This window comes from Syngnathus typhle, linkage group LG17 (genome assembly GCF_033458585.1).
Source record: "Syngnathus typhle isolate RoL2023-S1 ecotype Sweden linkage group LG17, RoL_Styp_1.0, whole genome shotgun sequence".
Taxonomy (NCBI): Eukaryota; Metazoa; Chordata; class Actinopteri; order Syngnathiformes; family Syngnathidae; genus Syngnathus; species Syngnathus typhle.
Window position 1 is genome coordinate 1 of NC_083754.1, and position 144179 is coordinate 144179.

A 144179-nucleotide genomic window follows, 5' to 3' on the forward strand; every position below is an offset into this window, starting at 1 on the left:
CACATGGGAGGCCTTTCAGAAGTTTCTCAACACTCTGTGCCCGCGGTCCGAGATTCAAAGCATTTTTATGGAAAGGCAAGCCATACATATTAGAATGCTTAGTTGTTGTTTTTGTTTTTTGGGGGGGGTTCACCTGCTTGTCTTTGCTCCTTCAGTGGCTCCAAAGGGAAGCCTTTCATTTATCTGGACCAGCTGACGGAGTTCATCAACCGCCGGCAGCGCGACTCGCGCCTCAACGAGGTTCTCTACCCGCCTCTGAAAATAGAGCAGGTCCGACAGATCATGGAGAAATATGAAACCAACATCAGCCAGCTGGAGAGAGGTCAGTAAAATACGAGCAATTCGAAAAACGCCGTTCCGCGAATGAACTTTTCTTCCATCGTAACGTTTTAAAGACCAAGAGAAGCCAAAATGGAAATGATTTGAACAAATTGCCCCCCCCCAGCTAAAACACCTGTTATGTCTCACCTACAGACCGGATCCAGATCGGTTTGCAGGCCTTCACCAGTTATCTCGGAGGGGAGGAGAACAGCATCGTTCCGCCGGAGAGGTTGGACGTCATCGACGACATGAATCAACCACTGTCGCACTACTTCATCAACTCCTCCCATAACACGTACCTCACAGGTAGCGCCAGCTGCGCGCAAAGTTGACGGCGACCATTTTGCGTCCGGGTTTCACCCATTGTTTCTTCTCGTACGTCTCCAGTGGGTCAGCTGACCGGTTTGTCCTCAGTGGAGATGTACAGGCAGGTGCTGCTCACCGGCTGTCGCTGCATCGAATTGGACTGCTGGAAGGGTCGACCGCCCGACGAGGAACCATACATCACCCACGGCTTCACCATGACCACTGAAATACCTTTCAAGGTGTGTCACGTGACCTTTCGTACACCGAAGAACCGCGGGGTTACATTCCGGCATTGTTTGGACATGTGCGTGCGTCTTTCTGGTTGCAGGAGGTCATTGAAGCCATCGCAGAGAGCGCTTTCAAGACCTCGCCGTACCCCCTCATCCTGTCCTTTGAAAATCACGTTGATTCGTAAGCGCCGACGTAGTGAAGGAAATATCGGCGGTATAGAAAAAGCGTAGCCCAGATGAAATTTATTGTAAACACAAAACTAAGATGATTCCATCTGGTGGATTCAAAGCAACATTAAAACGTTGTCTTAGCTTAATGCTAACAAACAATGCAAACCACCATAATGGGGCTAACAAATAGCATTAGTGTTGCAGTCTTCCAGTGTTTTAACAAAAATAGTGGAGCAACACATGTAGACAGAGGAAGTTCACCGTATAAAATACAATAATACCGTTTTAAATATGGCTTATAAAAAGCATTTTTGTTTTTTTTGTTTGTCAGGGCCAAGCAGCAAGCCAAGATGGCGGAGTATTGTCGGACCATATTCGGCGACGCCTTGCTCATTGACCCACTGGAAAAATATCCAGTAAGACTGATGATGTCCTCCATTCTTCATGGCAAACCTCAGGAAGCCTCCCCTTTCAGATCTTTACCAATAAAGCCGCGGGTCGGAAGCTTGACTTTTCTTTCTCGCTCTTGATGACAGCTGGTACCAGGCCAGCTGCTGCCCTCGCCGCAAGAGATGATGGGCAAGATTCTCATCAAAAACAAGAAAAAGCACCAGCACCACCGCCCCTCCAGCGGTGGCAGTATTCTACGACGTGAGCTGGAAGAGCCGTCTTCTCCGCACAACGGTATGGAGGAAATAATCTACTGACTGCGAGTAAACATGCTGAGGCTTTATTGGGAAATTTGTGTCTACCGGAAGGCGAGGGAAGCCAGATCCTGTCCCACGAGGAAGAGAAGCTTGCCGAGAGAATGGTCGGAGACTTGGATCCTCGCAAATCCATCGGTTAGGTCCAAGAGCCGGTTTGAGCTCTGCAATGTTTTGAATCATCGATGCCATGTCAGGCTATTTATTTTCACAGGAGGCGAGGGAGAGAGCGAGGAGGACGAGGAAGAAGATGAACCCTTGACCGAGCTGAAAAAACCTAACTCGGACGAGGTACGAACCTCAAGACTTTGGAACTTTGGAAGGTCGATTGACGGATTTGTCCATTCTAGGGTACGGCCAGCAGTGAGGTTAACGCCACAGAGGAGATGTCCACGCTGGTCAACTACATCGAACCAGTCAAATTCAAGAGCTTTGAACTGGCCACCAGTAAGCGACCACGTGGCTTCCGACAACGTCTGGTGAAATTTTGCCAGCTCATACTCGCAATACTTTCTTTTGACGCCAGAGAGGAGGAAGTTCTTTGAAATGTCATCATTTGTGGAGACCAAAGGCATGGACACCCTGAAGAGCTTGCCCATTGACTTTGTTGAGTATCCTTTGAGGATTGAATCCAGTTCAGACCGTGGAGTCACATGGGTTGGGGAAACCTGGTTCTCCTGGGTGCGGCTTAGATAGAATCGGTATAGATCAGTGAAGGGTCCTTAGAACCTTTCATTTGGTGACGTGACCCATTCTCAGGTGTAGTTCCCCTTTAACAGCACGACTCCAGGTACAACAAGAACCAGCTGAGCCGGATTTATCCAAAGGGAACACGGGTAGACAGCTCCAACTACATGCCACAGGTCTTCTGGAACGTGGGCTGCCAGATGGTGGCGCTGAACTTCCAGACCCTCGGTGAGCTCCCGACTCGAGGACTGGAAGCTACTCAAGCCCTCGTCTACTAAATCTCTCTCTCGTAGATCTTCCCATGCAGCTCAACATGGGCGTGTTTGAGTACAACGGCCACAGCGGCTACCTGCTGAAGCCCGAGTTCATGAGGAGGACGGACAAGCACTTTGACCCTTTCACGGAGAACATCGTGGATGGAATCGTTGCCAACACGGTCAAAGTGAAGGTCAGGGCAAACGGCGTGTAGACATGAGCCAAGTTTCCCGGTGTACTTTAATGCAACTTTTGTTCCCCCGTCAGGTGATCTCAGGCCAGTTCCTTAGCCTGAGCGACAAAAAGGTCGGCGTGTACGTGGAAGTGGACATATACGGACTTCCGACAGATACCAAAAAGAAACGCACGAAAACCTCCAACGGAAACTCGCTGAATCCTATTTGGGAGGATGACGCGTTTGTCTTTCACAAGGTGAACCGTTCTTTCCGTCCGTCCGTCTTGTGCTCGACTCTCCAAACTAAAATTTCACTCCCCAGGTGGTCCTCCCAACGCTGGCCTCGCTGAGGTTCGCCGTATTTGAGGAGAACGGCAAGTTCATCGGACATCGCATTCTACCCGTGTTGGCCATTAGACCAGGTCAGTGTGTGGGGGAGGGGCGGGGACGGTGGTCCGGGGACTGAGAACTCACGCGTCCCCCATTTTAGGTTACCACTACATCAACCTCAAGAACGAGTTGAACCAGCCCCTCCTGCTGGCCTCTCTGTTGGTCTACACCGAAGCGCAGGACTACATTCCCAACGAACACCAGGGTGAGCGGAAAAATCGCACGTCAAATGGCAATCGACTTTTCGATTCATTCGGGTTTTCGTTTCTTCAGAGTACGCCGAGGCCCTGACTAATCCCATCAAACACGTCAGCCAGCTGGACAAAAGGGAGACGCAACTGGCCGTGCTCCTCGAGGAGAACTATGAGGTGCGAGGACCTTCGCCCGGCGCATTCTTTGAGTTCCAGTAACTTCCGCTCACGAGTCGGTTGGGCCCCCGTTTAGCGTTGCTCTAACCAGCCCGGAGATGGCGAGGCCAAGAAGGACTCCGAGGTCCTGCCAGGGCACGTCCCGTCGCCCTTCCCGGCTCCTCACCGACCCGACGAATGTCCCGACATCATAACGCCTGGTAACAAAGTTTGACCTTCTCTACACCTCGCTTTTTTTTTTTCTGCACGATGTGCTTCCCCATCCGCCGTTTTGCACACGTCTGCCTCCCTCATTTCTTTGTGCTTGTTTGCGTAGTGCTAAGCCTAAAGGAAGACCTCATCGCTGCCGTTCTGACAGGTAACCCATGCCACCCTCGCCGATTCTCTCATCAGTTGGATCCCTCCCTTTTTCGATAAGTGCCCGTGATTCACTTTTTGCCGCATCTCTCAGACGCCGATCCGCAGTCGACGGAGGAGCTCAAGCAGCACAAACACTACGTGAAGCTCACGAAGAAGCAAAGCAAAGACCTCAAAGAGATGAGAAAGAAACACCTGAAGAAGGTACAGACATGAATCTTAAATTTACAGTTGTTGTTTTTTTTATTAAAAACATATTTTTTTTTCATTATTTATTTTTTATTATTATATTTATATATTATATGAGAATTGTATTTACAAATGTTTTTTTTGTCATATTATATTTATATTATATTTAAAATATATTCTTTTTAAATCAAAAATATTGTGTTAAAAATATTTTAATTTGATATTATATTTATTTTATATTATCGTATATATATATTCTATTAAAATTGTATTTACAAAGGTTTTTTGTCATCTCATATTTATATTGTATTTAAAAAAAATCAAATTGTCATCATTGTTGAAAGATGAACTGAAAGTAGTACACGATAGATGAGATGTAAAAAAATAAAATAAAAATGACTGCGTGTGTGTGTTAGGTGTGGAATCTTAGTAAGGAGCAAAAGTCTCGGAGTAGCCAACTGGAGTGTGATCTGCAAAGGAGGCGCAGTCAGATAGAGAAACACCTGAAACGCAGCGTCAAGAAGAAGTAAGGACCGCCGACACGGCTTACAAAGGCAGGCCATGACGCCCGCTGTCTTTTCTTTCCCATCCAGCGAGCCCCAAGAGCCGGTGCAGCGAGAACTCTCGGCCCTGGATCAGGAGCACGAGAAAAACGCGGTGCAGCTCAGGGAATGGCAGATGCAGGAACTACTGAAGCTTCGGCAGCAGCTGCACTTGCTGGAGCAGGAGAAGCAGCATGCGTACCTGATGGAGGTGCAGGACCATCCTATAAAAATTGTTCTCCGCTGCGTATTGCTTACGCGCTTGTACCGTTTTCAGTCCTTCCAGAAGTTGAAGGAAACGGCGCACGAATGCCAAGCAGCTCAGCTCAAGAAGCTCCGGGAGATTTGCGAGAGGTGAGTGCGGAGGAATCCCCTTTTCTTTCTTCTTTTTTTGGCCCTCAGCATTTTGATTGTTCTGCCCGCAGGGAGAAGAAAGACCTTCAAAAAATCCTGGACAGGAAGCGTCAGAACAGCATCAGCGAAGCAAAGAGCCACGACAAAGACAAGGCCGAGATGTAATTGCGTCTTCCACTTTGAAATGATGGGCTCGCTTTTCCTCAAATGCTTTTCTCCTTCTGCCAGAGAACTGAACGACATCAACAGGAAACACATTCAAGACTCTGTCAACTTAATACGCAAGGTAAACAAACATTTTACGTGGACACACAGAGACACGCGTCCATTCCCGGCCGTGTTTTCCTTTTCACCACAGCTGGAGGAGGCTCAGAACAGAAGGCTGGAGAAGTTGAAGATGAAGCAACGAGAGGTGCTGCAGCACATCGACGAGGAGCTGCCGACGGTGAGCCACCAACAAGTCAAAGATCGGTCGGTGGTTGAGCCTCTTTTGTTTTTGTGACGCTGCAGATTCAGGCTGAGCTGAGCCTAACCCTGAAGGACGAGTTCCTCCACCTCCACGAGGAAATCTACCAGCACCTGCAGCTGGAGCTCCAAAACAAAGGTCTCCACAGTAACGCCCTGTTCTCGCCCAACAACAGCAGCCCGGCCTCGCCCCCGCCCTCCAACTGCTCCACGCCCAGCAACCCGTCCACGCCTGAGCGCAGCAAGGACAGCAAGAGCTTTGACTATATCATGCCCTCTTTGGCCGCATCCTCGTCCTCGACGGCCTCCATGTCCTAAGGTGGAGACGTCCTTCAGTTGAACTTATCGTTTGTACAAATGGATTCCAATGGGGGCTGTTAATGTGGGATGGTAATAAGATAATGTACCAATTATCTTCTTTTTTTTTTTTTACTTTGTTCTTCTCGAGCGTTATTATTTTTTTTACTGTTTGTCAGATGACATATCAAAATCATGAATAGCAAAAAGATTTTACAACTTGCTAGACTATTGCTTGATTTTCATGGGGATTAAGATTCGCCATTTTGTTTGTTTTGTTCACTTTTCATGCCTTGTTGTGGTACTATTTGGTAGAAAGCCCCGCCATCCTCCACGTTAAGCTCGCAGTAGGATCCGCGGAGTTATTTGTAGCTGTAATGATAGTAGTCGGCCAACAGGGGGCGCTACAACCTTGACCGTTTCCCCCCCCCCACTTTGCACTGTGCAGTCATCTCTGAAGAAGTCCCCTTTCGAAAAGACACACTACCATTCTTCTTTATTACCAAATTGTGTTGCACAAATATAACGGTACTTTAATTTATCTGTGTTTATTTTATCTGTAAATTTCCCGTTTGGTGTTTCCTCTCAAATTTTCGGAATGAGGGGGTTGATCGATGGTACTCGTAAATGTTCCCTGTGGATATTTTTATGTTTTATGTGGATTTTACTACTGACTACAGGTGCTTGAGCGAGACGTCAGGAGGGTTGATACTTTTTTCTTCTTTTTTTTTGGTGTGCTCTCTCCTGACACTCTTTAGAGCACTGGCTGCCTGTCTGTTTGAATGTTTTCCCCTCACAAACACAGTCCTTTGTCAACTCTTAACCTTTTATTTAAATGGCATTTTAACAAAGACTTGAGTGTCCGTGGGTGTTTTTTGTCAGCTCTCTGACCTTCGGTTTAAATACCAAGTGACTGAAATACACTTATCCCTCGTATATCGCGGAGAATTGGTTCCAAAAATCGCCCGCGATAAGTGAAATCCGCGAAGTACGGTCACCAACAAGGAGGACTGGGCAGGCTGACGAGTTAGCGGAAAGATGCTAATTCGCGATCGTGCTAACACGCGAAAACGGACTTCTAAAAGAATGTAAACAAATATTTGGAGCAATACTACATTGTCCTGAAGGTTAGACACGTTTCCTCAATTTAGAAGTTTTATTTTGACTTTTAGATCACCAACTGATTCCCGAGCGCGGCACCGCTGCTGCTCACTGCTCCCCTCTCCCCCAGGGGATGGATTAAAATCACACGGGGATGGGTTAAATGCAGAGGACAAATTTCACCACACCCAGGTGTGTGTGTGACGATCATTGGGACTTTAATCTTTTTTTTTTTTTTTAAATGTTTTTTTAATGTGGGAAAAAAAAATCCGCAATGTAGTGAAGCCACGACAAACGATTTGTATTACAGACAAGTGCAAAAAAATATATATTTTGTTTTTTTCTTTCCTTTCAATAATGTGATTACAATTTAATATGTGAGTTTTTTTTTTTTTTAAGGTCCTCTTCCTGAGTTTTTCAACAAACAAGTTTAACTATCAGATTTACTATAGATAAGTATTTAGATAGATAGATAGATAGATAGATAGATAGATAGATAGATAGATAGATAGATAGATAGATAGATAGATAGATAGATAGATAGATAGATAGATAGATAGATAGATAGATAGATAGATAGATAGATAGATAGATAGATAGATAGATAGATAGATAGATAGATAAGAGAGTTAGAGTCAGCTTTATTGTCAATTCCTTCATGCCAAGACACACAAAGAAATCGAAATTACATTTCCTCCATCCAGATAGATAGATAGATAGATAGATAGATAGATAGATAGATAGATAGATAGATAGATAGATAGATAGATAGATAGATAGATAGATAGATAGATAGATAGATAGATATTTTTTGGGACAAATTGCAACCTTTGCAATTTGAAAATTTCATTTGACTACGTTGCAATGTATATTTGAAGTTCACGTGTTACATTTGGCTACTAATTTAGCATATATACTGTTAAACGCCCCTCCTCCCCTTCCCCAAGTGATGACACAATCCTATACAAGGCCAACTTGTCATCGTTCTTAACATGTGTGTAAGCGGTGGGAGGGTTTTCGAGAGGATGTCGAGACAAGAGTCTTGTTTTCAGTGTGGAAACATGAGGGGTCTGCTGAGCTGTCTGTTTCTCGCCTCCCACTGCGCTCTCTCATCACGCAGTAAGTAGACGTTCTAAAGAACGTCTAGAACCTTCCCGACGATGGGTGAGCATCACCGTCTTACTCAAATTCTGACCTTGTTCTTGGCTGCCTGCAGGTGGTGCGTCCACTTTGCACGTGAGCCAGAGTGCTAACGTGACCGTCCTTGAGGGCCAGCTGGTCAATATCAGCTGCTGTTGGACAGGCAACTTCTCCAGAGGCAGAGTCGAGTTGGTGAAAAACAAAATCGGCTATAAGAAATTACAAATATGTCAGAAGACTCCGAACCAATCTTGCCATGCAGCTGTGCAAAAAGATGGCATGACGTGCGTGTGGTTAGAATTGCTCAATGTCACAACAGAGCACTCTGGCATATACATTTGCAATGTCTCTGCGGACATACCCACTCTAATATCTGGGAATGGAAACGGTACCGTTGTTAGAGTAACGCGCCAAAGTTCAAATGGAACCGCAGAGGGAGGTAGGCAATCAAAGCTTAAGGTCGTATTTGCTTTTTTTTTAATTGTTCAGAAAATGACTTTCTGCATGGCAGATGTTGCAGATGAATCCACAAGTCCTTCCTGGCCTCTGCTCGGGGGTTCCTTGGCTTCGGTGGGATTCCTGCTCCTGGTTGCCCTCGCTTGTTACTGCAAACTCAAACAAAGACCAGGTGGGTGAATTTGTTTTTAAATTTTGTTTTTTGTTTTTTAAAAAGGGAAGCCAAAGTTATGGTTGTTGTGCTGCAACAAATTCGAATAGTTTCCGCAAAATGGCTGCCGGGTTAGTCTTCATTATTTTTTAGAGTGTGCTACGAATGACGAAAAGTTTTGACAAGTTTGACTCAAGTCTCTTCACAATTTGGCAGACACTTAGTATAAAATATTTTGGAAAAAAAATGTTCAAGCTGTTTAATGCCATGACTTGGAAGTACAATTTTACAGAGTGCAATTTATCTAATCAGGTTTGTTTGAATATGTAGTCACCCGGGTGATTTACGAAAGTCCCAACTTTGACTCTGACATGGACAAACGCAGCAGCGGCAGCTCCTCCACAGGCTCGACCGAGTGGGTGAGTTCACTCAGACAGAGGGGTGAAAGGTCACGAGCCGTGGCACATGTGTCTTCCATCTCTGTTTCAGCGTCAAGTGGTCGTGTATGAATCCGTTGATTACTTTGAGCGTGTGGAGCTGAAGCAAAGTGGGTGAGGAAAGGATCAGAAGCCTTGGTCACTACGACTGATTAGGCGCGGCAACCTTAAAGACTCAAAGCACTGTTGGGATCCATCCATCCATTCATCCAACGCATTCATTTTAGTTAGCTAGCTACCTATCAAGCTATCTAGCTGGCTTACTATCAAGCTTGCTGTGCCTTGCTATCACGCTTTATCCTATCTATCTAAATTGCATCTGTTTTTTTCACACACGGTTGAAAAACATACCGTTTTTTCCCATGTATAATGCGCCCCCATGTATAATACGCACCCTAAAAATGGCATGTCGATGCTGGAAAAAAGCCTGTACCCATGTATAATACGCACCCAAATTTTGACTCCTACTTAAGTCCGTAAACGTAAAATTATTTCAGAATAAAGATCATCTTTGGGAACAACCGGATGTTATTCTGCCGTTCAGTATCACTGCGCATGCGCTAGCAAACTCAATAGCGAAGAAATGTTTCGGATTTGTGTAGGGTACATTGTGACGGCAAACGAGCAGGTGATCCAGCAAGCGTCTGATACCAGAGCATTGTGTTTGAAGTGAACAGCAGAGAAGAAAGCGCATCTGTAATGGTGACCTCCGTATGATACCCGGATTAAAAAAATGTAGGACAATAAATTAGTTAAATTTTGCGCATTATACATGGAAAAAAACGGTATTTGAGCACCAACTTACAGGTTGCATATACCCCCCCCCCGATTGAAGTACTATACTCACAAAAAGGTTACGGGTGATCCTGAAACAATACCTTCTAAACTTCTTGTGAGTTTCTAAAGGTTATATTTTTTTTAATCAAAGAAGCAGAAGTTATGAGTTGATAAGTGAGTGAGCGGGTATTTCTTGTCAATTTCCGGGCCATGGTGGGAAGTGGAAAGTGTGCGAGCGTGCGTTGTCTGTGGCCGTGAATGGCAGGTCAGTGACAGGAAGTGGAAACAACACCTGTGACATTTCATCTAGTTTCTTTGTAACAGACACCCGAAGTTGAGCTTGTATTGGTGCGGGGGGTGGACTCACTTCCAAAATGTTTAGTCACTTTGCCTTTTCTACCTTTGTACATCATTCATGTCATACGAGCACCCTGAAATAAAAAGGCCGCTCCTTAAACCGAGCAGTAAGTAAACACCATAAACGACGTCTTTGTTCGATTCTGTGTGTACAGTGGGCGTCTGTTTTATTCTTTTCTATCATCATCAATGTCATAGTTCCAGTTTATGGTCCTTCTAATAACAAACTTCAACCAGAATAACCTGAAGTGTCGCCTAACCCATCCCTGCCCATCGAAGCTTTTGTCCCACCAAGGTACGTATATAATGAGCTTCCACCAGCTCAGCGCCGACACACGCTGACATTCGTTTCCAAAATGTGCGAGATGAACCCAACTCCACTGGAGCAGACCCTTTTCACTCTCTGCAAAGTCTTCAGCGAACACGCCGCAGCAGAGGGGAACAAGGAGACCCTGAACAAGAATGAGGTCAAGAATCTGGTGAAGAAGGAGCTGCCCCAGCTTTTCAAGGTAATGGCAACATGACTGAACAAAATGGGAAAGAATCAAAATGTTTTGTATGAATCATTAGCTTCATGCTAATATATACTGTGAAACACCATAGATAGGCTAATTGAGATTTGCGTCACTGTTAAAACGTTCATACCGTCATCAGAAGTTTCTCGGTGCTTGGGTGCGTTATTTTCTCGTGTGGGTTATTTTCTCGTGTTTTATTGTGCGTGCAGGCAGCACAGGAGGATCCTGAGGGGGAAACTCTTCTCATGGATTTTGATGGAGACGGAGAGATGGACTTCAAGGAGTTCATGGTCGCCTTGTCCTGCCTCGCTTGCATTTTCAAAGCTCACTGTCCCAAGAAGTGAGAGCTTCAGGACGGGTTCTCCAACAAGGCCTTGTGGAGATTGCTGAATAAAAATAATTTCAGTACTCGGACAAAATCTGATGGGTCATTTCTTTACAAATGTATTTTCTCTTTAAACAATAGGAGGAAATGTAAACGGTATGAGCCGCAAAAAGGTTTTATTTTTTTGTCTCACACGCACACCGTCATACGCGGGGATCGAACACAAGACAGGCGAGCGTACACTTAAGCCGTCAGCCACTCAAAAAAGTTAAGCGGTCTCAACAAAACAGGAAATGAATGTGGCAAGGCCGTACAAATAACACTTTAAAAAAAAAAAAAAAACAAGTTCATGACATATTTTCACAAACTGCGGCTTAACTTCTTTCCATTATTAAAGACCATAAAGGTAAAATAATTCAGTCTACATGAGTGCATTAATTCACACAATATTACAATACACCGTACAGCAAACATTAACGTGTATAAAGGTCATGAAACTGTCTGTCGTGCTAATCTGAAAAGTTTTTTTTTGTTAAGGGCCACACATTGTTCACCAGCAAACAAATTTAATCATAGCACCCTCCCAGCATTTAAAACCACAAATACTTCTTATTATCCTCACTGGCTTTTTTTTACGCAAATAAAACTACTACTGCATCTATCAATGTATTTCTACGGGAGATCAAAGATGACTGACATATGTTGCGCAATGTGGACTTTTGCGTTAATATGGCCAATAAGGTAAAAATTGTGCTGCGTGCTTTTTAAATTGTTTTTATATTATTTTTGTTATATATATATATATATTTGTTATATTTTTATATATTTATATTTGTTATATTTATATTATATTTATTAGTTTTGTATTGCTCATTCTTATAGTTCTGATGGCATTGTTGGGGTGTTGTTAGACAACATAAATGTTAATTTCAATTCAAGGAACAAAATTGTGCTTTAATTGTACTTTAAATGATAAACAGTTAAATTTCCAGTTTAAGATACTTCTAATACCTGAACAACAAAAAAAACCTTCAACCAGAATAACCTGATTGTTTCTCAACAGGTCCCAGCCCAAGGAAACCTTTGCTCCACCAAGGTATAAAACAAGCTCCAGCAATTCGTCTCTTGCAAATCCTTTCTGGTGACACTCGCTTACATATTATATATATATATTTTTTGTTATATTTATATTATGTATATATATATATATATATTTATATTATATTTATTAGATGTGTATTGCTCATTCTTATAGTTCTGATGGCATTGTTGGGGTGTTGTTTGAACACTTAGACAACATAAATGTTCATTTCAATTCAAAGAACAAAATTGTGCTTTAATTGTACTTTAAATGATAAACAGTTAAATTTCCAGTTTAAGATACTTCTAATACCTGAACAACAAAAAAAACCTTCAACCAGAATAACCTGATTGTTTCTCAACAGGTCCCAGCCCAAGGAAACCTTTGCTCCACCAAGGTATAAAACAAGCTCCAGCAATTCGTCTCTTGCAAATCCTTTCTGGTGACACTCGCTTACATATTATATATATATCTTTTTTGTTATATTTATATTATATATATATATATATATATATATATATATATATATATATATATATATATATATATATATATATATATATATATATATATATATATATATATATATATATATATATATATATATATTATATTTATTAGATGTGTATTGCTCATTCTTATAGTTCTGATGGCATTGTTGGGGTGTTGTTTGAACATTTAGACAACATAAATGTTAATTTCAATTCAAGGAACAAAATTGTGCTTTAATTGTACTTTAAATGATGAACAGTTAAATTTCCAGTTTAAGATACTTCTAATACCTCAACAACAAAAAAAACTTCAACCAGAATAACCTGATTGTTTCTCAACAGGTCCCAGGCCAAGGAAACCTTTGCTCCACCAAGGTATAAAACAAGCTCCAGCAATTCGTCTCCTGCAAATTCTTTCTGGCGACACTCGCTTTCCAAAATGTCTGAGTTAAAAGCAACTCGTCTAGAGATGGCCATTTTTGCTCTCTGCAAAGTTTTTGATGAATACGCCAGTGCAGAGGGCAGGAAGGACACGCTGAACAAGACAGAAGTTGGGACGCTGGTAAAGAAAGAGCTGCCCCAACTTTTTGAGGTAAGTCACAAATCACTGCAATATGAGCAGACAAATATGAAGTAAAAACAAATGTTTGTATAAAACGAAGTCTTAGCTTAATGCTAAAATATACTATGAAACCCCAAAGACAGGCTAATAGAAATTAGCGTCAATTTGACAGTAATTATAATGCTTCAACAAGGAGACGTGGGTAATAGTTCATGCTCTAATACACTGGTGTCAAATTCAAGGCCCGGGGGCCAGATCCGGCCCGCCACGTCATTTGACGCGGCCCCGCAAAGACAAATTGTGCATCAAATTCGTGTGTCATTACTAGAATTGCAAAATGTCTTCACTTTTAATATTTGTCAGTTTGTTTTGTAGCTTTTATTGGATATAATATGAGGTGCTCATACATTTATTTAGTCATAAAAGCCCTACGAAAAAAGCTATGACTACAATGCGGCCCACCAAAAAAACGAGTTTGACAGTTCTTGAGCAGCTTTTCCCCCCACTTATAGTTTTTTTCATGCATTTAGGCAGCAGAGGGAATCCCAGAGGGGCAAACACTTCTGCTGGATTTTGATGGAGATGGCGAGATGGACTTCAAGGAGTTTATGGTCGCCATGTCCTGCCTGGCCTGCATCTTCAAAACGGCTTGCGCTGAATAAAACTAATTTCAGCGCCTGAATGAAAATGTCATGGTCATTTCTTTACACGCATTCGAAGGGGAAAATGTCAGCAGGGCAAGCCACAAACAAGCTAAATGGTCTGAACGAGGCAGGAAGTGAATGAGGCAAACAAACAACACGCTCACAGTAGATTAGCTCAGAAAACAACCATGACTTCTCCTTTTATGATCATCAGAGGCCATAAATCGATTCCAGAAAAAAACACTTTACATGTTGGAAGACTTACAAAACCAGAGCGTTTAAGCACATTCATTTGAATCATGGTTCGCTAGCTAACTCTACCCAAACCGCTAGTGTTGGTAAATTGGAGTAAATTCAGACAATATAATTTCATCACATGCTTCTTGTAATATATTTTAGTTTGGTTGCGTGACTTTTCAAATGTAAAATATGGACCCTGGCTAAAAGTTGACCAACACTTCTTTATAGGGTGTCTGTGCTGCCCTCTAGCGGCGAGTATCCGGTTTGCATCAAATGAAGAATCAGCAGATTAATCGGCTTGCGAGGTCACCAACCTCACCCTTTTCTTCTTCTGAGTGTGTGCGGTGTACATTACACGGGTTTGATTGGGATTAAGGTGATCACAATAAAGGACCTTCTACAACACTTTGATCCTCTTTGTGTTCCTGTTTGGCATAAAGGAGGTCAAAGTGTAAAGTAGTTGAGTAACTTGTGAGTCATTCTGGGTGTGCTGTCATAGTATAGATCAGACAATCGGGTAGCAAACTCACCTTCAACCTGTCTGCTCAGATGGGTCAGCTGACATGACTGCGTGCCTTTGTTGCGGTGCTTCCTGCCATACCGCAAATTCCTTTCAAGCTGCCATTGCAGAGGCATTCCGTCAAACAGGATGTTGGGTTGTTGTCATAATTTCGCAGTGTGTGTGTAAATAATAATATTTATGTCTGAGGTGATAACATTGGAGTTACTGTGGGGGAAAAAAAAATCAAGCAAGTCTAGTTTGAAGTCAAGCTGTTGCGCCTTCTCGTGTGGCCAAGTTGGCCACCAGGGGGCAGTATGAGAGACAATTAGTTCGAGTGCCGAGGATAAAGAACATATGACTGAGTAGTTTGTTTGTGTCGTTTGTGTTCATTCTTTTGCTTAAAGCAGGGGTGTCAAACTTATTTTTTTCGGGGGCCCCATTGGAGTCATAGCTTCTTTCAGAGGGCCATTATGACTGTCAACCCAAATAAATGTATGAGCACCTCATATTATACACAGTAAAAGCTACAAAACAAACTGACAAATAACTCGTTTTCAAATCAGACGAGTAAATACTGGTCAAATATTTAAAAAAAAAAGATATTAAAAGTGAAGACAATTTGCGATTCTAGTAATGACACACGAATTTGATGCACAATTTGTCTTCGCGGCCCACATAAAATGATGTGCTGGGCCGTATCTGGCCCCCGGGCCTTGAGTTTGACACATGTGGGTTATAGCAATGGCACATAGATCCTAATTAGCATTTAGCTAACAAACTGAAAGGCTTAAGTATGTGTTGTTGTTTTTTTTAATACACAAAGTGGGATGCAGTATTTTTAGTTTTATGTTTAGTTTGATAGAAAATGTAAGTGTGCTTTTTGGGTGTGACAATTGAACAGGTTAGGATGGAGGTTAGCGTCTTAAAATTGATGACTTAAGTCTGACTCAGGTCAAGTCGGGCTGTTCTCGTGGTCGTAGCGCAAACCCAAAGGTGGCAATCTTAGGCGCTCACCTTTGACCCATATACAGCAGGCCTCCTTCAGAAACGTTGCAAAATGGTTCTTATTTGAATTGTCACGGCGACGTGAGTTTATCAAGACGATCTAGCTTTGCTTGTTGCATCACGGGGTCGCAAAGGTTTTGCATTGAGAGAACACGCACGCATGGAATGTCCTGATAACGCATACTCTGTGCACCACGTGACGCAATCAGCCCCCCCCCCATCCCGCCGCTTTGACTGTGACGTAATTAAAAGTTTGAATGAGTGGCCCACTTATTCACGGCAATCACATGACGAGGAGACTTTCAACTTCTATATCAGACACAATGTGAATAAATGCAGCTTCGGGGATGTCTATCAGGATCAAACTCAAATTGAGTGGTAGATATTTTTGTGCATGCCTGAGTAGATTTTAGATGCTAAACAGCTCTGATCACTGACTGCTTTGTTCAATAAAAAGCCACTGATGAGATTGGTTGGTAATTGATTGAGTCATCGTCGTCCAAAGTTTGCCATTTGCTGCCCAGTGCGCAAATAATAAATAAATAAATAAAAACATGGCCGCATCAGTAGGTAAAAAGCAAAAGTTATATAATGTTACAGAGGTGGATAAAACAAATAGGTGGAATTGAAAATTTGAACTTTCCATTGGAGATTTCCCAAACACTGTTTTGCTTTCTCGGCCAGGGAATACCACCTGCTGGTTCCTGTCACGAAAAACTCCTCTAAGAGGATTTACCGGGCACCCTTGAACTACATGCCATCTGCTCCAATGGATCATTTTAATGAACACGTGTTGTGAAAGTGAACGTCCCTGAGCAGTGCTGCGCTTCATAATGGATTAAAAAAAATCGTTGCGATCTATCGGACTTGAGTGATTTGTTTTTGCAGATCTATATCGGCAAAGGCCACGTGTCCTCATCATCACGCGTGTGCTGCTCGCGATCAATAAGGTGTTTGACCTTTATTGACCTTTGGCTGCAGGGCTGAGGATGCCAGATCCAGATCAGACTGGTGAGTCAATACCTACTCAAGTTACCCTGGTAACTAGCCACAAGAGACCTTGGCTTCGTGGCGGATTTTTACAAGAATCAAAACATGCCACTTGTGGCCTTGAGTCATTGTGTCACATGAAGCGTGCCACTTAAAAAGTCAGGTGGTGATTTCCCCACAAAAATAAAAATAGTAACAATACTCCCAGAAACTTAAGACAGCTACAATTGTGCAACAGCGGTTATTTAAAAATGTATGACATCAGAAATGAGGATAAAAATAAGTGACACTTATAAGTAGTAGGGAGCTCGTTCTCAAACAAAAGTAATTTCCCATCAATTCTATTTTTAAAGGTGCTTAAAACACAATTACCAATCACATAAATTAGAAATTCTCTTCTAGCTAGTCACAATGGATTTATATGTGATTTAAAGTAAATTTGATTAGTTTCCTTTATAAAATCAGTATTAAATATTTAGGTAGAAATCGGGGTTCTGTACGGGTACACATGATAACGAATTTACGAATCTAATTCGAATTTTGAGTAAGAATAAAATGAATTGATTATAGACCAAATGGAATTATGATGATGTGATGACGACGACGTCATGATGATGTATATGATGACGATGACGATGTTTGGCGGACGTACTACTTGTGTTTCTGATGCAATACCCTGGCGGAAGGAGCTCGTATCTGTTAACAGGACGGCGGAGGTTTGCCCCGTTGCCTAGATACCAACTCAGGAGGTGGCGCATGAAGCGCCGTCGTCTGACTGAAACTGGTTTCCCGTGGCAGCCATTTTGGCTCTGGCGCGAGCTGGCCCTCAACGGACCGCTCTTCCCCTCGCTTGAGCCCGAATGTCGCCGTTTTCCCCGTCGCCGCTCAAGTGGCACTGGCCGTGAAAACAGCGCCATTTCCGTCGGCGTCCATGATACGCTATGCTACCGCAGCGGATTCCAGAGCCCGAGCTCGGAACGGCAGCAAGAGAGAAGTAGCCGCTCCCTTGTCGGCGTTCCTCTCCTCTTCAGCCCGCTCGCAGGTACGTCGAGCGGCTCGTCGTTCGTGTGTTGTCGTGGCTTTTTATTCTGCGCGCGTTGCTTGCTTTTAACTGTGTGACGACATGGCGCACATTTTTAAAGAGAGCAACTGTCAAGTCCTCAACGGTTTAGCCTTCCATGAGCAGCTCCTCCTCCTCGTCCCCCCCAACAACGACCCCACTTTGGAAGCTGGCGCTCCGAACGGATCGCACACTTTTTTTTTAACCTCCCGCAACATTTCGGATGCTGTAGTGGCCCACTTTGAAGTCAACGACTTGGCCTAATGTCACCGGGTCGCTCCTGCTAGCTTGACGGTTGCGCTCGGGAGCTCGAATGTCACCGAGCACGATCAAGTCATTCGCCGGACAAACGGCAAAGTGAAAGCGAAGAATATCGCGCAAAAAGTAGCCGCAGACTTGTCGGGAGTGACCTTTGTGTTTTCCATATGACTTGAGCGATTGAACCAGACGACCTAGCTTGATGTGCAACGTGATTAGCTGGTGAGCTAACATTAAAGGTCGGTGGTCGTCCAGCTAACCTTGTTTGACTGCAAACCAATGCGAACACATTATAAGATGTTGTTTTATGCAACAACTGGTCGAAATCGCATATTAAAAACGGATACTGTTGGGTTGGGTTGTATTTGGGCCCTGTGGCTGTCGATGTACAAAGTTGAAGTATGCTGCGAGCTAAATAAAATATTAGTCACAGCGTCCGAACTCCCCTCCGCCCCCCTAAAAAAGAGTGGCGCACGAGTTGAGTTATAAACGTTGTTCAATCATATTTGGCAGTTAGGAATGTGTAAAACACATGTAAATATTGTGGAAGTGAAGCGATTGTCGAAATGTAGAATATGACACCTCAAGATAAGCACGTCAAATATATCTTAATTTAGTGTGAACGTTTAAGCGCCCCCCCCCCCCCCCCCAATATTTTGGAATTGGATTTGTTTGAGGGAAAAGAAATTTGGAAGCTGGAGGGAAATACATAATATATCTCACTAATTTGTAAATGTGACTGGAATTGGGAGAAATGGACTTCTGGGAAATTTTGGAACGCGGACATTTGTAGTGCCCAAAGCCTTTATGCAGTTTAGGCCAGCGGAGGAAATTTAAGTCGGGAGTTTCATGCAACTGTGTTGGGCTGCTGCACACAGTTAAGCTTCTTAGCTTTGCCCTTTTGACGCCTCACAATGGGTAACCCTTAATAGGCCTTCCTTGATTGACAGCTACGTAAGCAAATCACAACATGGCAACCACCATTTGCTTCTTATGTACCTGATGTAAGGATCCAAAACACATGTTCCTGACAGGGAAGTGTTTTTTTTTTTTGCCACTTGCTTTCAAAGGAAACTCAATCTCATCTTTTCAACCGAAGCGGCGTCACTGTCTGTTATTTCAGCTGTCTGTCTGTTGCGTTCCAAAATCGATTCAAATGCTTAGATGATATTGCATTTTTTTTTTTTTTTTAAATTAAACCGCAGATTTTATTTGTAAGAACCGCTTGTTTCTGGCAGTCTGCCTCCAGGCTGTACAATTATTGAATAACCCTTTTGTGATATATTCCTTGCTGAAGACTCGCTAAGAAGTATTTCGAGCCGCTGACAAGTCTTCTCGCCGTTTTTCAGGTGGTGCTGGTGAAGCGATTGTTGCAACATGGACGTGTGACGCAACCACCGGTTGTGTTTTGCTGTGCAGATGAGATCCAACAGCACCATAAGCCATGCCTGACGAGTAAAACCACCCAACCAAAAAGGGGAAAAGGAATCCCACATGCCTCCTCACGTAGAAGCCCTTCGGTGCGTCTCGCTGGAGTGATCTGCCCAACCTTCCAGAGGTTCCGCCTCGCCCGCTCTCTCTTCGCTCATCTCCGACAAACAGCTCATCGCGATGCCAGTCCACCTGAGAATAACCAACACCTGAGGTCCCATGCGTCCCGTGAGCACCGATTCAGACGGTCGTGCTCCTCCCGAGAACCTCTCTTGCCTCTACCCGCTCGCGGGCCCACTATCCGCTTCAGCGATGTCCCTGCTCCAGTCGCTGGGCCCAGTGCAAAGCTGGCTGGGCCAGGAGCTGGAGAAGTGCGGGATCGACGCCATGATTTACACCCGCTACGTCCTCAGCCTCCTCCTGCACGACAGCTACGACTATGACCTGCAGGACTACCTTCAGGTAACGTTGTCAGAGATGACCTTTGTTGCGCGCTCGTTGCTAGGCGCTCAAACGTTCCACATTTTGTTTGGCAGGAGAACGACATCTTTTTGGGCTGGGAGAAGGGACCTGGCAAGAAATGGGGCAAGAGTAAGAAGAAGGGAGGGACCGACCTGAGTCTGGAGGAAATGAAGAAACAAGCGGCGGTGCAATGTCTTCGTTCTGCATCTGATGAAGTAAGCGCTGCTCGGATCGAGCCTCCAAATACGTATTTGAACTTCTTCTTGACGTTAATAGCGCCACGTGAATGTCGAGCCGCGGCAAGCTATGTGGCGTAATCCGAGTTCGTAAAAGTTCTAGGGGTCTGGACAGGCTGTGTGTGTGTGTGGGGGGGGGGGGGTGGTCTTGGCAACAAGCCCTCCGGGGAGCGAACTAGACTGCACTGTCTATTTTTTAACCAGCACATGCTACGTGGGATTGCGGCAGCATTCGCACGATGATGTCAAGGCAAACATCGGCTTCGAGGAAACTATACCTTATAAGATATTTGCTAGCGTTAAGTTGGGACTCGACGTGTCAACAGATTGATCGAGTTCACCTTTTGTTTTGCTCAAAAGTCGCAAAGGAATAACTAAAAACGAGATAACCCTGGTTTAAATTTTTTTTTTTTATGCACAACATTACTAAAGCCGACATGTCTCTTTTTTTTTTTTTTTTTTTGTGCATTTTCAGAACTCTGGAATCGAAAGCCTGGTTGAGGAGCTTTGCTCCAAACTTCGGGACATTCAAAACAAACAGAAAGGTTTGTTTGATTGTGTGTACTCGAACCCATGAAAAGCAATTGCGTATATTCTTAATGTTTTTTTTTTGTCTTACAGAGGAAAAACAGATCCAAAAAAAGTCTGGCGGGGCTCATTCTCCCGAACGAGTCGAGTCCCCCTCTTCAAAGGACCAGGTGGAAATGTAAGCTGCGTCGCAAATATTGGGATATTTCAACATTCCCCTGCAAAAACCGCCACGCTTGTTTGACTTGGCTTCTGGTTTTGCGTCTCAGGTATTATGAAGCTTTCCCACCTTTGTCCGAGAAGCCTGTTTGTCTCCAAGAGATCATGACCGTGTGGAACAAAGCCAAGGCCTGCGCGTACTCCAGTTCATCATCCTCGGCCGCTCCGCACACCAGCACGGACACGTCATCCCCAAAAGATTGCAACAGCGAAGGCGAAGCTGCCAAGGAGCGGAACCCCGAAGCCTGCGCCACCATCACGGGCGTGGCGAGCGAGAGAGGCCAGCATCGCCGAAGCAAGAAGGAGAAAGAGAACCGATACCACAGCGGCGCGGCGGCAGAGGAGAAGAGCACGGTCCACTCCAAGCGACAGGCGAGACACAGGTCCGAGGGCAAGTATCGGGCCCGGTCCTGGTCTTCAGGCTCTAGCGAGGGGGGCTCCAGCTCGAGCGGCAACCAGGGCGACAAGTCGTTCCGAAGCAAGGCGGTCAGGGTCAGGCACAAATCCCGAGAGCTCGGGAAGAGTAAGAGACAGCGCAATAGCGGACAGCCCAGGCTCGCGTCCAAGGCTGTCGACAAAGAGGAGCAACGGAACGCGGGGGGGACGGGCAAACCGCTGCAGCTTTACAAAAAAAACCGGAGGTCCCTTAAAGAGGTTCGCAAAGATCCGGTCTGGCCGCCGGCAAACGAGATGAGGGTGGAGGACAGGAACGCAAAAGAATATATGGAGGAGCCGCTTTGGTACACGGAGCCCATCTCCGACTATTTTGTACCTTTCAGCAGCGAGCAAAGCAAGCTGGAGACAAAGTACCGAAGCAAAGTAGGATCCCCTGAAGACTTTGCCTCGTCAGCTGACGCGGCCCCACTGCCGGAGAGAATCCAGGGAATCTGCGTGGCCAACGAGAGCTACCAGAGAACATACCTTGCCGCGGGCTCGTTTGTCGACGGCCACTTTGTGGAAGCGACGGGCGAAGCCGAGGAGGAGGAGGACGCCGCCGCGCCGCTCGTCGGGACCTCAAGCTGCCCTCAGCCAGAGGACGGTGGACATTTAGATGACAAGCATCTGCCAGAATTCACCGACTTCTACGAAGTTGATATTTATCAATCCATATTGGATACTAGTGCCTCAGACTCGTTACAAGAGAGTCGGATCCTCGGCATGATTCGACGCAAAAGCAATGAGCAAAGAGAATCTCGTTTAGTGTTAGATGGCTTCGAGCAGCAAGGGAAAAGTGCAATAAGGGCAGACGCGGAGGAAGCGCCGGGATCGTCCGGGTTCCTCGTGGAGGATCTCGACAGCATGGCTCAAGTCTGGGGACGTTACTCGCCGTCGACTTCAGACGATATCGACGGAGAAAGCTTCTTGGGCGACTCGCCCGTTCGGCTCTCCCCCCTCCTCGATAGCGTTTCCTTGACCCTGCGCAATTTGTCGGGGAACGCCGAGACCGCCGGCGAGCCGTCCGGCTTGAACTCCTCGTGCTTCTCTCTCTTTGAGCTGCAGTACGACAGTCCCACTCGCTCCCTTCCCCTCGACTCGCTCTCCGTCGCTCACGAAGGCAACGCCGCCGCCGACCCATGTAGCTGTCTCGAGCCGCAAGCTAACAAACAGTCTCGTTTGCTAATATGGACCAAAAATAGTGCCTTTGATGAAACTGAACACTGCTCCAACCTTTCAACTCGGACGTGTAGTCCGTGGTCGCATTCAGAGGAGACTCGTTCCGACAACGAGCACGGGAATATTACGGCCGAGGACCCCGCCGCTCCGATTGGCTCTGATGAAATTGATTGTATCATCCCTCCTATTTCTGGTACATATCTGGAGGATGAGATCTTGGACTTCCTGCAACAGGACTCCGGGCGCAAATGTGAGGAGGCGAGCATTTGCACAGCATCCTGCCGGACTTACACCAAAAAATCTAAATTGGAGTCCCTTTGCGGAATAGCATTGGAAGAGGACGAGGGGAAGCCGTTCAGCGCGAGCGTCTTCTCCGAGGACGCAAACGGACAAAGGGGCGAGTACAGCTCAGGAATAATCAAAGACATTTGGTCCGCGGTCGGCGAGGCCAAGTCGTCGGCGGCGGCGGCAGCGGCGAGGCAAGGTGGCGGCGAGAAAATGAAAGAGGATGTATTCTCCGAAGACTCTGGCGCTTACTGCGGCAGCTGCCCGGAGGTGCAGGCCAAAGGCGTTCCCGTCGAGCCGCCTCAGAAAAAAGCTGTGCAGCGCTCCGAGTACCACCTCTGGGAGGGCAAGAACCAAGAACAGGACTTGGCCAAAAACAAACTCTCCAAGTTAGACGGCGCCGGGGATTACATGACTCCGTCCAAGCCCTGGGACTTGAGATCAGATAAAGACGGCACGTCTTTTATCATCGGCGGCGTGTACGGAGAGTTCACGACGTTGAGTTGCGATAAGAATTGGGCCGTGGTGCCACCAAACGAATCTCGGCACGGCTTGCTGCAGTCGCCGGCGGCGGCGGCGGGCGCCGCTTCCGAAATGCTCACAATCACCGGCGCAGACGTGTTGGTGAACAAGGGCGGCTGCTTTGCTCCGGGACACCGGCGCCTGTGGAGGCCCCTCGTGTCCTTCGGCCAAAGCGAGCGCGCCGTGGCGGCGAGCCGAGACAAATTGAACAAAGGATTCTCTTTCATCTTCCGGGAAGATTTGCTGGGATCCTACGACGGCTTGCGTAGCGAGGAGCAACGTTTAGAATACCCGTTTGCCTCCTTCGACCTGAACAATCCCTTCTCTCAAGTCCTTCACGTGGAGTGCTCCTTTGAGCCTGAGGACATGGCTTCCTTCAGCCCGGGCTTCAAGCCTAAATCCATCCTTTGCTCCGACTCGGAGAGCGAAGCCTTCTGCCCGCAGATTTACGGCATCAAGCAAACGCAGTACCGGGCCATTCGCATTTCCCCCAGGACTCATTTCCGGCCCATATCGGCCTCGGAGTTGTCTCCCGGGGAAGTGAGCGATTCGGAGGCCGAGACCGACAAAGAGGAGGCGAGTTTCCCCGCCCTGGCACCGGTGGACGTTTTTGACGATCCTCAAGCCGATCTCAAACCACTCGAGGAGGACGCCGAATGCGAAGGCCCGTATTATGGAAAGTCTGAACTGGAATCTGGCAAATTCCTGCCCAGGTTGAAGAAGTCCGGCATGGAGAAGAGTGCCCAGACCTCTCTGGATTCACAGGAAGGCCCCAGCGTCCTTCTGCCCATTGCCGAGCAAGAAAAATGTTTGGACTGCCAGGCGGCGGAACACGGATCAACCGCAGACGAGCAGACGGACACCTCGGCCGCTCCGTCGCAAAAAGAAGAGTCTCCGGTGGAAAAGCCGAGCTACTTGTGTGCGACGGCGGGCCAAACGCCCAAATACGGGATCGCGTACGACTTTGTCAGAGATGTGGCGGAGGTGAGTCGCTTTACCCGACGGCGTCGCGCCGTCCTATCGCTTAACGCTTTGGTCCGCTTTGTGTTTAGTTCCCTCTGCTAAGTGGACAGGGAGTGAGCGGCAATCAAGACGATGAGTGCTGGTGGCAAAACACACTCTGCCCACCCTTGTTCCCCGGATCACAGTGTACAGGTAAGCCTCCTTCAGAACACAGTGAAGCCTTGAGACGTGACTTTTTTTTTTTTTTGTCCCCCCCCCCCCCCCCCATCCAGGGAGCAGCAACATTTGAGTTCTTCATTTCGCACCGGACTTGTGTCGGCAAGGTTGCAGAGTTTTGGCGACTGTACCGCCCGCCACCAGCTTTTTATTCAGGTTCATCTCAAGAGCCACAAAAACCTCTTAACGTGGGCTCGTTTCTCGCTTTCCACCGACTCCGCCGACATAACTGCTGAGTTTTCATTTACTAACTCCGTGCTTGTGTAATCAATCAGATTGACAGGGGGGGGGCGGGGGGTGTGCTGACAAAATACGTTCAAATAAGATGAGAAAAAAAAAAAGTGTGTTAGAGTGATGATGCCAGATTTCCATTTAAAATATCGGATGCAGCTACGAGGTTACCACTTTTGTTTCAGTTCTGCTTCCCCCACCTTGCTTTTCGACTTCAATACTGGATAGTTGGTTGCACGCGAATGGTTGTGCATGTGCGTTTGTCCGGCCAGTCTCAGTCCTTTTTTTTTTGCCCCTAACCCCCCCCCCCCCCTAGTAAAAATATAAAGAAAAAACGGATTGCTGCAGAAATCAACCGCAATTCCAATGCGCTACTCTTCGTCTTTTCTTGAGAAAGACCAGAGGTTGAGATTTTTTCCTTTTCGTGATGAGCTTCTTTTTTCTTTAGTTTGTTATGAAAGAAGTAGAGAATGTGTGTCCTTTTTTTTTTTTTGAATTGCCCCAGCGTGTGAAAAAGTTTTTGAAAGCCTAGTTATAGACTTCAAGTATGGTTTGTGAGCAAAAAGAAAGAGGAAAAAATAAATAGCACATACCGATCCAAACTGCAATTCTCTGAAATAATTTGGCAAGGGGAAAAAAAAATGAAGATAAAGACCCACAAAAATATCTGAAGGTGATTTTTTTTTTTTTTTAAATCTTTTGTTACTTCTGTTGTACTCAACATTGGTGCTATAAATATTTTTCATAATGTGGCTGTGGTAATACGGAAGTGTTTTTTTTTTTTTTGTAGTCCAGACAGTCTGAATCCAGCCTTTTTTTTTTTTTTTTTTCCAAAATTATGAAAAGGAGACAATTGTTTTCCCTGATTACTGTTGATTGTACTTTTCTTATTTGATTATTTCACTTTAATGTAACTTTTTGAGTTGCGGAGAAGCATTTATTTTCAGTTTGTAGTCACGGGGCAAGACAAACAAATGACTCCGTGTGGAATTTGTGTTGGTGCAACCAAACATGAACATGGTTAAACCTAAAAAACAAAATGCCATAATAACACTACAAGGTACGGTTGTTTTTTTTTTTGTTTTTTTTTCTCAACGTATGGTGTGTTTATCTCCCATTTTATTTGGTCCATTTATCTTGTTGAAGCATTGAGTCATATTCTGATGCGCGTGAACAACGAACGTGTCACAATAAGTGATTCAACTTGAACGGTGAATACGTACGCATGTAAGTTTGTTCAAATCAAAACAAAAAAAGCAAATACATTTAAAAACAAAAAACAACAAAAAAAACAAATTGGATTTGATGGCTCAAGTGTATTATATTGAGCCTTGTTGCGACTTGCGTGTTGCTGATTGAAAATACAGTTAAAAAATAAAATAAAATCAGCAGGGTAAAAGCTTTTTCCTGTTTAGCATTTAGTAAGGCTGCCTGTCTTTCCCAATTTTGTTTCATTAGAAGGAAAATTGGCCAGGCTTTTTTTTTTAATTAATTTTTTTAATAAGATCCTAACCATGATTCTCAAGCACAAACTTCCCATCAGTGCGCCGTTGCTTGGAAATGAACGTGTCAATGTAGTGTTCATAACGCATGGCAGGTCGAAGGCCCCACTTTTCCAAACGGCTTCCTTGTTTGGAAACCTCAACGCCAATTTCGGGGTCTCGCCCGCCCGCCTGTCTTTCGCAGTCATCAGACACTCAGGAATTTTTTCATACACTTTCATAAATGTGATCTACAATCAGATGTGGCAGGGGGGGGGGGGTCAATTTGTAGATTACGCATTGACATTATTTCCAAGCAAGCCACGGAGATGACTGGTTTTATTTGGAGTTATATATAGTTTTAGGAGAGGAGGGAGAAAGAGAGAAAAAGCCATTGAAGACTGCATAAGCAATGTCGAAGTGGCACGCTTCTCAAAAGCCGCCAAGGTTTCCATGCAAGGCCTTGGCGCTCGTAAGACCTCAAGGGTATGTGGAGAAAAGTCAATCATGTTAAATTTTGCATGTTTGGTTTTCACTGGACGCCTGGGGTAAAAAAAAAAAAAGGAAGTCTGGAAATACAGCTTGCAAAAGTCAGTCCACCTTTTTGGGGCGGGGGGGTGTATTAAAAAGAGTGATGTGGTTGATCAGTCAGAAGGTATTTTGAAACAGTTTGACGTTTCTATGGGTGGTCTCTTTATGACAAAAAAAAAGGTTTGAGTTCGTCATCAAAAATAAGTCATGAAGCGCTTAGTTGAAAGTAACACGTCTCACCTTTCTCCGTGAAATTCTTCCATTTACTTATGCTGCATTTGAACGAAAAAGAAACGGCAAGAAAAAAAAATGCATTCAGTGAGTTTTTTTTTTTTTTTTTAAATTGGGGGGGTGACCCCGCACTGAAAACCTTTCAGTCATTTCATTCCTTCCTCTTGGTTGTCCCAATCTCACTCGAAGTAGCCGTGTGTGTTCTGACTTTATGTACACCCTGAGTAAATGATTTTGTTTCATTGTGGATTTCATTAACATCTAATAAAGGGTCGACCAAATAGCAGAATGTCAAAGTCTTGATGCTTTTATAGTACCAAACACCAGAGGGCAGATTGAGCGTCACCACCAATAAAATGTGCCCAACCAGTCTCTAAACAATTTTAGCTGTGTTCATATAAATATAATTATATTTATAATAATATAATGAAGCTTGAATTGACGCATTTGTAATTTTCATCTCCAGATATACCAATTGACATCAATTTGAAAAATGTTAAACCAATAGATGAATTTTAGACGTCACATTAACAAGAAAAATGTTTCGGTCAAAGTAGTGCTGTAACTGCAAATAAAGGACGCGATTTTAATTCCAAATGCAACTGCTTACGTAGCTGACCGTAAAGAAGAAAGACATTTTAATGAAACAAGCAGAAGCGAAAGACACGACTACTTTAATAGCAAAACGAATGACGCTATTGATCAAGTATGACATCATCTTGGTTTCTTTTACCTCCACGTATGCATTGTGCGAACAAACGGGAAATTGAAGCTAAGAACTATAACAAAGGTAAAGAAAATTAAAGACTCATTATGGCCGCTGTTGAAATAAAGCACTTAATAATAAACATAATTTGAAAACAAAAAATAAATATAACAACTTAGTATTTAAGAGGTCGATTGATTATGTCTGTGGTGCGGACAGGTGACTTCATCCGACATCAACACTCCGGGCTCGATTACACCCTGTCGCAAGTTTGTTTTAAAATGGCGGCGGAAGCAGGCAGACAGGTACAAGATGAGAACTAAACCGACTAAACTTATTCATTTCCTCTACTCGCGTTGCCGACCAAACACCGGGGAGCTGTTCATATTTCTTCAAGAGGGTGCAACCCCGCTTCGCTCCCAGTGAGGATCGGCTTAAAGACAAGTGGACTTAAAAGCGAGCGAGTTCCGTTCCAAGTGTTTTTTTTTTTTTTTTTTTTTTCCACCCCTCCGTCGCTAAATGACCTCGCGGTGGTCTTGTTTGTCCACGTCAAACTGCGTTGAGGAGAATTCGGGGAGGTGATAGTAGTTTCCGCATCACCATGGAGCGATGCTGCCCGGGGACGACTGCTGGCCACCTGTAGCTTCGAGCGGCCCCCATGGCGAACCCGACCCACTGTGACTGTGGTCGGACGGAGAGCCGCGGTGGTAGGTTGTCTAAAAAAACACACGCTTTTGTTTACACTGACAACATCACAGCTCTTTTGAAATATACTTCAACAGTCAGTAAACATCCGGAGACTTCTTGTATTAAGCTTAGTGCACGTGATGTGTGTTAAAAGCCGCTTAATCGTTATTTCACTTAAGAATCATCAGACATTAACCCAATTGAAAAGAAACAACCGTAAAAATACACAATATGGTATTGCTTGATTAAAAAGCTAGTAAAAGATATTGTTTTGGGTACCGTATTTTCCGGACTGTAAGGCGCACCTAAAAACCTAAAATTGTCTCAAAAGCCTACAGTGCGCCTTATAGTCCGGTGCGCCTTATATATGGACCAAATTCCTAAATTTAAACTGGCCCGAAGCATTGTGTCATAAAATAAATCATAAGTGGCCCGCTGAAGACTATGAATCATGAATCAAAAATACTATGGATCATTATTTTGTGATTGTAAAGGAATTTGTTGCGTCTGAAGTTGAAATGAAAAAGATAAAATGGAGAATGATTTGATTTGGATTAAAAATCTGACATGATGCATTAATGGTGCGCCTTATAGTCCGGTGCGCCTTATATAAGGACAAAGTTTTAAAATGGGCCTTTCATTGAAGGTGCGCCTTATAGTCCGGAAAATACGGTCCTTTTTTTTATTACAGAAAATGAAGAATATAGGCTTGTGTGTCGTAATATTGTCTGTCTACATGTTGCTCTAACTTTTGAGAAATATTGCTTAAAGGGTTTCAACACCACAAATCAATGCTAAGTGTTAGCTTGCCAATAGTATTTACCATTATGTGTTTACATCCTTTCGAGCTAAGTGAATTTGGAAAATTTATTCGCGACCTACCCCCACCCCTAATACTGCCAATTAATTTCTCAAGGTCCTATTTTTGTGTGTTTTGTTACATAAACAATAAATCAGAATTACAATAAGCATTGTCAGATTGAAATCTATTAGAGGCAAAGCTTACGCCAAAATCGAGATGTGACATCATATTGCTCCACATTAAACTGAAATGTCGATTTCTCAGGTGGTTCCGGACGAGTCATCGTGGAGAATGGTTGCGCAGTAAGAAGCTTGTCTGTCTCCAGTCATCACGACGTCTCCAAGCAGCACGTCTCTGATCTGAGCACGGTGCTTCAAAGTGAATCAACACCATGTCCCCCTTCAACCTCCGTTTTCCACAACAGCCCACAGAAGCTCAGTCTCGACCTAGACAGTCACAGTCTGACATCCCAGGACTCTGGCATCCCAACGTTGGAGCTCAACCCTCCGGATCTCACCGGATTAGACTCTCCCGCCACTTTAACATTAGATGACGACCCCTCCGACGGCAACGGCGTGCCCAAGTCGTCCAGCTTCCCGCGCAGCGGCTTCGACAACACCCGCTTCTTCAGCCCGGGCCTCAGATTGCCCAGCGCCGCCGCGAGCCACCGAACCTTCAACCGCAGTGACGACATCTCCGTGTGCAGCGTGTCCAGCATGAGCACGGAGCTCTCGGTGTCCAACGAGGACATCGTGCATTTCACCGTCACTTCCGACTCGAGCGCCATCGTCACCTTAGAGACGGACGACGGCTGCATGGCTCCCTTCTCAGACGTGGAGCTTGCTTCGTTGCCGGTATACTCGAAGGACCTCGATGGTCGGTTCCAACCTTTCTCCACTGGAGACATGAGACAAGAAGAAGATGGCAGGCAAAAGAAACTTGGATCGCTCACCAGCTTGTTCAAGAGGTAAGTCTTTTTTACGAGACTAGTAAATTCAGGTCAATCTTATTTCTTTGAGGGGAATATGTTCCAAGTGCATGTTAGCATCAAGCTAATAGCGGCGATACAGGCAACGTCATTCTCAGTTTTCCATTTGACTGTGAACTTTTATTTAGCTGCTCCTTGAACACACAAAGCAGCAACGCTTGCAAAGCAAATAACGAAGGAATCCTATTAAAGTGTCGGTTCACGTGCAGCCGAAATAACCAAAGTCAGCACCCTGTTCATGTGTTTTAATCTTAGTGCAGCGGCCTAATCAGCCGCAAATCCTTTTCCACTCGCCTGGTATGTTTGGAAGCACGATTTATTGCTTTTGGCCTTGTTCTGACGGGGGGGGGGGGGGTCCATCCTAGTTCACGATCCTCACCACGCTCCCATCCAGTGTATTGTGCTATTATTATCAGTCATTCACATTGTAAAGTTAAAAATTCTCTCGCTGCCCTTCAGACTTTTCCACCCTCCCACTGCAAAGGGTGGAGCTGTTAGGAATGAAATGTTCCTTCAGGACATTTCACTGCATGGACAAGAACTATGGAATGCGCACCTCCTGGTTCTGCGCTCATTACCGAATTTCCTGGCTTCCTAACTTTTGGGTACACTCATTTGAACCCGTCAGAGCAGGATGACAGCCCCGTCGCTCCTTCTGTACCTTGACTGGTAGGAGGACATTTTGGGTTTATTTGATCGGTTTGGCACCCGCTGTGATTTACTCACACGTCGATGAAGTGGCGACCAGCGCCGGCTTTCAAAGGCTATTCTTCGGATTTACTGGAGGAGCCTCTAGCAGCGCTTTGATGCCGGCGTGTATTTGGCTTGCTCTCGCTCGTCACAGCTTGTCTCCGCGTTCCTGCGGCGCAAAGCGGCAGCAACGCTGGACTTTCCTACTGCCGTACTGGGAAGCGCCGCCGCCCTTCAGCTTGCCCGAATGTCAATATTTGTTCTGCGGCGCACGTGAAAGCAAAAAAAAAGAAAGTCACGTGTCTGGCTTTGTGTCGCTTAGCTCAAAGAAAAAAAAAAGATCCCTTCAAAGACAATTTCTGAGGCAGTTTTATTCTGACTGCATATTATCCTTACTCAAAAAGCCAAACATTGTGATGTGTCAAAAGGCGAACTGACAATTCTGTTTGAGGGTGTACTATCTCACATACGTTGTTGTTGTTGTTGTTTCAGGAGTCTCTTTGCTAGGAAAGTGAAGGACAGTCGCTCAGTGGAACAGCGGGACGCCGGATGGAAGCTGTTCGGGAAGGTGCCGCCACGTGAGGTGCCCATCAAGGACCCCAAAAGAATACAAAAGGTAACTTGAAAGCTTGGACGTCTTTATTGACTCCTCGCTAGCGATAAGCTCATGCAAGGACTTTGTCAGCTCTGAAATTATGAGATTAGCTTTCTCTACCAACACTGTATTTATTTATTTTTGCCTACTTTTGTTAACGCATGTGTCTGGCGCTAAGGAATTCATCTCGGCCTTCGACCCCGGGCACCAAAAGACAATTTGATCCGTCGCTGTAACCTCATATCCCCCCTGAGGAATCGGTTAACAAAGGGGAAAAAAAAAAGATCCGATTTCAAGCCGTTTGTTGTGCCGCTACTTTAAAGATGGTGCTTTGCACAAGCGTTCCACATTAAGAAAACAGAATCATGCTTTGGTCTTGCACATTTTTTTTTTGACAATCTGTTTCTCTGGGATCGATTTGTTAGGCTGTCCGAGCCGACGGCGTTTCAGTGCGGTGGAAAAAGCACGCACGCACGCGCGCACACAGCGCTCGCTCCAGATCCGATGCGGAGCAGCTGGCGTGAGCATCCCTCTTTAGACAGGCGGGGGAAGGGCCGCCATGCGACTGCATCTTTTCCGACGCGGGGCGTGTCCCTCGGCCGTCTCACCGTGCTCCGCGTCCGCCGGTCCTCGCGGGCGCCAGTAGCGAGCCCCTCGGGAGCGGCTATGGCGTTTAGCTAATGTTCGGCCAAGACGCACACTTGCAACTCAATCCTCCCCCCCATCCCAACGGAGGACTGTCGTGCGCGGAACGGCTGCGTTCATGGTGAGTGAGCCTTGTGCTTGTCGGGAGCCAGCCAGACAGCCAGCTAGGGAGGCGGAAGGATGCCTCTGATCTCACACAATGGCCCCTTTGAGTTCCTGGAAGGTGCTTTGTTTTTCTTGTAGCGGGAGCAGGTGGATGACTCACAAGGTTGTCGAAAGAAAAGCTTTTGGCTAGCACGGTGTTATTAGGAGCCTTTTGTTCTTTTCACGTTAATGTTACGTGACTGTAACAGCGGCTTGTTTTTGTTTTGAAAAATCTTTCCACGTGTTGGCGTCAAAGTGCGCCCGGCTCCTTTTACAACGTATTTACTGTTTGGCTGCACCTTCATTCACCTTTAGTGCCTCTGAAGGCTTTTATGGCTATTATTAAATCCCACTCTTAGATTTGTGCTCTTGCCTCTCATAGCCTTGACCAAAAAAAAAAAAAAATCGAACGTCATCAGTCGAGCGTTGTCGGCGTGCAAAGTTGTACGCCGATCACTCGCCCTGCATTATTAACTAGCACGCGTACACGGATCTTATTGCTTTTGACCTATTTACAGTAGCGCTCATGAGACGATGTGCGATTGGCTAGCGCCGGTCTGCTGTTCAAGGTCAGAAAGTCTGCCATTTTTTTTTTTTCTCTCTCTCTCAGGAATATGAAACAAAAACTGGCAGAGCTGGACACGGCAATCTGACGTCCCCCAGGCAGAATGTGAGGAAAAACCTGGACTTTGAGCCGCTCTCCACCACCGCTCTCATACTGGAGGACAGACCTGCGTATGTAAACGCGCCGCCGCGTTTGTCTTCGGCTGTTATCGGTTTCACTTTACACAAGGATGATGAAAGCATAGTGTGGCTCTTATCTTTGCATTCCTCACATTCTTTCCCATTTTCTTTTTTGTATTTATTGTCCTTAGACAAATCTCACCACCCTTATTTGTGGACTCAGAACACTACAGTGAACTTTATAAAAAGTATTCTATAGCGCTCTGAGACTACACCTAAAACAAAAGAGAATTTAAAAATATTGAACTCCCAAACTGAGTCAGACTGTCATTTTGCTAGCCTAATGCTAACATAGCATGCAAAACTCCATACAAATGCTAACGTGAATTAGCATTAACTGCAATTATAACCTACCTTTAAAGCAGAAGTCAAGTCAAAAAATGTCTTTTTGTTGGATGCGCCCTCACCAGTCTAAAGACATTAATGCACTTGTGAAATAGGAATTTTCTAGGTTTGGTCATGTGACGTTCACAAGCCGAGCCCCGAGGCACTGTCATGTCATTTTCAGGGGACAGCAAGTAGCTACGAGGCAAACACAGACATAAATAAAAATTCTGATCGTAGAACATTTTGGAAAGGACATTCTTGACTTGGCCTACCTACTCGCTAATCACTGTGCGTGTACAATCACCTTCCAGTAACCTTCCAGCCAAGCCGGCCGAGGAGGCCGAGAAACACAGGCAGCAATACGAAGAGATGGTGGCCCAGGCCAAGAAGCGAGGTAACGCGATCTCGCAACACTTGATTTTCGCTCGCATCCTTTCCCCTCGTGTCTCAGCACACCTATGCGGTTGTAGAGCTAAAGGAAGCCCAGAAGAAGAAGAAGCAGCTGGAGGAGCGCTGCAAGCTGGAGGAGAGCATCGGCTCGGCCGCTCAGACTTGGAACCAGGAGATCTTGCCCAACTGGAGCGCCATGTTAGTCACTCGGGAGAGCATCGCAGTCGTTGAGCTCGAGATCACCTTTGACCTCTTTGCTCACCTACCGCCCCCCCCCCGCAGGTGCACGTCTCGACGAGTGAGGGACTTGTGGTGGCAGGGCGTCCCGCCCAGTGTCAGAGGCAAAGTGTGGAGCCTGGCCGTGGGCAACGAACTCAACATCACGCATGGTACTGGTGCTCAGTTATTGACAACGGCGATTATAAATCGCATCGTTTGTACACCTCTGCATCACGTTGCATCCTTATTAACATGCAAAACGAGAAAAAGCGATCAATTTCGGGCAAATAATAACTTTCTCGCTATTGCTTTTTAGTCTGTAACAGCAATTATTTGAAGGCCATTTATCTGAAGATAATTTTTTTAAATATACTGCCACCTACTGCAGTGGATGTGCAATTACACTTTAGTGTTATAGATTGTTTTTGTTTGTTAAAATAAAAAAAACGATGGCAAGAGGACGTTATATTTTCAAAATCTTTCAGTCACTCTCACTGTGAGGGAGTGGGTGAGCGAGACCATGCAGAGCCTCGTCAGATCTACTAGGAGATAATCTCTCTGGCTATTTGCTACCAGACCACACACGCAGGCTGATTAAAAAAAAAAAAAAAAAAAAAAAAATCCGCCCAGTACATTTTTAGCTCCGTATCACCATAATGACCGTCCTTGTTATCTGCCCCCGCAGAGCTTTATAACATCTGTCTGGCACGGGCCAAAGAAAAGTGGAAGAGCACACCAGCTAGCGCACCAGAGGCGGAAAGCCAAGGTAGGGACGGACAAGTCACCCCGAAACTGGTGGATTTGACGTTTCTGCTGCCCTCCCCCAGATGCGGACTCGTCAAATCGGGAGTCAAGCTTGGAGCTGATCAAACTGGACATCTCCAGAACGTTCCCCCAGTTGTGCATCTTCCAGCAGGTGGGAGGGAGGCTCAAGCTTCCCCCTCCTCGGGGCGGGGGTCGGATGGCGCTTTTTGGCCCGAACGTGTGACCGCATCATTTCTGTCTTCTATGTCGTCAAGGGCGGGCCCTATCATGACGTGCTGCACAGCATTCTGGGAGCTTACACTTGCTACCGGCCCGATGTCGGCTATGTAAGTAGCACCTTTCCAACTTCTAATTGCACAAGTCCTTAAGGACTGTCTCCTTTAAGTTTTGATGACTTTTGGTGGTTGTGCTTATTTTTTATTATTTTTTTGCAGGTGCAGGGAATGTCGTTCATAGCGGCAGTGCTCATCCTGAACCTGGACACGGCCGACGCCTTCATCGCGTTTGCAAACCTGCTCAACAAACCTTGTCAGATGGCCTTCTTTCGCGTGGACCATAGCCTTGTCGGTGCACGCCAAAACGAGCTCACCATTGAGTCGGGGAGCGACGCGTGGTGTTCATATGTGTTCTTTTGCTGCGCCCGCAGATGTTGACCTACTTTGCTGCATTTGAGGTGTTCTTTGAGGAAAACCTACCAAAGCTCTTTGCACATTTCAAGAAGAACAACCTGACCCCCGATATTTATTTGATCGACTGGTAAGCCATTTTAATTTTTTTTTTTTCCTCTCTCAATACTTCGACTTGAAAATGCTTCGCCCCGTTGTGACATTCTCATGGCGTCTGCCTCCAGGCGCCTCTTTTTGAGTTGCTGTGAAACAGGAAATGTTTGTTTGTGGGGGTGGGAGGGGGTGTCAGCGGGGGGGTTGGTGTCACTTTGAAACTTCCTAGATTTCCGTTTTGAATTTCACACATCAAACATGACCGTTTAGTATAATAGCCTGTGTTGGGCTTTGGGATGAAATTGTCGGGCTAACCTAAAATGCTCTCCAACGATTCAAGTTGAACTTGTTTGACGACACATTTGGATTTCTGTTCGATATTTTCATAATTTTTTGCAGTTAAAAAGAGTCGTTGGAAAACATACTCCATTTGCACACATCCTGCTGCCACTAACTACCGTAATTTTCGGACTATGAGTCGCACCGGAGTATAAATCGCACCAGCCATAAAATGCCCAAAAAAGTGAAAAAAACCATATATGTATATAAATCGCTCCTGAGTATAAGTCGCCCCCCCACCCAAACTATGAAAAAAAAACGCGACTTATAGTCCGAAAATTACGGTATTTGATTCGACGTAAAGAATCAAAACGCCCATGGGCATTGAAATATTAGGGCCGATCAATACGGCTTTTTTTTTAAGGATCATTTTTGATACTTGGTGAAGTAAAATCGAATCCCCTTCCAGGATCTTCACCTTGTACAGCAAGTCTCTCCCACTGGACCTGGCGTCTCGCGTGTGGGACGTCTTCTGCCGAGACGGCGACGAGTTCCTGTTCCGCACGGCGCTGGGCCTGCTGCGCCTCTTCCAGGACGTGTTGACCAACATGGACTTCATTCACATGGCCCAATTCCTCACCCGCCTGCCCGACCTGGTCCCCGCCGAGCAGCTCTTCCAGCACATCGTCGCCGTCCACATGACCAGCCGCAACAGGAAGTGGGCGCAGGTAGACCAACACACTTCATATTATTTTCATTTTTCATCCCTGATGATATTATCGACAAGACCGTGTCCTTTTTAGGTTCTGCAAACGTTACAGAAAGATCCGGAGCGAGGCAGTCCGGTTCTGAAGCGCTGACGCAGCAGCAAAGACGGAACTCGAGTCGTTTGACGGAGCTACGTCGTGAGTAACGGAGCAGGGGTGCCTTATTTCACCAAGTCGAGCCGCAAGACCACACACTCCCGGACCCCACGGGACCACCAAGATGCCAGTTATCACTTTGTCACTCGGTTCTTGTATGTTACATGTCGAGGTCCTCTGCAAACGAGGTCAGAAGCTGCCTTTCAATATTCCCGCGACGTATCGTAACTAACCACTTCATTCCACATTGTTCGTGTTTGTTTTGTGTGAGGTGTGTGTTTATTGAAAGGGGCTAAAAAAAAAAAAAAAGTCCTGTCGGACTCATCTGTTCATCTCAACTGCTACGGTAAAGATGTTGCACTTTTCCTTGAAGCTGTTTCCATTTCGGCGGGGAGAATTTGGGGTATCAGTTTTTTTTCTCTCTTCTTCTTTTGGACCATTGTTCAATTTGATGAGATTTTGTGGGTTAACAGGAAACCTCTTTTTATTTTTTTTTATTTTTAAAGCTGTCTGTGTGGTTTTTGCACTCCCCCAAGCACAGCAACCTACCACAGACCTGCAATAACACTTTTTTGCACATTGGGCCTTTCGGGTGCATCCTATGTCATCCCTCCGGCTCGCTTCAGTTTGGAGATGTGGATTTTTACCCGTGTGTGTGTGTGTGTGTTCAGTAGTGTTTCCAGAATGAGACGCGCCCCTCTGAAAATCTTTTGTTCCATGCGACAATGACTCGTTTGATCCACGGAATTGAATGTAAACTTCGATTGCACTCTCATGTCTTTCATTTTGCTGTCCTCTCCACGTTTGGGTTTTTATTGCTTTGGACTGACCGTTGGAGCGCAACGAACTTGTCACTTGACCAAATAAAGGACTTGCAAATATTCTAATTGTTATATTGCACACTGGTTGACATATGAGGATGACGACACGTACCATTTGGTTTCCGTTGCTACCTTAAAAGCAGAGTGGAAAGTTTGATATCGGAAGCATGTAAAAAGTCGTGTCGAAACCGCAAGCGCCCACCCTTCTTCCACACCGCAGAAAGTCCCGTGATGTGTATATAAATGTAACGCTGAGTGCTGCTTCTTCAGAAACACCGTGACTTGTTTTCATCCTTCAGATCTCCGCAAGGCAGCATCATGAAGAGCATGCACATCTTTCTCCTCTGCTCTCTGGCAGCTGTGACGTTTTCGGCCGTCTTGGGAAACAGTGAGACCTGAACTTTTTTTTTTGCTTTTCTGTTCCTTCGAGCCACACGTCATTCTGCTTTCATTTGCCAGATTCCATCAATCCTCGAGAATGCTGCTTTGAATACTACCAAAGAAAGTTGAGCCCCAAACGCTTCGAGTCATATTCTCTGACTGACAACCGATGTCCCTCAGTAGGAGTCATGTAAGTTTATTATTTATTTTTTTTACGATTATGAATGCATCTTTAAATGTTGTCGATTCTTGCCAGATTGATGACCAAAAGGAACTTTCGCATCTGCGCCAACCCGACAACGTCCTGGGTGGAGAAGATCATGAAGTATTTGGACGAATCCACCTTCTGAAGGATGCGCCTGCCAGCCTGCATTTTTATGAAACGCCTCGTCGCCACTTGCTTATTCTGCTTTACTTTGTCACAAACAACCAAAAAGAAGTCATGTGCCTGGCCATGTTTTAGTCCATTTGACTTTTTTATTTTAATTGAGAATCCATCTGGTCTGATTAGTTGTAGGAAATCAAAGCATTTCAATTAACTGCGCTTTTAAATCATTTAATTGCTAAGTGACAAATCTTAGATTTGATAACATGCTGACATTGCGCTTGATGTGATTTTATCGGACAATGCTGCCATCTGCTGGCTAACAATGAAAATGCCAACTTTGAGGGGGCTCGTAGTTTGTCAATGGAACTCCAATAAACTAATCGTGTAAATCAGTTTCCCTTCATTTCACCTAATCTATGAAATTATATGAATGATGAATAGAACTTTTCCATTCTCCAATAGGTTGGTATGAGCCAAATAAAGTTTCATGAACAAAACGCATCTCTAGCAATCCGCACACGTTAATATTGATCAATTTTATTTCGAGATATCAGTAAAATATAAAAGGAAAAAGAAAACAGGACAACAACAAAATGTCCCAAGCAAGTCGTAAATAACCTATTCAACAATAATTAGGACAGCTCGAAAAGGAGTAGGAAGAAGTTTTGAGAACTTTCCGCATGATTAATAATCAGCATCTCTGATGAGTCTGAAGTCTGGTCAAGGCATGAATTAAACTATAAATGGACCACTGCTTAAATGGACCACTATGCTGAAGCAATTTCTTCCCGCCGACGTTTGAGCTTCTCCAGTTTGTCCTCCAGTCGTTGGGCATCGCCCATGGTGACCCCAAAGTCCCACAAGAGGAGGGTGTTCCCTAGCAGTCCCCGCGTCTGCTTCAGCTCCACATTTTCCCTCTGTAGTCCGCTGGCGGCCCGCTTAGTCCGGTACAGCAAGTCCCTCTTGGAGGTTAGCTCGACCTCCAGCTGGGCCAGTTGCTCCCGCTTGGTCTGCACCTCCGTTTGACTCCAGTGCAGCTTCTCCTTTATGTTGCACAGCAACTGTGAGAAGAGAGGACAAAGAAAAAATATACCCTGGAGTATTGTTCTGTCTACTTGTGCTGCTCAATGGTTTGTTCAAATATCTGTCTTTATATGTGAAGCCCTTTGAGACTGCTTGTGATTTAGGGCTATGCAAATAAACTTGACTTGAATTGAATTGAATTGAATTGACTTGACTTGACTTGACTTGACTTGACTTGACTTGATTCGACTCGACTTGACTCGACTTGACTTGTTTGTTAAATTTATAATATTGGTGCTATTTGTCAGCCGGTAAAAGGCATTTTTCATTGTTAAGATTAAGCAACACGGTCTTTCCCAAGGAAGGACTTTAAACCTCTAATGTACGCTTGATGTTCCTCTGGAGCTTGGAGGCCTCTTGACTCCTACGCTCGTCCGCTTTCCTCTGCTGCATCCTTTGGGCCAGCAGGTGCTTAAATTGCCGTTGCAAGAGGTCCCGCCCCTCCTCCTCTTCCTCCTCAACGAGCTTGGCCTCTAGACGGACCACCCTGCTCTCCACTCCAGCGTGGGTTAGACGCAGCTTCCTCAGCTCTTGGCGACGGAGCTGCTCGGACCCCAGCGCGGCGTCCACCTTGGCTCGGACCGCTCCTGGAGGCAAATGTTCTCTCAGTAGCGAGACGGCTAGCTTCCTCTTCAAACCCAACAGGAATCGCCATTCAGTTTCCACCTGAGAACAAACACCAAGGTCACGTGTCGTAAGTACAAATACTTTGTTGGTGTAGTGGATTTTTTTTCCTTTCGGAAATTTGTATTTTCTTCAGTCTATGCAGATGAGATGCAACGTAAAAACAACGCAAAAAAAAAAAAGACTCACAAATCGTACACCAAAGCCTCGCCGCTAGGTGGCGACAAAAACACTAAATACACATTCGGTCCCTTCCAGTAAAAGGAGATTTCAATTTGGGGCGCTAAAGTAACACTAGTCTGGTTAATAACAACCAATAAACCCCTTTTTTGGGTTGTAGTTGTTACTAATTCATTTGACGAAAACACCTCTAGCTACTTTGCTACCGCATTGTGCGCCTCTTGGTTGTTAAGTCTCAGTTCCTCTTCCTTTTGTCGAGCTCTCCCCATCTGTGAAGCCCTCTGCTTCCTCAGCTCCGTCAGGCGCTCCAGGCACTCATGGTACTCCTTCATGTCCGGCTCGGGGTCTTGTTCAGGGGGGGTCGTTCTCCTCAAGTGGATGGCCAGCTGTGCTTGCACCTCCATGTTGCGCCGGCTCACTTTGTGGTTCTCCTCTTCCAGCTTCTGCAAGAGGAGCATGGCGTCACTTTTGATGTCTTCAACATCTCCATTACGATCTTCACGAGTAGGATTTGTTTTGGGTTGAAGAGCAACATTGCCTGTGTCTTTCTGCACCTCATTTTGTAAAAAAATCGCTGATCCAGTAGACATTGATTTTGATCTGAAAGATATCCTTTATAATCGTGTTTGTTTAGTAAGAGGACTCGCGCACTACTCAAGCAATTGCAGTTTAGTTTGGTTTCAATTGCCATGGTAACGGCGTCTCTGCCAGGCTGCAATGACAAAAGACGGCCACGGGTGGGCAGTGTATCCTTAAAAAGAAATTAACACGGCGATTGATCAATCATCATTCAAATCGTGAACAAAAACATTTGTGTTGTTATTCAAACTTATTTTGACTTATTTATGTTAATCTAATTTTATTTTATTTTTCTAAAATTAACTGCGTACTCATTGGTGCTAAGGTCAGCACTAGGTTGGCGTCACTACGACGACGACGACTACATTCTACCACTACCGATTACTATTATTACTCTTTCTTCTACTAATAATATTTTTGTAATGATTTCATTCTGACTAATAGGCCCAAACATGCTTTATTACTAACCAGGCAGTAATTAATTATTTTTTAATATTTATTTTGTCTTCACTTAATTTCGCTGTGTTGCTCTTTAGACGGAATTCTTTCACGTTATACTAAGTTAATTTATGTTGGTAGTTATGTTGGATCTTCTTTACCCAAAAATTTGAACTGAGATCGTAGGCTAGAGAGATTTATCTTCACTGCCATTTGAGCACATAATGTTAATTTATATTTTGTATGTATCTGATATTTTATTTGAAAACCTGTTGTAGGTCAACGGGAATTTAATTGTACGAACCAAATTATGTGTGTGTGTCTGTGTGTTTCTTACATGTTTTGTCCAAGACGAATTAAATGTTAAACAATAAGTAACCAATATTGTCAAATGGCATTTTACAAGGGTATTCTTAATTCATATGTATTTTTACACGGATTCATTCATCAACTTAAAACCTATATGGCAGACATTTAATAGATACTTAATTTTTTTCATTTGTGTTGTTGATGGGCCCTTTTAATGGATACTTTATTTGTTTATTTTATTTGGGGTTTTTTTTCTCCCCAGTTTATTTTTATGTCATTGATTGGGTGCAGTGGTGAAGCGATGATGATCACTTGAATACTTCCCCCTTAAAAACGAATTAGTTGACATGGTTGTCAGTTGGATTTGTGACTTGTGTTGTACTACTTATATGCTGGTTTTAAATTTGACAGCCTCTATGAAAAAAAATGCTGCTATCCGTTTAAAAAAAAAACCCAACAGATTCGCTACATATATGTTGAGTTCCCAACGACTCCTCATACAGTTAGTCCGAAAAGCACACGGTGGACTTGTCTAGACGTCCAGACTTCTAACCGCAGCGCTGAAAATGACACCGAATCTGAGATGTAGCTTTAAAAAGACACGGGGGCTCACGTTGGAGCTTGGGGAGCACCGTGATTTCGTGTCCTCCTGAGCCACAATCATTCTCACTACTCAAATAAAAATATGTAGTGCAAGGGAGAAGGATTAAGCTATACTCCTTTATGGACAAAATAATCTTTTATATAGTATTTAGAAGCTGTTTGTGTCAAATTGTGTTTTATTAAATATTTTCAAATCTTAAAAAGTAGTTATTTAACCATTTAAATTACAACATTTAGGAAAAACCATTGTATAGTATTTTTTGTCTTCTTCAAGAAGTGGCAGGACGAAATAGAATTTAGCGCCATGACACCGCCAATGAGTGTGTGTGTGCGCGCTACCTGCAGCGTAAAATCTTTCTGCCACATGACACAGACACTGACCACAAGACCACCCACATGTCAGACCACCATCAGTGAGACAACAACATGATCATTTGAAGACATCCAACGTTACAGTATCAACAAATCACGAAAAGTAACGTGACGTCCAAAGAAAATGCAAATGAGCTGAAATAACATTGTGAGATTTTATCTGCAGGTCTCTTGATACTTGAATTCTGCCTTAAGAATTTGATTTGATTATTATGATTAAGTGAACTGCGTTTGGTGTTCAAATCAAACTTTGCACATGTTGGGAAAAGGGTCAAAGGTCACCTTCTGGAGCCTGAAATCGCATTGGTTTCGGTTCAAATCAAACTAGACGGAGTTCATCGTCAAAACACACACACACACACGCCGTTGTACTTGTCCACCACCTGGACGTGCCGGGTTAATGTTACTCGCTTCCCCTCCCCTTGAGTCTTTCGCCTTTTGATGACTGCCCCCAGTTCTCCCAATTCAAACAACTTCAAGTAAAAAAAAAAAAAAAAAAAAACGTGCCCCTCGACTGCACCGCAGAGAAGGACAACAAAGCCAGGCCACCAATAATAAATTAACAAACTTCTTTTGATGGAAATTGATTTAATATCATCCATTTATTAAAGCACATATAGTCAATGATATAGAGTAAATGTTTTTAACGGAAAAATCTTGCATAGTGCGAAGGTGAAAAATTTCGGGTGTTTCCACAAGCTGACGAAAAAAACCACGGGTTGAATGTTGTGCCGAGGTCTGTCTGCTCTCCATTAGTCCTAATCTGAGCGGGATTGTGTTGCCGTGGCGGCGGCGGCATGATGGCTGCGGATGGCGAGGATTGACCCTCGGACGTCCAGGTTAACAGAAGCCGGGTCCAAATAAGCTCCAAAAAAAAAAAAAAAAGATAAAGGGGGGGGAAAAAAAATCTGTTTGACCTTGATGCTCTAATGAAATGTTTTTTTTAAACCACATTTTAAAACTTCTAGCCCCCAGAACAAATGACCTCATCGTCTGTGCACATTTTGTACAGCCAAACTCATTCCTCTTTTTAAAATTCATTGTTTTGAAATTATCCTTTTATACATCCATTTTATTTTTGCATTGCTACAGCCAAACTCAATCCACTCTCCTCTTTTTAAAATTCATTGTTTTGAAATTGTCCTTTTATACATCAAATTTCCTTTCAAGAGTCATCAATCATTATTCAAAATTGCTCGTTTATTTTCGGAAGAATTTCTACACTCGGTGCCTGCTTTGCATTTTTGCTGTGCATATAAAAAAAAAAAAATCTTGTCCCATAGAAATGTTTTATAAAAACAAATGCACTTTCTGAAATGTAAACAAATTTACAATTAATCCAGCTCAGTTTAAATCGAATTGAAAATGAATACATTATAATATTAATTATCCTTTAAGCATCTCCAGTTGGCTTCTCTTTTCTTAACTGGAACACAAGTTTTTTTTTTTTTTATCTTTCATGTTGTCTTACATCTGATTTGTATTTATGTCTTTTGTATTAGTATAATATATATTAGTATAATATTCAATAAATATTGATGGTGAACTTCTCCCGATTTCCTACACGACCATACAACGCGGCTTCATATATGAACGTCCGGTAGTTTTTGTGCGTGGGGAGACGTGTGAACAACATGGCCGCGCACGGTCCGCGCCAGCCAGGCTTAAGTTGTCTGTTAGTGTCTGTGTAAGTGTGTGCCTTCGGGGACTTTGGGGGGGATCAAACGCTCATGTCGTCAGGCGCTGCCGAGAGGAGACGGCCGCTGACAGGTGCTTCCTGCCGACCCAGTGTGGCAGGTGCGCACACACACACGCACACACACACACACACACACTGAAGGGCAGATAGTTTGCCTCTCAGACATGCTTGTGCGCACACTGACCCATATGCACTTTGTTGCTTCCTGCCAATGACCAGGCAGCCAATCGGCAGCCGCCTTTTCCAAAACATGGCCGCTGTGCAAAAAGGAGCTCTCCCATCTGTCTTTTTGTAACACACACACACACACACACACATGCGCGAATGCACACACTCACTGGCCGATGATGTTTTGACTCCCAAATGGGAGCAGTCGCCATGACGGCAGGTTAGATGCCCAAATATGGACGTGATTGGTTTAGAAATTTAAATATACCACAAAACAAAGAGGACAATGAGGCACTCTAAAGTAACCACGCCCAAATAATGAAATCACTCTTCCCTGCTCTTTCAGTGAGTTGCATGGACTCGTGGCCAACAATGTGGCGCTCCATCCATTATCACTCGCCTCTTTTTGTATTTATTATTATAACAATAAATATGAAGCAAAGAGATCAAATTAACTTTATGACAAGAGCATGAAAGTGGTGGTAAAGCAAAGAGCGTTAAAAAAAAAAAAGCTGTTCATGAGTGACTGTGTTGTGGCGACAAGGTGGAGACCTCGCCGGATGAGCTTCCGTTGTCTGTGTCGGCAAGCAGGTGAGGGGGGATGTATCCCGTCTGCGGTTCTGACGGATTCCTGTCCTGGTTGGGGGGTCGATCGGCACAGCGGCCCTTCTTGTCCTGCCCGCGAAAGCCCCTCAGCTTGGGGCTCCAGTGTTCCCGCCACTGGAGGGCCAACGTGGAGCGGTCGGCCACCAACCTCCTCTCGTCCGGCGCCCGATCCCTCTCGCCTTCGTCCGCCCCGATCAGCAAAAAGGTCCGGCCCACGTGGAGAGCGGGGCAGCCGCAGGTCAGGTCCCGGTCGGGGACCCAAAGGGACTGGGGGCCCCTGCGGATCCGCGTGGCGGATCCCGTACGGAAGACCACTTGGACCGAAATGGAAAACTGCCACCAGGGACCCGAACGCTCCATCCCTCTCACCTGAACCTTCAGCACTAACACACACACACAAACCTTTGTCAATTTCTCGCCGAATCAAAGCGAGCAAGGGCTCGGATGAAGCAACCGACCGTAGTCCTTGAGGCAGTACGTGTCCAAGTTCATCCTGACTTTTCCCTGAGATGGTTGGCAGTGGGACACACACTCCTCATCTATGGCCAGGGGCAGATAACATGATCACAACACACACGCCGTCTCATTAGTGACAATGTGGCTGCCTCTATTTGTCATCAGAGTATCTAGTGACCAACAGATGACCTTCCTGAGCAGTACGCAAACATTCCCGAAGAGTCTTGAGCCTCTTGAGGTCAAGTCACATGAGCCAATTAAAAATCAGTCCGTATGAATTTAGGCTTAATTTTACTCACCGATGGCGTATTGAGGTTGAAAAACTGGGGTTGGAGTAATCTCTTGAATCCCTGCAAGGATAAAAAAAAAATGTCAGACACGTTTTTGTGTGTGGTCTTTTTTTTTTACAATCAACAAACCTCACGCGGATGTTGACTTCTTCAGATTGTAAAGTCGCAAGTCGTCCTTTCATACATTGTCCAGGCTTCTTGTAAAAGTGCAAACATTTATCACGTACCACACCAGGTTTGGTCCTTTCTGTCACAACTCGGCCTGTGACACGAAACATCCCCTTACCGAATCGCTAACCATCCCGTCTATCGCGTTATTTTAGCATTAAGCTAGCTGACTTTTATTACAATGTCTTTTTGTTTTATGTCTTTGTTTGTCTTGACAAGTGAGGCGAGTCAGGCGAACAGTTAAATGCCCTGCAGGAGGCTAATGGATGCTATACTTAGCCCCCGTCCATCTGGCAGTAAAAACAAACAAGGTTTTCTTTCACGCAGAGCTTTCGCTGTCAGAGTTATGAGTCTGGGCCTGTTTTGAGCCGTGTGACAGGTGATGCGAGGTTGTGCTTGGCCAGATCGACTTACGGACGCAAGGGCGCAGAGGCGACGTGCCCTGTTTGTATCCAGGGGCGCAGCGGTTGCACCTGAGGCCGGTCACTCCTTGTCGGCAAAGGCACTGACCCGACGTGTTGTTACACCAGTGGCCCACCGCTCCCAGAGGATGGCACTGACAAGCTAGGGGGGGGGGGGGGGAGAACCGGGGTCAATCATCATTCAGACTGTTTTCAATGCAGACCGCATCGTTGTCATGGTCACGCCTCAGGGGTCCGGTTATAGCTGTGAAACCAAATCAATGAGAGGGTGGGGGTTCAACCAGAAAGGTCATGGGTCGCAGCAGTGTTACAGGTGGAAGGCGCGTCCCGAATAGCTTCGCCCGTAAAACACACTCGTTTACATTTCGTCCAACACACACGCATGCGTTTGTAGCGAACTGACGTTGGCAGGCTTTGCGGTGGTGCAGCGGCTTGCTTTGGTCCCGGGTGTAACCGTTGTGGCAGTACTGGCAGTGGCGTCCGGCCGTGTGGTGGCGACACTTGAGGCACACGCCGCCGCTACGTCGTCCGGACTGCTGGAACACCTCCATGCTGAAGCGGCACTTGTTGGAGTGGCCGTTGCACTCGCACGCTGGAGAAGGGGAAATGCTTTCAATCACGTGTCAAACTCAAGGCCCGGGGGCCAGATATGGCCCGGCACATCATTTTGTGTGACCCGCAAAGACAAATTGTGCATCAAATTCATGTCAATATTAAAATGACTACCGTTTTTTTCCATGTATAATGCGCCCCCATGTATAATACGCACCCTAAAAATGGCATGTTGATGCTGGAAAAAAGCCTGTGCCCATGTATAATACGCACCCAATTTTTGACTCCTACTTAAGTCCGTAAACGTAAAATTATTTCAGAAAAAAGATCATCTTTGGGAACAACCGGATGTTATTCTGCCGGTCAGTATCACTGCGCATGCGCTAGCAAACTCGATAGCGAAGAAATGTTTCGGATTTGTGTAGGGTAAGGGTTAGCAAATTGTGACAGCAAACGAGCAGGTGATCGAGCGAGCGTCTGATACCAGAGCATTGTGTTCGTATGGAGCGTTTTTGAAGTGAACAGCAGAGAAGAAAGCGCATCTGTAATGGCGGCCTCCGTATCATATCCGGATTAAAAAAAAATATATATATATATGTATATATTTTTGTACCCATGTATAATGCGCACCCCAGGTTTTAGGACAATAAATTAGTTAAATTTTGCGCATTATACATGGAAAAAAACGGTAATTGTTTTCACTTTTAAAAAATAGATCTATTGCTAGCAATTTTTATTACCATTCATATTTTTAAAATTTGTTCACCGTTTTTCTTAGTCTCTGTTTTGAAAACTATTTATTCATCTAGTCACTCACTAGTTTGTTGAGTACCGTACACTGTATATAATTTGAGACATTCAGATATTTATTTGGGTTGGCAATTTCAACACAAAAATAAGTTAGACACCCCTGCTTTAAATTGATTAGCCGTTATGCTAGCAATAATGTTTTAGAAAGATACAACGGAAAGAAAATACACTGCGGTTTGACACTGTCGTATCCGTGACTTTATGTGCGGCTTTAAAAGTCGAAGCCTAGCCTGTCGAATGGACATGGGAGTCATCCAATCAGTGTACAGTTGGCTGCTGTTAGCTGCTAACTGGCTAGCCGTTAGCTAGCCTGTGTACCTGGGTGTCAGTTAAGCTGTGCAGCTAGTGTTGAATCCACTTATTACGTGATTGTGAAGTTATTGAAAGTGGACCGGCGGCTTTGTATGTCCTTGACCACTTTTGGAGGGACCTTGGATGAATCTGAACTGGAGTTCGCCAGATTGCAGTAACTGCGAGGTATGACTTACCCACACAAGGGTTTGGGTGGGTGGGCGTGGCTCGATGCCAGGGTCTGTCAAAGTAGAAGTCCTCGCACACGTCGCAATCCGGGCCGGCCGTGTGATGCTTGCACACGCACACGGCCCGCCCCGCGTCGTCACGTCGACACTTGGAAGCGTGTCCGTTGCATTTGCACCGACCCCCTACCTGCAGGTCCGAGAGGGCCAGAGGAGGCAGGGGGGCTACGGTAGGCGGAGCTTGTAATGCCGCCTGAAGGTTCCTGGAGGTTTGCGGGATGTTGGGATGGTTGTTTCGTCGCTTTCTCAGTTCTCGTCCCTTGGCCGCTCTTTGGCGTCCGGTCCAGTTACAGTCACCGTTTGGACAAAGGAGCCACTCCTCGCCGTCTTTCTTACGACCAAGCTTTCTAGCTCGCTCATCCTTTTTCATCGCGACCTCCAAGCTGTAGGTGTCCCCACTTTCCTTACTGGTCACGTTGTTTCCTACCTTGTGATGACTTCTCCCTCGAAGCTTGCCTGCTTTCTTCTGCGTGCTCATTTCAGAGTTTGTTGTGGCCCTGTTATTAAAGGAAGGCACGTTGCCCATCGGATCACCGGCATCGCCCGAACTCCACCTCAGGAGATCGACAACTCGACCCTCCTCAGTCCTCCCATCGTCCTTCACTCCCGAGCTCAGCTTTGCGCCGGCGGATGTTTGATGAAAGACCACACGGATGTCTGTGGCGGTCACCCAGTCTTGCAAAGTGGGACTGTAGTCAAAATCCGGAGACGACGGGCGGCCGTCGAGGGCCGAGAACGCCAGCACCATACCGCCCCGCTGCCTCTGCAAGGGCCGAGGATCGGAGCACAGCGGTTCCGTTTCCTGGTGTCTGGTCTGGGCCACCGTCTGGGAGGGGAGCCCAAAATCCCCGAGGCAATCGCTGGAGTAATGTTGCATCGCCCTCCAAGTGTGTCTGTAATCCATGGATTTGAAGATGGAGATTGAGATCGGGTCGGACGGTTCTCCATGATAGCAGAACTGCAGACTTATGTAGGTGATTTCAAAGCGCCGACCCAGGGGCACGGTGAGCACCCAGTCCCCGCTGTCCTGACCCCCTTGCGCCTGCCAGCAGGTGAGGTTGTGAGGATTGTGAAGATCCGTCAAGGCGGTGACGTTGCCGTCGAAAGCTCGGATGGAGCGCCTGGCGTCCACTGAGACCCCGTAGGCGGCGTTGATGAACTCGGACAGACAGTGGCGAGGACGGCCGTCCGGGTGGTAGCAGGGATCGTGAGGCGAAGCCCAACTCAGCGGGACGTGGGACAGCGAGGAGAAGAGCAGAGGCCGAGGAAGAAGATAAAGGAGGAGGAAAGCAAGGAAGGGAGAGGTGGGAGGGGGGAGGGAGAAGATCCGGAACATCATGTCATCCAGCCTGTGGAGGACAATAAAAGGACATTAGAAGACGTTGCATGAGGGTCACCAATTTTGGTGAAAGTCGTCTTTTTTTTTTTTTTTTTTTAAAAACAAGATTGCATCAGTGCAACTCGACCCCCACCCATGCAGGAACCAGAATCTCCAAATTGTGCTCAAAAGCTACGATTGTCTGAAATGAGCAAAAAATATGTCTGACAACTGGAGCCGGAGCGTATCTGTCCCATTTATGGCTCTCCCTTTTTCTGAAACGCCGCCGCCCCCAGACGTGCAATTGGGTCGAGGTGTGCGCTGCCTAAAATCTTTTGGACCCGCAATACAAGCGGCGGTCACGGTCGCGTTGTGGGGAAATGATTTATCCATGGAAATCTTGCTTGAGCCCCAAACATGAATTGTTTTCGTCTCTAGTGAGACCAAATCTCTTCCTGCTTCTCCCATCTGGTGACGAGTATAATTCATCCAACTGTCAGGAATTTATCCGTTCGAGAGTCGCTTTTGGAATGGAGTCAATACTAACAACGAACCCCAAAAGGGATTTCCTCTTCAGATTATCTTCCATTCTTAGTTTCTCTCCTCCGTCACCTTGCTTCTCCTCTAGGTTATATTTCCGACCCTCGCTCGGGTGTCACCTGGCCCCTTCGCTCTGGACAAGATTAACGGCGTCCTAACAAGCGTCTGACACTGACAGCAAAGTCAGCGCGGGCCCCGCGGACCCGGCCTGTCCCGCCTCGTCATCACGCTCAATTAGCAAGCAAAATATGAGGCTTCCAGAGGGACGGTCCGGCTCAGGAAGCGGATCACCAACCCTGAAAGGACATGCACCTGTCTATGTCCTATGACCGATAGAACACACACAGGACGGGGAGAAAGGCAAAGAACACAATTTGTGTGTGTAGAACGGGCCAGCTGACACAAGGAAATAGTGGCGTGATGACTTCAACTTCTCCAACTGCGGGGGGGGTGATCTTCTGATCCAACTATGTGAGGCTGGCGAGAATCCGTGCTGACAACCTGGGGGTATGTTACAACCTGGACGCCACCATGCTAGGCATATAAAAATACACATTCTTTTCTCGCACTATTTTGAAGGCTTAGAATGACTATCTTTTGCTAATTTCCATTAGCGCAGCTAAGCTGTTTTACATTAGCATTAAGTTAGCAAACATTGGGTAACACTTTGGTGTTTCAATGTAGAGAATTGTACTTGTTTGAAGGTTTAGAATGACCTCAATGCTAATTTGTATTAGCAGCTAGTAAACAGTAGGGTATATAATTAGCCTACTTTTCACTGTTATGTTAGCATTAAGCTAGCAGACGACGGTGTGTTTGAACATTGTGGTTTGTGAATATTTATTGGTTTATGAAGACAATAACATTAATATTTATTTCTGTTAGCTCCTCAATGTTTTTTTTTTTCTAAGATAGTCGACGAAATAATATGGCTTTGTTGTACTTTTTGATGTTAAAGTAGGCGATTTTGATCCTCTTCTTTTGTGTCGGCTTTACAGTGATTTTCAACGAGGAGTGACCAAATAATAATTTGAAGCAAGCACACCGTGCCTCTTATTTAGAAAATGGAGGGAGTGAGAACAAGCAATATTAAGTGTTTTTTAAATACATTTAAATATGTTTTAATCAGTTTTAAATGTGTTTGTGGGGTAGAAAATAGTATTTGAAAAGGCTAATCTAGCTGAATGCCTCATGATTATATATGGATCACATGCTTCTTGACGCACAATTCAACTTTTTTGTCTGATTCATTTTTATTTTTTTTAATTGTCTATCTCTCCAGCCAGCTTGCCCTCCAGTGTGTCCGGGGTGTGTTCTAGTGAGCAGATGAGTCTCACACATTTTAAAATTCCTCGTCATGGGCCTAAAAGTGCGGAGTGTAAGAATTGATTTTTCGTGCGCAAAGTCGAAGCTGCACCACATCTGTTGGCACATGTAACCATTCTGACACCTTTGTTAATTTGCAATTGTCCTCAGAAATACAACACTGCAGCCTGGTTTTCCCAAACCACATTCCTGTGTGTGTGTGTGTGCGCGTGTGCGTGTGTGTGTGTGTGTTATTCCACACGGAGCAAATTCCAGCTGCTCCATTTTTGGTGTAATAATCTAATTTTAGTGGTAGAGGTGTCACAAAGTGGATTTGCGCCCAGCATGTATCTTTAGTCTATTGTCGTTAGGATTAGGGATTTATCATCGAAAAAACAAACGAGACATTGTTATTTCCAGTGTCGATGGAAATCAATTATTTTTCTGTCCCTTATTTTGACTTATATATCGTGCCTTGGTTATTATTTGCACGGGTTGCTCACGTTTAATACGTTTGAATTGCCAATTAACTGTTGATCCCACGGGATGGCTGCAAAGCACTACTTTTATCTAAATGAAGCGCCTCGATTCCCTTCAACACAAAATTCGTGGATAGTAATGACTTCCTGGGACAAATTGATTCTAAAAAAAATAAAAAATTATATAGACTGTATTCATGTAATTGTAAATAACAATACTATTACATTTCGCCACTTGACCCACTTCTGTTCCATGTCACCAAGACCCCACAAGATGACCCCAAAGCACTGCTTTTGACTAAATCCAGGCCCTCATTTGATATTATCCCTTCCCCACACCACAGAATCTGCCACCGGAGGCGTCTATGTGGTTTATTTTTGAAGAATACCACATGTCAACCACTTGATGAGATTTAAAAGCAAACTTTCTGTCAATCCCAACCCGTGGCCCCCCGCCCCATTTTTTTTTTTTTTTACAGGCATACGTTCAAGTTGGCTTCCCATGGAAGCTTCACATGTTGATCTTGAAAAACAGATGGGAATGAAATCACTGTGATTCCAAAGGATGAGGCATGCTGGTGAACATGTATGCATGTGTGTATCAATTAAATCCACATGCTGCCCACAGGATTACTCATGGCTCACACATGCATTTTGTGTCAGATCCTCAAAAAGAAACAAAAAAAAAAAACAAGTTTGCCAAGGCCCCCCCAATTCGGATGGATTATCCATCCTTGGCCCCCTTAAAAAGCTTCATGAAATAATGACTAGTGGCTTTTGCACTACTGGCAAGAGATAATAAAACAAGTTCTTTGGATGAGCTCACAGCTTTATTCATTTGCCCTATTCAATCACATAAAGACTTGTTAAATCGGATTAATCCCTCAAGACAGAGAAGGGAAAAGTAAGAAACATCATTACATCGTGCAAGGTTTTGAACATCAAAGTCTTTCATAATTGATTTATTTCTTATAATTTTGCGGTTAGACCGACTTTTGGCTAGAACAACAGAAGCATCTTGATGGCGTCAATTATGGCTCCTTAATTGCGCACATTTGCTGCAATCTGTTCGGTTCCTGGAAGTAAAATATTTGCAGAGCTGCGCCAAGGTCATAACAGAAGATGACATTTATATTGATTGCTGGTAATTATTCCCAGTAATCAGTCTCATAAATCGTAAGAAGCAGAAACCCTTTTGCTCTTAGACTTTTTTTTTTTTAACGGAGCGTAACTCATTTAAACAATTCAGAAAAACTTGTTAGGGGGGGGAGGTTTTGCTTTTAGGCCTAACTAAAGTAGGCAATAAACAAGATGTTGCAGTTGTATAACTGATAAATAAAATGACTGTCTGGTAATAAATAGCCTAATTAATTAATTATCATTTTCTCTGCTTTGGTTGAAAAAGGCGTGATTTAACTCGTTTTGGTAAATAAATATAATCATTTTAATAAAAGAGTTGAAGGCAAAGGTGCGTGCTCGCTCACCATGTGCGTCCTCCGAGATGGCGCTTCTCCTACCAAAGTGTCCTCACATCCAGTCTCGGCTCGCGCGTCTGTCTGCTGGCCTGCCGGAGGGGGGGGGGAAGCAGATGAAGGAGGAAGAGGAGGAGCAGGGAGGAAGAAGGGGAGTGAGATTGCCAGGAGAAGTTAGTTGAAAGGAAAACGAATGCAGCCAAACGACTTCAAGCACAAGCAAATTCATGCTGTTATTATTAAAATAATTATCGGCACTAAAAGTAATGTTCTATTTTGAACTTTGTTGCTGCTTTCCTCAAATCCACTTTCTGAAAAAAATACATTTTGTATTTCTTCCCCCCACTTTGTGAGACACCAAATTGATAATAAAGCCGCTTTTTGACGTTTGCATTACTCGTTTCGATACATTTGCTGTACTTTTTTTTTTTTTAAGTTGTGCAAAAATATTATTTAAAAAAGGAAATTCCAGCAAATGTTTTTATTTATTTTTTTTATATTGCCGTTGGTCTTATCTTGTTATCGTCTCTCTTTGACCCAATTAGCCCTCTGGAATCGGAAACTAATTGGCGACGTGTAATATACAAGATGGTTGTCAGATGTGAAGCAAAGCTGATACAGATGGAAATGGAAGGTGGAGGTCGGGAGGGAACACTTGATTGGAGCGAAGTTTCCCCCGAGAAAGCCATAAAACTGATTGATGGCTCCCCCGGAGGAATGTTTCCCCAGGTGCGCTTCTTCTTCTTTTTCACGCATGCATGTGCGTGTCTGCCAGTTGCAGCGCACTTAACGAATGCTATGCTTGGATGCGGGACAAGTGCAATAATAAGGCAACACAAACAATCGCAATTGGAGAGGCTTTCACTCAAAACCTGCACACAATCCAAGTTCCGATGGGAAGGTGTTCGCTCCCTGCATAGCAGGTGCCTCAAGTTGGCAGACTTTGCAGCCTGCAGCCAAGTACGAGCAAAACCAGAACGAATTGCGAAGCATGCTCTTCATATGTCATCGTCAAAGTATTTATTGTGTGATTTGGTTTGTTGGCTTTATTGCTGCGGAGGGAAAAGAACGCAGGATAGAAATGTATTGTGAGCTGAGAGGAAGGTGGTCAAGCATTTGGTTCGAAAGACAAAAATACAAAAAAAAATCCGATGACGTCTATTTCCACGAAATAGAAATAAATGCATTTTATTAACGTGAACTTTTTACATTTTTGTCAGTTACTTAAAGGCACCCAGTCAAGAGCTCAGTTATACCCGCTGAGTTATGTTAAAAATAAAATGTAGTAATTATTTATGACGACTATACATCATAATTATTTATTATAATCAGGATATTGAACTTTACTTTCCATCCTATGTAAAATCACACTGGAATTATGACCTCTATTATCATTGTAAAAATGGTAAATACAAATATTATATTTAGTATTCATATTATTTGAATATTACTAGCTTAGTAGGCCGTTGTGGCCTTGTGAAAGAATAGTAGTACACTTTCTATGGAAAGAACGTTAATAAAACAAGTCAAGAGCCCTTTAGTCTGTATGTTTACTTGTGGCGCCCTCCTGTGGCTATTTCAGGTACAATCAGTGTGACACAAGTGGATAAAATATAAATAGAATAAACCCAACTGAATGCAACTTGTTCTCGCAAAAACAAAAATATGTTCTTGTTTATTCTAAGAATTTATTTCAGATGTAAAAACTGTACATTTTGCATTTGTGGGTGTCTACTATATACATGAGGCAAACGGGGTTAAAAGACATTAAATATTTGAGGAAGCACGTCGTCCTTCCACCAGAGGGCGCAGCCTACACAAAACGCGTGCTGACGTGCGGTTTCGACGTCACTTCACTGTTCTGCAGGTCAAAGTTCGTCAGCAAGTCTTGTCTCTACGCCTCCGCTGGTTGCCACATCTCCCTTCCACACCTCCTTGAGACATTCTGCACCAGAAAAAACAGTGAGCACAGATGGAAGAGAAGGAACTTTTGACTCGGGGTGTGTCCGACCTCTTTCGCCTGCTCCGAGGACATGCCTCTCGCACAGGTAGTCCTCCAGTTTCTGGTCTTGATGGTGGAAGTACCACACCTCCACCACTTCCTCGTACCGCTCCAACATGTTCTCGCACTGGAGAAGGATGCCCAACAGCCCGATGGGAAGTTACAAAGTTGGTAGTTCTTTGGGTTTAGGCTTTTTCTTTTGTGACTAACTCCAGTGAGTGAAGGTTAACCAAATGACACTTTGGCACACATTTTTTTGGACATTCCTGCTCTATTAATTTGATTTATAATAAATTGTTAGAATATATTTTGGGCACCTAACGTGTACTTTCCTATACCTGTTTCTTCATATCCGTCACCTCCACGGAGGGCTCGTCCCACAGCTCGTACGGCAGGCCCAATTCAACTTTCACACCTTTGTGGACCAGGTTCTTCAGTGTGCTCATGGTCTGGCTGGAACCCTGCAGAACATGATGAGAAAGGCATCTTGGGGAGATGAGCACGTAGAAATCAGGGTTCCAAGTAAGTGAACGTTAAGGTAACCTTTGAGTAGCGTAGGCTGCCCGGCCGCTCTGCGTGAACGCTATAATGGAGGATGCGCTCACATATGTTGTCGATGGCCTCCATCAGACGGGTCTCCCTTGAAAGAGCCATTAGGGAAAAACATTTAAACTAATGTTTCAAGCTTTCATGACTGCTACATTTTCATGATGATAGTGATGAAGCCACCAAAAGGGGTTTATGGACGTACGAGGTGTTGTACTTGATGCTTTTTCTTCTCTTGCCAGTGTCCAGCACTTCTCCCACCTCCAGCACTTCCTTGGAGCGGCCGCTTCCCCGCAGGGCTTCCTGGAGCTCCACGGTAAGCAGTTTACACACTGGAGCACCGCAAACAAGCTTTGTTATAACAACTTATTGACTTCTAGTGTGACGTTTATGGAGGTTTTAGGGGTTTAATACCGCTACTTAGAGGTAGCTAACTAAACAAATCTGCAACTTCTCACCTTCACATTTGCTAGGTAGTCTGGTGTCGTCGTCTGCCAGAATAAAAGCGTCGGAAAAAAGCAAATAAAACGCTGCAACAGTGACAAATTTCATCGTCGTTGTTGGCATCCCCTGGTGGACTGGACTATTTCTCCCAGAGCCACATCGGCACCGAAGGCGGAATTGCGCATGCGCAAAGATTCGAGCAGATTTCTTCTTCTTGCTACTGTAAACGTCACCGTGATGGTGCTTTATCGCCATCTATTGGTTCACGTTTTCTTGCAATTGAAAATGACATCGTGTTTTCATAAAACAAAAATAGTTTAAATTTGTGAATTATTTGCTGTAACAATGAACGTGCTAGCTCTACTAAACTCCAATCTTTTGAAAATGTTGTTTTGTCAGTTTTATGAGTGCACTTAAAATAATAATAATAATAATAATAATAATAATAATAATAATAATAATAATAATAATAATAATAATAATAATAAATTATATTTGTAACTCACTTTACATTCGGAGGAATCTCAAAGTGCTACATGGCAACTAAAAACAATAAAACAAGGCAAAAACAGAGCAACACACACACACACACACACACACACACACACACACACACACACACACTAACACACAAAGACGGACTTTCCCTTGGAAAAGTCATGCAGCCTAAGCGTCCACAAACAGGTGAGTGAGGTTAAAGTCTTCAAGTGTTGCTGTTTGGAGTCAAAACTATATTCTTCGAATAATTTCCAATAATGATGTCATAACTGTCCTACAGGTATTAATTGTTGTTATTTTGGGTTGTTATATTAATGACTTGGACTGGTTACCAGCCAATTACAGAACACATAGTACATATTCACATTCAACTGTAAGTACTTTTATTTATTTATTTTCTCAATTTTATTTTATTTTGCGTTGTTTTGTTCTATTTTATTTTAAGAAACATTCAGTCATATTGACTTTTGGTGCAGGTTTCTGGTATTGTGTTACACTGCTATTTGGCTGTATATTTGGCAGTGAAGCAGTTAAAAGTGACACGGCTTCTCTTTCTCATGTGTCAGGGGGCAACACACACACATACACACTGGATGGAAAAACGATACCCAGGGAGTCGTTTGGAACACGCAAAGAAAATCAGCAAAAAAAAAAAAAAAAAACACAGTAGAAGTTATTCCGCACAATATTCATGGCATCTCTTATGTGAGTTGAAAATGGGCTGACTTTGGGTGGAAAACAAGACTTAAATTAGAACAGCAGAAGCAGCAGTAAGTGATACACACACAAACACACACACACACACACACACACACACACACACAAAGACGGACTGTCCCTTGGAAAAGTCACGCAGCCTAAGCGTCCACAAACAGGTGAGTGAGGTTAAAGTCTTCATCTTGAATATCTGAAACTCAAGTGTTTCTTGTGTAATTGTAGCGTGCCGCTGTTGCGATCAACGGTGTGTTATGTCACCTTGCGTTTCGACTGTCTATTGTGCGTGTGTGTATTTGTGCAGATGGATAGAGTTACACTGCAGTCACCACCACCCTGAGCTTCCTTGCCATACAGATAAAGACGGTCTCTCACACCTTCATCCTGGAAGCGACGTGCACCCGGCAGGTACATCTGTCCTCCAGGTACAAAGCTGGACACGTGGGGATGAATCCTGGAAGCATCACGGAAAAAAGAACCAAGCTTAGGAAGACTGAATCGCGAGAGGAAAAGTGGAGGATGAATTAGGCCATCTGAGGAAGTGGAGAAGGTAAAAGTTGGCTTATTTGGATCCGAGAGATCTGAGTGAAGAAACTTGGGATGCTTTCAAGGTGTTAAATGCCTCTCCCACTTGAAGTTGACTGTCGAGCTAAACATAGAACAAAGAGAAATACATGTTGTGTATTTAAAACAGCTGCGCCTTAAGAATAGCCTTCCAGCTTAATGCTAGCATATAATGGAAAATGCCATTGAAATGCTAATGCTAAAAGTTAACCTTGATAGTCGTGGTTTTCGAAGCAATGGATGTTGGAACACAAACGATGGGGCAACACATGGAGACATCACGATGCAGGCAACTCTATGAAGAATGACTCATTTTAAAGCGTCTTATTGAGTCGTAGAAGAAGTAGAAGAACTAATTTGTTGTGTGGATTCCTCCACTACCAAGACGAGTATGACAGAGAGAGTGAGTGACTTCCAAGAGCAGAGCTTCCACAAGCTCCGGCGGGCGTGCCTCCGACGCGGCGCCCTGTTCAAGGACCCCGAGTTCCCCGCCGCCGCCCAGGCGCTTTTCTACAAAAGGGCGCCGCCGCCAGGCCTGACCTGGAAGAGGCCGCGGGTGAGGACGGTGCGGCTTCGTGACGCTGGACGGGTTTTGGCTCATTGCCGCATCTTTCCATCCCAGGAGATCTGCAAGGACCCGCGTCTGTTCGTTGACGGCATCAGCACGCGTGATCTGCACCAAGGAAGTTTGGGGAACTGCTGGATGGTGGCCGCCATTTCCTGTCTGGCGTCCGAGCCCACCTTGTGGAAAAAAGTACGAGAAACATCATTCGAATATAGATTTTTAATCTACTGGCGGTTCCAATCTGATTGTTTCCACTCGTCCCGCCAAGGTCATCCCCGACCACATGCACCAAGAATGGAACCCCAAGCGTCCAGATTTGTACGCAGGGATCTTCCATTTTCGCTTCTGGCGCTTCGGTCGCTGGTTGGACGTGGTGGTGGACGACCGCCTGCCAGTCAGCAGCGACGGGGTTCTGCTCTTCTGTCGCTCGGCCACGCCCAGAGAGTTTTGGAGCGCCCTGCTGGAGAAGGCCTATGCCAAGTTGGTCACTCTGCGACCTCCACGTAGAAGCTGATATCGCATAAGTTGACGCGGATCTGTCACGGCCGATGTTCTCGCAGGCTAAATGGATGCTACGAGGCCTTGGAGGGAGGAAACACGGCCGAGGCTCTGATCGACTTCACCGGGGGGGTTTCGGAGCCTCTCAGCCTGAAACGCGAGACCCTCAGCCTGCACGCCGACCAAAGGAAGTCTCTCTTTCAGACGCTGGCCAAGGCCCACGAACACAAAGCCCTCGTCACATGCTCCATTCGGGTAATTGATAAACAAGCGGCAACTGTCATTGGTAACTTGCCATAAAAGGACTTTTGTGTTTCGGTGACATTGCCAGCCGTCTGAAGGCGAGACGGTGGAGTCAGTGATGGACTGCGGGCTGGTGAGGGGACACGCTTACGGGGTGACGGCGGTGAGGAAGGTGTGGAAGGGAAGCGGAACATCTAGACTGTTCTTGGTGCGCATGCGGAACCCGTGGGGCACTACCGACTGGACGGGCGCTTGGAGTCAGCGGTGAGGGGCCCACTAAAACCTTTTACAATTTTCTGGTAAGATCGAGTGATTGTGATTTATTTTTTTTAACCCTTTTGCAGGTCACAGCAATGGCAGCAGATGAGCCGTGCAGAGAGAGAGAAGATGGGACTTGTCGTTCGGGATGTTGGCGAGTTCTGGTAGCTATTTATTTACATCATAAAGGTTTAAATGTATCGCAGGTTGGAGAAACTGTAACTGATCTTGACGCTCTATTTTACTCATGAGAAACGAAAATTCCGAGTGACGTTTTGCTCGCTGTGAACGTGGATCCTGTCCTTCCTCCAGGATGGACTTTGAGGACTTTTGTGGCTACTTCACGGACGTGGTGGTGTGCCGCCTGGTGGAGAGGTCTTTCCTGTGGCCCAGCTCCCACTGGAGGGAGGTGCGCTGCTACGGAGAGTGGGCCCCGGCGCCATCATGCCCCAGTAGGCCTCCGTCGGCCGTTTGCGTGCTGAGCCGGAGGAAGGAGGATCCGGTTGAGGAAGGAAGAAATGGAGACGGTGAGGAGGAGGAGAACGGAAGCCGGGAGGCGCAGATGGATAAGAGGAGCCGATGCGGAGGATGTATCAACCATAAGAACACTTTCCTGCATAATCCACAAGTAAAGCAACTCTGAATCTTTCATGCGTGAGGGAACAAGCTTGAACGCAAGCATCTCCCTCCATTTTCTTTCGCAGTTTATGTTTGAGATCCGAGGCCACGAGGAGGAGGTGCTCATGTGTCTGCAGCAGGAGGACCAGAGGGTACGAAGGAAGGACGGCGGAGGAGACAACCTACCCATCGGTTTTGAGGTGCTCAAGGTGAGCTCACCAACAGCCTTTCGGCGAAGACGTTTGAGCTTATTACTTTTTGAAATATTTATTTTGCTTTAGTATTTTAGATCTAAAAATCAACCTATTTTAGACGTCTATTTCTGGTCTATAAATCAACCTATTTTAGATCTATTTTAAACGTCTACTTTAGGTCTATAAATCAACCTAAGGGTCTATAAATCAACCTAATTTAGGCGGCTATTTTAGGTCTATATATCAACCTATTTTAGATCTAAAAATCAACCTATTTTAGACGTCTATTTCTGGTCTATAAATCGTCTATTTTAGGTCTATATATCAACCTATTTTAGATCTAAAAATAAACCTATTTTAAACGTCTACTTTAGGTCTATAAATCAACCTAAGGGTCTATAAATCAACCTAATTTAGGCGTCTATTTTAGGTCTATATATCAACCTATTTTAGATCTAAAAATCAACCTATTTTAGACGTCTATTTCTGGTCTATAAATCAACCTATTTTAGATCTATAAATGAACCTATTTTAAACGTCTACGTTAGGTCTATAAATCAACCTAAGGGTCTATAAATCAACCTAATTTAGGCGTCTATTTTAGGTCTATATATCAACCTATTTTAGATCTAAAAATCAACCTATTTTAGACGTCTATTTCTGGTCTATAAATCAACCTATTTTAGATCTATAAATGTACCTATTTTAAACGTCTACGTTAGGTCTATAAATCAACCTAAGGGTCTATAAATCAACCTAATCTAGGCGTCTATTTTAGGTCTATATATCAACCTATTTTAGATCTAAAAAAATCAACCTATTTTAGACGTCTATTTCTGGTCTATAAATCAACCTATTTTAGATCTATTTTAAACGTCTACTTTAGGTCTATAAATCAACCTAAGGGTCTATAAATCAACCTAATTTAGGCGTCTATTTTAGGTCTATATATCAACCTATTTTAGATCTAAAAATCAACCTATTTTAGACGTCTATTTCTGGTCTATAAATCAACCTATTTTAGATCTATTTTAAACGTCTACTTTAGGTCTATAAATCAACCTAAGGGTCTATAAATCAACCTAATTTAGGCGTCTATTTTAGGTCTATATATCAACCTATTTTAGATCTAAAAATCAACCTATTTTAGACGTCTATTTCTGGTCTATTTTAGATCTATAAATGAACCTATTTTATACGTCTACTTTAGGTCTATAAATCAACCTAAGGGTCTATAAATCAACCTAATTTAGGCGTTTATTTTAGGTCTATATATCAACCTATTTTAGATCTAAAAATCAACTTATTTTAGACGTCTATTTCTGGTCTATAAATCAACCTATTTTAGATCTATTTTAAACGTCTACTTTAGGTCTATAAATCAACCTAAGGGTCTATAAATCAACCTAATTTAGGCGTCTATTTTAGGTCTATATATCAACCTATTTTAGATCTAAAAATCAACCTATTTTAGACGTCTATTTCTGGTCTATTTTAGGTCTATAAATAAACCTATTTTAAACGTCTACTTTAGGTCTATAAATCAACCTAAGGGTCTATAAATCAACCTAATTTAGGCGTCTATTTTAGGTCTATATATCAACCTATTTTAGATCTAAAAATCAACCTATTTTAGACGTCTATTTCTGGTCTATTTTAGGTCTATAAATCAACCTAAGGTTCTATTAATCAACCCAATTTAGGCGTCTATTTTAGGTCTATATATCAACCTATTTTAGATCTAAAAATCAACTTATTTTAGACGTCTATTTCTGGTCTATAAATCAACCTATTTTAGATCTATTTTTAACGTCTACTTTAGGTCTATAAATAAACCTAAGGGTCTATAAATCAACCTAATTTAGGCGTCTATTTTAGGTCTATATATCAACCTATTTTAGATCTAAAAATCAACCTATTTTAGACGTCTATTTCTGGTCTATAAATCAACCTATTTTAGATCTATTTTAAACGTCTACTTTAGGTCTATAAATCAACCTAAGGGTCTATAAATCAACCTAATTTAGGCGTCTATTTTAGGTCTATATATCAACCTATTTTAGATCTAAAAATCAACCTATTTTAGACGTCTATTTCTGGTCTATTTTAGATCTATAAATGAACCTATTTTATACGTCTACTTTAGGTCTATAAATCAACCTAAGGGTCTATAAATCAACCTAATTTAGGCGTTTATTTTAGGTCTATATATCAACCTATTTTAGATCTAAAAATCAACCTATTTTAGACGACTATTTCTGGTCTATAAATCAACCTATTTTAGATCTATAAATAAACCTATTTTAAACGTCTACGTTAGGTCTATAAATCAACCTAAGGGTCTATAAATCAACCTAATCTAGGCGTCTATTTTAGGTCTATATATCAACCTATTTTAGATCTAAAAAATTAACCTATTTTAGACATCTATTTCTCGTCTATAAATCAACCTATTTTAGATCTATAAATAAACCTATTTTAAACGTCTACTTTAGGTCTATAAATCAACCTAAGGGTCTATAAATCAACCTAATTTAGGTGTCTATTTTAGGTCTATATATCAACCTATTTTAGATCTAAAAATCAACCTATTTTAGACGTCTATTTCTGGTCTATTTTAGATCTATAAATAAACCTATTTTAAACGTCTACTTTAGGTCTATAAATCAACCTAAGGGTCTATAAATCAACCTAATTTAGGCGTCTATTTTAGGTCTATATATCAACCTATTTTAGATCTAAAAATCAACCTATTTTAGACGTCTATTTCTGGTCTATAAATCAACCTATTTTAGATATATTTTAAACGTCTACTTTAGGTCTATAAATCAACCTAAGGGTCTATAAATCAACCTAATTTAGGCGTCTATTTTAGGTCTATATATCAACCCATTTTAGATCTAAAAATCAACCTATTTTAGGTTGATATATAGACCTGAAATAGACGCCTAAATTAGGTTGATTTATAGACCCTTAGGTTGATTTATAGACCTAAAGTAGACGTATAAAATAGGTTCATTTATAGATCTAAAATAGACCAGAAATAGACGTCTAAAATAGGTTGATTTTTAGATCTAAAATAGGTTGATATATAGACCTAAAATAGACGCCTAAATTAGGTTGATTTATAGACCCTTAGGTTGATTTATAGACCTAAAGTAGACGTTTAAAATAGATCTAAAATAGGTTGATTTATAGACCAGAAATAGACGTCTAAAATAGGTTGATTTTTAGATCTAAAATAGGTTGATATATAGACCTAAAATAGACGCCTAAATTAGGTTGATTTATAGACCCTTAGGTTGATTTATAGACCTAAAGTTGACGTTTAAAATAGATCTAAAATAGGTTGATTTATAGACCAGAAATAGACGTCTAAAATAGGTTGATTTTTAGATCTAAAATAGGTTGATATATAGACCTAAAATAGACGCCTAAATTAGGTTGATTTATAGACCCTTAGGTTGATTTATAGACCTAAAGTAGACGTTTAAAATAGGTTTATTTATAGATCTAAAATAGACCAGAAATAGACGTCTAAAATAGGTTGATTTTTAGATCTAAAATAGGTTGATATATAGACCTAAAATAGACGCCTAAATTAGGTTGATTTATAGACCCTTAGGTTGATTTATAGACCTAAAGTAGACGTTTAAAATAGATCTAAAATAGGTTGATTTATAGACCAGAAATAGACGTCTAAAATAAGTTGATTTTTAGATCTAAAATAGGTTGATATATAGACCTAAAATAGACGCCTAAATTGGGTTGATTAATAGACCCTTAGGTTGATTTATAGACCTAAAATAGACCAGAAATAGACGTCTAAAATAGGTTGATTTTTAGATCTAAAATAGGTTGATATATAGACCTAAAATAGACGCCTAAATTAGGTTGATTTATAGACCCTTAGGTTGATTTATAGACCTAAAGTAGACGTTTAAAATAGGTTTATTTATAGATCTAAAATAGACCAGAAATAGACGTCTAAAATAGGTTGATTTTTAGATCTAAAATGGGTTGATATATAGACCTAAAATAGACGCCTAAATTAGGTTGATTTATAGACCCTTAGGTTGATTTATAGACCTAAAGTAGACGTTTAAAATATATCTAAAATAGGTTGATTTATAGACCAGAAATAGACGTCTAAAATAGGTTGATTTTTAGATCTAAAATAGGTTGATATATAGACCTAAAATAGACGCCTAAATTAGGTTGATTTATAGACCCTTAGGTTGATTTATAGACCTAAAGTAGACGTTTAAAATAGGTTTATTTATAGATCTAAAATAGACCAGAAATAGACGTCTAAAATAGGTTGATTTTTAGATCTAAAATAGGTTGATATATAGACCTAAAATAGACACCTAAATTAGGTTGATTTATAGACCCTTAGGTTGATTTATAGACCTAAAGTAGACGTTTAAAATAGGTTTATTTATAGATCTAAAATAGGTTGATTTATAGACGAGAAATAGATGTCTAAAATAGGTTAATTTTTTAGATCTAAAATAGGTTGATATATAGACCTAAAATAGACGCCTAGATTAGGTTGATTTATAGACCCTTAGGTTGATTTATAGACCTAACGTAGACGTTTAAAATAGGTTTATTTATAGATCTAAAATAGGTTGATTTATAGACCAGAAATAGTCGTCTAAAATAGGTTGATTTTTAGATCTAAAATAGGTTGATATATAGACCTAAAATAAACGCCTAAATTAGGTTGATTTATAGACCCTTAGGTTGATTTATAGACCTAAAGTAGACGTATAAAATAGGTTCATTTATAGATCTAAAATAGACCAGAAATAGACGTCTAAAATAGGTTGATTTTTAGATCTAAAATAGGTTGATATATAGACCTAAAATAGACGCCTAAATTAGGTTGATTTATAGACCCTTAGGTTGATTTATAGACCTAAAGTAGACGTTTAAAATAGATCTAAAATAGGTTGATTTATAGACCAGAAATAGACGTCTAAAATAGGTTGATTTTTAGATCTAAAATAGGTTGATATATAGACCTAAAATAGACGCCTAAATTAGGTTGATTTATAGACCCTTAGGTTGATTTATAGACCTAAAGTTGACGTTTAAAATAGATCTAAAATAGGTTGATTTATAGACCAGAAATAGACGTCTAAAATAGGTTGATTTTTTTAGATCTAAAATAGGTTGATATATAGACCTAAAATAGACGCCTAAATTAGGTTGATTTATAAACCCTTAGGTTGATTTATAGACCTAAAGTAGACGTTTAAAATAGATCTAAAATAGGTTGATTTATAGACCAGAAATAGACGTCTAAAATAAGTTGATTTTTAGATCTAAAATAGGTTGATATATAGACCTAAAATAGACGCCTAAATTGGGTTGATTAATAGACCCTTAGGTTGATTTATAGACCTAAAATAGACCAGAAATAGACGTCTAAAATAGGTTGATTTTTAGATCTAAAATAGGTTGATATATAGACCTAAAATAGACGCCTAAATTAGGTTGATTTATAGACCCTTAGGTTGATTTATAGACCTTAAGTAGACGTTTAAAATAGGTTTATTTATAGATCTAAAATAGACCAGAAATAGACGTCTAAAATAGGTTGATTTTTAGATCTAAAATAGGTTGATATATAGACCTAAAATAGACGCCTAAATTAGGTTGATTTATAGACCCTTAGGTTGATTTATAGACCTAAAGTAGACGTTTAAAATATATCTAAAATAGGTTGATTTATAGACCAGAAATAGACGTCTAAAATAGGTTGATTTTTAGATCTAAAATAGGTTGATATATAGACCTAAAATAGACGCCTAAATTAGGTTGATTTATAGACCCTTAGGTTGATTTATAGACCTAAAGTAGACGTTTAAAATAGGTTTATTTATAGATCTAAAATAGACCAGAAATAGACGTCTAAAATAGGTTGATTTTTAGATCTAAAATAGGTTGATATATAGACCTAAAATAGACACCTAAATTAGGTTGATTTATAGACCCTTAGGTTGATTTATAGACCTAAAGTAGACGTTTAAAATAGGTTTATTTATAGATCTAAAATGGGTTGATTTATAGACCAGAAATAGATGTCTAAAATAGGTTGATTTTTTAGATCTAAAATAGGTTGATATATAGACCTAAAATAGACGCCTAGATTAGGTTGATTTATAGACCCTTAGGTTGATTTATAGACCTAACGTAGACGTTTAAAATAGGTTTATTTATAGATCTAAAATAGGTTGATTTATAGACCAGAAATAGACGTCTAAAATAGGTTGATTTTTAGATCTAAAATAGGTTGATATATAGACCTAAAATAGACGCCTAAATTAGGTTGATTTATAGACCCTTAGGTTGATTTATAGACCTAAAGTAGACGTATAAAATAGGTTCATTTATAGATCTAAAATAGACCAGAAATAGACGTCTAAAATAGGTTGATTTTTAGATCTAAAATAGGTTGATATATAGACCTAAAATAGACGCCTAAATTAGGTTGATTTATAGACCCTTAGGTTGATTTATAGACCTAAAGTAGACGTTTAAAATAGATCTAAAATAGGTTGATTTATAGACCAGAAATAGACGTCTAAAATAGGTTGATTTTTAGATCTAAAATAGGTTGATATATAGACCTAAAATAGACGCCTAAATTAGGTTGATTTATAGACCCTTAGGTTGATTTATAGACCTAAAGTAGACGTTTAAAATAGATCTAAAATAGGTTGATTTATAGACCAGAAATAGACGTCTAAAATAGGTTGATTTTTTTAGATCTAAAATAGGTTGATATATAGACCTAAAATAGACGCCTAGATTAGGTTGATTTATAGACCCTTAGGTTGATTTATAGACCTAACGTAGACGTTTAAAATAGGTTCATTTATAGATCTAAAATAGGTTGATTTATAGACCAGAAATAGACGTCTAAAATAGGTTGATTTTTATATCTAAAATAGGTTGATATATAGACCTAAAATAGACGCCTAAATTAGGTTGATTTATAGACCCTTAGGTTGATTTATAGACCTAACGTAGACGTTTAAAATAGGTTCATTTATAGATCTAAAATAGGTTGATTTATAGACCAGAAATAGACGCCTAAAATAGGTTGATTTTTAGATCTAAAATAGGTTGATATATAGACCTAAAATAGACGCCTAAATTAGGTTGATTTATAGACCCTTAGGTTGATTTATAGACCTAAAGTAGACGTTTAAAATAGGTTTATTTTTAGATCTAAAATAGGTTGATATATAGACCTAAAATAGACGATTTATAGACCAGAAATAGACGTCTAAAATAGGTTGATTTTTAGATCTAAAATAGGTTGATATATAGACCTAAAATAGACGCCTAAATTAGGTTAATTTATAAACCCTTAGGTTGATTTATAGACCTAAAGTAGACGTTTAAAATAGGTTTATTTATAGATCTAAAATAGACCGGAAATAGACGTCTAAAATAGGTTGATTTTTAGATCTAAAATAGGTTGATATATAGACCTAAAATAGACGCCTAAATTAGGTTGATTTATAGACCCTTAGGTTGATTTATAGACCTAAAGTAGACGTTTAAAATAGATCTAAAATAGGTTGATTTATAGACCAGAAATAGACGTCTAAAATAGGTTGATTTTTAGATCTAAAATAGGTTGATATATAGACCTAAAATAGACGACTAAATTAGGTTGATTCATAGACCCTTAGGTTGATTTATAGACCTAAAATAGACCAGAAATAGACGTCTAAAATAGGTTGATTTTTAGATCTAAAATAGGTTGATATATAGACCTAAAATAGACGCCTAAATTAGGTTGATTTATAGACCCTTAGGTTGATTTATAGACCTAAAGTAGACGTTTAAAATAGGTTTATTTATAGATCTAAAATAGACCGGAAATAGACGTCTAAAATAGGTTGATTTTTAGATCTAAAATAGGTTGATATATAGACCTAAAATAGACGCCTAAATTAGGTTGATTTATAGACCCTTAGGTTGATTTATAGACCTAAAGTAGACGTTTAAAATATATCTAAAATAGGTTGATTTATAGATCAGAAATAGACGTCTAAAATAGGTTGATTTTTAGATCTAAAATAGGTTGATATATAGACCTAAAATAGACGCCTAAATTAGGTTGATTTATAGACCCTTAGGTTGATTTATAGACCTAAAGTAGACGTTTAAAATAGGTTTATTTATAGATCTAAAATAGGTTGATTTATAGACCAGAAATAGACGTCTAAAATAGGTTGATTTTTAGATCTAAAATAGGTTGATATATAGACCTAAAATAGACGCCTAAATTAGGTTGATTTATAGACCCTTAGGTTGATTTATAGACCTAAAGTAGACGTATAAAATAGGTTCATTTATAGATCTAAAATAGACCAGAAATAGACGTCTAAAATAGGTTGATTTTTAGATCTAAAATAGGTTGATATATAGACCTAAAATAGACGCCTAAATTAGGTTGATTTATAGACCCTTAGGTTGATTTATAGACCTAAAGTAGACGTTTAAAATAGGTTTATTTTTAGATCTAAAATAGGTTGATATATAGACCTAAAATAGACGATTTATAGACCAGAAATAGACGTCTAAAATAGGTTGATTTTTAGATCTAAAATAGGTTGATATATAGACCTAAAATAGACGCCTAAATTAGGTTGATTTATAAACCCTTAGGTTGATTTATAGACCTAAAGTAGACGTTTAAAATAGGTTTATTTATAGATCTAAAATAGACCAGAAATAGACGTCTAAAATAGGTTGATTTTTAGATCTAAAATAGGTTGATATATAGACCTAAAATAGACGCCTAAATTAGGTTGATTTATAGACCCTTAGGTTGATTTATAGACCTAAAGTAGACGTTTAAAATAGATCTAAAATAGGTTGATTTATAGACCAGAAATAGACGTCTAAAATAGGTTGATTTTTAGATCTAAAATAGGTTGATATATAGACCTAAAATAGACGCCTAAATTAGGTTGATTCATAGACCCTTAGGTTGATTTATAGACCTAAAATAGACCAGAAATAGACGTCTAAAATAGGTTGATTTTTAGATCTAAAATAGGTTGATATATAGACCTAAAATAGACGCCTAAATTAGGTTGATTTATAGACCCTTAGGTTGATTTATAGACCTAAAGTAGACGTTTAAAATAGGTTTATTTATAGATCTAAAATAGACCAGAAATAGACGTCTAAAATAGGTTGATTTTTAGATCTAAAATAGGTTGATATATAGACCTAAAATAGACACCTAAATTAGGTTGATTTATAGACCCTTAGGTTGATTTATAGACCTAAAGTAGACGTTTAAAATAGGTTTATTTATAGATCTAAAATAGGTTGATTTATAGACCAGAAATAGATGTCTAAAATAGGTTGATTTTTTAGATCTAAAATAGGTTGATATATAGACCTAAAATAGACGCCTAGATTAGGTTGATTTATAGACCCTTAGGTTGATTTATAGACCTAACGTAGACGTTTAAAATAGGTTTATTTATAGATCTAAAATAGGTTGATTTATAGACCAGAAATAGACGTCTAAAATAGGTTGATTTTTAGATCTAAAATAGGTTGATATATAGACCTAAAATAGACGCCTAAATTAGGTTGATTTATAGACCCTTAGGTTGATTTATAGACCTAAAGTAGACGTATAAAATAGGTTCATTTATAGATCTAAAATAGACCAGAAATAGACGTCTAAAATAGGTTGATTTTTAGATCTAAAATAGGTTGATATATAGACCTAAAATAGACGCCTAAATTAGGTTGATTTATAGACCCTTAGGTTGATTTATAGACCTAAAGTAGACGTTTAAAATCGATCTAAAATAGGTTGATTTATAGACCAGAAATAGACGTCTAAAATAGGTTGATTTTTAGATCTAAAATAGGTTGATATATAGACCTAAAATAGACGCCTAAATTAGGTTGATTTATAGACCCTTAGGTTGATTTATAGACCTAAAGTAGACGTTTAAAATAGATCTAAAATAGGTTGATTTATAGACCAGAAATAGACGTCTAAAATAGGTTGATTTCTTTAGATCTAAAATAGGTTGATATATAGACCTAAAATAGACGCCTAGATTAGGTTGATTTATAGACCCTTAGGTTGATTTATAGACCTAACGTAGACGTTTAAAATAGGTTCATTTATAGATCTAAAATAGGTTGATTTATAGACCAGAAATAGACGTCTAAAATGGGTTGATTTTTAGATCTAAAATAGGTTGATATATAGACCTAAAATAGACGCCTAAATTAGGTTGATTTATAGACCCTTAGGTTGATTTATAGACCTAACGTAGACGTTTAAAATAGGTTCATTTATAGATCTAAAATAGGTTGATTTATAGACCAGAAATAGACGTCTAAAATAGGTTGATTTTTAGATCTAAAATAGGTTGATATATAGACCTAAAATAGACGCCTAAATTAGGTTGATTTATAGACCCTTAGGTTGATTTATAGACCTAAAGTAGACGTTTAAAATAGGTTTATTTTTAGATCTAAAATAGGTTGATATATAGACCTAAAATAGACGATTTATAGACCAGAAATAGACGTCTAAAATAGGTTGATTTTTAGATCTAAAATAGGTTGATATATAGACCTAAAATAGACGCCTAAATTAGGTTGATTTATAAACCCTTAGGTTGATTTATAGACCTAAAGTAGACGTTTAAAATAGGTTTATTTATAGATCTAAAATAGACCGGAAATAGACGTCTAAAATAGGTTGATTTTTAGATCTAAAATAGGTTGATATATAGACCTAAAATAGACGCCTAAATTAGGTTGATTTATAGACCCTTAGGTTGATTTATAGACCTAAAGTAGACGTTTAAAATAGATCTAAAATAGGTTGATTTATAGACCAGAAATAGACGTCTAAAATAGGTTGATTTTTAGATCTAAAATAGGTTGATATATAGACCTAAAATAGACGACTAAATTAGGTTGATTCATAGACCCTTAGGTTGATTTATAGACCTAAAATAGACCAGAAATAGACGTCTAAAATAGGTTGATTTTTAGATCTAAAATAGGTTGATATATAGACCTAAAATAGACGCCTAAATTAGGTTGATTTATAGACCCTTAGGTTGATTTATAGACCTAAAGTAGACGTTTAAAATAGGTTTATTTATAGATCTAAAATAGACCAGAAATAGACGTCTAAAATAGGTTGATTTTTAGATCTAAAATAGGTTGATATATAGACCTAAAATAGACGCCTAAATTAGGTTGATTTATAGACCCTTAGGTTGATTTATAGACCTAAAGTAGACGTTTAAAATATATCTAAAATAGGTTGATTTATAGATCAGAAATAGACGTCTAAAATAGGTTGATTTTTAGATCTAAAATAGGTTGATATATAGACCTAAAATAGACGCCTAAATTAGGTTGATTTATAGACCCTTAGGTTGATTTATAGACCTAAAGTAGACGTTTAAAATAGGTTTATTTATAGATCTAAAATAGGTTGATTTATAGACCAGAAATAGACGTCTAAAATAGGTTGATTTTTAGATCTAAAATAGGTTGATATATAGACCTAAAATAGACGCCTAAATTAGGTTGATTTATAGACCCTTAGGTTGATTTATAGACCTAAAGTAGACGTATAAAATAGGTTCATTTATAGATCTAAAATAGACCAGAAATAGACGTCTAAAATAGGTTGATTTTTAGATCTAAAATAGGTTGATATATAGACCTAAAATAGACGCCTAAATTAGGTTGATTTATAGACCCTTAGGTTGATTTATAGACCTAAAGTAGACGTTTAAAATAGGTTTATTTTTAGATCTAAAATAGGTTGATATATAGACCTAAAATAGACGATTTATAGACCAGAAATAGACGTCTAAAATAGGTTGATTTTTAGATCTAAAATAGGTTGATATATAGACCTAAAATAGACGCCTAAATTAGGTTGATTTATAAACCCTTAGGTTGATTGATAGACCTAAAGTAGACGTTTAAAATAGGTTTATTTATAGATCTAAAATAGACCAGAAATAGACGTCTAAAATAGGTTGATTTTTAGATCTAAAATAGGTTGATATATAGACCTAAAATAGACGCCTAAATTAGGTTGATTATATAGACCCTTAGGTTGATTTATAGACCTAAAGTAGACGTTTAAAATAGATCTAAAATAGGTTGATTTATAGACCAGAAATAGACGTCTAAAATAGGTTGATTTTTAGATCTAAAATAGGTTGATATATAGACCTAAAATAGACGCCTAAATTAGGTTGATTCATAGACCCTTAGGTTGATTTATAGACCTAAAATAGACCAGAAATAGACGTCTAAAATAGGTTGATTTTTAGATCTAAAATAGGTTGATATATAGACCTAAAATAGACGCCTAAATTAGGTTGATTTATAGACCCTTAGGTTGATTTATAGACCTAAAGTAGACGTTTAAAATAGGTTTATTTATAGATCTAAAATAGACCAGAAATAGACGTCTAAAATAGGTTAATTTTTAGATCTAAAATAGGTTGATATATAGACCTAAAATAGACACCTAAATTAGGTTGATTTATAGACCCTTAGGTTGATTTATAGACCTAAAGTAGACGTTTAAAATAGGTTTATTTATAGATCTAAAATAGGTTGATTTATAGACCAGAAATAGATGTCTAAAATAGGTTGATTTTTTAGATCTAAAATAGGTTGATATATAGACCTAAAATAGACGCCTAGATTAGGTTGATTTATAGACCCTTAGGTTGATTTATAGACCTAACGTAGACGTTTAAAATAGGTTAATTTATAGATCTAAAATAGGTTGATTTATAGACCAGAAATAGACGTCTAAAATAGGTTGATTTTTAGATCTAAAATAGGTTGATATATAGACCTAAAATAGACGCCTAAATTAGGTTGATTTATAGACCCTTAGGTTGATTTATAGACCTAAAGTAGACGTATAAAATAGGTTCATTTATAGATCTAAAATAGACCAGAAATAGACGTCTAAAATAGGTTGATTTTTAGATCTAAAATAGGTTGATATATAGACCTAAAATAGACGCCTAAATTAGGTTGATTTATAGACCCTTAGGTTGATTTATAGACCTAAAGTAGACGTTTAAAATAGATCTAAAATAGGTTGATTTATAGACCAGAAATAGACGTCTAAAATAGGCTGATTTTTAGATCTAAAATAGGTTGATATATAGACCTAAAATAGACGCCTAAATTAGGTTGATTTATAGACCCTTAGGTTGATTTATAGACCTAAAGTAGACGTTTAAAATAGGTTTATTTTTAGATCTAAAATAGGTTGATATATAGACCTAAAATAGACGATTTATAGACCAGAAATAGACGTCTAAAATAGGTTGATTTTTAGATCTAAAATAGGTTGATATATAGACCTAAAATAGACGCCTAAATTAGGTTGATTTATAAACCCTTAGGTTGATTTATAGACCTAAAGTAGACGTTTAAAATAGGTTTATTTATAGATCTAAAATAGACCAGAAATAGACGTCTAAAATAGGTTGATTTTTAGATCTAAAAAAGGTTGATATATAGACCTAAAATAGACGCCTAAATTAGGTTGATTTATAGACCCTTAGGTTGATTTATAGACCTAAAGTAGACGTTTAAAATAGATCTAAAATAGGTTGATTTATAGACCAGAAATAGACGTCTAAAATAAGTTGATTTTTAGATCTAAAATAGGTTGATATATAGACCTAAAATAGACGCCTAAATTGGGTTGATTAATAGACCCTTAGGTTGATTTATAGACCTAAAATAGACCAGAAATAGACGTCTAAAATGGGTTGATTTTTAGATCTAAAATAGGTTGATATATAGACCTAAAATAGACGCCTAAATTAGGTTGAATTATAGACCCTTAGGTTGATTTATAGACCTAAAGTAGACGTTTAAAATAGGTTTATTTATAGATCTAAAATAGACCAGAAATAGACGTCTAAAATAGGTTGATTTTTAGATCTAAAATAGGTTGATATATAGACCTAAAATAGACGCCTAAATTAGGTTGATTTATAGACCCTTAGGTTGATTTATAGACCTAAAGTAGACGTTTAAAATATATCTAAAATAGGTTGATTTATAGACCAGAAATAGACGTCTAAAATAGGTTGATTTTTAGATCTAAAATAGGTTGATATATAGACCTAAAATAGACGCCTAAATTAGGTTGATTTATAGACCCTTAGGTTGATTTATAGACCTAAAGTAAGTAGACGTTTAAAATAGGTTTATTTATTGATCTAAAATAGACCAGAAATAGACGTCTAAAATAGGTTGATTTTTAGATCTAAAATAGGTTGATATATAGACCTAAAATAGACACCTAAATTAGGTTGATTTATAGACCCTTAGGTTGATTTATAGACCTAAAGTAGACGTTTAAAATAGGTTTATTTATAGATCTAAAATAGGTTGATTTATAGACCAGAAATAGATGTCTAAAATAGGTTGATTTTTTAGATCTAAAATAGGTTGATATATAGACCTAAAATAGACGCCTAGATTAGGTTGATTTATAGACCCTTAGGTTGATTTATAGACCTAACGTAGACGTTTAAAATAGGTTTATTTATAGATCTAAAATAGGTTGATTTATAGACCAGAAATAGACGTCTAAAATAGGTTGATTTTTAGATCTAAAATAGGTTGATATATAGACCTAAAATAGACGCCTAAATTAGGTTGATTTATAGACCCTTAGGTTGATTTATAGACCTGAAGTAGACGTATAAAATAGGTTCATTTATAGATCTAAAATAGACCAGAAATAGACGTCTAAAATAGGTTGATTTTTAGATCTAAAATAGGTTGATATATAGACCTAAAATAGACGCCTAAATTAGGTTGATTTATAGACCCTTAGGTTGATTTATAGACCTAAAGTAGACGTTTAAAATAGATCTAAAATAGGTTGATTTATAGACCAGAAATAGACGTCTAAAATAGGTTGATTTTTAGATCTAAAATAGGTTGATATATAGACCTAAAATAGACGCCTAAAGTCGATTTATAGACCCTTAGGTTGATTTATAGACCTAAAGTAGACGTTTAAAATAGATCTAAAATAGGTTGATTTATAGACCAGAAATAGACGTCTAAAATAGGCTGATTTTTAGATCTAAAATAGGTTGATATATAGACCTAAAATAGACGCCTAAATTAGGTTTATTTATAGACCCTTAGGTTGATTTATAGACCTAAAGTAGACGTTTAAAATAGATCTAAAATAGGTTGATTTATAGACCAGAAATAGACGTCTAAAATAGGTTGATTTTTTTAGATCTAAAATAGGTTGATATATAGACCTAAAATAGACGCCTAAATTGGGTTGATTAATAGACCCTTAGGTTGATTTATAGACCTAAAATAGACCAGAAATAGACGTCTAAAATAGGTTGATTTTTAGATCTAAAATAGGTTGATATATAGACCTAAAATAGACGCCTAAATTAGGTTGATTTATAGACCCTTAGGTTGATTTATAGACCTAAAGTATACGTTTAAAATAGGTTTATTTATAGATCTAAAATAGACCAGAAATAGACGTCTAAAATAGGTTGATTTTTAGATCTAAAATAGGTTGATATATAGACCTAAAATAGACGCCTAAATTAGGTTGATTTATAGACCCTTAGGTTGATTTATAGACCTAAAGTAGACGTTTAAAATATATCTAAAATAGGTTGATTTATAGACCAGAAATAGACGTCTAAAATAGGTTGATTTTTAGATCTAAAATAGGTTGATATATAGACCTAAAATAGACGCCTAAATTAGGTTGATTTATAGACCCTTAGGTTGATTTATAGACCTAAAGTAGACGTTTAAAATAGGTTTATTTATTGATCTAAAATAGACCAGAAATAGACGTCTAAAATAGGTTGATTTTTAGATCTAAAATAGGTTGATATATAGACCTAAAATAGACACCTAAATTAGGTTGATTTATAGACCCTTAGGTTGATTTATAGACCTAAAGTAGACGTTTAAAATAGGTTTATTTATAGATCTAAAATAGGTTGATTTATAGACCAGAAATAGATGTCTAAAATAGGTTGATTTTTTTAGATCTAAAATAGGTTGATATATAGACCTAAAATAGACATCTAGATTAGGTTGATTTATAGACCCTTAGGTTGATTTATAGACCTAACGTAGACGTTTAAAATAGGTTTATTTATAGATCTAAAATAGGTTGATTTATAGACCAGAAATAGACGTCTAAAATAGGTTGATTTTTAGATCTAAAATAGGTTGATATATAGACCTAAAATAGACGCCTAAATTAGGTTGATTTATAGACCCTTAGGTTGATTTATAGACCTGAAGTAGACGTATAAAATAGGTTCATTTATAGATCTAAAATAGACCAGAAATAGACGTCTAAAATAGGTTGATTTTTAGATCTAAAATAGGTTGATATATAGACCTAAAATAGACGCCTAAATTAGGTTGATTTATAGACCCTTAGGTTGATTTGTAGACCTAAAGTAGACGTTTAAAATAGATCTAAAATAGGTTGATTTATAGACCAGAAATAGACGTCTAAAATAGGTTGATTTTTAGATCTAAAATAGGTTGATATATAGACCTAAAATAGACGCCTAAATTAGGTTGATTTATAGACCCTTAGGTTGATTTATAGACCTAAAGTAGACGTTTAAAATAGATCTAAAATAGGTTGATTTATAGACCAGAAATAGACGTCTAAAATAGGTTGATTTTTTTAGATCTAAAATAGGTTGATATATAGACCTAAAATAGACGCCTAGATTAGGTGGATTTATAGACCCTTAGGTTGATTTATAGACCTAACGTAGACGTTTAAAATAGGTTCATTTATAGATCTAAAATAGGTTGATTTATAGACCAGAAATAGACGTCTAAAATAGGTTGATTTTTAGATCTAAAATAGGTTGATATATAGACCTAAAATAGACGCCTAAATTAGGTTGATTTATAGACCCTTAGGTTGATTTATAGACCTAACGTAGACGTTTAAAATAGGTTCATTTATAGATCTAAAATAGGTTGATTTATAGACCAGAAATAGACGTCTAAAATAGGTTGATTTTTAGATCTAAAATAGGTTGATATATAGACCTAAAATAGACGCCTAAATTAGGTTGATTTTTAGACCCTTAGGTTGATTTATAGACCTAAAGTAGACGTTTAAAATAGGTTTATTTTAGATCTAAAATAGGTTGATATATAGACCTAAAATAGACGATTTATAGACCAGAAATAGACGTCTAAAATAGGTTGATTTTTAGATCTAAAATAGGTTGATATATAGACCTAAAATAGACGCCTAAATTAGGTTGATTTATAAACCCTTAGGTTGATTTATAGACCTAAAGTAGACGTTTAAAATAGGTTTATTTATAGATCTAAAATAGACCAGAAATAGACGTCTAAAATAGGTTGATTTTTAGATCTAAAATAGGTTGATATATAGACCTAAAATAGACGCCTAAATTAGGTTGATTTATAAACCCTTAGGTTGATTTATAGACCTAAAGTAGACGTTTAAAATAGGTTTATTTATAGATCTAAAATAGACCAGAAATAGACGTCTAAAATAGGTTGATTTTTAGATCTAAAATAGGTTGATGTATAGACCTAAAATAGACGCCTAAATTAGGTTGATTTATAGACCCTTAGGTTGATTTATAGACCTAAAGTAGACGTTTAAAATAGATCTAAAATAGGTTGATTTATAGACCAGAAATAGACGTCTAAAATAAGTTGATTTTGTGATCTAAAATAGGTTGATATATAGACCTAAAATAGACGCCTAAATTGGGTTGATTAATAGACCCTTAGGTTGATTTATAGACCTAAAATAGACCAGAAATAGACGTCTGAAATAGGTTGATTTTTAGATCTAAAATAGGTTGATATATAGACCTAAAATAGACGCCTAAATTAGGTTGATTTATAGACCCTTAGGTTGATTTATAGACCTAAAGTAGACGTTTAAAATATGTTTATTTATAGATCTAAAATAGACCAGAAATAGACGTCTAAAATAGGTTGATTTTTAGATCTAAAATAGGTTGATATATAGACCTAAAATAGACGCCTAAATTAGGTTGATTTATAGACCCTTAGGTTGATTTATAGACCTAAAGTAGACGTTTAAAATATATCTAAAATAGGTTGATTTATAGACCAGAAATAGACGTCTAAAATAGGTTGATTTTTAGATCTAAAATAGGTTGATATATAGACCTAAAATAGACGCCTATATTAGGTTGATTTATAGACCCTTAGGTTGATTTATAGACCTAAAGTAGACGTTTAAAATAGGTTTATTTATAGATCTAAAATAGACCAGAAATAGACGTCTAAAATAGGTTGATTTTTAGATCTAAAATAGGTTGATATATAGACCTAAAATAGACACCTAAATTAGGTTGATTTATAGACCCTTAGGTTGATTTATAGACCTAAAGTAGACGTTTAAAATAGGTTTATTTATAGATCTAAAATAGGTTGATTTATAGACCAGAAATAGATGTCTAAAATAGGTTGATTTTTTAGATCTAAAATAGGTTGATATATAGACCTAAAATAGACGCCTAGATTAGGTTGATTTATAGACCCTTAGGTTGATTTATAGACCTAACGTAGACGTTTAAAATAGGTTTATTTATAGATCTAAAATAGGTTGATTTATAGACCAGAAATAGACGTCTAAAATAGGTTGATTTTTAGATCTAAAATAGGTTGATATATAGACCTAAAATAGACGCCTAAATTAGGTTGATTTATAGACCCTTAGGTTGATTTATAGACCTAAAGTAGACGTATAAAATAGGTTCATTTATAGATCTAAAATAGACCAGAAATAGACGTCTAAAATAGGTTGATTTTTAGATCTAAAATAGGTTGATATATAGACCTAAAATAGACGCCTAAATTAGGTTGATTTATAGACCCTTAGGTTGATTTATAGACCTAAAGTAGACGTTTAAAATAGATCTAAAATAGGTTGATTTATAGACCAGAAATAGACGTCTAAAATAGGTTGATATATAGACCTAAAATAGACGCCTAAATTAGGTTGATTTATAGACCCTTAGGTTGATTTATAGACCTAAAGTAGACGTTTAAAATAGATCTAAAATAGGTTGATTTATAGACCAGAAATAGACGTCTAAAATAGGTTGATTTTTTTAGATCTAAAATAGGTTGATATATAGACCTAAAATAGACGCCTAGATTAGGTTGATTTATAGACCCTTAGGTTGATTTATAGACCTAACGTAGACGTTTAAAATAGGTTCATTTATAGATCTAAAATAGGTTGATTTATAGACCAGAAATAGACGTCTATAATAGGTTGATTTTTAGATCTAAAATAGGTTGATATATAGACCTAAAATAGACGCCTAAATTAGGTTGATTTATAGACCCTTAGGTTGATTTATAGACCTAACGTAGACGTTTAAAATAGGTTCATTTATAGATCTAAAATAGGTTGATTTATAGACCAGAAATAGACGTCTAAAATAGGTTGATTTTTAGATCTAAAATAGGTTGATATATAGACCTAAAATAGACGCCTAAATTAGGTTGATTTATAGACCCTTAGGTTGATTTATAGACCTAAAGTAGACGTTTAAAATAGGTTTATTTTTAGATCTAAAATAGGTTGATATATAGACCTAAAATAGACGATTTATAGACCAGAAATAGACGTCTAAAATAGGTTGATTTTTAGATCTAAAATAGGTTGATATATAGACCTAAAATAGACGCCTAAATTAGGTTGATTTATAAACCCTTAGGTTGATTTATAGACCTAAAGTAGACGTTTAAAATAGGTTTATTTATAGATCTAAAATAGACCAGAAATAGACGTCTAAAATAGGTTGATTTTTAGATCTAAAAAAGGTTGATATATAGACCTAAAATAGACGCCTAAATTAGGTTGATTTATAGACCCTTAGGTTGATTTATAGACCTAAAGTAGACGTTTAAAATAGATCTAAAATAGGTTGATTTATAGACCAGAAATAGACGTCTAAAATAAGTTGATTTTTAGATCTAAAATAGGTTGATATATAGACCTAAAATAGACCAGAAATAGACGTCTAAAATAGGTTGATTTTTAGATCTAAAATAGGTTGATATATAGACCTAAAATAGACGCCTAAATTAGGTTGATTTATAGACCCTTAGGTTGATTTATAGACCTAAAGTAGACGTTTAAAATAGGTTTATTTATAGATCTAAAATAGACCAGAAATAGACGTCTAAAATAGGTTGATTTTTAGATCTAAAATAGGTTGATATATAGACCTAAAATAGACGCCTAAATTAGGTTGATTTATAGACCCTTAGGTTGATTTATAGACCTAAAGTAGACGTTTAAAATAGGTTTATTTATAGATCTAAAATAGACCAGAAATAGACGTCTAAAATAGGTTGATTTTTAGATCTAAAATAGGTTGATATATAGACCTAAAATAGACGCCTAAATTAGGTTGATTTATAGACCATTAGGTTGATTTATAGACCTAAAGTAGACGTTTAAGAAAAGGTTTATTTATAGATCTAAAATAGGTTGATTTATAGACCTAAAATAGGTTGATTTATAGACCTAAAATAGTCAAAACTAAACTGTCGAGGTAGGGTCATTCAACAAAGTTTCCCAACCCTTATTAATTTGCAATATCTTGATCTTGGCTCAATTTACTAGACGTCTAAATTAAAAACATTAAATATGATCATATTTTGGAATTTTGAAGTCTGAACAAGCCGTAAGTTGTATAAATAATGCACAGAAGTTGTTTGGGTTTAACAAGCATATTGATCCGTACATGTGAATTGGTTATTCCTGTACCACTGATAAAGATAAAATTAAGTTGATTTTCAGACCAAAAATAGACGTTTAAAAAAGGTTGATTCTTAAACCAAAAATTGACTAAACAAGGTTGATTTTTAAACCAAACATAGATGTATTAAATAGGTTGAATTTTAAACCAAAAATAGACGTCTAAAAAAGGTTGATTTTTAAACAAAAAATAGACGTCTAAAATAGGTTGATTTTTAAACCAAAAATAGACGTCTAAAATAGGTTGATTTTTAAACCAAAAATAGACGTCTAAAATAGGTTGATTTTCAAACCAAAAATAGACGTCTAAAAAAGGTTGATTTTTAAACCAAAAATAGACGTCTAAAAAAGGTTGATTTTTAAACCAAAAATAGACGTCTAAAATAGGTTGATTTTTAAACCAAAAATAGACGTCTAAAATAGGTTAATTTTTAAACCAGAAATAGACGTCTAAAATAGGTTGATTTTTAGATCTAAAATAGGTTGATATATAGACCTAAAATAGACACCTAAATTAGGTGGATTTATAGACCCTTAGGTTGATTTATAGACCTAAAGTAGACGTTTAAAATAGGTTTATTTATAGATCTAAAATAGGTTGATTTATAGACCAGAAATAGACGTCTAAAATAGGTTGATTTTTAGATCTAAAATAGGTTGATATATAGACCTAAAATAGACACCTAAATTAGGTTGATTTATAGACCCTTAGGTTTATTTATAGACCTAAAGTAGACGTTTAAAATAGGTTTATTTATAGATCTAAAATAGACCAGAAATAGACGTCTAAAATAGGTTGATTTTTAGATCTAAAATAGGTTGATATATAGACCTAAAATAGACGCCTAAATTAGGTTGATTTATAGACCCTTAGGTTGATTTATAGACCTAAAGTAGACGTTTAAAATATATCTAAAATAGGTTGATTTATAGACCAGAAATAGACGTCTAAAATAGGTTGATTTTTAGATCTAAAATAGGTTGATATATAGACCTAAAATAGACGCCTAAATTAGGTTGATTTATAGACCCTTAGGTTGATTTATAGACCTAAAGTAGACGTTTAAAATAGGTTTATTTATAGATCTAAAATAGACCAGAAATAGACGTCTAAAATAGGTTGATTTTTAGATCTAAAATAGGTTGATATATAGACCTAAAATAGACACCTAAATTAGGTTGATTTATAGACCCTTAGGTTGATTTTTAGACCTAAAGTAGACGTTTAAAATAGGTTTATTTATAGATCTAAAATAGGTTGATTTATAGACCAGAAATAGATGTCTAAAATAGGTTGACTTTTTAGATCTAAAATAGGTTGATATATAGACCTAAAATAGACGCCTAGATTAGGTTGATTTATAGACCCTTAGGTTGATTTATAGACCTAACGTAGACGTTTAAAATAGGTTTATTTATAGATCTAAAATAGGTTGATTTATAGACCAGAAATAGACGTCTAAAATAGGTTGATTTTTAGATCTAAAATAGGTTGATATATAGACCTAAAATAGACGCCTAAATTAGGTTGATTTATAGACCCTTAGGTTGATTTATAGACCTAAAGTAGACGTATAAAATAGGTTGATTTATAGATCTAAAATAGACCAGAAATAGACGTCAAAAATAGGTTGATTTTTAGATCTAAAATAGGTTGATATATAGACCTAAAATAGACGCCTAAATTAGGTTGATTTATAGACCCTTAGGTTGATTTATAGACCTAAAGTAGACGTTTAAAATAGATTTAAAATAGGTTGATTTATAGACCAGAAATAGACGTCTAAAATAGGTTGATTTTTAGATCTAAAATAGGTTGATATATAGACCTAAAATAGACGCCTAAATTAGGTTGATTTATAGACCCTTAGGTTGATTTATAGACCTAAAGTTGACGTTTAAAATAGATCTAAAATAGGTTGATTTATAGACCAGAAATAGACGTCTAAAATAGGTTGATTTTTTTAGATCTAAAATAGGTTGATATATAGACCTAAAATAGACGCCTAAATTAGGTTGATTTATAAACCCTTAGGTTGATTTATAGACCTAAAGTAGACGCTTAAAATAGGTTTATTTATAGATCTAAAATAGACCAGAAATAGACGTCTAAAATAGGTTGATTTTTAGATCTAAAATAGGTTGATATATAGACCTAAAATAGACGCCTAAATTAGGTTGATTTATAGACCCTTAGGTTGATTTATAGACCTAAAGTAGACGTTTAAAATAGATCTAAAATAGGTTGATTTATAGACCAGAAATAGACGTCTAAAATAAGTTGATTTTTAGATCTAAAATAGGTTGATATATAGACCTAAAATAGACGCCTAAATTGGGTTGATTAATAGACCCTTAGGTTGATTTATAGACCTAAAATAGACCAGAAATAGACGTCTAAAATAGGTTGATTTTTAGATCTAAAATAGGTTGATATATAGACCTAAAATAGACGCCTAAATTAGGTTGATTTATAGACCCTTAGGTTGATTTATAGACCTAAAGTAGACGTTTAAAATAGGTTTATTTATAGATCTAAAATAGACCAGAAATAGACGTCTAAAATAGGTTGATTTTTAAATCTAAAATAGGTTGATATATAGACCTAAAATAGACGCCTAAATTAGGTTGATTTATAGACCCTTAGGTTGATTTATAGACCTAAAGTAGACGTTTAAAATATATCTAAAATAGGTTGATTTATAGACCAGAAATAGACGTCTAAAATAGGTTGATTTTTAGATCTAAAATAGGTTGATATATAGACCTAAAATAGACGCCTAAATTAGGTTGATTTATAGACCCTTAGGTTGATTTATAGACCTAAAGTAGACGTTTAAAATAGGTTTATTTATAGATCTAAAATAGACCAGAAATAGACGTCTAAAATAGGTTGATTTTTAGATCTAAAATAGGTTGATATATAGACCTAAAATAGACACCTAAATTAGGTTGATTTATAGACCCTTAGGTTGATTTATAGACCTAAAGTAGACGTTTAAAATAGGTTTATTTATAGATCTAAAATAGGTTGATTTATAGACCAGAAATAGATGTCTAAAATAGGTTGATTTTTTAGATCTAAAATAGGTTGATATATAGACCTAAAATAGACGCCTAGATTAGGTTGATTTATAGACCCTTAGGTTGATTTATAGACCTAACGTAGACGTTTAAAATAGGTTTATTTATAGATCTAAAATAGGTTGATTTATAGACCAGAAATAGACGTCTAAAATAGGTTGATTTTTAGATCTAAAATAGGTTGATATATAGACCTAAAATAGACGCCTAGATTAGGTTGATTTATAGACCCTTAGGTTGATTTATAGACCTAACGTAGACGTTTAAAATAGGTTTATTTATAGATCTAAAATAGGTTGATTTATAGACCAGAAATAGACGTCTAAAATAGGTTGATTTTTAGATCTAAAATAGGTTGATATATAGACCTAAAATAGACGCCTAAATTAGGTTGATTTATAGACCCTTAGGTTGATTTATAGACCTAAAGTAGACGTATAAAATAGGTTCATTTATAGATCTAAAATAGACCAGAAATAGACGTCTAAAATAGGTTGATTTTTAGATCTAAAATAGGTTGATATATAGACCTAAAATAGACGCCTAAATTAGGTTGATTTATAGACCCTTAGGTTGATTTATAGACCTAAAGTAGACGTTTAAAATAGATCTAAAATAGGTTGATTTATAGACCAGAAATAGACGTCTAAAATAGGCTGATTTTTAGATCTAAAATAGGTTGATATATAGACCTAAAATAGACGCCTAAATTAGGTTGATTTATAGACCCTTAGGTTGATTTATAGACCTAAAGTAGACGTTTAAAATAGATCTAAAATAGGTTGATTTATAGACCAGAAATAGACGTCTAAAATAGGTTGATTTTTTTAGATCTAAAATAGGTTGATATATAGACCTAAAATAGACGCCTAGATTAGGTTGATTTATAGACCCTTAGGTTGATTTATAGACCTAACGTAGACGTTTAAAATAGGTTCATTTATAGATCTAAAATAGGTTGATTTATAGACCAGAAATAGACGTCTAAAATAGGTTGATTTTTAGATCTAAAATAGGTTGATATATAGACCTAAAATAGACGCCTAAATTAGGTTGATTTATAGACCCTTAGGTTGATTTATAGACCTAACGTAGACGTTTAAAATAGGTTCATTTATAGATCTAAAATAGGTTGATTTATAGACCAGAAATAGACGTCTAAAATAGGTTGATTTTTAGATCTAAAATAGGTTGATATATAGACCTAAAATAGACGCCTAAATTAGGTTGATTTATAGACCCTTAGGTTGATTTATAGACCTAAAGTAGACGTTTAAAATAGGTTTATTTTTAGATCTAAAATAGGTTGATATATAGACCTAAAATAGACGATTTATAGACCAGAAATAGACGTCTAAAATAGGTTGATTTTTAGATCTAAAATAGGTTGATATATAGACTTAAAATAGACGCCTAAATTAGGTTGATTTATAAACCCTTAGGTTGATTTATAGACCTAAAGTAGACGTTTAAAATAGGTTTATTTATAGATCTAAAATAGACCAGAAATAGACGTCTAAAATAGGTTGATTTTTAGATCTAAAAAAGGTTGATATATAGACCTAAAATAGACGCCTAAATTAGGTTGATTTATAGACCCTTAGGTTGATTTATAGACCTAAAGTAGACGTTTAAAATAGATCTAAAATAGGTTGATTTATAGACCAGAAATAGACGTCTAAAATAAGTTGATTTTTAGATCTAAAATAGGTTGATATATAGACCTAAAATAGACGCCTAAATTGGGTTGATTAATAGACCCTTAGGTTGATTTATAGACCTAAAATAGACCAGAAATAGACGTCTAAAATAGGTTGATTTTTAGATCTAAAATAGGTTGATATATAGACCTAAAATAGACACCTAAATTAGGTTGATTTATAGACCCTTAGGTTGATTTATAGACCTAAAGTAGACGTTTAAAATAGGTTTATTTATAGATCTAAAATAGGTTGATTTATAGACCAGAAATAGATGTCTAAAATAGGTTGATTTTTTAGATCTAAAATAGGTTGATATATAGACCTAAAATAGACGCCTAGATTAGGTTGATTTATAGACCCTTAGGTTGATTTATAGACCTAACGTAGACGTTTAAAATAGGTTTATTTATAGATCTAAAATAGGTTGATTTATAGACCAGAAATAGACGTCTAAAATAGGTTGATTTTTAGATCTAAAATAGGTTGATATATAGACCTAAAATAGACGCCTAAATTAGGTTGATTTATAGACCCTTAGGTTGATTTATAGACCTAAAGTAGACGTATAAAATAGGTTCATTTATAGATCTAAAATAGACCAGAAATAGACGTCTAAAATAGGTTGATTTTTAGATCTAAAATAGGTTGATATATAGACCTAAAATAGACGCCTAAATTAGGTTGATTTATAGACCCTTAGGTTGATTTATAGACCTAAAGTAGACGTTTAAAATAGATCTAAAATAGGTTGATTTATAGACCAGAAATAGACGTCTAAAATAGGTTGATATATAGACCTAAAATAGACGCCTAAATTAGGTTGATTTATAGACCCTTAGGTTGATTTATAGACCTAAAGTAGACGTTTAAAATAGATCTAAAATAGGTTGATTTATAGACCAGAAATAGACGTCTAAAATAGGTTGATTTTTTTAGATCTAAAATAGGTTGATATATAGACCTAAAATAGACGCCTAGATTAGGTTGATTTATAGACCCTTAGGTTGATTTATAGACCTAACGTAGACGTTTAAAATAGGTTCATTTATAGATCTAAAATAGGTTGATTTATAGACCAGAAATAGACGTCTATAATAGGTTGATTTTTAGATCTAAAATAGGTTGATATATAGACCTAAAATAGACGCCTAAATTAGGTTGATTTATAGACCCTTAGGTTGATTTATAGACCTAACGTAGACGTTTAAAATAGGTTCATTTATAGATCTAAAATAGGTTGATTTATAGACCAGAAATAGACGTCTAAAATAGGTTGATTTTTAGATCTAAAATAGGTTGATATATAGACCTAAAATAGACGCCTAAATTAGGTTGATTTATAGACCCTTAGGTTGATTTATAGACCTAAAGTAGACGTTTAAAATACTTTTATTTTTAGATCTAAAATAGGTTGATATATAGACCTAAAATAGACGATTTATAGACCAGAAATAGACGTCTAAAATAGGTTGATTTTTAGATCTAAAATAGGTTGATATATAGACCTAAAATAGACGCCTAAATTAGGTTGATTTATAAACCCTTAGGTTGATTTATAGACCTAAAGTAGACGTTTAAAATAGGTTTATTTATAGATCTAAAATAGACCAGAAATAGACGTCTAAAATAGGTTGATTTTTAGATCTAAAAAAGGTTGATATATAGACCTAAAATAGACGCCTAAATTAGGTTGATTTATAGACCCTTAGGTTGATTTATAGACCTAAAGTAGACGTTTAAAATAGATCTAAAATAGGTTGATTTATAGACCAGAAATAGACGTCTAAAATAAGTTGATTTTTAGATCTAAAATAGGTTGATATATAGACCTAAAATAGACGCCTAAATTGGGTTGATTAATAGACCCTTAGGTTGATTTATAGACCTAAAATAGACCAGAAATAGACGTCTAAAATAGGTTGATTTTTAGATCTAAAATAGGTTGATATATAGACCTAAAATAGACGCCTAAATTAGGTTGATTTATAGACCCTTAGGTTGATTTATAGACCTAAAGTAGACGTTTAAAATAGGTTTATTTATAGATCTAAAATAGACCAGAAATAGACGTCTAAAATAGGTTGATTTTTAGATCTAAAATAGGTTGATATATAGACCTAAAATAGACGCCTAAATTAGGTTGATTTATAGACCATTAGGTTGATTTATAGACTTAAAGTAAACGTTTAAGAAAAGGTTTATTTATAGATCTAAAATAGGTTGATTTATAGACCTAAAATAGGTTGATTTATAGACCTAAAATAGTCAAAACTAAACTGTCGAGGTAGGGTCATTCAACAAAGTTTCCCAACCCTTATTAATTTGCAATATCTTGATCTTGGCTCAATTTACTAGACGTCTAAATTAAAAACATTAAATATGATCATATTTTGGAATTTTGAAGTCTGAACAAGCCGTAAGTTGTATAAATAATGCACAGAAGTTGTTTGGGTTTAACAAGCATATTGATCCGTACATGTGAATTGGTTATTCCTGTACCACTGATAAAGATAAAATTAAGTTGATTTTCAGACCAAAAATAGACGTTTAAAAAAGGTTGATTCTTAAACCAAAAATTGACTAAACAAGGTTGATTTTTAAACCAAACATAGATGTATTAAATAGGTTGAATTTTAAACCAAAAATAGACGTCTAAAAAAGGTTGATTTTTAAACAAAAAATAGACGTCTAAAATAGGTTGATTTTTAAACCAAAAATAGACGTCTAAAATAGGTTGATTTTTAAACCAAAAATAGACGTCTAAAATAGGTTGATTTTCAAACCAAAAATAGACGTCTAAAAAAGGTTGATTTTTAAACCAAAAATAGACGTCTAAAAAAGGTTGATTTTTAAACCAAAAATAGACGTCTAAAATAGGTTGATTTTTAAACCAAAAATAGACGTCTAAAATAGGTTAATTTTTAAACCAGAAATAGACGTCTAAAATAGGTTGATTTTTAGATCTAAAATAGGTTGATATATAGACCTAAAATAGACACCTAAATTAGGTGGATTTATAGACCCTTAGGTTGATTTATAGACCTAAAGTAGACGTTTAAAATCGGTTTATTTATAGATCTAAAATAGGTTGATTTATAGACCAGAAATAGACGTCTAAAATAGGTTGATTTTTAGATCTAAAATAGGTTGATATATAGACCTAAAATAGACACCTAAATTAGGTTGATTTATAGACCCTTAGGTTTATTTATAGACCTAAAGTAGACGTTTAAAATAGGTTTATTTATAGATCTAAAATAGACCAGAAATAGACGTCTAAAATAGGTTGATTTTTAGATCTAAAATAGGTTGATATATAGACCTAAAATAGACGCCTAAATTAGGTTGATTTATAGACCCTTAGGTTGATTTATAGACCTAAAGTAGACGTTTAAAATATATCTAAAATAGGTTGATTTATAGACCAGAAATAGACGTCTAAAATAGGTTGATTTTTAGATCTAAAATAGGTTGATATATAGACCTAAAATAGACGCCTAAATTAGGTTGATTTATAGACCCTTAGGTTGATTTATAGACCTAAAGTAGACGTTTAAAATAGGTTTATTTATAGATCTAAAATAGACCAGAAATAGACGTCTAAAATAGGTTGATTTTTAGATCTAAAATAGGTTGATATATAGACCTAAAATAGACGCCTAAATTAGGTTGATTTATAGACCCTTAGGTTGATTTATAGACCTAAAGTAGACGTTTAAAATATATCTAAAATAGGTTGATTTATAGACCAGAAATAGACGTCTAAAATAGGTTGATTTTTAGATCTAAAATAGGTTGATATATAGACCTAAAATAGACGACTAAATTAGGTTGATTCATAGACCCTTAGGTTGATTTATAGACCTAAAATAGACCAGAAATAGACGTCTAAAATAGGTTGATTTTTAGATCTAAAATAGGTTGATATATAGACCTAAAATAGACGCCTAAATTAGGTGGATTTATAGACCCTTAGGTTGATTTATAGACCTAAAGTAGACGTTTAAAATAGGTTTATTTATAGATCTAAAATAGACCAGAAATAGACGTCTAAAATAGGTTGATTTTTAGATCTAAAATAGGTTGATATATAGACCTAAAATAGACGCCTAAATTAGGTTGATTTATAGACCCTTAGGTTGATTTATAGACCTAAAGTAGACGTTTAAAATATATCTAAAATAGGTTGATTTATAGACCAGAAATAGACGTCTAAAATAGGTTGATTTTTAGATCTAAAATAGGTTGATATATAGACCTAAAATACACGCCTAAATTAGGTTGATTTATAGACCCTTAGGTTGATTTATAGACCTAAAGTAGACGTTTAAAATAGGTTTATTTATAGATCTAAAATAGGTTGATTTATAGACCAGAAATAGACGTCTAAAATAGGTTGATTTTTAGATCTAAAATAGGTTGATATATAGACCTAAAATAGACGCCTAAATTAGGTTGATTTATAGACCCTTAGGTTGATTTATAGACCTAAAGTAGACGTATAAAATAGGTTCATTTATAGATCTAAAATAGACCAGAAATAGACGTCTAAAATAGGTTGATTTTTAGATCTAAAATAGGTTGATATATAGACCTAAAATAGACGCCTAAATTAGGTTGATTTATAGACCCTTAGGTTGATTTATAGACCTAAAGTAGACGTTTAAAATAGGTTTATTTTTAGATCTAAAATAGGTTGATATATAGACCTAAAATAGACGATTTATAGACCAGAAATAGACGTCTAAAATAGGTTGATTTTTAGATCTAAAATAGGTTGATATATAGACCTAAAATAGACGCCTAAATTAGGTTGATTTATAGACCCTTAGGTTGATTTATAGACCTAAAGTAGACGTTTAAAATAGGTTTATTTATAGATCTAAAATAGACCAGAAATAGACGTCTAAAATAGGTTGATTTTTAGATCTAAAATAGGTTGATATATAGACCTAAAATAGACGCCTAAATTAGGTTGATTTATAGACCCTTAGGTTGATTTATAGACCTAAAGTAGACGTTTAAAATAGATCTAAAATAGGTTGATTTATAGACCAGAAATAGACGTCTAAAATAGGTTGATTTTTAGATCTAAAATAGGTTGATATATAGACCTAAAATAGACGCCTAAATTAGGTTGATTTATAGACCCTTAGGTTGATATATAGACCTAAAGTAGACGTTTAAGAAAAGGTTTATTTATAGATCTAAAATAGGTTGATTTATAGACCTAAAATAGGTTGATTTATAGACCTAAAATAGTCAAAACTAAACTGTCGAGGTAGGGTCATTCAACAAAGTTTCCCAACCCTTATTAATTTGCAATATCTTGATCTTGGCTCAATTTACTAGACGTCTAAATTAAAAACATTAAATATGATCATATTTTGGAATTTTGAAGTCTGAACAAGCCGTAAGTTGTATAAATAATGCACAGAAGTTGTTTGGGTTTAACAAGCATATTGATCCGTACATGTGAATTGGTTATTCCTGTACCACTGATAAAGATAAAATTAAGTTGATTTTCAGACCAAAAATAGACGTTTAAAAAAGGTTGATTCTTAAACCAAAAATTGACTAAACAAGGTTGATTTTTAAACCAAACATAGATGTATTAAATAGGTTGAATTTTAAACCAAAAATAGACGTCTAAAAAAGGTTGATTTTTAAACAAAAAATAGACGTCTAAAATAGGTTGATTTTTAAACCAAAAATAGACGTCTAAAATAGGTTGATTTTTAAACCAAAAATAGACGTCTAAAATAGGTTGATTTTCAAACCAAAAATAGACGTCTAAAAAAGGTTGATTTTTAAACCAAAAATAGACGTCTAAAAAGGTTGATTTTTAAACCAAAAATAGACGTCTAAAATAGGTTGATTTTTAAACCAAAAATAGACGTCTAAAATAGGTTGATTTTTAAACCAGAAATAGACGTCTAAAATAGGTTGATTTTTAGATCTAAAATAGGTTGATATATAGACCTAAAATAGACACCTAAATTAGGTGGATTTATAGACCCTTAGGTTGATTTATAGACCTAAAGTAGACGTTTAAAATAGGTTTATTTATAGATCTAAAATAGGTTGATTTATAGACCAGAAATAGACGTCTAAAATAGGTTGATTTTTAGATCTAAAATAGGTTGATATATAGACCTAAAATAGACACCTAAATTAGGTTGATTTATAGACCCTTAGGTTTATTTATAGACCTAAAGTAGACGTTTAAAATAGGTTTATTTATAGATCTAAAATAGACCAGAAATAGACGTCTAAAATAGGTTGATTTTTAGATCTAAAATAGGTTGATATATAGACCTAAAATAGACGCCTAAATTAGGTTGATTTATAGACCCTTAGGTTGATTTATAGACCTAAAGTAGACGTTTAAAATATATCTAAAATAGGTTGATTTATAGACCAGAAATAGACGTCTAAAATAGGTTGATTTTTAGATCTAAAATAGGTTGATATATAGACCTAAAATAGACGCCTAAATTAGGTTGATTTATAGACCCTTAGGTTGATTTATAGACCTAAAGTAGACGTTTAAAATAGGTTTATTTATAGATCTAAAATAGACCAGAAATAGACGTCTAAAATAGGTTGATTTTTAGATCTAAAATAGGTTGATATATAGACCTAAAATAGACACCTAAATTAGGTTGATTTATAGACCCTTAGGTTGATTTTTAGACCTAAAGTAGACGTTTAAAATAGGTTTATTTATAGATCTAAAATAGGTTGATTTATAGACCAGAAATAGATGTCTAAAATAGGTTGACTTTTTAGATCTAAAATAGGTTGATATATAGACCTAAAATAGACGCCTAGATTAGGTTGATTTATAGACCCTTAGGTTGATTTATAGACCTAACGTAGACGTTTAAAATAGGTTTATTTATAGATCTAAAATAGGTTGATTTATAGACCAGAAATAGACGTCTAAAATAGGTTGATTTTTAGATCTAAAATAGGTTGATATATAGACCTAAAATAGACGCCTAAATTAGGTTGATTTATAGACCCTTAGGTTGATTTATAGACCTAAAGTAGACGTATAAAATAGGTTGATTTATAGATCTAAAATAGACCAGAAATAGACGTCAAAAATAGGTTGATTTTTAGATCTAAAATAGGTTGATATATAGACCTAAAATAGACGCCTAAATTAGGTTGATTTATAGACCCTTAGGTTGATTTATAGACCTAAAGTAGACGTTTAAAATAGATTTAAAATAGGTTGATTTATAGACCAGAAATAGACGTCTAAAATAGGTTGATTTTTAGATCTAAAATAGGTTGATATATAGACCTAAAATAGACGCCTAAATTAGGTTGATTTATAGACCCTTAGGTTGATTTATAGACCTAAAGTTGACGTTTAAAATAGATCTAAAATAGGTTGATTTATAGACCAGAAATAGACGTCTAAAATAGGTTGATTTTTTTAGATCTAAAATAGGTTGATATATAGACCTAAAATAGACGCCTAAATTAGGTTGATTTATAAACCCTTAGGTTGATTTATAGACCTAAAGTAGACGTTTAAAATAGGTTTATTTATAGATCTAAAATAGACCAGAAATAGACGTCTAAAATAGGTTGATTTTTAGATCTAAAATAGGTTGATATATAGACCTAAAATAGACGCCTAAATTAGGTTGATTTATAGACCCTTAGGTTGATTTATAGACCTAAAGTAGACGTTTAAAATAGATCTAAAATAGGTTGATTTATAGACCAGAAATAGACGTCTAAAATAAGTTGATTTTTAGATCTAAAATAGGTTGATATATAGACCTAAAATAGACGCCTAAATTGGGTTGATTAATAGACCCTTAGGTTGATTTATAGACCTAAAATAGACCAGAAATAGACGTCTAAAATAGGTTGATTTTAGATCTAAAATAGGTTGATATATAGACCTAAAATAGACGCCTAAATTAGGTTGATTTATAGACCCCCTTAGGTTGATTTATAGACCTAAAGTAGACGTTTAAAATAGGTTTATTTATAGATCTAAAATAGACCAGAAATAGACGTCTAAAATAGGTTGATTTTTAAATCTAAAATAGGTTGATATATAGACCTAAAATAGACGCCTAAATTAGGTTGATTTATAGACCCTTAGGTTGATTTATAGACCTAAAGTAGACGTTTAAAATATATCTAAAATAGGTTGATTTATAGACCAGAAATAGACGTCTAAAATAGGTTGATTTTTAGATCTAAAATAGGTTGATATATAGACCTAAAATAGACGCCTAAATTAGGTTGATTTATAGACCCTTAGGTTGATTTATAGACCTAAAGTAGACGTTTAAAATAGGTTTATTTATAGATCTAAAATAGACCAGAAATAGACGTCTAAAATAGGTTGATTTTTAGATCTAAAATAGGTTGATATATAGACCTAAAATAGACACCTAAATTAGGTTTATTTATAGACACTTAGGTTGATTTATAGACCTAAAGTAGACGTTTAAAATAGGTTTATTTATAGATCTAAAATAGGTTGATTTATAGACCAGAAATAGATGTCTAAAATAGGTTGATTTTTTAGATCTAAAATAGGTTGATATATAGACCTAAAATAGACGCCTAGATTAGGTTGATTTATAGACCCTTAGGTTGATTTATAGACCTAACGTAGACGTTTAAAATAGGTTTATTTATAGATCTAAAATAGGTTGATTTATAGACCAGAAATAGACGTCTAAAATAGGTTGATTTTTAGATCTAAAATAGGTTGATATATAGTCCTAAAATAAACGCCTAAATTAGGTTGATTTATAGACCCTTAGGTTGATTTATAGACCTAAAGTAGACGTATAAAATAGGTTCATTTATAGATCTAAAATAGACCAGAAATAGACGTCTAAAATAGGTTGATTTTTTAGATCTAAAATAGGTTGATATATAGACCTAAAATAGACGCCTAAATTAGGTTGATTTATAGACCCTTAGGTTGATTTATAGACCTAAAGTAGACGTTTAAAATAGATCTAAAATAGGTTGATTTATAGACCAGAAATAGACGTCTAAAATAGGTTGATTTTTAGATCTAAAATAGGTTGATATATAGACCTAAAATAGACGCCTAAATTAGGTTGATTTATAGACCCTTAGGTTGATTTATAGACCTAAGTAGACGTTTAAAATAGATCTAAAATAGGTTGATTTATAGACCAGAAATAGACGTCTAAAATAAGTTGATTTTTAGATCTAAAATAGGTTGATATATAGACCTAAATAGACGCCTAAATTGGGTTAATTAATAGACCCTTAGGTTGATTTATAGACCTAAAATAGACCAGAAAATAGACGTCTAAAATAGGTTGATTTTTAGATCTAAAATAGGTTGATATATAGACCTAAAATAGACGCCTAAATTAGGTTGATTTATAGACCCTTAGGTTGATTTATAGACCTAAAGTAGACGTTTAAAATAGGTTTATTTATAGATCTAAAATAGACCAGAAATAGACGTCTAAAATAGGTTGATTTTTAGATCTAAAATAGGTTGATATATAGACCTAAAATAGACGCCTAAATAGGTTGATTTATAGACCCTTAGGTTGATTTATAGACCTAAAGTAGACGTTTAAAATATATCTAAAATAGGTTGATTTATAGACCAGAAATAGACGTCTAAAATAGGTTGATTTTTAGATCTAAAATAGGTTGATATATAGACCTAAAATAGACGCCTAAATTAGGTTGATTTATAGACCCTTAGGTTGATTTATAGACCTAAAGTAGACGTTTAAAATAGGTTTATTTATAGATCTAAATAGACCAGAAATAGACGTCTAAATAGGTTGATTTTTAGATCTAAAATAGGTTGATATATAGACCTAAAATAGACACCTAAATTAGGTTGATTTATAGACCCTTAGGTTGATTTATAGACCTAAAGTAGACGTTTAAATAGGTTTATTTATAGATCTAAAATAGGTTGATTTATAGACCAGAAATAGATGTCTAAAATAGGTTGATTTTTTAGATCTAAAATAGGTTGATATATAGACCTAAAATAGACGCCTAGATTAGGTTGATTTATAGACCCTTAGGTTGATTTATAGACCTAACGTAGACGTTTAAAATAGGTTTATTTATAGATCTAAAAATAGGTTGATTTATAGACCAGAAATAGACGTCTAAAATAGGTTGATTTTTAGATCTAAAATAGGTTGATATATAGACCTAAAATAAACGCCTAAATTAGGTTGATTTATAGACCCTTAGGTTGATTTATAGACCTAAAGTAGACGTATAAAATAGGTTCATTTATAGATCTAAAATAGACCAGAAATAGACGTCTAAATAGGTTGATTTTTAGATCTAAAATAGGTTGATATATAGACCTAAAATAGACGCCTAAATTAGGTTGATTTATAGACCCTTAGGTGATTTATAGACCTAAAGTAGACGTTTAAAATAGATCTAAAATAGGTTGATTTATAGACCAGAAATAGACGTCTAAAATAGGTTGATTTTTAGATCTAAAATAGGTTGATATATAGACCTAAAATAGACGCCTAAATTAGGTTGATTTATAGACCCTTAGGTTGATTTATAGACCTAAAGTAGACGTTTAAAATAGATCTAAAATAGGTTGATTTATAGACCAGAAATAGAAATCTAAAATAGGTTGATTTTTTACATCTAAAATAGGTTGATATATAGACCTAAAATAGACGCCTAGATTAGGTTGATTTATAGACCCTTAGGTTGATATATAGACCTAACGTAGACGTTTAAAATAGGTACATTTATAGATCTAAAATAGGTTGATTTATAGACCAGAAATAGACGTCTAAAATAGGTTGATTCTTAGATCTAAAATAGGTTGATATATAGACCTAAAATAGACGCCTAAATTAGGTTGATTTATAGACCCTTAGGTTGATTTATAGACCTAACGTAGACGTTTAAAATAGGTTCATTTATAGATCTAAAATAGGTTGATTATAGACCAGAAATAGACGTCTAAAATAGGTTGATTTTTAGATCTAAAATAGGTTGATATATAGACCTAAAATAGACGCCTAAATTAGGTTGATTTATAGACCCTTAGGTTGATTTATAGACCTAAAGTAGACGTTTAAAATAGGTTTATTTTTAGATCTAAAATAGGTTGATATATAGACCTAAAATAGACGATTTATAGACCAGAAATAGACGTCTAAAATAGGTTGATTTTTAGATCTAAAATAGGTTGATATATAGACCTAAAATAGATGCCTAAATTAGGTTGATTTATAGACCCTTAGGTTGATTTATAGACCTAAAGTAGACGTTTAAAATAGATCTAAAATAGGTTGATTTATAGACCAGAAATAGACGTCTAAAATAGGTTGATTTTTAGATCTAAAATAGGTTGATATATAGACCTAAAATAGACGCCTAAATTGGGTTGATTAATAGACCCTTAGGTTGATTTATAGACCTAAAATAGACCAGAAATAGACATCTAAAATAGGTTGATTTTTAGATCTAAAATAGGTTGATATATAGACCTAAAATAGACGCCTAAATTAGGTTGATTTATAGACCCTTAGGTTGATTTATAGACCTAAAGTAGACGTTTAAAATAGGTTTATTTATAGATCTAAAATAGACCAGAAATAGACGTCTAAAATAGGTTGATTTTTAGATCTAAAATAGGTTGATATATAGACCTAAATAGACGCCTAAATTAGGTTGATTTATAGACCCTTAGGTTGATTTATAGACCTAAAGTTGACGTTTAAAATAGATCTAAAATAGGTTGATTTATAGACCAGAAATAGACGTCTAAAATAGGTTGATTTTTTTAGATCTAAAATAGGTTGATATATAGACCTAAAATAGACGCCTAAATTAGGTTGATTTATAAACCCTTAGGTTGATTTATAGACCTAAAGTAGACGTTTAAAATAGGTTTATTTATAGATCTAAAATAGACCAGAAATAGACGTCTAAAATAGGTTGATTTTTAGATCTAAAATAGGTTGATATATAGACCTAAAATAGACGCCTAAATTAGGTTGATTTATAGACCCTTAGGTTGATTTATAGACCTAAAGTAGACGTTTAAAATAGATCTAAAATAGGTTGATTTATAGACCAGAAATAGACGTCTAAAATAAGTTGATTTTTAGATCTAAAATAGGTTGATATATAGACCTAAAATAGACGCCTAAATTGGGTTGATTAATAGACCCTTAGGTTGATTTATAGACCTAAAATAGACCAGAAATAGACGTCTAAAATAGGTTGATTTTTAGATCTAAAATAGGTTGATATATAGACCTAAAATAGACGCCTAAATTAGGTTGATTTATAGACCCTTAGGTTGATTTATAGACCTAAAGTAGACGTTTAAAATAGGTTTATTTATAGATCTAAAATAGACCAGAAATAGACGTCTAAAATAGGTTGATTTTTAGATCTAAAATAGGTTGATATATAGACCTAAAATAGACGCCTAAATTAGGTTGATTTATAGACCCTTAGGTTGATTTATAGACCTAAAGTAGACGTTTAAAATATATCTAAAATAGGTTGATTTATAGACCAGAAATAGACGTCTAAAATAGGTTGATTTTTAGATCTAAAATAGGTTGATATATAGACCTAAAATAGACGACTAAATTAGGTTGATTCATAGACCCTTAGGTTGATTTATAGACCTAAAATAGACCAGAAATAGACGTCTAAAATAGGTTGATTTTTAGATCTAAAATAGGTTGATATATAGACCTAAAATAGACGCCTAAATTAGGTGGATTTATAGACCCTTAGGTTGATTTATAGACCTAAAGTAGACGTTTAAAATAGGTTTATTTATAGATCTAAAATAGACCAGAAATAGACGTCTAAAATAGGTTGATTTTTTTGATCTAAAATAGGTTGATATATAGACCTAAAATAGACGCCTAAATTAGGTTGATTTATAGACCCTTAGGTGATTTATAGACCTAAAGTAGACGTTTAAAATATATCTAAAATAGGTTGATTTATAGACCAGAAATAGACGTCTAAAATAGGTTGATTTTTAGATCTAAAATAGGTTGATATATAGACCTAAAATAGACGCCTAAATTAGGTTGATTTATAGAGACCCTTAGGTTGATTTATAGACCTAAAGTAGACGTTTAAAATAGGTTTATTTATAGATCTAAAATAGGTTGATTTATAGACCAGAAATAGACGTCTAAATAGGTTGATTTTAGATCTAAAATAGGTTGATATATAGACCTAAAATAGACGCCTAAATTAGGTTGATTTATAGACCCTTAGGTTGATTTATAGACCTAAAGTAGACGTATAAAATAGGTTCATTTATAGATCTAAAATAGACCAGAAATAGACGTCTAAAATAGGTTGATTTTTAGATCTGAAATAGGTTGATATATAGACCTAAAATAGACGCCTAAATTAGGTTGATTTATAGACCCTTAGGTTGATTTATAGACCTAAAGTAGACGTTTAAAATAGGTTTATTTTTAGATCTAAAATAGGTTGATATATAGACCTAAAATAGACGATTTATAGACCAGAAATAGACGTCTAAAATAGGTTGATTTTTAGATCTAAAATAGGTTGATATATAGACCTAAAATAGACGCCTAAATTAGGTTGATTTATAAACCCTTAGGTTGATTTATAGACCTAAAGTAGACGTTTAAAATAGGTTTATTTATAGATCTAAAATAGACCAGAAATAGACGTCTAAAATAGGTTGATTTTTAGATCTAAAATAGGTTGATATATAGACCTAAAATAGACGCCTAAATTAGGTTGATTTATAGACCCTTAGGTTGATTTATAGACTTAAAGTAGACGTTTAAAATAGATCTAAAATAGGTTGATTTATAGACCAGAAATAGACGTCTAAAATAGGTTGATTTTTAGATCTAAAATAGGTTGATATATAGACCTAAAATAGACGCCTAAATTAGGTTGATTCATAGACCCTTAGGTTGATTTATAGACCTAAAATAGACCAGAAATAGACGTCTAAAATAGGTTGATTTTTAGATCTAAAATAGGTTGATATATAGACCTAAAATAGACGCCTAAATTAGGTTGATTTATAGACCCTTAGGTTGATTTATAGACCTAAAGTAGACGTTTAAAATAGGTTTATTTATAGATCTAAAATAGACCAGAAATAGACGTCTAAAATAGGTTGATTTTTAGATCTAAAATAGGTTGATATATAGACCTAAAATAGACGCCTAAATTAGGTTGATTTATAGACCCTTAGGTTGATTTATAGACCTAAAGTAGACGTTTAAAATATATCTAAAATAGGTTGATTTATAGACCAGAAATAGACGTCTAAAATAGGTTGATTTTTAGATCTAAAATAGGTTGATATATAGACCTAAAATAGACGCCTAAATTAGGTTGATTTATAGACCCTTAGGTTGATTTATAGACCTAAAGTAGACGTTTAAAATAGGTTTATTTATAGATCTAAAATAGACCAGAAATAGACGTCTAAAATAGGTTGATTGTTAGATCTAAAATAGGTTGATATATAGACCTAAAATAGACACCTAAATTAGGTTGATTTATAGACCCTTAGGTTGATTTTTAGACCTAAAGTAGACGTTTAAAATAGGTTTATTTATAGATCTAAAATAGGTTGATTTATAGACCAGAAATAGATGTCTAAAATAGGTTGACTTTTTAGATCTAAAATAGGTTGATATATAGACCTAAAATAGACGCCTAGATTAGGTTGATTTATAGACCCTTAGGTTGATTTATAGACCTAACGTAGACGTTTAAAATAGGTTTATTTATAGATCTAAAATAGGTTGATTTATAGACCAGAAATAGACGTCTAAAATAGGTTGATTTTTAGATCTAAAATAGGTTGATATATAGACCTAAAATAGACGCCTAAATTAGGTTGATTTATAGACCCTTAGGTTGATTTATAGACCTAAAGTAGACGTATAAAATAGGTTGATTTATAGATCTAAAATAGACCAGAAATAGACGTCAAAAATAGGTTGATTTTTAGATCTAAAATAGGTTGATATATAGACCTAAAATAGACGCCTAAATTAGGTTGATTTATAGACCCTTAGGTTGATTTATAGACCTAAAGTAGACGTTTAAAATAGATTTAAAATAGGTTGATTTATAGACCAGAAATAGACGTCTAAAATAGGTTGATTTTTAGATCTAAAATAGGTTGATATATAGACCTAAAATAGACGCCTAAATTAGGTTGATTTATAGACCCTTAGGTTGATTTATAGACCTAAAGTTGACGTTTAAAATAGATCTAAAATAGGTTGATTTATAGACCAGAAATAGACGTCTAAAATAGGTTGATTTTTTTAGATCTAAAATAGGTTGATATATAGACCTAAAATAGACGCCTAAATTAGGTTGATTTATAAACCCTTAGGTTGATTTATAGACCTAAAGTAGACGTTTAAAATAGGTTTATTTATAGATCTAAAATAGACCAGAAATAGACGTCTAAAATAGGTTGATTTTTAGATCTAAAATAGGTTGATATATAGACCTAAAATAGACGCCTAAATTAGGTTGATTTATAGACCCTTAGGTTGATTTATAGACCTAAAGTAGACGTTTAAAATAGATCTAAAATAGGTTGATTTATAGACCAGAAATAGACGTCTAAAATAAGTTGATTTTTAGATCTAAAATAGGTTGATATATAGACCTAAAATAGACGCCTAAATTGGGTTGATTAATAGACCCTTAGGTTGATTTATAGACCTAAAATAGACCAGAAATAGACGTCTAAAATAGGTTGATTTTTAGATCTAAAATAGGTTGATATATAGACCTAAAATAGACGCCTAAATTAGGTTGATTTATAGACCCTTAGGTTGATTTATAGACCTAAAGTAGACGTTTAAAATAGGTTTATTTATAGATCTAAAATAGACCAGAAATAGACGTCTAAAATAGGTTGATTTTTAAATCTAAAATAGGTTGATATATAGACCTAAAATAGACGCCTAAATTAGGTTGATTTATAGACCCTTAGGTTGATTTATAGACCTAAAGTAGACGTTTAAAATATATCTAAAATAGGTTGATTTATAGACCAGAAATAGACGTCTAAAATAGGTTGATTTTTAGATCTAAAATAGGTTGATATATAGACCTAAAATAGACGCCTAAATTAGGTTGATTTATAGACCCTTAGGTTGATTTATAGACCTAAAGTAGACGTTTAAAATAGGTTTATTTATAGATCTAAAATAGACCAGAAATAGACGTCTAAAATAGGTTGATTTTTAGATCTAAAATAGGTTGATATATAGACCTAAAATAGACACCTAAATTAGGTTTATTTATAGACCCTTAGGTTGATTTATAGACCTAAAGTAGACGTTTAAAATAGGTTTATTTATAGATCTAAAATAGGTTGATTTATAGACCAGAAATAGATGTCTAAAATAGGTTGATTTTTTAGATCTAAAATAGGTTGATATATAGACCTAAAATAGACGCCTAGATTAGGTTGATTTATAGACCCTTAGGTTGATTTATAGACCTAACGTAGACGTTTAAAATAGGTTTATTTATAGATCTAAAATAGGTTGATTTATAGACCAGAAATAGACGTCTAAAATAGGTTGATTTTTAGATCTAAAATAGGTTGATATATAGTCCTAAAATAAACGCCTAAATTAGGTTGATTTATAGACCCTTAGGTTGATTTATAGACCTAAAGTAGACGTATAAAATAGGTTCATTTATAGATCTAAAATAGACCAGAAATAGACGTCTAAAATAGGTTGATTTTTAGATCTAAAATAGGTTGATATATAGACCTAAAATAGACGCCTAAATTAGGTTGATTTATAGACCCTTAGGTTGATTTATAGACCTAAAGTAGACGTTTAAAATAGATCTAAAATAGGTTGATTTATAGACCAGAAATAGACGTCTAAAATAGGTTGATTTTTAGATCTAAAATAGGTTGATATATAGACCTAAAATAGACGCCTAAATTAGGTTGATTTATAGACCCTTAGGTTGATTTATAGACCTAAAGTAGACGTTTAAAATAGATCTAAAATAGGTTGATTTATAGACCAGAAATAGACGTCTAAAATAAGTTGATTTTTAGATCTAAAATAGGTTGATATATAGACCTAAAATAGACGCCTAAATTGGGTTAATTAATAGACCCTTAGGTTGATTTATAGACCTAAAATAGACCAGAAATAGACGTCTAAAATAGGTTGATTTTTAGATCTAAAATAGGTTGATATATAGACCTAAAATAGACGCCTAAATTAGGTTGATTTATAGACCCTTAGGTTGATTTATAGACCTAAAGTAGACGTTTAAAATAGGTTTATTTATAGATCTAAAATAGACCAGAAATAGACGTCTAAAATAGGTTGATTTTTAGATCTAAAATAGGTTGATATATAGACCTAAAATAGACGCCTAAATTAGGTTGATTTATAGACCCTTAGGTTGATTTATAGACCTAAAGTAGACGTTTAAAATATATCTAAAATAGGTTGATTTATAGACCAGAAATAGACGTCTAAAATAGGTTGATTTTTAGATCTAAAATAGGTTGATATATAGACCTAAAATAGACGCCTAAATTAGGTTGATTTATAGACCCTTAGGTTGATTTATAGACCTAAAGTAGACGTTTAAAATAGGTTTATTTATAGATCTAAAATAGACCAGAAATAGACGTCTAAAATAGGTTGATTTTTAGATCTAAAATAGGTTGATATATAGACCTAAAATAGACACCTAAATTAGGTTGATTTATAGACCCTTAGGTTGATTTATAGACCTAAAGTAGACGTTTAAAATAGGTTTATTTATAGATCTAAAATAGGTTGATTTATAGACCAGAAATAGATGTCTAAAATAGGTTGATTTTTTAGATCTAAAATAGGTTGATATATAGACCTAAAATAGACGCCTAGATTAGGTTGATTTATAGACCCTTAGGTTGATTTATAGACCTAACGTAGACGTTTAAAATAGGTTTATTTATAGATCTAAAATAGGTTGATTTATAGACCAGAAATAGACGTCTAAAATAGGTTGATTTTTAGATCTAAAATAGGTTGATATATAGACCTAAAATAAACGCCTAAATTAGGTTGATTTATAGACCCTTAGGTTGATTTATAGACCTAAAGTAGACGTATAAAATAGGTTCATTTATAGATCTAAAATAGACCAGAAATAGACGTCTAAAATAGGTTGATTTTTAGATCTAAAATAGGTTGATATATAGACCTAAAATAGACGCCTAAATTAGGTTGATTTATAGACCCTTAGGTTGATTTATAGACCTAAAGTAGACGTTTAAAATAGATCTAAAATAGGTTGATTTATAGACCAGAAATAGACGTCTAAAATAGGTTGATTTTTAGATCTAAAATAGGTTGATATATAGACCTAAAATAGACGCCTAAATTAGGTTGATTTATAGACCCTTAGGTTGATTTATAGACCTAAAGTAGACGTTTAAAATAGATCTAAAATAGGTTGATTTATAGACCAGAAATAGAAATCTAAAATAGGTTGATTTTTTTACATCTAAAATAGGTTGATATATAGACCTAAAATAGACGCCTAGATTAGGTTGATTTATAGACCCTTAGGTTGATATATAGACCTAACGTAGACGTTTAAAATAGGTACATTTATAGATCTAAAATAGGTTGATTTATAGACCAGAAATAGACGTCTAAAATAGGTTGATTCTTAGATCTAAAATAGGTTGATATATAGACCTAAAATAGACGCCTAAATTAGGTTGATTTATAGACCCTTAGGTTGATTTATAGACCTAACGTAGACGTTTAAAATAGGTTCATTTATAGATCTAAAATAGGTTGATTTATAGACCAGAAATAGACGTCTAAAATAGGTTGATTTTTAGATCTAAAATAGGTTGATATATAGACCTAAAATAGACGCCTAAATTAGGTTGATTTATAGACCCTTAGGTTGATTTATAGACCTAAAGTAGACGTTTAAAATAGGTTTATTTTTAGATCTAAAATAGGTTGATATATAGACCTAAAATAGACGATTTATAGACCAGAAATAGACGTCTAAAATAGGTTGATTTTTAGATCTAAAATAGGTTGATATATAGACCTAAAATAGATGCCTAAATTAGGTTGATTTATAGACCCTTAGGTTGATTTATAGACCTAAAGTAGACGTTTAAAATAGATCTAAAATAGGTTGATTTATAGACCAGAAATAGACGTCTAAAATAGGTTGATTTTTAGATCTAAAATAGGTTGATATATAAACCTAAAATAGACGCCTAAATTGGGTTGATTAATAGACCCTTAGGTTGATTTATAGACCTAAAATAGACCAGAAATAGACATCTAAAATAGGTTGATTTTTAGATCTAAAATAGGTTGATATATAGACCTAAAATAGACGCCTAAATTAGGTTGATTTATAGACCCTTAGGTTGATTTATAGACCTAAAGTAGACGTTTAAAATAGGTTTATTTATAAATCTAAAATAGACCAGAAATAGACGTCTAAAATAGGTTGATTTTTAGATCTAAAATAGGTTGATATATAGACCTAAAATAGACGCCTAAATTAGGTTGATTTATAGACCCTTAGGTTGATTTATAGACCTAAAGTTGACGTTTAAAATAGATCTAAAATAGGTTGATTTATAGACCAGAAATAGACGTCTAAAATAGGTTGATTTTTTTAGATCTAAAATAGGTTGATATATAGACCTAAAATAGACGCCTAAATTAGGTTGATTTATAAACCCTTAGGTTGATTTATAGACCTAAAGTAGACGTTTAAAATAGGTTTATTTATAGATCTAAAATAGACCAGAAATAGACGTCTAAAATAGGTTGATTTTTAGATCTAAAATAGGTTGATATATAGACCTAAAATAGACGCCTAAATTAGGTTGATTTATAGACCCTTAGGTTGATTTATAGACCTAAAGTAGACGTTTAAAATAGATCTAAAATAGGTTGATTTATAGACCAGAAATAGACGTCTAAAATAAGTTGATTTTTAGATCTAAAATAGGTTGATATATAGACCTAAAATAGACGCCTAAATTGGGTTGATTAATAGACCCATAGGTTGATTTATAGACCTAAAATAGACCAGAAATAGACGTCTAAAATAGGTTGATTTTTAGATCTAAAATAGGTTGATATATAGACCTAAAATAGACGCCTAAATTAGGTTGATTTATAGACCCTTAGGTTGATTTATAGACCTAAAGTAGACGTTTAAAATAGGTTTATTTATAGATCTAAAATAGACCAGAAATAGACGTCTAAAATAGGTTGATTTTTAGATCTAAAATAGGTTGATATATAGACCTAAAATAGACGCCTAAATTAGGTTGATTTATAGACCCTTAGGTTGATTTATAGACCTAAAGTAGACGTTTAAAATATATCTAAAATAGGTTGATTTATAGACCAGAAATAGACGTCTAAAATAGGTTGATTTTTAGATCTAAAATAGGTTGATATATAGACCTAAAATAGACGACTAAATTAGGTTGATTCATAGACCCTTAGGTTGATTTATAGACCTAAAATAGACCAGAAATAGACGTCTAAAATAGGTTGATTTTTAGATCTAAAATAGGTTGATATATAGACCTAAAATAGACGCCTAAATTAGGTGGATTTATAGACCCTTAGGTTGATTTATAGACCTAAAGTAGACGTTTAAAATAGGTTTATTTATAGATCTAAAATAGACCAGAAATAGACGTCTAAAATAGGTTGATTTTTAGATCTAAAATAGGTTGATATATAGACCTAAAATAGACGCCTAAATTAGGTTGATTTATAGACCCTTAGGTTGATTTATAGACCTAAAGTAGACGTTTAAAATATATCTAAAATAGGTTGATTTATAGACCAGAAATAGACGTCTAAAATAGGTTGATTTTTAGATCTAAAATAGGTTGATATATAGACCTAAAATAGACGCCTAAATTAGGTTGATTTATAGACCCTTAGGTTGATTTATAGACCTAAAGTAGACGTTTAAAATAGGTTTATTTATAGATCTAAAATAGGTTGATTTATAGACCAGAAATAGACGTCTAAAATAGGTTGATTTTTAGATCTAAAATAGGTTGATATATAGACCTAAAATAGACGCCTAAATTAGGTTGATTTATAGACCCTTAGGTTGATTTATAGACCTAAAGTAGACGTATAAAAAAGGTTCATTTATAGATCTAAAATAGACCAGAAATAGACGTCTAAAATAGGTTGATTTTTAGATCTGAAATAGGTTGATATATAGACCTAAAATAGACGCCTAAATTAGGTTGATTTATAGACCCTTAGGTTGATTTATATACCTAAAGTAGACGTTTAAAATAGGTTTATTTTTAGATCTAAAATAGGTTGATATATAGACCTAAAATAGACGATTTATAGACCAGAAATAGACGTCTAAAATAGGTTGATTTTTAGATCTAAAATAGGTTGATATATAGACCTAAAATAGACGCCTAAATTAGGTTGATTTATAAACCCTTAGGTTGATTTATAGACCTAAAGTAGACGTTTAAAATAGGTTTATTTATAGATCTAAAATAGACCAGAAATAGACGTATAAAATAGGTTGATTTTTAGATCTAAAATAGGTTGATATATAGACCTAAAATAGACGCCTAAATTAGGTTGATTTATAGACCCTTAGGTTGATTTATAGACCTAAAGTAGACGTTTAAAATAGATCTAAAATAGGTTGATTTATAGACCAGAAATAGACGTCTAAAATAGGTTGATTTTTAGATCTAAAATAGGTTGATATATAGACCTAAAATAGACGCCTAAATTAGGTTGATTCATAGACCCTTAGGTTGATTTATAGACCTAAAATAGACCAGAAATAGACGTCTAAAATAGGTTGATTTTTAGATCTAAAATAGGTTGATATATAGACCTAAAATAGACGCCTAAATTAGGTTGATTTATAGACCCTTAGGTTGATTTATAGACCTAAAGTAGACGTTTAAAATAGGTTTATTTATAGATCTAAAATAGACCAGAAATAGACGTCTAAAATAGGTTGATTTTTAGATCTAAAATAGGTTGATATATAGACCTAAAATAGACACCTAAATTAGGTTGATTTATAGACCCTTAGGTTGATTTATAGACCTAAAGTAGACGTTTAAAATAGGTTTATTTATAGATCTAAAATAGGTTGATTTATAGACCAGAAATAGATGTCTAAAATAGGTTGATTTTTTAGATCTAAAATAGGTTGATATATAGACCTAAAATAGACGCCTAGATTAGGTTGATTTATAGACCCTTAGGTTGATTTATAGACCTAACGTAGACGTTTAAAATAGGTTTATTTATAGATCTAAAATAGGTTGATTTATAGACCAGAAATAGACGTCTAAAATAGGTTGATTTTTAGATCTAAAATAGGTTGATATATAGACCTAAAATAGACGCCTAAATTAGGTTGATTTATAGACCCTTAGGTTGATTTATAGACCTAAAGTAGACGTATAAAATAGGTTCATTTATAGATCTAAAATAGACCAGAAATAGACGTCTAAAATAGGTTGATTTTTAGATCTAAAATAGGTTGATATATAGACCTAAAATAGACGCCTAAATTAGGTTGATTTATAGGTCCTTAGGTTGATTTATAGACCTAAAGTAGACGTTTAAAATAGATCTAAAATAGGTTGATTTATAGACCAGAAATAGACGTCTAAAATAGGCTGATTTTTAGATCTAAAATAGGTTGATATATAGACCTAAAATAGACGCCTAAATTAGGTTGATTTATAGACCCTTAGGTTGATTTATAGACCTAAAGTAGACGTTTAAAATAGATCTAAAATAGGTTGATTTATAGACCAGAATCAGACGTCTAAAATAGGTTGATTTTTAGATCTAAAATAGGTTGATATATAGACCTAAAATAGACGACTAAATTAGGTTGATTCATAGACCCTTAGGTTGATTTATAGACCTAAAATAGACCAGAAATAGACGTCTAAAATAGGTTGATTTTTAGATCTAAAATAGGTTGATATATAGACCTAAAATAGACGCCTAAATTAGGTTGATTTATAGACCCGTAGGTTGATTTATAGACCTAAAGTAGACGTTTAAAATAGGTTTATTTATAGATCTAAAATAGACCAGAAATAGACGTCTAAAATAGGTTGATTTTTAGATCTAAAATAGGTTGATATATAGACCTAAAATAGACGCCTAAATTAGGTTGATTTATAGACCCTTAGGTTGATTTATAGACCTAAAGTAGACGTTTAAAATATATCTAAAATAGGTTGATTTATAGACCAGAAATAGACGTCTAAAATAGGTTGATTTTTAGATCTAAAATAGGTTGATATATAGACCTAAAATAGACGCCTAAATTAGGTTGATTTATAGACCCTTAGGTTGATTTATAGACCTAAAGTAGACGTTTAAAATAGGTTTATTTATAGATCTAAAATAGACCAGAAATAGACGTCTAAAATAGGTTGATTTTTAGATCTAAAATAGGTTGATATATAGACCTAAAATAGACACCTAAATTAGGTTGATTTATAGACCCTTAGGTTGATTTATAGACCTAAAGTAGACGTTTAAAATAGGTTTATTTATAGATCTAAAATAGGTTGATTTATAGACCAGAAATAGATGTCTAAAATAGGTTGATTTTTTAGATCTAAAATAGGTTGATATATAGACCTAAAATAGACGCCTAGATTAGGTTGATTTATAGACCCTTAGGCTCAGTGGCATAGTGGTAGAGTGTCCGCCCTGAGACCGGAAGGTTGTGGGTTCAAACCCTGGCCGGGTCATACCAAAGACTATAAAAATGGGACCCATTGCCTCCCTGCTTGGCACTCAGCATTAAGGGTTGGAATTGGGGGGTTAGATCACCAACTGATTCCCGAGCGCGGCACCGCTGCTGCTCACTGCTCCCCTCTCCCCCAGGGGATGGATTAAAATCACACGGGGATGGGTTAAATGCAGAGGACAAATTTCACCACACCCAGGTGTGTGTGTGACGATCATTGGGACTTTAATCTTAATCTTAATCTTAGGTTGATTTATAGACCTAACGTAGACGTTTAAAATAGGTTTATTTATAGATCTAAAATAGGTTGATTTATAGACCAGAAATAGACGTCTAAAATAGGTTGATTTTTAGATCTAAAATAGGTTGATATATAGACCTAAAATAAACGCCTAAATTAGGTTGATTTATAGACCCTTAGGTTGATTTATAGACCTAAAGTAGACGTATAAAATAGGTTCATTTATAGATCTAAAATAGACCAGAAATAGACGTCTAAAATAGGTTGATTTTTAGATCTAAAATAGGTTGATATATAGACCTAAAATAGACGCCTAAATTAGGTTGATTTATAGACCCTTAGGTTGATTTATAGACCTAAAGTAGACGTTTAAAATAGATCTAAAATAGGTTGATTTATAGACCAGAAATAGACGTCTAAAATAGGTTGATTTTTAGATCTAAAATAGGTTGATATATAGACCTAAAATAGACGCCTAAATTAGGTTGATTTATAGACCCTTAGGTTGATTTATAGACCTAAAGTAGACGTTTAAAATAGATCTAAAATAGGTTGATTTATAGACCAGAAATAGACGTCTAAAATAGGTTGATTTTTTTAGATCTAAAATAGGTTGATATATAGACCTAAAATAGACGCCTAGATTAGGTTGATTTATAGACCCTTAGGTTGATATATAGACCTAACGTAGACGTTTAAAATAGGTACATTTATAGATCTAAAATAGGTTGATTTATAGACCAGAAATAGACGTCTAAAATAGGTTGATTCTTAGATCTAAAATAGGTTGATATATAGACCTAAAATAGACGCCTAAATTAGGTTGATTTATAGACCCTTAGGTTGATTTATAGACCTAACGTAGACGTTTAAAATAGGTTCATTTATAGATCTAAAATAGGTTGATTTATAGACCAGAAATAGACGTCTAAAATAGGTTGATTTTTAGATCTAAAATAGGTTGATATATAGACCTAAAATAGACGCCTAAATTAGGTTGATTTATAGACCCTTAGGTTGATTTATAGACCTAAAGTAGACGTTTAAAATAGGTTTATTTTTAGATCTAAAATAGGTTGATATATAGACCTAAAATAGACGATTTATAGACCAGAAATAGACGTCTAAAATAGGTTGATTTTTTGATCTAAAATAGGTTGATATATAGACCTAAAATAGACGCCTAAATTAGGTTGATTTATAGACCCTTAGGTTGATTTATAGACCTAAAGTAGACGTTTAAAATAGATCTAAAATAGGTTGATTTATAGACCAGAAATAGACGTCTAAAATAGGTTGATTTTTAGATCTAAAATAGGTTGATATATAGACCTAAAATAGACGCCTAAATTGGGTTGATTAATAGACCCTTAGGTTGATTTATAGACCTAAAATAGACCAGAAATAGACATCTAAAATAGGTTGATTTTTAGATCTAAAATAGGTTGATATATAGACCTAAAATAGACGCCTAAATTAGGTTGATTTATAGACCCTTAGGTTGATTTATAGACCTAAAGTAGACGTTTAAAATAGGTTTATTTATAGAAAATAGACCAGAAATAGACGTCTAAAATAGGTTGATTTTTAGATCTAAAATAGGTTGATATATAGACCTAAAATAGACGCCTAAATTAGGTTGATTTATAGACCCTTAGGTTGATTTATAGACCTAAAGTTGACGTTTAAAATAGATCTAAAATAGGTTGATTTATAGACCAGAAATAGACGTCTAAAATAGGTTGATTTTTTTAGATCTAAAATAGGTTGATATATAGACCTAAAATAGACGCCTAAATTAGGTTGATTTATAAACCCTTAGGTTGATTTATAGACCTAAAGTAGACGTTTAAAATAGGTTTATTTATAGATCTAAAATAGACCAGAAATAGACGTCTAAAATAGGTTGATTTTTAGATCTAAAATAGGTTGATATATAGACCTAAAATAGACGCCTAAATTAGGTTGATTTATAGACCCTTAGGTTGATTTATAGACCTAAAGTAGACGTTTAAAATAGATCTAAAATAGGTTGATTTATAGACCAGAAATAGACGTCTAAAATAAGTTGATTTTTAGATCTAAAATAGGTTGATATATAGACCTAAAATAGACGCCTAAATTGGGTTGATTAATAGACCCTTAGGTTGATTTATAGACCTAAAATAGACCAGAAATAGACGTCTAAAATAGGTTGATTTTTAGATCTAAAATAGGTTGATATATAGACCTAAAATAGACGCCTAAATTAGGTTGATTTATAGACCCTTAGGTTGATTTATAGACCTAAAGTAGACGTTTAAAATAGATCTAAAATAGGTTGATTTATAGACCAGAAATAGACGTCTAAAATAAGTTGATTTTTAGATCTAAAATAGGTTGATATATAGACCTAAAATAGACGCCTAAATTGGGTTGATTAATAGACCCTTAGGTTGATTTATAGACCTAAAATAGACCAGAAATAGACGTCTAAAATAGGTTGATTTTTAGATCTAAAATAGGTTGATATATAGACCTAAAATAGACGCCTAAATTAGGTTGATTTATAGACCCTTAGGTTGATTTATAGACCTAAAGTAGACGTTTAAAATAGGTTTATTTATAGATCTAAAATAGACCAGAAATAGACGTCTAAAATAGGTTGATTTTTAAATCTAAAATAGGTTGATATATAGACCTAAAATAGACGCCTAAATTAGGTTGATTTATAGACCCTTAGGTTGATTTATAGACCTAAAGTAGACGTTTAAAATATATCTAAAATAGGTTGATTTATAGACCAGAAATAGACGTCTAAAATAGGTTGATTTTTAGATCTAAAATAGGTTGATATATAGACCTAAAATAAACGCCTAAATTAGGTTGATTTATAGACCCTTAGGTTGATTTATAGACCTAAAGTAGACGTTTAAAATAGGTTTATTTATAGATCTAAAATAGACCAGAAATAGACGTCTAAAATAGGTTGATTTTTAGATCTAAAATAGGTTGATATATAGACCTAAAATAGACACCTAAATTAGGTGGATTTATAGACCCTTAGGTTGATTTATAGACCTAAAGTAGACGTTTAAAATAGGTTTATTTATAGATCTAAAATAGGTTGATTTATAGACCAGAAATAGACGTCTAAAATAGGTTGATTTTTAGATCTAAAATAGGTTGATATATAGACCTAAAATAGACGCCTAAATTAGGTTGATTTATAGACCCTTAGGTTGATTTATAGACCTAAAGTAGACGTTTAAAATAGGTTTATTTATAGATCTAAAATAGACCAGAAATAGACGTCTAAAATAGGTTGATTTTTAGATCTAAAATAGGTTGATATATAGACCTAAAATAGACGCCTAAATTAGGTTGATTTATAGACCCTTAGGTTGATTTATAGACCTAAAGTAGACGTTTAAAATATATCTAAAATAGGTTGATTTATAGACCAGAAATAGACGTCTAAAATAGGTTGATTTTTAGATCTAAAATAGGTTGATATATAGACCTAAAATAGACGCCTAAATTAGGTTGATTTATAGACCCTTAGGTTGATTTATAGACCTAAAGTAGACGTTTAAAATAGGTTTATTTATAGATCTAAAATAGACCAGAAATAGACGTCTAAAATAGGTTGATATATAGACCTAAAATAGACACCTAAATTAGGTTGATTTATAGACCCTTAGGTTGATTTATAGACCTAAAGTAGACGTTTAAAATAGGTTTATTTATAGATCTAAAATAGGTTGATTTATAGACCAGAAATAGATGTCTAAAATAGGTTGATTTTTTAGATCTAAAATAGGTTGATATATAGACCTAAAATAGACGCCTAGATTAGGTTGATTTATAGACCCTTAGGTTGATTTATAGACCTAACGTAGACGTTTAAAATAGGTTTATTTATAGATCTAAAATAGGTTGATTTATAGACCAGAAATAGACGTCTAAAATAGGTTGATTTTTAGATCTAAAATAGGTTGATATATAGACCTAAAATAGACTCCTAAATTAGGTTGATTTATAGACCCTTAGGTTGATTTATAGACCTAAAGTAGACGTATAAAATAGGTTCATTTATAGATCTAAAATAGACCAGAAATAGACGTCTAAAATAGGTTGATTTTTAGATCTAAAATAGGTTGATATATAGACCTAAAATAGACACCTAAATTAGGTTGATTTATAGACCCTTAGGTTGATTTATAGACCTAACGTAGACGTTTAAAATAGGTTCATTTATAGATCTAAAATAGGTTGATTTATAGACCAGAAATAGACGTCTAAAATAGGTTGATTTTTAGATCTAAAATAGGTTGATATATAGACCTAAAATAGACGCCTAAATTAGGTTGATTTATAGACCCTTAGGTTGATTTATAGACCTAACGTAGACGTTTAAAATAGGTTCATTTATAGATCTAAAATAGGTTGATTTATAGACCAGAAATAGACGTCTAAAATAGGTTGATTTTTAGATCTAAAATAGGTTGATATATAGACCTAAAATAGACGCCTAAATTAGGTTGATTTATAGACCCTTAGGTTGATTTATAGACCTAAAGTAGACGTTTAAAATAGATCTAAAATAGGTTGATTTATAGACCAGAAATAGACGTCTAAAATAGGTTGATTTTTTTAGATCTAAAATAGGTTGATATATAGACCTAAAATAGACGCCTAGATTAGGTTGATTTATAGACCCTTAGGTTGATTTATAGACCTAACGTAGACGTTTAAAATAGGTTCATTTATAGATCTAAAATAGGTTGATTTATAGACCAGAAATAGACGTCTAAAATAGGTTGATTTTTAGATCTAAAATAGGTTGATATATAGACCTAAAATAGACGCCTAAATTAGGTTGATTTATAGACCCTTAGGTTGATTTATAGACCTAACGTAGACGTTTAAAATAGGTTCATTTATAGATCTAAAATAGGTTGATTTATAGACCAGAAATAGACGTCTAAAATAGGTTGATTTTTAGATCTAAAATAGGTTGATATATAGACCTAAAATAGACGCCTAAATTAGGTTGATTTATAGACCCTTAGGTTGATTTATAGACCTAAAGTAGACGTTTAAAATAGGTTTATTTTTAGATCTAAAATAGGTTGATATATAGACCTAAAATAGACGATTTATAGACCAGAAATAGACGTCTAAAATAGGTTGATTTTTAGATCTAAAATAGGTTGATATATAGACCTAAAATAGACGCCTAAATTAGGTTGATTTATAAACCCTTAGGTTGATTTATAGACCTAAAGTAGACGTTTAAAATAGGTTTATTTATAGATCTAAAATAGACCAGAAATAGACGTCTAAAATAGGTTGATTTTTAGATCTAAAAAAGGTTGATATATAGACCTAAAATAGACGCCTAAATTAGGTTGATTTATAGACCCTTAGGTTGATTTATAGACCTAAAGTAGACGTTTAAAATAGATCTAAAATAGGTTGATTTATAGACCAGAAATAGACGTCTAAAATAAGTTGATTTTTAGATCTAAAATAGGTTGATATCAAGACCTAAAATAGACGCCTAAATTGGGTTGATTAATAGACCCTTAGGTTGATTTATAGACCTAAAATAGACCAGAAATAGACGTCTAAAATAGGTTGATTTTTAGATCTAAAATAGGTTGATATATAGACCTAAAATAGACGCCTAAATTAGGTTGATTTATAGACCCTTAGGTTGATTTATAGACCTAAAGTAGACGTTTAAAATAGGTTTATTTATAGATCTAAAATAGACCAGAAATAGACGTCTAAAATAGGTTGATTTTTAGATCTAAAATAGGTTGATATATAGACCTAAAATAGACGCCTAAATTAGGTTGATTTATAGACCCTTAGGTTGATTTATAGACCTAAAGTAGACGTTTAAAATATATCTAAAATAGGTTGATTTATAGACCAGAAATAGACGTCTAAAATAGGTTGATTTTTAGATCTAAAATAGGTTGATATATAGACCTAAAATAGACGCCTAAATTAGGTTGATTTATAGACCCTTAGGTTGATTTATAGACCTAAAGTAGACGTTTAAAATAGGTTTATTTATTGATCTAAAATAGACCAGAAATAGACGTCTAAAATAGGTTGATTTTTAGATCTAAAATAGGTTGATATATAGACCTAAAATAGACACCTAAATTAGGTTGATTTATAGACCCTTAGGTTGATTTATAGACCTAAAGTAGACGTTTAAAATAGGTTTATTTATAGATCTAAAATAGGTTGATTTATAGACCAGAAATAGATGTCTAAAATAGGTTGATTTTTTAGATCTAAAATAGGTTGATATATAGACCTAAAATAGACGCCTAGATTAGGTTGATTTATAGACCCTTAGGTTGATTTATAGACCTAACGTAGACGTTTAAAATAGGTTTATTTATAGATCTAAAATAGGTTGATTTATAGACCAGAAATAGACGTCTAAAATAGGTTGATTTTTAGATCTAAAATAGGTTGATATATAGACCTAAAATAGACGCCTAAATTAGGTTGATTTATAGACCCTTAGGTTGATTTATAGACCTGAAGTAGACGTATAAAATAGGTTCATTTATAGATCTAAAATAGACCAGAAATAGACGTCTAAAATAGGTTGATTTTTAGATCTAAAATAGGTTGATATATAGACCTAAAATAGACGCCTAAATTAGGTTGATTTATAGACCCTTAGGTTGATTTATAGACCTAAAGTAGACGTTTAAAATAGATCTAAAATAGGTTGATTTATAGACCAGAAATAGACGTCTAAAATAGGTTGATTTTTAGATCTAAAATAGGTTGATATATAGACCTAAAATAGACGCCTAAATTAGGTTGATTTATAGACCCTTAGGTTGATTTATAGACCTAAAGTAGACGTTTAAAATAGATCTAAAATAGGTTGATTTATAGACCAGAAATAGACGTCTAAAATAGGTTGATTTTTTTAGATCTAAAATAGGTTGATATATAGACCTAAAATAGACGCCTAGATTAGGTGGATTTATAGACCCTTAGGTTGATTTATAGACCTAACGTAGACGTTTAAAATAGGTTCATTTATAGATCTAAAATAGGTTGATTTATAGACCAGAAATAGACGTCTAAAATAGGTTGATTTTTAGATCTAAAATAGGTTGATATATAGACCTAAAATAGACGCCTAAATTAGGTTGATTTATAGACCCTTAGGTTGATTTATAGACCTAACGTAGACGTTTAAAATAGGTTCATTTATAGATCTAAAATAGGTTGATTTATAGACCAGAAATAGACGTCTAAAATAGGTTGATTTTTAGATCTAAAATAGGTTGATATATAGACCTAAAATAGACGCCTAAATTAGGTTGATTTATAGACCCTTAGGTTGATTTATAGACCTAAAGTAGACGTTTAAAATAGGTTTATTTTTAGATCTAAAATAGGTTGATATATAGACCTAAAATAGACGATTTATAGACCAGAAATAGACGTCTAAAATAGGTTGATTTTTAGATCTAAAATTGGTTGATATATAGACCTAAAATAGACGCCTAAATTAGGTTGATTTATAAACCCTTAGGTTGATTTATAGACCTAAAGTAGACGTTAAAATAGGTTTATTTATAGATCTAAAATAGACCGGAAATAGACGTCTAAAATAGGTTGATTTTTAGATCTAAAATAGGTTGATATATAGACCTAAAATAGACGCCTAAATTAGGTTGATTTATAGACCCTTAGGTTGATTTATAGACCTAAAGTAGACGTTTAAAATAGATCTAAAATAGGTTGATTTATAGACCAGAAATAGACGTCTAAAATAGGTTGATTTTTAGATCTAAAATAGGTTGATATATAGACCTAAAATAGACGACTAAATTAGGTTGATTCATAGACCCTTAGGTTGATTTATAGACCTAAAATAGACCAGAAATAGACGTCTAAAATAGGTTGATTTTTAGATCTAAAATAGGTTGATATATAGACCTAAAATAGACGCCTAAATTAGGTTGATTTATAGACCCTTAGGTTGATTTATAGACCTAAAGTAGACGTTTAAAATAGGTTTATTTATAGATCTAAAATAGACCAGAAATAGACGTCTAAAATAGGTTGATTTTTAGATCTAAAATAGGTTGATATATAGACCTAAAATAGACGCCTAAATTAGGTTGATTTATAGACCCTTAGGTTGATTTATAGACCTAAAGTAGACGTTTAAAATATATCTAAAATAGGTTGATTTATAGACCAGAAATAGACGTCTAAAATAGGTTGATTTTTAGATCTAAAATAGGTTGATATATAGACCTAAAATAGACGCCTAAATTAGGTTGATTTATAGACCCTTAGGTTGATTTATAGACCTAAAGTAGACGTTTAAAATAGGTTTATTTATAGATCTAAAATAGGTTGATTTATAGACCAGAAATAGACGTCTAAAATAGGTTGATTTTTAGATCTAAAATAGGTTGATATATAGACCTAAAATAGACGCCTAAATTAGGTTGATTTATAGACCCTTAGGTTGATTTATAGACCTAAAGTAGACGTATAAAATAGGTTCATTTATAGATCTAAAATAGACCAGAAATAGACGTCTAAAATAGGTTGATTTTTAGATCTAAAATAGGTTGATATATAGACCTAAAAAAGACACCTAAATTAGGTTGATTTATAGACCCTTAGGTTGATTTATAGACCTAAAGTAGACGTTTAAAATAGGTTTATTTTTAGATCTAAAATAGGTTGATATATAGACCTAAAATAGACGATTTATAGACCAGAAATAGACGTCTAAAATAGGTTGATTTTTAGATCTAAAATAGGTTGATATATAGACCTAAAATAGACGCCTAAATTAGGTTGATTTATAAACCCTTAGGTTGATTTATAGACCTAAAGTAGACGTTTAAAATAGGTTTATTTATAGATCTAAAATAGACCAGAAATAGACGTCTAAAATAGGTTGATTTTTAGATCTAAAATAGGTTGATATATAGACCTAAAATAGACGCCTAAATTAGGTTGATTTACAGACCCTTAGGTTGATTTATAGACCTAAAGTAGACGTTTAAAATAGATCTAAAATAGGTTGATTTATAGACCAGAAATAGACGTCTAAAATAGGTTGATTTTTAGATCTAAAATAGGTTGATATATAGACCTAAAATAGACGCCTAAATTAGGTTGATTCATAGACCCTTAGGTTGATTTATAGACCTAAAATAGACCAGAAATAGACGTCTAAAATAGGTTGATTTTTAGATCTAAAATAGGTTGATATATAGACCTAAAATAGACGCCTAAATTAGGTTGATTTATAGACCCTTAGGTTGATTTATAGACCTAAAGTAGACGTTTAAAATAGGTTTATTTATAGATCTAAAATAGACCAGAAATAGACGTCTAAAATAGGTTGATTTTTAGATCTAAAATAGGTTGATATATAGACCTAAAATAGACACCTAAATTAGGTTGATTTATAGACCTAAAGTAGACGTTTAAAATAGGTTTATTTATAGATCTAAAATAGGTTGATTTATAGACCAGAAATAGATGTCTAAAATAGGTTGATTTTTTAGATCTAAAATAGGTTGATATATAGACCTAAAATAGACGCCTAGATTAGGTTGATTTATAGACCCTTAGGTTGATTTATAGACCTAACGTAGATGTTTAAAATAGGTTTATTTATAGATCTAAAATAGGTTGATTTATAGACCAGAAATAGACGTCTAAAATAGGTTGATTTTTAGATCTAAAATAGGTTGATATATAGACCTAAAATAGACGCCTAAATTAGGTTGATTTATAGACCCTTAGGTTGATTTATAGACCTAAAGTAGACGTATAAAATAGGTTCATTTATAGATCTAAAATAGACCAGAAATAGACGTCTAAAATAGGTTGATTTTTAGATCTAAAATAGGTTGATATATAGACCTAAAATAGACGCCTAAATTAGGTTGATTTATAGACCCTTAGGTTGATTTATAGACCTAAAGTAGACGTTTAAAATAGATCTAAAATAGGTTGATTTATAGACCAGAAATAGACGTCTAAAATAGGCTGATTTTTAGATCTAAAATAGGTTGATATATAGACCTAAAATAGACGCCTAAATTAGGTTGATTTAAAGACCCTTAGGTTGATTTATAGACCTAAAGTAGACGTTTAAAATAGATCTAAAATAGGTTGATTTATAGACCAGAAATAGACGTCTAAAATAGGTTGATTTTTTTAGATCTAAAATAGGTTGATATATAGACCTAAAATAGACGCCTAGATAAGGTTGATTTATAGACCCTTAGGTTGATTTATAGACCTAACTTAGACGTTTAAAATAGGTTCATTTATAGATCTAAAATAGGTTGATTTATAGACCAGAAATAGACGTCTAAAATAGGTTGATTTTTAGATCTAAAATAGGTTGATATATAGACCTAAAATAGACGCCTAAATTAGGTTGATTTATAGACCCTTAGGTTGATTTATAGACCTAACGTAGACGTTTAAAATAGGTTCATTTATAGATCTAAAATAGGTTGATTTATAGACCAGAAATAGACGTCTAAAATAGGTTGATTTTTAGATCTAAAATAGGTTGATATATAGACCTAAAATAGACGCCTAAATTAGGTTGATTTATAGACCCTTAGGTTGATTTATAGACCTAAAGTAGACGTTTAAAATAGGTTTATTTTTAGATCTAAAATAGGTTGATATATAGACCTAAAATAGACGATTTATAGACCAGAAATAGACGTCTAAAATAGGTTGATTTTTAGATCTAAAATAGGTTGATATATAGACCTAAAATAGACGCCTAAATTAGGTTGATTTATAAACCCTTAGGTTGATTTATAGACCTAAAGTAGACGTTTAAAATAGGTTTATTTATAGATCTAAAATAGACCAGAAATAGACGTCTAAAATAGGTTGATTTTTAGATCTAAAAAAGGTTGATATATAGACCTAAAATAGACGCCTAAATTAGGTTGATTTATAGACCCTTAGGTTGATTTATAGACCTAAAGTAGACGTTTAAAATAGATCTAAAATAGGTTGATTTATAGACCAGAAATAGACGTCTAAAATAAGTTGATTTTTAGATCTAAAATAGGTTGATATATAGACCTAAAATAGACGCCTAAATTGGGTTGATTAATAGACCCTTAGGTTGATTTATAGACCTAAAATAGACCAGAAATAGACGTCTAAAATAGGTTGATTTTTAGATCTAAATGTTGAGAGATGCTCCCAATTATACATTTTCTATTGTATGTTTTGTCATATGTTTAAATCGTATTATTTTCTTATGACAGCATCTTGATTTATTGTGATTGGAACCACCTGTGAAGAGCTGTTAAGTGGGCGTGTGTAATAAAAAGCCTTCCTGCATGCTGCACAGTTGGGTCCCTACAAGCTGTCGCCGCAGTAGTCGCAGTGAATGGTGTCCAACAGAGTTGATCGGCCTCCTCGTCTTTCTTTATTTTATTCCACCGAGTTTGCTGTGATTGGATTCCTCGCATGTACCTGCTGCTGTATGGCTACTCTGCCAACAGGTTATGGGCCCAGGTAAATCCAACACCGCATGTTCCCACCGACGTACTGGTGATGATAGCACGCTGTGAGCACCATGAGCGGACGGGCTGCAGAGAGGAACAGTTTTTCTAGCCGCTGGTCGCGGTTAATGTTCGACGGTGATGAAAAGAATTACGAATTATGGGAGGCAAAGTTTTTGGGCCACCTGCGATTGCAGGATTTGAAAGACGTTATCTTAAACGAGCCCACAACCGAGGAAGAAGACGAACTACAGCAAGACGCTGGAAAGAATGAGGAAGCGTATGCAGAACTCATTCAGTTTTTGGATGACAAAAGTTTGTCGCTGGTGATGCGCGATGCTGCAGATGACGGGCGAGGGGCCCTACAGATCCTAAGAAACTACTATCAAGGCAAAGGCAAGCCACGCATCATAAGTCTCTACACAGAACTGACATCACTACAGAAGTCTGAGAGTGAAAGTGTGACCGAGTATGTGATCCGGGCAGAGACCGCAATCACAGCGCTGAGAAATGCCGGTGAGACATTAAGTGATGGACTATTGGTAGCAATGGTGTTAAAAGGTCTGCCGGAGTCCTTTAAACCATTTGCAATCCATGTCACACAACGTGATGAGACGATGCAGTTCTCTGAATTCAAAACAAAGATGCGCAGTTACGAGGACACAGAGAAGATGCGGGCTGAAGCAGATGATAACGTGATGAACGTACGGCAGAGGAGAGCGAGACTTGACAGACCAACTGACAGAGGAGCCGAGAGGAGCGCCGCGGAGGTGGTGTGCTTCAAGTGCGGCCTGAAGGGCCACATGGCCAGAGCCTGCCGGCGTAAACTGTGGTGCAGTCATTGCAAGAGCAGCACACACCGGGACGCGACCTGCAGGCGGAAGCAGCGCGTCAACCGGGACGACGCACGGAGGGTCCATGGGGAGACTGAAGACCAGGACCGAGACGAGTACTTCTTCCGAGTGAGCGAGGGGGCAGCAAGAGTCGACGTGAGAGGCCTGATGGTTGACTGCGGGGCTACTTCGCACATCATCACAGACCTGGCAAAATTCAAGCGGTTTGATGACGGGTTCCAGGCCGAGACACACTGCGTGGAGCTGGCGGACGGCACGCGGTGCAAGGGCGTCGCGGAGCGCCGAGGTGATGCAGAAGTCTGCCTGATCGACAGCACAGGTAGACACCTGAACGCAACGCTGAGGCAGGCGCTGTACATCCCATCCTACCCACAAGACATCCTATCCGTGAAAGCAGCTACGGCCAGGGGAGCCACTGTGGTCTTCAAGGAGGAGAAGAACGTCCTCATCTACCAAGACGGTACGAAATTCCCCATCCACGTACGTGATAGACTATATTATTTGCATACAGTACATGATGATGATGATTGTGATCATGATCAGTGTAAAGAATGTCATGATATTCAGACGTGGCATGAGATACTGGGACACTGCAACTATAAAGACATTCAGAAATTACAAAATGTTGTTGATGGCATGAAAATTAAGGGGTCAATAAGCAAACCTCAACATTGTGAAGTGTGTACTAAAGGAAAGTTTTTCCAAACCAGGAACAAAGATCCTGATGTGAGGGCTAAGACCCCTCTAGAACTAGTTCACACAGATTTGGCAGGGCCAATCCATCCACAATCTAAAGAGGGTTACAGATATGCAGTTTCATTTACTGATGATTTTTCCAGAACTGTTTTTGTGTATTTCTTAAAGAACAAAAGTGACACTGTTCAAGCTACAGAAAGGTTTCTGGCTGATGTAGCCCCATATGGCAAAGTAAAATGTATCCGATCTGATAATGGTACTGAATTTACAAGTAAATATTACCAGACTTTGCTCACTAAAAATGTGATTAAACATCAGACATCAGCACCGTACTCTCCTCATCAAAATGGTACTGCTGAGCGCAATTGGCGAACACTTTTTGACATGGCAAGGTGTATGCTCATTGATAGTGGTTTGCCAAAACAACTATGGACCTATGCAGTCCAAACTGCTGCTGTGATCCGGAACAGGTGTTTTAACAAAAGAACAGGGCAGACAGCCATTCAGATGTTGACAGGAAGAAGACCAAATTTGTCTAGGATGCAGAGGTTTGGTTCAGAATGTTATGCCTATAAACAAGACAAGAGAAAGCTTGATCCAAGGTGTGAAAAATGTGTTTTTATTGGGTATGATAAAACCAGTCCTGCATACATTATGTATTCCCCTGTCAGTAAGAAAGTGCAAAAGCACAGATTGGTAAAGTTTGTGGCAAAATCAGGTGTAGAACAACAAACACAGACTAATGTCACAGATGAGGATGATGACTTTGTAAGAACCAAACCAAGAAGTCCAAATCTTGTGTTCGGAGAACAAAAACCTGAAGTCAGCCACCACCAACCACAACAAGAAAGAGCTGAAGTCAAACGTGAGCCTGATGGTAGCCGTTACCCTACCAGAGAGAGAAGGCAGCCAGACAGATACACAGATTGTAATGTGTCCAAATATGTGTCTGATGATGAAGAGACTGATCAAGTCCAGAGTAACATTGATTACTGTTATCGTGTAATGTTTAATATACCTGTGTCATTTTCAGGAGCTGTAGCCTCAGATAAGGCCAAAGAGTGGGTTAAAGCCATGGATGAGGAAATGCATTCACTTAAAGAAAACAACACATTTACCCTGACCAATTTGCCAGAGGGCAAGAAAGCAGTGGGGGGTAGATGGGTGTATGCCATTAAAACAGATGTTGATGGTTCTGAGAAGTACAAGGCCCGATATGTTGCTAAGGGATATAGCCAGAAGATGGGTGTGGATTATGGGGAGACATTTTCTCCTACAGCTAATATGACCAGTGTTAGAGTTCTGATGCAGAAAGCAGCGCAGGAAAAGTTGATTTTACACCAAATGGATGTGAAAACCGCATATTTAAACGCACCCATAGACTGTGAGATCTACATGGAACAACCAGAAGGGTATGAGGAGAGATCCCAAACAGATAGGAAGTTAGTATGCAAAATTGAGAAGTCATTGTATGGGTTAAAACAATCAGGCAGAAATTGGAATAAGTTGTTGCATGATCATTTCACAGAAAACTATTTTACCCAAAACCAAGCTGACCATTGTGTTTACACAAGAGAGACAGAACATGAGAAAGTCATTGTGATAATATGGGTTGATGACCTATTAATTGCAGCAAATAATGAAGAAGCTATGGAGGTGACAAAAGACATGCTGACAGCAAGGTTCAAAATGCAGGACCTGGGTAAACTGAAACATTTCTTGGGCATCGATTTTGAGCAAACCAGTAACTGTGTAACCATGTCTCAAGCTAAATATGTTGAGAAAATTTTAGAGAGGTTTAATATGCAAGATTGCAAAGGTAGATCGACACCTTGTGAACAAAAACTGAACTACACAGATGATGCTGCGTTACTGAGTGATGTTTCAATGTACAGAGAAGCAGTGGGTAGTCTTATTTATTTAACTGTATGTACAAGACCTGACTTGAGTTTTATTGTAAGCAAGCTGTCACAGTATTTTAATCAACCTACTGTTGAACATTTTTGTACAGTTAAACATGTGCTAAGATATTTAAAGGGTACTAGTGACAAGAAGTTGTGCTACCAAATGAGTGATGAAAACCTGGGTATAAAAGCCTACAGTGATGCAAACTGGGCTGGTGATGTAGATCGACGTAGTACAACTGGTTATTGTGTAACTCTATCTCAGGGTGGTACTTTAGTGTCATGGAAGACAAAAAGACAGCCAACTGTAGCACTGTCTACTTGTGAGGCAGAGTATATTGCTCTGGCTGCAACTATCCAAGAATGTCTATACCTCACACAACTGCTAGATGGTATTGATAAACATGTGTATATGCTACCTGTAGTGTTTGAAGACAACCAAGGCACGATTGCATTAGCAAAGAATCCTGTTAAAAGACAGCGATGCAAACATGTGGATATTAAATACCACTTTATCCGGTCGAATGTTACAGAGGGTAAACTGTCTCTTGTGTACTGTCCGACTGAACATATGGTTGCGGATGTAATGACCAAGCCTGCAACAAAATTTAAGTTGGCAAAATTTGCTGGATTTATGTTTGGGTCTAACTAAAGGAAAATTGACTTGTTTTCTGACTAAAATGTCAAGGTACTCTTTTCTTTAGGTTTATAATGTGAGAGCAAGTGGGGGTGTTGAGAGATGCTCCCAATTATACATTTTCTATTGTATGTTTTGTCATATGTTTAAATCGTATTATTTTCTTATGACAGCATCTTGATTTATTGTGATTGGAACCACCTGTGAAGAGCTGTTAAGTGGGCGTGTGTAATAAAAAGCCTTCCTGCATGCTGCACAGTTGGGTCCCTACAAGCTGTCGCCGCAGTAGTCGCAGTGAATGGTGTCCAACAGAGTTGATCGGCCTCCTCGTCTTTCTTTATTTTATTCCACCGAGTTTGCTGTGATTGGATTCCTCGCATGTACCTGCTGCTGTATGGCTACTCTGCCAACACTAAAATAGGTTGATATATAGACCTAAAATAGACGCCTAAATTAGGTTGATTTATAGACCCTTAGGTCGATTTATAGACCTAAAGTAGACGTTTAAAATAGGTTTATTTATAGATCTAAAATAGACCAGAAATAGACGTCTAAAATAGGTTGATTTTTAGATCTAAAATAGGTTGATATATAGACCTAAAATAGACGCCTAAATTAGGTTGATTTATAGACCCTTAGGTTGATTTATAGACCTAAAGTAGACGTTTAAAATAGATCTAAAATAGGTTGATTTATAGACCAGAAATAGACGTCTAAAATAGGTTGATTTTTAGATCTAAAATAGGTTGATATATAGACCTAAAATAGACGCCTAAATTAGGTTGATTTATAGACCCTTAGGTTGATTTATAGACCTAAAGTAGACGTTTAAAATAGGTTTATTTATTGATCTAAAATAGACCAGAAATAGACGTCTAAAATAGGTTGATTTTTAGATCTAAAATAGGTTGATATATAGACCTAAAATAGACGCCTAAATTAGGTTGATTTATAGACCCTTAGGTTGATTTATAGACCTAACGTAGACGTTTAAAATAGGTTCATTTATAGATCTAAAATAGGTTGATTTATAGACCAGAAATAGATGTCTAAAATAGGTTGATTTTTTAGATCTAAAATAGGTTGATATATAGACCTAAAATAGACGCCTAGATTAGGTTGATTTATAGACCCTTAGGTTGATTTATAGACCTAACGTAGACGTTTAAAATAGGTTTATTTATAGATCTAAAATAGGTTGATTTATAGACCAGAAATAGACGTCTAAAATAGGTTGATTTTTAGATCTAAAATAGGTTGATATATAGACCTAAAATAGACGCCTAAATTAGGTTGATTTATAGACCCTTAGGTTGATTTATAGACCTAAAGTAGACGTATAAAATAGGTTCATTTATAGATCTAAAATAGACCAGAAATAGACGTCTAAAATAGGTTGATTTTTAGATCTAAAATAGGTTGATATATAGACCTAAAATAGACGCCTAAATTAGGTTGATTTATAGACCCTTAGGTTGATTTATAGACCTAAAGTAGACGTTTAAAATAGATCTAAAATAGGTTGATTTATAGACCAGAAATAGACGTCTAAAATAGGTTGATTTTTAGATCTAAAATAGGTTGATATATAGACCTAAAATAGACGCCTAAATTAGGTTGATTTATAGACCCCTAGGTTGATTTATAGACCTAAAGTAGACGTTTAAAATAGATCTAAAATAGGTTGATTTATAGACCAGAAATAGACGTCTAAAATAGGTTGATTTTTTTAGATCTAAAATAGGTTGATATATAGACCTAAAATAGACGCCTAGATTAGGTTGATTTATAGACCCTTAGGTTGATTTATAGACCTAACGTAGACGTTTAAAATAGGTTCATTTATCGATCTAAAATAGGTTGATTTATAGACCAGAAATAGACGTCTAAAATAGGTTGATTTTTAGATCTAAAATAGGTTGATATATAGACCTAAAATAGACGCCTAAATTAGGTTGATTTATAGACCCTTAGGTTGATTTATAGACCTAACGTAGACGTTTAAAATAGGTTCATTTATAGATCTAAAATAGGTTGATTTATAGACCAGAAATAGACGTCTAAAATAGGTTGATTTTTAGATCTAAAATAGGTTGATATATAGACCTAAAATAGACGCCTAAATTAGGTTGATTTATAGACCCTTAGGTTGATTTATAGACCTAAAGTAGACGTTTAAAATAGGTTTATTTTTAGATCTAAAATAGGTTGATATATAGACCTAAAATAGACGATTTATAGACCAGAAATAGACGTCTAAAATAGGTTGATTTTTAGATCTAAAATAGGTTGATATATAGACCTAAAATAGACGCCTAAATTAGGTTGATTTATAAACCCTTAGGTTGATTTATAGACCTAAAGTAGACGTTTAAAATAGGTTTATTTTTGTTGATATATAGACCTAAAATAGACGCCTAAATTAGGTTGATTTATAGACCCTTAGGTTGATTTATAGACCTAAAGTAGACGTTTAAAATAGATCTAAAATAGGTTGATTTATAGACCAGAAATAGACGTCTAAAATAAGTTGATTTTTAGATCTAAAATAGGTTGATATATAGACCTAAAATAGACGCCTAAATTGGGTTGATTAATAGACCCTTAGGTTGATTTATAGACCTAAAATAGACCAGAAATAGACGTCTAAAATAGGTTGATTTTTAGATCTAAAATAGGTTGATATATAGACCTAAAATAGACGCCTAAATTAGGTTGATTTATAGACCCTTAGGTTGATTTATAGACCTAAAGTAGACGTTTAAAATAGGTTTATTTATAGATCTAAAATAGACCAGAAATAGACGTCTAAAATAGGTTGATTTTTAGATCTAAAATAGGTTGATATATAGACCTAAAATAGACGCCTAAATTAGGTTGATTTATAGACCCTTAGGTTGATTTATAGACCTAAAGTAGACGTTTAAAATATATCTAAAATAGGTTGATTTATGGACCAGAAATAGACGTCTAAAATAGGTTGATTTTTAGATCTAAAATAGGTTGATATATAGACCTAAAATAGACGCCTAAATTAGGTTGATTTATAGACCCTTAGGTTGATTTATAGACCTAAAGTAGACGTTTAAAATAGGTTTATTTATAGATCTAAAATAGACCAGAAATAGACGTCTAAAATAGGTTGATTTTTAGATCTAAAATAGGTTGATATATAGACCTAAAATAGACACCTAAATTAGGTTGATTTATAGACCCTTAGGTTGATTTATAGACCTAAAGTAGACGTTTAAAATAGGTTTATTTATAGATCTAAAATAGGTTGATTTATAGACCAGAAATAGACGTCTAAAATAGGTTGATTTTTAGATCTAAAATAGGTTGATATATAGACCTAAAATAGACGCCTAAATTAGGTTGATTTATAGACCCTTAGGTTGATTTATAGACCTAAAGTAGACGTATAAAATAGGTTCATTTATAGATCTAAAATAGACCAGAAATAGACGTCTAAAATAGGTTGATTTTTAGATCTAAAATAGGTTGATATATAGACCTAAAATAGACGCCTAAATTAGGTTGATTTATAGACCCTTAGGTTGATTTATAGACCTAAAGTAGACGTATAAAATAGGTTCATTTATAGATCTAAAATAGACCAGAAATAGACGTCTAAAATAGGTTGATTTTTAGATCTAAAATAGGTTGATATATAGACCTAAAATAGACGCCTAAATTAGGTTGATTTATAGACCCTTAGGTTGATTTATAGACCTAAAGTAGACGTTTAAAATAGATCTAAAATAGGTTGATTTATAGACCAGAAATAGACGTCTAAAATAGGTTGATTTTTAGATCTAAAATGGGTTGATATATAGACCTAAAATAGACGCCTAAATTAGGTTGATTTATAGACCCTTAGGTTGATTTATAGACCTAAAGTTGACGTTTAAAATAGATCTAAAATAGGTTGATTTATAGACCAGAAATAGACGTCTAAAATAGGTTGATTTTTTTAGATCTAAAATAGGTTGATATATAGACCTAAAATAGACGCCTAAATTAGGTTGATTTATAAACCCTTAGGTTGATTTATAGACCTAAAGTAGACGTTTAAAATAGGTTTATTTATAGATCTAAAATAGACCAGAAATAGACGTCTAAAATAGGTTGATTTTTAGATCTAAAATAGGTTGATATATAGACCTAAAATAGACGCCTAAATTAGGTTGATTTATAGACCCTTAGGTTGATTTATAGACCTAAAGTAGACGTATAAAATAGGTTCATTTATAGATCTAAAATAGACCAGAAATAGACGTCTAAAATAGGTTGATTTTTAGATCTAAAATAGGTTGATATATAGACCCTTAGGTTGATTTATAGACCTAAAGTAGACGTTTAAAATAGATCTAAAATAAGTTGATTTTTATATCTAAAATAGGTTGATATATAGACCTAAAATAGACGCCTAAATCGGGTTGATTAATAGACCCTTAGGTTGATTTATAGACCTAAAATAGACCAGAAATAGACGTCTAAAATAGGTTGATTTTTAGATCTAAAATAGGTTGATATATAGACCTAAAATAGACGCCTAAATTAGGTTGATTTATAGACCCTTAGGTTGATTTATAGACCTAAAGTAGACGTTTAAAATAGGTTTATTTATAGATCTAAAATAGACCAGAAATAGACGTCTAAAATAGGTTGATTTTTAGATCTAAAATAGGTTGATATATAGACCTACAATAGACGCCTAAATTAGGTTGATTTATAGACCCTTAGGTTGATTTATAGACCTAAAGTAGACGTTTAAAATATATCTAAAATAGGTTGATTTGTAGACCAGAAATAGACGTCTAAAATAGGTTGATTTTTAGATCTAAAATAGGTTGATATATAGACCTAAAATAGACGCCTAAATTAGGTTGATTTATAGACCCTTAGGTTGATTTATAGACCTAAAGTAGACGTTTAAAATAGGTTTATTTATAGATCTAAAATAGACCAGAAATAGACGTCTAAAATAGGTTGATTTTTAGATCTAAAATAGGTTGATATATAGACCTAAAATAGACACCTAAATTAGGTTGATTTATAGACCCTTAGGTTGATTTATAGACCTAAAGTAGACGTTTAAAATAGGTTTATTTATAGATCTAAAATAGGTTGATTTATAGACCAGAAATAGATGTCTAAAATAGGTTGATTTTTTAGATCTAAAATAGGTTGATATATAGACCTAAAATAGACGCCTAGATTAGGTTGATTTATAGACCCTTAGGTTGATTTATAGACCTAGCGTAGACGTTTAAAATAGGTTTATTTATAGATCTAAAATAGGTTGATTTATAGACCAGAAATAGACGTCTAAAATAGGTTGATTTTTAGATCTAAAATAGGTTGATATATAGACCTAAAATAGACGCCTAAATTAGGTTGATTTATAGACCCTTAGGTTGATTTATAGACCTAAAGTAGACGTATAAAATAGGTTCATTTATAGATCTAAAATAGACCAGAAATAGACGTCTAAAATAGGTTGATTTTTAGATCTAAAATAGGTTGATATATAGACCTAAAATAGACGCCTAAATTAGGTTGATTTATAGACCCTTAGGTTGATTTATAGACCTAAAGTAGACGTTTAAAATAGATCTAAAATAGGTTGATTTATAGACCAGAAATAGACGTCTAAAATAGGTTGATTTTTAGATCTAAAATAGGTTGATATATAGACCTAAAATAGACGCCTAAATTAGGTTGATTTATAGACCCTTAGGTTGATTTATAGACCTAAAGTAGACGTTTAAAATAGATCTAAAATAGGTTGATTTATAGACCAGAAATAGACGTCTAAAATAGGTTGATTTTTTTAGATCTAAAATAGGTTGATATATAGACCTAAAATAGACGCCTAGATTAGGTTGATTTATAGACCCTTAGGTTGATTTATAGACCTAACGTAGACGTTTAAAATAGGTTCATTTATAGATCTAAAATAGGTTGATTTATAGACCAGAAATAGACGTCTAAAATAGGTTGATTTTTAGATCTAAAATAGGTTGATATATAGACCTAAAATAGACGCCTAAATTAGGTTGATTTATAGACCCTTAGGTTGATTTATAGACCTAACGTAGACGTTTAAAATAGGTTCATTTATAGATCTAAAATAGGTTGATTTATAGACCAGAAATAGACGTCTAAAATAGGTTGATTTTTAGATCTAAAATAGGTTGATATATAGACCTGAAATAGACGCCTAAATTAGGTTGATTTATAGACCCTTAGGTTGATTTATAGACCTAAAGTAGACGTTTAAACTAGGTTTATTTTTAGATCTAAAATAGGTTGATATATAGACCTAAAATAGACGATTTATAGACCAGAAATAGACGTCTAAAATAGGTTGATTTTTAGATCTAAAATAGGTTGATATATAGACCTAAAATAGACGCCTAAATTAGGTTGATTTATAAACCCTTGGGTTGATTTATAGACCTAAAGTAGACGTTTAAAATAGGTTTATTTATAGATCTAAAATAGACCAGAAATAGACGTCTAAAATAGGTTGATTTTTAGATCTAAAATAGGTTTATATATAGACCTAAAATAGACGCCTAAATTAGGTTGATTTATAGACCCTTAGGTTGATTTATAGACCTAAAGTAGACGTTTAAAATAGATCTAAAATAGGTTGATTTATAGACCAGAAATAGACGTCTAAAATAGGTTGATTTTTAGATCTAAAATAGGTTGATATATAGACCTAAAATAGACGACTAAATTAGGTTGATTCATAGACCCTTAGGTTGATTTATAGACCTAAAATAGACCAGAAATAGACGTCTAAAATAGGTTGATTTTTAGATCTAAAATAGGTTGATATATAGACCTAAAATAGACGCCTAAATTAGGTTGATTTATAGACCCTTAGGTTGATTTATAGACCTAAAGTAGACGTTTAAAATAGGTTTATTTATAGATCTAAAATAGACCAGAAATAGACGTCTAAAATAGGTTGATTTTTAGATCTAAAATAGGTTGATATATAGACCTAAAATAGACGCCTAAATTAGGTTGATTTATAGACCCTTAGGTTGATTTATAGACCTAAAGTAGACGTATAAAATAGGTTCATTTATAGATCTAAAATAGACCAGAAATAGACGTCTAAAATAGGTTGATTTTTAGATCTAAAATAGGTTGATATATAGACCTAAAATAGACGCCTAAATTAGGTTGATTTATAGACCCTTAGGTTTATTTATAGACCTAAAGTAGACGTATAAAATAGGTTCATTTATAGATCTAAAATAGACCAGAAATAGACGTCTAAAATAGGTTGATTTTTAGATCTAAAATAGGTTGATATATAGACCTAAAATAGACGCCTAAATTAGGTTGATTTATAGACCCTTAGGTTGATTTATAGACCTAAAGTAGACGTTTAAAATAGATCTAAAATAGGTTGATTTATAGACCAGAAATAGACGTCTAAAATAGGTTGATTTTTAGATCTAAAATAGGTTGATATATAGACCTAAAATAGACGCCTAAATTAGGTTGATTTATAGACCCTTAGGTTGATTTATAGACCTAAAGTAGACGTTTAAAATAGGTTTATTTTTAGATCTAAAATAGGTTGATATATAGACCTAAAATAGACAATTTATAGACCAGAAATAGACGTCTAAAATAGGTTGATTTTTAGATCTAAAATAGGTTGATATATAGACCTAAAATAGACGCCTAAATTAGGTTGATATATAAACCCTTAGGTTGATTTATAGACCTAAAGTATACGTTTAAAATAGGTTTATTTATAGATCTAAAATAGACCAGAAATAGACGTCTAAAATAGGTTGATTTTTAGATCTAAAAAAGGTTGATATATAGACCTAAAATAGACGCCTAAATTAGGTTGATTTATAGACCCTTAGGTTGATTTATAGACCTAAAGTAGACGTTTAAAATAGATCTAAAATAGGTTGATTTATAGACCAGAAATAGACGTCTAAAATAAGTTGATTTTTAGATCTAAAATAGGTTGATATATAGACCTAAAATAGACGCCTAAATTGGGTTGATTAATAGACCCTTAGGTTGATTTATAGACCTAAAATAGACCAGAAATAGACGTCTAAAATAGGTTGATTTTTAGATCTAAAATAGGTTGATATATAGACCTAAAATAGACGCCTAAATTAGGTTGATTTATAGACCCTTAGGTTGATTTATAGACCTAAAGTAGACGTTTAAAATAGATCTAAAATAGGTTGATTTATAGACCAGAAATAGACGTCTAAAATAAGTTGATTTTTAGATCTAAAATAGGTTGATATATAGACCTAAAATAGACGCCTAAATTGGGTTGATTAATAGACCCTTAGGTTGATTTATAGACCTAAAATAGACCAGAAATAGACGTCTAAAATAGGTTGATTTTTAGATCTAAAATAGGTTGATATATAGACCTAAAATAGACGCCTAAATTAGGTTGATTTATAAATCCTTAGGTTGATTTATAGACCTAAAGTAGACGTTTAAAATAGGTTTATTTATAGATCTAAAATAGACCAGAAATAGACGTCTAAAATAGGTTGATTTTTAGATCTAAAATAAGTTGATATATAGACCTAAAATAGACGCCTAAATTAGGTTGATTTATAGACCCTTAGGTTGATTTATAGACCTAAAGTAGACGTTTAAAATAGATCTAAAATAGGTTGATTTATAGACCAGAAATAGACGTCTAAAATAGGTTGATTTTTAGATCTAAAATAGGTTGATATATAGACCTAAAATAGACGCCTAAATTAGGTTGATTTATAGACCCTTAGGTTGATTTATAGACCTAAAGTAGACGTTTAAAATAGATCTAAAATAGGTTGATTTATAGACCAGAAATAGACGTCTAAAATAGGTTGATTTTTAGATCTAAAATAGGTTGATATATAGACCTAAAATAGACGACTAAATTAGGTTGATTCATAGACCCTTAGGTTGATTTATAGACCTAAAATAGACCAGAAATAGACGTCTAAAATAGGTTGATTTTTAGATCTAAAATAGGTTGATATATAGACCTAAAATAGACGCCTAAATTAGGTTGATTTATAGACCCTTAGGTTGATTTATAGACCTAAAGTAGACGTTTAAAATAGGTTTATTTATAGATCTAAAATAGACCAGAAATAGACGTCTAAAATAGGTTGATTTTTAGATCTAAAATAGGTTGATATATAGACCTAAAATAGACGCCTAAATTAGGTTGATTTATAGACCCTCAGGTTGATTTATAGACCTAAAGTAGACGTTTAAAATATATCTAAAATAGGTTGATTTATAGACCAGAAATAGACGTCTAAAATATGTTGATTTTTAGATCTAAAATAGGTTGATATAAAGACCTAAAATAGACGCCTAAATTAGGTTGATTTATAGACCCTTAGGTTGATTTATAGACCTAAAGTAGACGTTAAAAATAGGTTTATTTATAGATCTAAAATAGGTTGATTTATAGACCAGAAATAGACGTCTAAAATAGGTTGATTTTTAGATCTAAAATAGGTTGATATATAGACCTAAAATAGACGCCTAAATTAGGTTGATTTATAGACCCTTAGGTTGATTTATAGACCTAAAGTAGACGTTTAAAATAGATCTAAAATAGGTTGATTTATAGACCAGAAATAGACGTCTAAAATAAGTTGATTTTTAGATCTAAAATAGGTTGATATATAGACCTAAAATAGACGCCTAAATTGGGTTGATTAATAGACCCTTAGGTTGATTTATAGACCTAAAATAGACCAGAAATAGACGTCTAAAATAGGTTGATTTTTAGATCTAAAATAGGTTGATATATAGACCTAAAATAGACGCCTAAATTAGGTTGATTTATAGACCCTTAGGTTGATTTATAGACCTAAAGTAGACGTTTAAAATAGATCTAAAATAGGTTGATTTATAGACCAGAAATAGACGTCTAAAATAAGTTGATTTTTAGATCTAAAATAGGTTGATATATAGACCTAAAATAGACGCCTAAATTGGGTTGATTAATAGACCCTTAGGTTGATTTATAGACCTAAAATAGACCAGAAATAGACGTCTAAAATAGGTTGATTTTTAGATCTAAAATAGGTTGATATATAGACCTAAAATAGACGCCTAAATTAGGTTGATTTATAAACCCTTAGGTTGATTTATAGACCTAAAGTAGACGTTTAAAATGGGTTTATTTATAGATCTAAAATAGACCAGAAATAGACGTCTAAAATAGGTTGATTTTTAGATCTAAAATAAGTTGATATATAGACCTAAAATAGACGCCTAAATTAGGTTGATTTATAGACCCTTAGGTTGATTTATAGACCTAAAGTAGACGTTTAAAATAGATCTAAAATAGGTTGATTTATAGACCAGAAATAGACGTCTAAAATAGGTTGATTTTTAGATCTAAAATAGGTTGATATATAGACCTAAAATAGACGCCTAAATTAGGTTGATTTATAGACCCTTAGGTTGATTTATAGACCTAAAGTAGACGTTTAAAATAGATCTAAAATAGGTTGATTTATAGACCAGAAATAGACGTCTAAAATAGGTTGATTTTTAGATCTAAAATAGGTTGATATATAGACCTAAAATAGACGACTAAATTAGGTTGATTCATAGACCCTTAGGTTGATTTATAGACCTAAAATAGACCAGAAATAGACGTCTAAAATAGGTTGATTTTTAGATCTAAAATAGGTTGATATATAGACCTAAAATAGACGCCTAAATTAGGTTGATTTATAGACCCTTAGGTTGATTTATAGACCTAAAGTAGACGTTTAAAATAGGTTTATTTATAGATCTAAAATAGACCAGAAATAGACGTCTAAAATAGGTTGATTTTTAGATCTAAAATAGGTTGATATATAGACCTAAAATAGACGCCTAAATTAGGTTGATTTATAGACCCTCAGGTTGATTTATAGACCTAAAGTAGACGTTTAAAATATATCTAAAATAGGTTAATTTATAGACCAGAAATAGACGTCTAAAATATGTTGATTTTTAGATCTAAAATAGGTTGATATAAAGACCTAAAATAGACGCCTAAATTAGGTTGATTTATAGACCCTTAGGTTGATTTATAGACCTAAAGTAGACGTTTAAAATAGGTTTATTTATAGATCTAAAATAGGTTGATTTATAGACCAGAAATAGACGTCTAAAATAGGTTGATTTTTAGATCTAAAATAGGTTGATATATAGACCTAAAATAGACGCCTAAATTAGGTTGATTTATAGACCCTTAGGTTGATTTATAGACCTAAAGTAGACGTATAAAATAGGTTCATTTATAGATCTAAAATAGACCAGAAATAGACGTCTAAAATAGGTTGATTTTTAGATCTAAAATAGGTTGATATATAGACCTAAAATAGACGCCTAAATTAGGTTGATTTATAGACCCTTAGGTTGATTTATAGACCTAAAGTAGACGTTTAAAATAGGATTATTTTTAGATCTAAAATAGGTTGATATATAGACCTAAAATAGACGATTTATAGACCAGAAATAGACGTCTAAAATAGGTTGATTTTTAGATCTAAAATAGGTTGATATATAGACCTAAAATAGACGCCTAAATTAGGTTGATTTATAAACCCTTAGGTTGATTTATAGACCTAAAGTAGACGTTTAAAATAGGTTTATTTATAGATCTAAAATAGACCAGAAATAGACGTCTAAAATAGGTTGATTTTTAGATCTAAAATAGGTTGATATATAGACCTAAAATAGACGCCTAAATTAGGTTGATTTATAGACCCTTAGGTTGATTTATAGACCTAAAGTAGACGTTTAAAATAGATCTAAAATAGGTTGATTTATAGACCAGAAATAGACGTCTAAAATAGGTTGATTTTTAGATCTAAAATAGGTTGATATATAGACCTAAAATAGACGCCTAAATTAGGTTGATTCATAGACCCTTAGGTTGATTTATAGACCTAAAATAGACCAGAAATAGACGTCTAAAATAGGTTGATTTTTAGATCTAAAATAGGTTGATATATAGACCTAAAATAGACGCCTAAATTAGGTTGATTTATAGACCCTTAGGTTGATTTATAGACCTAAAGTAGACGTTTAAAATAGGTTTATTTATAGATCTAAAATAGACCAGAAATAGACGTCTAAAATAGGTTGATTTTTAGATCTAAAATAGGTTGATATATAGACCTAAAATAGACACCTAAATTAGGTTGATTTATAGACCCTTAGGTTGATTTATAGACCTAAAGTAGACGTTTAAAATAGGTTTATTTATAGATCTAAAATAGGTTGATTTATAGACCAGAAATAGATGTCTAAAATAGGTTGATTTTTTAGATCTAAAATAGGTTGATATATAGACCTAAAATAGACGCCTAGATTAGGTTGATTTATAGACCCTTAGGTTGATTTATAGACCTAACGTAGACGTTTAAAATAGGTTTATTTATAGATCTAAAATAGGTTGATTTATAGACCAGAAATAGACGTCTAAAATAGGTTGATTTTTAGATCTAAAATAGGTTGATATATAGACCTAAAATAGACGCCTAAATTAGGTTGATTTATAGACCCTTAGGTTGATTTATAGACCTAAAGTAGACGTATAAAATAGGTTCATTTATAGATCTAAAATAGACCAGAAATAGACGTCTAAAATAGGTTGATTTTTAGATCTAAAATAGGTTGATATATAGACCTAAAATAGACGCCTAAATTAGGTTGATTTATAGACCCTTAGGTTGATTTATAGACCTAAAGTAGACGTTTAAAATAGATCTAAAATAGGTTGATTTATAGACCAGAAATAGACGTCTAAAATAGGTTGATTTTTAGATCTAAAATAGGTTGATATATAGACCTAAAATAGACGCCTAAATTAGGTTGATTTATAGACCCTTAGGTTGATTTATAGACCTAAAGTTGACGTTTAAAATAGATCTAAAATAGGTTGATTTATAGACCAGAAATAGACGTCTAAAATAGGTTGATTTTTAGATCTAAAATAGGTTGATATATAGACCTAAAATAGACGCCTAAATTAGGTTGATTTATAGACCCTTAGGTTGATTTATAGACCTAAAGTAGACGTTTAAAATAGGTTTATTTATAGATCTAAAATAGACCAGAAATAGACGTCTAAAATAGGTTGATTTTTAGATCTAAAATAGGTTGATATATAGACCTAAAATAGACGCCTAAATTAGGTTGATTTATAGACCCTTAGGTTGATTTATAGACCTAAAGTAGACGTTTAAAATAGATCTAAAATAGGTTGATTTATAGACCAGAAATAGACGTCTAAAATAAGTTGATTTTTAGATCTAAAATAGGTTGATATATAGACCTAAAATAGACGCCTAAATTGGGTTGATTAATAGACCCTTAGGTTGATTTATAGACCTAAAATAGACCAGAAATAGACGTCTAAAATAGGTTGATTTTTAGATCTAAAATAGGTTGATATATAGACCTAAAATAGACGCCTAAATTAGGTTGATTTATAGACCCTTAGGTTGATTTATAGACCTAAAGTAGACGTTTAAAATAGGTTTATTTATAGATCTAAAATAGACCAGAAATAGACGTCTAAAATAGGTTGATTTTTAGATCTAAAATGGGTTGATATATAGACCTAAAATAGACGCCTAAATTAGGTTGATTTATAGACCCTTAGGTTGATTTATAGACCTAAAGTAGACGTTTAAAATATATCTAAAATAGGTTGATTTATAGACCAGAAATAGACGTCTAAAATAGGTTGATTTTTAGATCTAAAATAGGTTGATATATAGACCTAAAATAGACGCCTAAATTAGGTTGATTTATAGACCCTTAGGTTGATTTATAGACCTAAAGTAGACGTTTAAAATAGGTTTATTTATAGATCTAAAATAGACCAGAAATAGACGTCTAAAATAGGTTGATTTTTAGATCTAAAATAGGTTGATATATAGACCTAAAATAGACACCTAAATTAGGTTGATTTATAGACCCTTAGGTTGATTTATAGACCTAAAGTAGACGTTTAAAATAGGTTTATTTATAGATCTAAAATAGGTTGATTTATAGACGAGAAATAGATGTCTAAAATAGGTTAATTTTTTAGATCTAAAATAGGTTGATATATAGACCTAAAATAGACGCCTAGATTAGGTTGATTTATAGACCCTTAGGTTGATTTATAGACCTAACGTAGACGTTTAAAATAGGTTTATTTATAGATCTAAAATAGGTTGATTTATAGACCAGAAATAGTCGTCTAAAATAGGTTGATTTTTAGATCTAAAATAGGTTGATATATAGACCTAAAATAAACGCCTAAATTAGGTTGATTTATAGACCCTTAGGTTGATTTATAGACCTAAAGTAGACGTATAAAATAGGTTCATTTATAGATCTAAAATAGACCAGAAATAGACGTCTAAAATAGGTTGATTTTTAGATCTAAAATAGGTTGATATATAGACCTAAAATAGACGCCTAAATTAGGTTGATTTATAGACCCTTAGGTTGATTTATAGACCTAAAGTAGACGTTTAAAATAGATCTAAAATAGGTTGATTTATAGACCAGAAATAGACGTCTAAAATAGGTTGATTTTTAGATCTAAAATAGGTTGATATATAGACCTAAAATAGACGCCTAAATTAGGTTGATTTATAGACCCTTAGGTTTATTTATAGACCTAAAGTAGACGTTAAAAATAGATCTAAAATAGGTTGATTTATAGACCAGAAATAGACGTCTAAAATAAGTTGATTTTTAGATCTAAAATAGGTTGATATATAGACCTAAAATAGACGCCTAAATTGGGTTGATTAATAGAACCTTAGGTTGATTTATAGACCTAAAATAGACCAGAAATAGACGTCTAAAATAGGTTGATTTTTAGATCTAAAATAGGTTGATATATAGACCTAAAATAGACGCCTAAATTAGGTTGATTTATAGACCCTTAGGTTGATTTATAGACCTAAAGTAGACGTTTAAAATAGGTTTATTTATAGACCTAAAATAGACCAGAAATAGACGTCTAAAATAGGTTGATTTTTAGATCTAAAATAGGTTGATATATAGACCTAAAATAGACGCCTAAATTAGGTTGATTTATAGACCCTTAGGTTGATTTATAGACCTAAAGTAGACGTTTAAAATAGATCTAAAATAGGTTGATTTATAGACCAGAAATAGACGTCTAAAATAAGTTGATTTTTAGATCTAAAATAGGTTGATATATAGACCTAAAATAAACGCCTAAATTAGGTTGATTTATAGACCCTTAGGTTGATTTATAGACCTAAAGTAGACGTATAAAATAGGTTCATTTATAGATCTAAAATAGACCAGAAATAGACGTCTAAAATAGGTTGATTTTTAGATCTAAAATAGGTTGATATATAGACCTAAAATAGACGCCTAAATTAGGTTGATTTATAGACCCTTAGGTTGATTTATAGACCTAAAGTAGACGTTTAAAATAGATCTAAAATAGGTTGATTTATAGACCAGAAATAGACGTCTAAAATAGGTTGATTTTTAGATCTAAAATAGGTTGATATATAGACCTAAAATAGACGCCTAAATTAGGTTGATTTATAGACCCTTAGGTTGATTTATAGACCTAAAGTAGACGTTTAAAATAGATCTAAAATAGGTTGATTTATAGACCAGAAATAGACGTCTAAAATAGGTTGATTTTTTTAGATCTAAAATAGGTTGATATATAGACCTAAAATAGACGCCTAGATTAGGTTGATTTATAGACCCTTAGGTTGATTTATAGACCTAACGTAGACGTTTAAAATAGGTACATTTATAGATCTAAAATAGGTTGATTTATAGACCAGAAATAGACGTCTAAAATAGGTTGATTTTTAGATCTAAAATAGGTTGATATATAGACCTAAAATAGACGCCTAAATTAGGTTGATTTATAGACCCTTAGGTTGATTTATAGACCTAACGTAGACGTTTAAAATAGGTTCATTTATAGATCTAAAATAGGTTGATTTATAGACCAGAAATAGACGTCTAAAATAGGTTGATTTTTAGATCTAAAATAGGTTGATATATAGACCTAAAATAGACGCCTAAATTAGGTTGATTTATAGACCCTTAGGTTGATTTATAGACCTAAAGTAGACGTTTAAAATAGGTTTATTTTTAGATCTAAAATAGGTTGATATATAGACCTAAAATAGACGATTTATAGACCAGAAATAGACGTCTAAAATAGGTTGATTTTTAGATCTAAAATAGGTTGATATATAGACCTAAAATAGCCGCCTAAATTAGGTTGATTTATAGACCCTTAGGTTGATTTATAGACCTAAAGTAGACGTTTAAAATAGATCTAAAATAGGTTGATTTATAGACCAGAAATAGACGTCTAAAATAGGTTGATTTTTAGATCTAAAATAGGTTGATATATAGACCTAAAATAGACGCCTAAATTGGGTTGATTAATAGACCCTTAGGTTGATTTATAGACCTAAAATAGACCAGAAATAGACATCTAAAATAGGTTGATTTTTAGATCTAAAATAGGTTGATATATAGACCTAAAATAGACGCCTAAATTAGGTTGATTTATAGACCCTTAGGTTGATTTATAGACCTAAAGTAGACGTTTAAAATAGGTTTATTTATAGATCTAAAATAGACCAGAAATAGACGTCTAAAATAGGTTGATTTTTAGATCTAAAATAGGTTGATATATAGACCTAAAATAGACGCCTAAATTAGGTTGATTTATAGACCCTTAGGTTGATTTATAGACCTAAAGTAGACGTATAAAATAGGTTCATTTATAGATCTAAAATAGACCAGAAATAGACGTCTAAAATAGGTTGATTTTTAGATCTAAAATAGGTTGATATATAGACCTAAAATAGACGCCTAAATTAGGTTGATTTATAGACCCTTAGGTTGATTTATAGACCTAAAGTAGACGTTTAAAATAGATCTAAAATAGGTTGATTTATAGACCAGAAATAGACGTCTAAAATAGGTTGGTTTTTAGATCTAAAATAGGTTGATATATAGACCTAAAATAGACGCCTAAATTAGGTTGATTTATAGACCCTTAGGTTGATTTATAGACCTAAAGTAGACGTTTAAAATAGGTTTATTTATAGATCTAAAATAGGTTGATTTATAGACCTAAAATAGGTTGATTTATAGACCTAAAATAGTCAAAACTAAACTGTCGAGGTAGGGTCATTCAACAAAGTTTCCCAACCCTTATTAATTTGCAATATCTTGATCTTGGCTCAATTTACTAGACGTCTAAATTAAAAACATTAAATATGATCATATTTTGGAATTTTGAAGTCTGAACAAGCCGTAAGTTGTATAAATAATGCACAGAAGTTGTTTGGGTTTAACAAGCATATTGATCCGTACATGTGAATTGGTTATTCCTGTACCACTGATAAAGATAAAATTAAGTTGATTTTCAGACCAAAAATAGACGTTTAAAAAAGGTTGATTCTTAAACCAAAAATTGACTAAACAAGGTTGATTTTTAAACCAAACATAGATGTATTAAATAGGTTGAATTTTAAACCAAAAATAGACGTCTAAAATAGGTTGATTTTTAAACAAAAAATAGACGTCTAAAATAGGTTGATTTTTAAACCAAAAATAGACGTCTAAAATAGGTTGATTTTCAAACCAAAAATAGACGTCTAAAAAAGGTTGATTTTCAAACCAAAAATAGACGTCTAAAAAAGGTTGATTTTTAAACCAAAAATAGACGTCTAAAATAGGTTGATTTTTAAACCAAAAATAGACGTCTAAAATAGGTTAATTTTTAAACCAGAAATAGACGTCTAAAATAGGTTGATTTTTAGATCTAAAATAGGTTGATATATAGACCTAAAATAGACACCTATATTAGGTGGATTTATAGACCCTTAGGTTGATTTATAGACCTAAAGTAGACGTTTAAATTAGGTTTATTTATAGATCTAAAATAGGTTGATTTATAGACCAGAAACAGACGTCTAAAATAGGTTGATTTTTCAGATCTAAAATAGGTTGATATATAGACCTAAAATAGACGCCTAAATTAGGTTGATTTACAGACCCTTAGGTTGATTTATAGACCTAACGTAGACGTTTAAAATAGGTTTATTTTTAGATCTAAAATAGGTTGATTTATAGACCAGAAATAGACGTCTAAAATAGGTTGATTTTTAGATCTAAAATAGGTTGATATGTAGACCTAAAATAGACGCCTAAATTAGGTTGATTTATAGCCCCTTAGGTTGATTTATCGACCTAAAGTAGACGTTTAAAATAGGTTTAAAATAGTTAAACATTAAATATGATCATATTTCGGAATTTTGAAGTCTGAACAAGCCGTAAGTTGTATAAATAATGCACAGAAGTTGTTTGGGTTTAACAAGCATATTGATCTGTACATGTGAATTGGTTATTCCTGTACCACTGATAAAGATAAAATTAAGTTGATTTTCAGACCAAAAATAGACGTTTAAAAAAGGTTGATTTTTAAACCAAAAATTGACTAAACAAGGTTGATTTTTAAACCAAAAATAGACGTCTAAAAAAGGTTGATTTTTAAACCAAAAATAGACGTCTAAAATAGGT

General features: G+C 35.7%; 10 protein-coding genes and 1 long non-coding RNA gene across 15 annotated transcripts; 8 read left to right on the forward strand and 3 right to left on the reverse strand.

The window, feature by feature from the left end:
• Positions 1–4: 4 nt before the first annotated feature.
• Positions 5–6664, forward strand: plcb3 (phospholipase C, beta 3 (phosphatidylinositol-specific); the record flags this gene model as incomplete). The annotated part of the gene is made up of 27 exons (XM_061303855.1): positions 5–75; positions 156–322; positions 475–627; positions 709–866; positions 956–1038; positions 1360–1444; positions 1565–1712; positions 1787–1870; positions 1947–2023; positions 2083–2179; positions 2259–2343; positions 2523–2647; positions 2713–2867; positions 2942–3106; positions 3172–3271; positions 3340–3444; positions 3513–3607; positions 3684–3807; positions 3924–3965; positions 4059–4168; positions 4570–4679; positions 4747–4906; positions 4973–5049; positions 5121–5210; positions 5278–5335; positions 5408–5494; positions 5560–6664. Coding segments are annotated over 27 exons (3084 nt in total), but the record flags the coding sequence as incomplete, so codon positions are not given.
• A 1212-nt stretch (positions 6665–7876) lies between these two features.
• LOC133170940 (uncharacterized) lies at positions 7877–13892 on the forward strand. Its single transcript, XM_061304168.1, has 10 exons — positions 7877–8031; positions 8129–8491; positions 8564–8680; positions 8972–9078; positions 10468–10525; positions 12134–12166; positions 12516–12548; positions 12985–13017; positions 13137–13234; positions 13735–13892. The coding sequence occupies exons 1-10, from the start codon at positions 7905–7907 to the stop codon at positions 13864–13866; spliced, it is 1101 nt and encodes a 366-aa protein (XP_061160152.1). The 5' UTR covers positions 7877–7904; the 3' UTR covers positions 13867–13892.
• LOC133170941 (protein S100-P-like) lies at positions 10545–11164 on the forward strand. The gene is made up of 2 exons (XM_061304169.1): positions 10545–10739; positions 10955–11164. Exons 1-2 carry the CDS (start codon positions 10587–10589, stop codon positions 11087–11089), a joined length of 288 nt encoding a protein of 95 aa, XP_061160153.1. The 5' UTR covers positions 10545–10586; the 3' UTR covers positions 11090–11164.
• A 1397-nt stretch (positions 13893–15289) lies between the features above and the next one.
• On the forward strand, positions 15290–27134 carry kiaa0232 (KIAA0232 ortholog). Of its 2 annotated transcripts, none has more exons than XM_061304166.1 (8): positions 15290–17627; positions 19253–19796; positions 19871–20011; positions 20508–20577; positions 20654–20738; positions 20830–24184; positions 24253–24355; positions 24436–27134. In XM_061304166.1, the coding sequence occupies exons 2-8, from the start codon at positions 19554–19556 to the stop codon at positions 24450–24452; spliced, it is 4014 nt and encodes a 1337-aa protein (XP_061160150.1). In that variant the 5' UTR covers positions 15290–17627; positions 19253–19553; the 3' UTR covers positions 24453–27134. The 2 variants fall into 2 exon arrangements, with proteins under 2 accessions (XP_061160150.1, XP_061160151.1); XM_061304167.1 differs by having other exon boundaries at positions 19323–19796.
• Positions 27135–27809: 675 nt separating this feature from the next.
• Positions 27810–37297, forward strand: tbc1d14 (TBC1 domain family, member 14). The gene is given in 15 exon segments (XM_061303220.1): positions 27810–28266; positions 29313–30015; positions 31219–31342; positions 32721–32845; positions 33493–33575; positions 33652–33769; positions 33854–33960; positions 34476–34556; positions 34618–34706; positions 34810–34881; positions 34990–35118; positions 35202–35311; positions 36023–36281; positions 36357–36369; positions 36372–37297. Coding segments are annotated over 15 exon segments (2157 nt in total). The 5' UTR covers positions 27810–28217; the 3' UTR covers positions 36467–37297.
• Positions 37298–37465: 168 nt separating this feature from the next.
• Positions 37466–38335, forward strand: ccl36.1 (chemokine (C-C motif) ligand 36, duplicate 1). The gene is made up of 3 exons (XM_061303223.1): positions 37466–37625; positions 37697–37808; positions 37875–38335. The coding sequence occupies exons 1-3, from the start codon at positions 37556–37558 to the stop codon at positions 37966–37968; spliced, it is 276 nt and encodes a 91-aa protein (XP_061159207.1). The 5' UTR covers positions 37466–37555; the 3' UTR covers positions 37969–38335.
• Positions 38086–40291, reverse strand: ccdc96 (coiled-coil domain containing 96). The gene is made up of 3 exons (XM_061303856.1): positions 40032–40291; positions 39345–39783; positions 38086–39007 (listed from the first exon to the last, which is right to left on the reverse strand). The coding sequence occupies exons 1-3, from the start codon at positions 40289–40291 to the stop codon at positions 38714–38716; spliced, it is 993 nt and encodes a 330-aa protein (XP_061159840.1). The 3' UTR covers positions 38086–38713.
• A 4152-nt stretch (positions 40292–44443) lies between these two features.
• On the reverse strand, positions 44444–53054 carry ntn5 (netrin 5). The gene is made up of 7 exons (XM_061303219.1): positions 52968–53054; positions 47794–49190; positions 46347–46535; positions 45936–46085; positions 45363–45413; positions 45066–45146; positions 44444–44990 (listed from the first exon to the last, which is right to left on the reverse strand). Exons 2-7 carry the CDS (start codon positions 49178–49180, stop codon positions 44518–44520), a joined length of 2331 nt encoding a protein of 776 aa, XP_061159203.1. The 5' UTR covers positions 49181–49190; positions 52968–53054; the 3' UTR covers positions 44444–44517.
• Positions 53055–53508: 454 nt separating this feature from the next.
• LOC133170365 (uncharacterized) lies at positions 53509–55968 on the forward strand. The gene is made up of 3 exons (XR_009718568.1): positions 53509–53684; positions 54823–55479; positions 55746–55968. It is a non-coding gene; the product is annotated as an uncharacterized LOC133170365 (long non-coding RNA).
• Positions 54491–56217, reverse strand: cnpy4 (canopy FGF signaling regulator 4). The gene is made up of 6 exons (XM_061303221.1): positions 55962–56217; positions 55709–55835; positions 55501–55597; positions 55296–55418; positions 54967–55084; positions 54491–54900 (listed from the first exon to the last, which is right to left on the reverse strand). The coding sequence occupies exons 1-6, from the start codon at positions 56200–56202 to the stop codon at positions 54824–54826; spliced, it is 783 nt and encodes a 260-aa protein (XP_061159205.1). The 5' UTR covers positions 56203–56217; the 3' UTR covers positions 54491–54823.
• Positions 56218–56525: 308 nt separating this feature from the next.
• Positions 56526–121583, forward strand: LOC133170919 (calpain-5-like). Of its 4 annotated transcripts, XM_061304140.1 has the most exons (12): positions 56526–56631; positions 57012–57320; positions 57464–57709; positions 58109–58279; positions 58346–58477; positions 58557–58768; positions 58849–59041; positions 59118–59293; positions 59374–59451; positions 59600–59915; positions 59992–60114; positions 121453–121583. In XM_061304140.1, exons 4-12 carry the CDS (start codon positions 58115–58117, stop codon positions 121519–121521), a joined length of 1464 nt encoding a protein of 487 aa, XP_061160124.1. In that variant the 5' UTR covers positions 56526–56631; positions 57012–57320; positions 57464–57709; positions 58109–58114; the 3' UTR covers positions 121522–121583. The 4 variants fall into 4 exon arrangements, with proteins under 4 accessions (XP_061160124.1, XP_061160125.1, XP_061160127.1 ...); XM_061304141.1 differs by lacking the exon at positions 57012–57320 and having other exon boundaries at positions 56546–56631; XM_061304142.1 differs by lacking the exons at positions 56526–56631; positions 121453–121583 and adding an exon at positions 121213–121352 and having other exon boundaries at positions 56728–57320.
• The last annotated feature ends 22596 nt before the right edge of the window (positions 121584–144179 follow it).

Excerpts from the sequence above, each read along its gene's own strand:
- LOC133170940 (XM_061304168.1), top strand. The coding sequence starts at position 7,905 with ATGTGTGTAAGCGGTGGGAGGGTTTTCGAGAGGATGTCGAGACAAGAG. Across the intron at positions 8,681-8,971 it reads CAAACTCAAACAAAGACCAG|GTTTGTTTGAATATGTAGTC; the intron begins GTGGGTGAATTT and ends TTATCTAATCAG. Across the intron at positions 9,079-10,467 it reads CCACAGGCTCGACCGAGTGG|AATAACCTGAAGTGTCGCCT; the intron begins GTGAGTTCACTC and ends AACTTCAACCAG.
- LOC133170941 (XM_061304169.1), top strand. The coding sequence starts at position 10,587 with ATGTGCGAGATGAACCCAACTCCACTGGAGCAGACCCTTTTCACTCTC. Across the intron at positions 10,740-10,954 it reads AGCTGCCCCAGCTTTTCAAG|GCAGCACAGGAGGATCCTGA; the intron begins GTAATGGCAACA and ends TTGTGCGTGCAG.
- kiaa0232 (XM_061304166.1), top strand. The coding sequence starts at position 19,554 with ATGCGTCCCGTGAGCACCGATTCAGACGGTCGTGCTCCTCCCGAGAAC. Across the intron at positions 20,739-20,829 it reads TCAAAGGACCAGGTGGAAAT|GTATTATGAAGCTTTCCCAC; the intron begins GTAAGCTGCGTC and ends TTTGCGTCTCAG. Across the intron at positions 24,185-24,252 it reads TTGTCAGAGATGTGGCGGAG|TTCCCTCTGCTAAGTGGACA; the intron begins GTGAGTCGCTTT and ends CTTTGTGTTTAG.
- ccl36.1 (XM_061303223.1), top strand. The coding sequence starts at position 37,556 with ATGAAGAGCATGCACATCTTTCTCCTCTGCTCTCTGGCAGCTGTGACG. Across the intron at positions 37,626-37,696 it reads TTCGGCCGTCTTGGGAAACA|ATTCCATCAATCCTCGAGAA; the intron begins GTGAGACCTGAA and ends TTCATTTGCCAG. Across the intron at positions 37,809-37,874 it reads TGTCCCTCAGTAGGAGTCAT|ATTGATGACCAAAAGGAACT; the intron begins GTAAGTTTATTA and ends GATTCTTGCCAG.
- ccdc96 (XM_061303856.1), bottom strand. The coding sequence starts at position 40,291 with ATGCTCCTCTTGCAGAAGCTGGAAGAGGAGAACCACAAAGTGAGCCGG. Across the intron at positions 39,784-40,031 it reads GCGCACAATGCGGTAGCAAA|AAAATACAAATTTCCGAAAG; the intron begins GTAGCTAGAGGT and ends CATAGACTGAAG. Across the intron at positions 39,008-39,344 it reads ACATCAAGCGTACATTAGAG|TTGCTGTGCAACATAAAGGA; the intron begins GTTTAAAGTCCT and ends CTCTTCTCACAG.
- ntn5 (XM_061303219.1), bottom strand. The coding sequence starts at position 49,180 with ATGATGTTCCGGATCTTCTCCCTCCCCCCTCCCACCTCTCCCTTCCTT. Across the intron at positions 46,536-47,793 it reads CCACCCAAACCCTTGTGTGG|CGTGCGAGTGCAACGGCCAC; the intron begins GTAAGTCATACC and ends CCCCTTCTCCAG. Across the intron at positions 45,147-45,362 it reads TCAACCTCAATACGCCATCG|ATGAGGAGTGTGTGTCCCAC; the intron begins GTGAGTAAAATT and ends CCCTGGCCATAG.
- cnpy4 (XM_061303221.1), bottom strand. The coding sequence starts at position 56,202 with ATGGCGATAAAGCACCATCACGGTGACGTTTACAGTAGCAAGAAGAAG. Across the intron at positions 55,085-55,295 it reads TGACGGATATGAAGAAACAG|TGCGAGAACATGTTGGAGCG; the intron begins GTATAGGAAAGT and ends ATCCTTCTCCAG. Across the intron at positions 54,901-54,966 it reads CCTCGGAGCAGGCGAAAGAG|AATGTCTCAAGGAGGTGTGG; the intron begins GTCGGACACACC and ends TTTCTGGTGCAG.
- LOC133170919 (XM_061304140.1), top strand. The coding sequence starts at position 58,115 with ATGACAGAGAGAGTGAGTGACTTCCAAGAGCAGAGCTTCCACAAGCTC. Across the intron at positions 58,280-58,345 it reads TGACCTGGAAGAGGCCGCGG|GAGATCTGCAAGGACCCGCG; the intron begins GTGAGGACGGTG and ends TTTCCATCCCAG. Across the intron at positions 59,916-59,991 it reads CTTTCCTGCATAATCCACAA|TTTATGTTTGAGATCCGAGG; the intron begins GTAAAGCAACTC and ends TTTCTTTCGCAG.